Raw genomic sequence first — 144,179 nt, 5'->3', positions numbered from 1 at the left:
GAAGACTATAGGGCCAAAGGAAATATCCTCCGATAACAAAGAGAAAGAAGCTTTGTGAGAAACTTCTTTGTGTTCTGTGAAATCATCTCACAGAATTCAGCTTTCCCCTCAAGAAGCCTTTCTGTAAGACAGTTCTTTTGGAATTGGAAAAGTGATATTTGGAAGCCCATAGAGGGCTATGGTGAAAAATAAAATATCCTCAGATGAAATCTGGAAAGAAGATTTCTGAGAAACTGCTTAGTGTTCTGTTAATTCATCTCACAGAGTTACATCTGTATTTCGTCGATCTCTTTGCTAGCCTTATTTCTGGGGAATCTGAGAACAGATATTTCGGATCCCTTTGAAGACTATAGGGCCAAAGGAAATATCTTCCGATAACAATGAGAAAGAAGCTTTCTGAGAAACTTCTTTGTATTCTGTGAAATCATCTCACAGAGTTACAGCTTTCCCCTCAAGAAGCCTTTCGCTAAAACAGTTCTTGTGGAATTGGCAAATTGATATTTGGAAGCCCTTAGAGGGCTCTGGTGAAAAAGGAAATATCCTCAGATGAAATCTGGAAAGAAGCTTTCTGAGAAATTGCTCTGTGATGTGTGACTTCCACTCACAGAGTTACATCTGTATTTCGTGGATCTCTTTGCTAGCGTTATTTCTGTGGAATCTGAGAACAGATATTTCGGATCCCTTTGAAGACTATAGGGCCAAAGGAAATATCCTCCGATAACTAAGAGAAAGAAGCTTTCTGAGAAACTTCTTTGTGTTCTGTGAAATCATCTCACAGAGTTACAGCTTTCCCCTCAAGAAGCCTTTCACTAAGACAGTTCTTGTGGAATTGGCAAAGTGATATTTGGAAGCCCATAGAGGGCTCTGGTGAAAAAGGAAATATCCTCCGATGAAATCTGGAAAGAAGCTTTCTGAGAAACTGCTTAGTGTTCTGTTAATTCATCTCACAGAGTTACATCTATATTTCGTGGATCTCTTTGCTAGCCTTATTTCTGTGGAATCTGAGAACAGATATTTCGGATCCCTTTGAAGGCTATAGGGCCAAAGGAAATATCCTCCGATAACAAAGAGAAAGAAGCTTTCTGAGAAACTTCTTTGTGTTCTGTGAAATCATCTCACAGAGTTCAGCTTTCCCCTCAAGAAGCCTTTCGCTAAGACAGTTCTTTTGGAATTGGCAAAGTGATATTTGGAAGCCCATAGAGGGCTATGGTGAAAAAGGAAATATCCTCAGATGAAATCTGGAAAGAAGCTTTCTGAGAAACTGCTCTGTGATGTGTGACTTCCACTCACAGAGTTACATCTGTATTTCGTGGATCTCTTTGCTAGCCTTTTTTCTGTGGAATCTGAGAACAGATATTTCGGATCCCTTAGAAGACTATAGGGCCAAAGGAAATATCCTCCGATAACTAAGAGAAAGAAGGTTTCTAAGAAATTCTTTTTGTTCTGTGAAATCATCTCACAGAGTTACAGCTTTCCCCTCAAGAAGCCGTTCGCTAAGACAGTTCTTGTGGAATTGGCAAAGTGATATTTGGAAGCCCATAGAGGGCTATGGTGAAAAAGGAAATATCCTCAGACGAAATCTGGAAAGAAGCTTCCTGAGAAACTGCTTAGTGTTCTGTTAATTCATCTCACAGAGTTACATCTGTATTTCGTGGATGTCTTTGCTAGCCCTATTTCTGGGTAATCTGAGAACAGATATTTCGGATCCCTTTGAAGACTATAGGGACAAAGGAAATATCTTCCGATAACAAAGAGAAAGAAGCTTTCTGAGAAACTTCTTTGTATTCTGTGAAATCATCTCACAGAGTTACAGCTTTCCCCTCAAGAAGTCTTTCGCTAAAACAGTTCTTGTGGAATTGGCAAATTGATATTTGGAAGCCCATAGAGGGCTCTGATGAAAAAGGAAATATCCTCAGATGAAATCTGGAAAGAAGCTTTCTGAGAAACTGCTCTTTGATGTGTGACTTCCACTCACAGAGTTACATCTGTATTTCGTGGATCTCTTTGCTAGCGTTATTTCTGTGGTATCTGACAACAGATATTTAGGATCCCTTTGAAGACTATAGGGCCAAAGGAAATTATCCTCCCTTAACAAAGAGAAAGAAGCTTTCTGAGAAACTTCTTTGTGTTCTGTGAAATCATCTCACAGAGTTACAGCTTTCCCCTCAAGAAGCCTTTCGATAAGACAGTTCTTCTGGAATTGGCAAAGTGATATTGGAAGCCCATAGAGGGCTATGGTGAAAAAGGAAATATCCTCCGATGAAATCTGGAAAGAAGCTTTCTGAGAAACTGCTTAGTGTTCTGTTAATTCATCTCACAGAGTTACATCTATATTTCTTGGATCTCTTTGCTAGCCTTATTTCTGTGGAATCTGAGAACAGATATTTCGGATCCTTTTGAAGACTATAGGGCCAAAGGAAATATCCTCCGATAACAAAGAGAAAGAAGCTTTCTGAGAAACTTCTTTGTGTTCTGTGAAATCATCTCACAGAGTTACAGCTTTCCCCTCAAGAAGCCTTTCGCTAAGACAGTTCTTGTGGAATTGGCAAAGTGATATTTGGAAGCCCATAGAGGGCTATGGTGAAAAAGGAAATATCCTCAGATGAAATCTGGAAAGAAGCTTTCTGAGAAAGTGCTTACTGTTCTGTTACTTCATCTCACAGAGTTACATCTGTATTTCGTGGATCTCTTTGCTAGCCTTATTTCTGTGGAATCTGAGAACAGATGTTTCGGATCCCTTTGAAGACTATAGGGCCAAAGGAAATATCCTCCGATAACAAAGAGAAAGAAGCGTTCAGAGAAACTTCTTTGTGTTCTATGAAATCATCTCACAGAGTTACAGTTTTCCCCTCAAGAAGCCTTTCGCTAAGACAGTTCTTGTGGAATTGGCAAAGTGATATTTGGAAGCCCATAGAGGGCTCTGGTGAAAAAGGAAATATCCTCAGATGAAATCTGGAAAGAAGCTTTCTGAGAAACTGCTCTGTGATGTGTGTCTTCCACTCACAGAGTTACATCTGTATTTCGTGGATCTCTTTGCTAGCCTTATTTCTGTGGAATCTGAGAAGAGATATTTCGGATCCCTTTGAAGACTATAGGGCCAAAGGAAATATCCTCCGATAACTAAGAGAAAGAAGCTTTCTGAGAAACTTCTTTGTGTTCTGTGAAATCATCTCACAGAGTTACAGCTTTCCCCTCAAGAAGCCTTTCGCTAAGACAGTTCTTGAGAATTGGCAAAGTGATATTTGTAAGCCCATAGAGGGCTATGGTGAAAAAGGAAATATCCTCAGATGAAATCTGGAAAGAAGTTTCTGAGAAACTGTTCTGTGATGTGTGACTTCCATTCACAGAGTTACATCTGTATTTCGTGGATCTCTTTGCTAGCCTTATTTCTGTGGAATCTGAGAACAGATATTTCGGATCCCTTTGAAGACTGTAGGGCCAAAGGAAATATCCTCCGATAACTAAGAGAAAGAAGCTTTGTGAGAAACTTCTTTGTGTTCTGTGAAATCATATCACAGAGTTACAGCTTTCCCCTCCAGAAGCCTTTCGCTAAGACAGTTCTTGTGGAATTGGCAAAGTGATATTTGGAAGCCCATAGAGGGCTATGGTGAAAAAGGAAATATCCTCCCATGAAATCTGAAAAGAAGCTTTCTGAAAAACTGCTTAGTGTTCTGTTAATTCATCTCACAGAGTTACATCTGTATTTCGTGGATCTCTTTGTTAGTCTTATTTCTGGGGAATCTGAGAACAGATATTTCGGATCCCTTTGAAGACTATAGGGCCAAAGGAAATATCCTCCGATAACAAAGAGAAAGAAGCTTTCTGAGAAACTTCTTTGTGTTCTGTGAAATCATCTCACAGAGTTACAGCTTTCCCCTCAAGAAGCCTTTCGCTAAGACAGTTCTTGTGGAATTGGCAAAGTGATATTTGGAAGCCCATAGAGGGCTATGGTGAAAAAGGAAATATCCTCCGATGAAATCTGGAAAGAAGCTTTCTGAGAAACTGCTCTGTGATGTGTGACTTCCACTCACAGTGTTACATCTGTATTTCGTGGATCTCTTTGCTAGCCTTCTTTCTGTGGAATCTGAGAAGAGATATTTAGGATCTTTTTGAAGACTATAGGGCCAAAGGAAATATCCTCCGATAACTAAGAGAAAGAAGCTTTCTGAGAAACTTCTTTGTGTTCTGTGAAATCATCTCACAGAGTTACAGCTTTCCCTTCAAGAAGCCTTTCGCTAAGACAGTTCTTGTGGAATTGGCAAAGTGATATTTGGAAGCCCATAGAGGGCTATGGTGAAAAAGGAAATATCCTCAGATGAAATCTGGTAAGAAGCTTTCTGAGAAACTGCTTAGGGTTCTGTGAATTCATCTCACAGAGTTACATGTGTATTTCGTGGATCTCTTTGCTAGCCTTATTTCTGTGGAATCTGAGAACAGATATTTCGGATCCCTTTGAAGACTACAGGGCCAAAGGAAATATCCTCCGATAACAAAGAGAAAGAAGCTTTCTGAGAAACTTCTTTGTGTTCTGTGAAATCATCTCACAGAGTTACAGCTTTCCCCTCAAGAAGCCTTTCGCTAAGACAGTTCTTGTGGAATTGGCAAAGTGATACTTGGAAGCAGATAGAGGGGTATGGTGAAAAAGGAAATATGCTCAGATGAAATCTGGAAAGAAGCTTTCTGAGAAACTGCTTAGTGTTCTGTTAATTCAACTCACAGATGTACAACTGTATTTCGTGGATCTCTTGGCTAGCCTTATTACTGTGGAATCTGAGAACAGGTATTTCGGATCCCTTTGAAGTCTATAGGGCCAAAGGAAATATCCTCCGATAACAAAGAGAAAGAAGCTTTGTGTGGAAACTTCTTTGTGTTCTATGAAATCATCTCACAGAGTTACATCTTTCCCTTCAAGAAGCCTTTCGCTAAGACAGTTCTTGTGGAATTGGCAAAGTGATATTTGGAAGCCCATAGAGGGCTATGGTGAAAAAGGAAATATCCTCAGATGAAATCTGGAAAGAAGCTTCCTGAGAAACTGCTCTGTGATGTGTGACTTCCACTCACAGAGTTACATCTGTATTTCGTGGATCTCTTTGCTAGCCTTATTTCTGTGGAATCTGAGAACAGATATTTCTGACACTTTTAAGACTATAGGGCCAAAGGAAATATCCTCCGATAAGTAAGAGAAAGAAGCTTTCTGAGAAACTTCTTTGTGTTCTGTGAAATCATCTCACAGAGTTACAGCTTTCCCCTAAAGAAGCCTTTCGCTAAGACAGTTCTTGTGGAATTGGTAAAGTGATATTTTGAAGCCCATAGAGGGCTATGGTGAAAAAGGAAATATCCTCCGATGAAATCTGGAAAGAAGCTTTCTGAGAAACTGCTTAGTGTTCTGTTAATTCATCTCACAGAGTTACATCTATATTTCGTGGATCTCTTTGCTAGCCTTATTTCTGTGGAATCTGAGAACAGATATTTCAGATCCCTTTGAAGACTATAGGGCCAAAGGAAATATCCTCCGATAACAAAGAGAAAGAAGCCTTCTGAGAAACTTCTTTGTGTTCTGTGAAATCATTTCACAGAGTTCAGCATTCCCCTCAAGAATCCTTTCGCTAAGACAGTTCTTTTGGAAGTGGCAAAGTGATATTTGGAAGCCCATAGAGGGCTCTGGTGAAAAAGGAAATATCCTCTGATGAAATCTGGAAAGAAGCTTTCTGAGAAACGGCTCTGTGATGTGTGACTTCCACTCACAGAGTTACATCTGTATTTCGTGGATCTCTTTGCTAGCCTTATTTCTGTGGAATCTGAGAACAGATATTTCGGATCCCTTAGAAGACTATAGGGCCAAAGGAAATATCCTCCGATAACTAAGAGAAAGAAGGTTTCTAAGAAATTCTTTGTGTTCTGTGAAATCATCTCACAGAGTTACAGCTTTCCCCTCAAGAAGCCTTTCGCTAAGACAGTTCTTGTGGAATTGGCAAAGTGATATTTGGAAGCCCATGGAGGGCTATGGTGAAAAAGGAAATATCCTCAGATGAAATCTGGAAAGAAGCTTTCTGAGAAACTGCTTAGTGTTCTGTTAATTCATCTCACAGAGTTACATCTGTATTTCGTGGATCTCTTTGCTAGCCTTTTTTCTGGGGAATCTGAGAACAGATATTTCGGATCCCTTTGAAGACTATAGGAACAAAGGAAATATCTTCCGATAACAAAGACAAAGAAGCTTTCTGAGAAACTTTTTTGTATTCTGTGAAATCATCTCACAGAGTTACAGCTTTCCCCTCAAGAAGTCTTTCCCTAAAACAGTTCTTGTGGAATTGGCAAATTGATATTTGGAAGCCCATAGAAGACTCAGGTGAAAAAGGAAATATCCTCAGATGAAATCTGGAAAGAAGCTTTCTGAGAAACTGCTCTTTGATGTGTGACTTCCACTCACAGAGTTACATCTGTATTTCGTGGATCTCTTTGCTAGCGTTATTTCTGTAGTATCTGACAACAGATATTTAGGATCCCTTTGAAGACTATAGGGCCAAAGGAAATTATCCTCCCATAACAAAGAGAAAGAAGCTTTCTGAGAAACTTCTTTGTGTTCTGTGAAATCATCTCACAGAGTTCAGCTTTCCCCTCAAGAAGCCTTTCGCTAAGACAGTTCTTGTGGAATTGGCAAAGTGATATTTGGAAGCCCATAGAGGGCTATGGTGAAAAAGGAAATATCCTCCGAAGAAATCTGGAAAGAAGCGCTCTGAGAAACTGCTTAGTGTTCTGTTAATTCATCTCACATAGTTACATCTATATTTCGTGGATCTCTTTGCTAGCCTTATTTCTGTGGAATCTGAGAACAGATATTTCGGATCCTTTTGAAGACTATAGGGCCAAAGGAAATATCCTCCGATAACAAACAGAAAGAAGCTTTCTGAGAAACTTCTTTGTGTTCTGTGAAAATCAATTCACAGAGTTACAGGTTTCCCCTGAAGAAGCCTTTCGCTAAGACAGTTGTTGTGGAATTGACAAAGTGATAATTGGAAGCCAAAAAAGGGCTATGGTGAAAAAGGAAATATCCTCTGATGAAATCTGGAAAGAAGCTTTCTGAGAAACTGCTTAGTGTTCTCTTAATTCATCTCACAGTGTTACATCTGTATTTCGTGGATCACTTGGCTAGCCTTATTTCTGTGGAATATGAGAATAGATATTTCGGATCCCTTTGAAGACTATAGGGCCAAAGGAAATATCCTCCGATAACTATGAGAAAGAAGCTTTCTGAGAAACTTCTTTGTGTTCTGTGAAATCATCTCACAGAGTTACAGCTTTCCCCTCAAGAAGCCTTTCGCTAAGACAGTTCTTGTGGAATTGGCAAAGTGATATTTGGAAGCCCATAGAGGTCTATGGTGAGAAAGGAAATATCCTCCGATGAAATCTGGAAAGAAGGTTTCTGAGAAACTGCTTAGTGTTCTGTTAATTCATCTCACAGAGTCACATCTGTATTTCGTGGATCTCTTTGCTAGCCTTATTTCTGTGGAATCTGAGAACAGATATTTCGGATCCCTTTGAAGACTATAGGGCCAAAGGAAATATCCTCCGATAACAAAGAGAAAGATGCTTTCTGAGAAACTTCTTTGTGTTCTGTGAAATCATCTCACAGAGTTACAGCTTTCCCCTCAAGAAGCCTTTCGCTAAGACAGTTCTTGTGGAATTGGCAAAGTGATACTTGGAAGCAGATAGAGGGGTATGGTGAAAAAGGAAATATCCTCAGATGAAATCTGGAAAGAAGCTTTCTGAGAAACTGCTTAGTGTTCTGTTAATTCATCTCACAGAGTTACATCTGTATTTCGTGGATCTCTTTGCTAGCCTTATTTCTGGGGAATCTGAGAACAGATATTTCGGATCCCTTTGAAGACTATAGGGCCAAAGGAAATATCTTCCGATAACAAAGAGAAACAAGCTTTCTGAGAAACTTCTTTGTATTCTGTGAAATCATCTCACAGAGTTACAGCTTTCCCCTCAAGAAGCCTTTCGTTAAAACAGTTCTTGTGGAATTGGCAAATTGATATTTGGAAGCCCATAGAGGGCTCTGGTGAAAAAGGAAATATCCTCAGATGAAATCTGGAAAGAAGCTTTCTGAGAAACTGCTCTGTGATGTGTGACTTCCACTCACAGAGTTACATCTGTATTTCGTGGATCTCTTTGCTAGCCTTATTTCTGTGGAATCTGAGAACAGATATTTCGGATCCCTTAGAAGACTACAGGGCCAAAGGAAATATCCTCTGATAACTAAGAGAAAGACGCTTTCTGAGAAACTTCTTTGTGTTCTGTGAAATCATCTCACAGAGTTACAGCTTTCCCCTCAAGAAGCCTTTCGCTAAGACAGTTCTTGTGGAATTGGCAAAGTTATATTTGGAAGCCCATAGAGGGCTATGGTGAAAAAGGAAATATCCTCAGATGAAATCTGGAAAGAAGCTTTCTGAGAAACTGCTTAGTGTTCTGTTAATTCATCTCACAGAGGTACAATTGTATTTCGTTGATCTCTTGGCTAGCCTTATTACTGTGGAATCTGAGAACAGGTATTTCGGATCCCTTTGAAGACTATAGGGCCAAAGGAAATATCCTCCGATAACAAAGAGAAAGAAGCTTTGTGAGAAACTTCTTTGTGTTCTATGAAATCATCTCACAGAGTTACATCTTTCCCTTCAAGAAGACTTTCGCCTAGAGGGCTATGGTGAAAAAGGAAATATCCTCAGATGAAATCTGGAAAGAAGCTTTCTGAGAAACTGCTCTGTGATGTGTGACTTCCATTCACAGAGTTACATCTGTATTTCGTGGATCTCTTTGCTAGCCTTATTTCTGTGGAATCTGAGAACAGATATTTCGGATCCCTTAGAAGACTATAGGGCCAAAGGAAATATCCTCCGATAACTAAGAGAAAGAAGGTTTCTAAGAAATTCTTTGTGTTCTGTGAAATCGTCTCACAGAGTTACAGCTTTCCCCTCAAGAAGCCTTTCGCTAAGACAGTTCTTGTGGAATTGGAAAAGTGATATTTGGAAGCCCAAAAAGGGCTATGGTGAAAAAGGAAATATCCTCAGATGAAATCTGGAAAGAAGCTTTCTGAGAAACTGATCTGTGATGTGTGACTTCCACTCACAGTGTTACATCTGTATTTCGTGGATCTCTTTGCTAGCCTTCTTTCTGTGGAATCTGAGAAGAGATATTTAGGATCCCTTTGAAGACTATAGGGCCAAAGGAATAATCCTCCGATAACTAAGAGAAAGAAGCTTTCTGAGAAACTTCTTTGTGTTCTGTGAAATCATCTCACAGAGTTACAGCTTTCCCCTCAAGAAGCCTTTCGCTAAGACAGTTCTTGTGGAATTGGCAAAGTGATATTTGGAAGCCCATAGAGGTCTATGGTGAAAAAGGAAATATCCTCCGATGAAATCTGGAAAGAAGGTTTCTGAGAAACTGCTTAGTGTTCTGTTAATTCATCTCACAGAGTCACATCTGTATTTCGTGGATCTCTTTGCTAGCCTTATTTCTGTGGAATCTGAGAACAGATATTTCGGATCCCTTTGAAGACTATAGGGCCAAAGGAAATATCCTCCGATAACAAAGAGAAAGAAGCTTTCTGAGAAACTTCTTTGTGTTCTGTGAAATCATCTCACAGAGTTACAGCTTTCCCCTCAAGAAGCCTTTCGCTAAAACAGTTCTTGTGGAATTGGCAAAGTGATACTTGGAAGCAGATAGAGGGGTATGGTGAAAAAGGAAATATCCTCAGATGAAATCTGGAAAGAAGCTTTCTGAGAAACTGCTTAGTGTTCTGTTAATTCATCTCACAGAGTTACATCTGTATTTCTTGGATCTCTTTGCTAGCCTTATTTCTGGGGAATCTGAGAACAGATATTTCGGACCACTTTGAAGACTATAGGGCCAAAGGAAATATCTTCCGATAACAAAGAGAAACAAGCTTTCTGAGAAACTTCTTTGTATTCTGTGAAATCATCTCACAGAGTTACAGCTTTCCCCTCAAGAAGCCTTTCGCTAAAACAGTTCTTGTGGAATTGGCAAATTGATATTTGGAAGCCCATAGAGGGCTCTGGTGAAAAAGGAAATATCCTCAGATGAAATCTGGAAAGAAGCTTTCTGAGAAACTGCTCTGTGATGTGTGCCTTCCCCTCACAGAGTTACATCTGTATTTCGTGGATCTCTTTGCTAGCCTTATTTCTGTGGAATCTGAGAACAGATATTTCTGATCCCTTAGAAGACTATAGGGCCAAAGGAAATATCCTCTGATAACTAAGAGAAAGACGCTTTCTGAGAAACTTCTTTGTGTTCTGTGAAATCATCTCACAGAGTTACAGCTTTCCCCTCAAGAAGCCTTTCGCTAAGACAGTTCTTGTGGAATTGGCAAAGTTATATTTGGAAGCCCATAGAGGGCTATGGGGAAAAAGGAAATATCCTCAGATGAAATCTGGAAAGAAGCTTTCTGAGAAACTGCTTAGTGTTCTGTTAATTCATCTCACAGAGGTACAACTGTATTTCGTGGATCTCTTGGCTAGCCTTATTACTGTGGAATCTGAGAACAGGTATTTCGGATCCCTTTGAAGACTATAGGGCCAAAGGAAATATCCTCCGATAACAAAGAGAAAGAAGCTTTGTGTGGAAACTTCTTTGTGTTCTATGAAATCATCTCACAGAGTTACATCTTTCCCTTCAAGAAGCCTTTCGCTAAGACAGTTCTTGTGGAATTGGCAAAGTGATATTTGGAAGCCCATAGAGGGCTATGGTGAAAAAGGAAATATCCTCAGATGAAATCTGGAAAGAAGCTTTCTGAGAAACTGCTCTGTGATGTGTGACTTCCACTCACAGAGTTACATCTGTATTTCGTGGATCTCTTTGCTAGCCTTATTTCTGTGGAATCTGAGAACAGATATTTCGGATCCCTTTGAAGACTATAGGGCCAAAGGAAATATCCTCCGATAACTAAGAGAAAGAAGCTTTCTGAGAAACTTCTTTGTGTTCTGTGAAATCATTTCACAGAGTTACAGCTTTCCCCTCAAGAAGCCTTTCGCTAAGACAGTTCTTGTGGAATTGGCGAAGTGATATTTTGAAGCCCATAGAGGGCTAAGGTGAAAAAGGAAATATCCTCCGATGAAATCTGGAAAGAAGCTTTCTGAGAAACTGCTTCGTGTTCTGTTAATTCATCTCACAGAGTTACATCTATATTTCGTGGATCTCTTTGTTAGCTTTATTTCTGTGGAATATGAGAACAGATATTTCGGATCCCTTTGAAGACTATAGGGCCAAAGGAAATATCCTCCGATAACAAAGAGAAAGAAGCCTTCTGAGAAACTTCTTTGTGTTCTGTGAAATCATCTCACAGAGTTCAGATTTCCCCTCAAGAATCCTTTCGCTAAGACAGTTCTTTTGGAATTGGCAAAGTGATATTTGCAAGCCCATAGAGGGCTATGGTGAAAAAGGAAATATCCTCAGATGAAATCTGGAAAGAAGCTTTCTGAGAAACTGCTCTGTGATGTGTGACTTCCACTCACAGAGTTACATCTGTATTTCGTGGATCTCTTTGCTAGCCTTATTTCTGTGGAATCTGAGAACAGATATTTCGGATCCCTTAAAAGACTATAGGGCCAAAGGAAATATCCTCCGATAACTAAGAGAAAGAAGCTTTCTGAGAAACTTCTTTGTGTTCTGTGAAATCATCTCACAGAGTTACAGCTTTCCCCTCAAGAAGCCTTTCGCTAAGACAGTTCTTGTGGAATTGGCAAAGGGATATTTGGAAGCCCATAGAGGGCTATGGTGAAAAAGGAAATATCCTCCGATGAAAGCTGGAAGGAAGCTTTTTCAGAAACTGCTTAGTGTTCTGTTAATTCATCTCACAGAGTTACATCTATATTTCGTGGATGTCTTTGCTAGCCTTATTTCTGTGGAATCTGAGAACAGATATTTCGGATCCCTTTGAAGACTATAGGGCCAAAGGAAATATACTCCGATAACTAAGAGAAAGAAGCTTTCTGAGAAACTTCTTTGTGTTCTGTGAAATCATCTCACAGAGTTACAGCTTTCTCCTCAAGAAGCCTTTCGCTAAGACAGTTCTTGTGGAATTGGCAAAGTGATACTTGGAAGCCCATAGAGGGTTATGGTGAAAAAGGAAATATCCTCAGATGAAATCTGGAAAGAAGCTTTCTGAGAAACTGCTTAGTGTTCTGTTAATTCATCTCACAGAGTTACATCTGTATTTCGTGGATCTCTTTGCTAGCCTTATTTCTGGGGAATCTGAGAACAGATATTTCGGATCCCTTTGAAGACTATAGGGCCAACGGAAATATCTTCCGATAACAAAGAGAAAGAAGCTTTCTGAGAAACTTCTTTGTATTCTGTGAAATCATCTCACAGAGTTACAGCTTTCCCCTCAAGAAGCCTTTCACAAAAACAGTTCTTGTGGAATTATCACATTGATACTTGGAAGCCCATAGAGGGCTCTGGTGAAAAAGGAAATATCCTCAGATGAAATCTGGAAAGAAGCTTTCTGAGAAACTGCTCTGTGATGTGTGACTTCCACACACAGAGTTACATCTGTATTTCGTGGATCTCTTTGCTAGCCTTATTTCTGTGGAATCTGAGAACAGATATTTCGGATCCCTTTGAAGACTATAGGGCCAAAGGAAATATCCTCCTATAACTAAGAGAAAGAAGGTTTCTAAGAAATTCTTTTTGTTCTGTGAAATCATCTCACAGAGTTACAGCTTTCCCCTCAAGAAGTCTTTCCCTAAGACAGTTCTTGTGGAATTGGCAAAGTGATATTTGGAAGCCCATAGAGGGCTATGGTGAAAAAGGAAATATCCTAAGATGAAATCTGGAAAAAAGCTTTCTGAGAAACTGCTTAGTGTTCTGTTAATTCATCTCACAGAGTTACATCTGTATTTCGTGGATGTCTTTGCTAGCCTTATTTCTGGGGAATCTGAGAACAGATATTTCGGATCCCTTTGAAGACTATAGGGACAAAGGAAATATCTTCCGATAACAAAGAGAAAGAAGCTTTCTGAGAAACTTCTTTGTATTCTGTGAAATCATCTCACAGAGTTACAGCTTTCCCCTCAAGAAGTCTTTCGCTAAAACAGTTCTTGTGGAATTGGCAAATTGATATTTGGAAGCCCCTAGAGGGCTCTGGTGAAAAAGGAAATATCCTCAGATGAAATCTGGAAAGAAGCTTTCTGAGAAACTGCTCTGTGATGTGTGACTTCCACTCACAGAGTTACATCTGTATTTCGTAGATCTCTTTGCTAGCGTTATTTCTGTGGTATCTGACAACAGATATTTAGGATCCCTTTGAAGACTATAGGGCCAAAGCAAATATCCTCCGATAACAAAGAGAAAGAAGCTTTCTGAGAAACTTCTTTGTGTTCTGTGAAATCATCTTACAGAGTTACAGCTTTCCCCTCAAGAAGCCTTTCGCTAAGACAGTTCTTGTGTAATTGGCAAAGTGATATTTGGAAGCCCATAGAGGGCTATGGTGAAAAAGGAAATATCCTCCGATGAAATCTGGAAAGAATCTTTCTGAGAAACTGCTTAGTGTTCTGTTAATTCATCTCACATAGTTACATCTATATTTCGTGGATCTCTTTGCTAGCCTTATTTCTGTGGAATCTGAGAACAGATATTTCGGATCCCTTTGAAGACTCTAGGGCCAAAGGAAATATCCTCCGATAACAAAGAGAAAGAAGCTTTCTGAGAAACTTCTTTGTGTTCTGTGAAATCATCTCACAGAGTTACAGCTTTCCCCTTAAGAAGCCTTTCGCTAAGACAGTTCTTGTGGAATTGGCAAACTGATATTTGGAAGCCCATAGAGGGCTATGGTGAAAAAGGAAATATCCTCCGATGAAATCTGGAAAGAAGCTTTCTGAGAAACTGCTTAGTGTTCTGTTAATTCATCTAACAGAGTTACATCTGTATTTCGTGGATCTCTTGGCTAGCCTTTTTTCTGTGGAATCTGAGAACAGATAATTCGGATCCCTTTGAAGACTCTAGGGCCAAAGGAAATATCCTCCGATCACAAAGAGAAAGAAGCTTTCTGAGAAACTTCTTTGTGTTCTGTGAAATCATCTCACAGAGTTACAGCTTTCCACTCAAGAAGACTTTCGCTAAGACAGTTCTTGTGGAATTGGCAAAGTGATATTTGGAAGCCCATAGAGGGCTATGGTGAAAAAGGAAATATCCTCCGATGAAATCTGGAAAGAAGCTTTCTGAGAAACTGCTTAGTGTTTTTTTAATTCATTTCACAGAGTTACATCTATATTTCGTGGATCTCTTTGCTAGCCTTATTTGTGTGGAATCTGAGAACAGATATTTCGGATCCCTTAGAAGACTATAGGGCCAAAGGAAATATCCTCCGATAACTAAGAGAAAGAAGCTTTCTGAGAAACTTCTTTGTGTTCTGTGAAATCATCTAACAGAGTTACAGCTTTCCCCTCAAGACGCCTTTCGCTAAGACAGTTCTTGTGGAATTGGCAAAGTTATATTTGGAAGCCCATAGAGGGCTATGGTGAAAAAGGAAATATCTTCAGATGAAATCTGGAAAGAAGCTTTCTGAGAAACTGCTTACTGTTCTGTTACTTCATCTCACAGAGTTACATCTGTATTTCGTGGATCTCTTTGCTAGCCTTATTTCTGTGGAATCTGAGAACAGATGTTTCGGATCCCTTTGAAGACTATAGGGCCAAAGGAAATATCCTCCGATAACAAAGAGAAAGAAGCCTTCTGTGAAACTTCTTTGTGTTCTATGAAATCATCTCACCGAGTTACAGCTTTCCCCTCAAGAAGCCTTTCGCTAAGACAGTTCTTGTGAAATTGGCAAAGTGATATTTGGAAGCCCATAGAGGGCTCTGGTGAAAAAGGAAATATCCTCAGATGAAATCTGGAAAGAAGCTTTCTGAGAAACTGCTCTGTGATGTGTGACTACCACTCACAGAGTTTCATCTGTATTTCGTGGATCTCTTTGCTAGCGTTTTTTCTGTGGAATCTGAGCACAGATATTTCGGATCCCTTTGAAGACTATAGGGCCAAAGGAAATATCCTCCGATAACAAAGAGAAAGAAGCTTTCTGAGAAACCTCTTTGTGTTCTGTGAAATCATCTCACAGAGTTACAGCTTTCCCCTCAAGAAGCCTTTCGCTAAGTCAGTTCTTGTGGCATTGGCAAAGTGATATTTGGAAGCCCCTAGAGGGCTATTGTGAAAAAGGAAATATACTCCGATGAAATCTGGAAAGAAGCTTTCTGAGAAACTGCTTAGTGTTCTGTTAATTCATCTCACAGAGTTACATCTATATTTCGTGGATCTCTTTGCTAGCCTTATTTCTGTGGAATCTGAGAACAGATATTTAGGATCCCTTTGAAGACTATAGGGCCAAAGGAAATATCCTCCGATAACTAAGAGAAAGAAGCTTTCTGAGAAACTTCTTTGGGTTCTCTGAAATCATCTCACAGAGTTACAGCTTTCCCCTCAAGAAGCCTTTCGCTAAGACAGTTCTTGTGGAATTGGCAAAGTGATATTAGGAAGCCCATAGAGGGCTATGGTGAAAAAGGAAATATCCTCAGATGAAATCTGGAAAGAAGCTTTCTGAGAAACTGCTTCGTGTTCTGTTAATTCATCTCACAGAGTTACATCTGTATTTCGTGGATCTCTTGGCTAGCCTTATTTCTGTGGAATCTGAGAACAGATATTTCGGATCCCTTTGTAGACTATAGGGCCAAAGGAAATATACTCCGATAACTAAGAGAAAGAAGCTTTCTGAGAAACTTCTTTGTGTTCTGTGAAATCATCTCACAGAGTTACAGCTTTCCCCTCAAGAAGCCTTTCGCTAAGACAGTTCTTGTGGAATTGGGAAAGTGATACTTGGAAGCCCTTACAGGGCTATGGTGAAAAAGGAAATATCCTCAGATGAAATCTGGAAAGAAGTTTTCAGAGAAACTGCTCTGTGATGTGTGACTTCCACTCAAAGTGTTACATCTGTATTTCGTGGATCTCTTTGCTAGCCTTATTTCTGTGGAATCTGAGAACAGATATTTCAGATCCCTTTGAAGACTATAGGGCCAAAGGAAATATCCTCCGATAACAAAGAGAAAGAAGCTTTCTGAGAAACTTCTTTGTATTCTGTGAAATCATCTCACAGAGTTACAGCTTTCCACTCAAGAAGTCTTTCGCTAAAACAGTTCTTGTGGAATTGGCAAATTGATATTTGGAAGCCCATAGAGGGCTCTGGTGAAAAAGGAAATATCCTCAGATGAAATCTGGAAAGAAGCTTTCTGAGAAACTGCTCTTTGATGTGTGACTTCCACTCACAGAGTTACATCTGTATTTCGTGGATCTCTTTCCTAGCGTTATTTCTGTGGTATCTGACAACAGATATTTAGGATCCCTTTGAAGACTATAGGGCCAAAGGAAATATCCTCCGATAACAAAGAGAAAGAAGCTTTCTGAGAAACTTCTTTGTGTTCTGTGAAATTATCTCACAGAGTTACAGCTTTCCCCTCAAGAAGCCATTCGCTAAGACAGTTCTTGTGGAATTGGCAAAGTGATATTTGGAAGCCCATAGAGGGCTATGTTGAAAAAGGAAATATCCTCCGATGAAATCTGGAAAGAAGCTTTCTGAGAAACTGCTTAGTATTCTGTTAATTCATCTCACAGAGTTACATCTATATTTCGTGGATCTCTTTGCTAGCCTTATTTCTGTGGAATCTGAGAACAGATATTTCGGATCCCTTTGAAGACTCTAGGGCCAAAGGAAATATCCTCCGATAACAAAGAGAAAGAAGCTTTCTGAGAAACTTCTTTGTGTTCTGTGAAATCATCTCACAGAGTTACAGCTTTCCCCTCAAGAAGCCTTTCGCGTAGACAGTTCTTGTGGAATTGGCAAAGTGATATTTGGAACCCCTAGAGGGCTATGGTGAAAAAGGAAATATCCTCAGATGAAATCTGGAAAGAAGCTTTCTGAGAAACTGCTTAGTGTTCTGTTAATTCATCTCACAGAGTTACAACTGTATTTCGTGGATCTCTTGGCTAGCCTTATTTCTGTGGAATCTGAGAACAGATATTTCGGATCCCTTTGAAGACTCTAGGGCCAAAGGAAATATCCTCCGATAACAAAGAGAAAGAAGCTTTCTGAGAAACTTCTTTGTGTTCTGTGAAATCATCTCACAGAGTTACAACTTTCCACTCAAGAAGCCTTTCGCTAAGACAGTTCTTGTGGAATTGGCAAAGTGATATTTGGAAGCCGTTAGAGGGCTATGGTGAAAAAGGAAATATCCTCCGATGAAATCTGGAAAGAAGCTTTCTGAGAAACTGCTTAGTGTTCTGTTAATTCATCTCACAGAGTTACATCTATATTTCGTGGATCTCTTTGCTAGCCTTATTTCTGTGGAATCTGAGAACAGATATTTCGGATCCCTTAGAAGACTATAGGGCCATAGGAAATATCCTCCGATAACTAAGAGAAAGAAGCTTTCTGAGAAACTTCTTTGTGTTCTGTGAAATCATCTCACAGAGTTACAGCTTTCCCCTCAAGAAGCCTTTCGCTAAGACAGTTCTTGTGGAATTGGCAAAGTTATATTTGGAAGCCCATAGAGGGCTATGGTGAAAAAGGAAATATCCTCAGATGAAATCTGGAAAGAAGATTTCTGAGAAACTGCTTAGTGTTCTGTTAATTCATCTCACAGAGTTACATCTGTATTTCGTGGATCTCTTGGCTAGCCTTATTTCTGTGGATTCTGAGAACAGATATTTCGGATCCCTTTGAAGACTAGAGGGCCAAAGGAAATATCCTCCGATTACAAAGAGAAAGAAGCTTTGTGAGAAACTTCTTTGTGTTCTATGAAATCATCTCACAGAGTTGCAGCTTTCCCTTCAAGAAGCCTTTCGCTAAGACAGTTCTTGTGGAATTGGCAAAGTGATATTTGGAAGCCCATAGAGGGCTATGGTGAAAAAGGAAATATCCTCAGATGAAATCTGGAAAGAAGCTTTCTGAGAAACTGCTCTGTGATGTGTGACTTCCACTCACAGAGTTACATCTGTATTTCGTGGATCTCTTTGCTAGCCTTATTTCTGTGGAATCTGAGAACAGATATTTCGGATCCCTTAGAAGACAATAGGGCCAAAGGAAATATCCTCCGATAACTAAGAGAAAGAAGGTTTCTAAGAAATTCTTTGTGTTCTGTGAAATCATCTCACAGAGTTACAGCTTTCCCCTCAAGAAGCCTTTCCCTAAGACAGTTCTTGTGGAATTGGCAAAGTGATATTTGGAAGCCCATAGAGGGCTATGGTGAAAATGGAAATATCCTCAGATGAAATCTGGAAAGAAGCTTTCTGAGAAACTGCTTAGTGTTCTGTTAATTCATCTCACAGAGTTACATCTGTATTTTGTGGATGTCTTTGCTAGCCTTATTTCTGGGGAATCTGAGAACAGATATTTCGGATCCCTTTGAAGACTATAGGGACAAAGGAAATATCTTCCGATAACAAAGCGAAAGAAGCTTTCTGAGAAACTTCTTTGTATTCTGTGAAATCATCTCACAGAGTTACAGCTTTCCCCTCAAGAAGTCTGTCGCTAAAACAGTTCTTGAGGAATTGGCAAATTGATATTTGAAAGCCCATAGAGGGCTCTGGTGAAAAAGGAAATATCCTCAGATGAAATCTGGAAAGAAGCTTTCTGAGAAACTGCTCTTTGATGTGTGACTTCCACTCACAGAGTTACATCTGTATTTCGTGGATCTCTTTGCTAGCCTTATTTCTGTGGTATCTGACAACAGATATTTAGGATCCCTTTGAAGGCTATAGGGCCAAAGGAAATATCCTCCGATAACAAAGAGAAAGAAGCTTTCTGAGAAACTTCTTTGTGTTCTGTGAAATCATCTCACAGAGTTACAGCTTTAACCTCAAGAAGCCTTTCGCTAAGACAGTTCTTGTGGAATTGGCAAAGTGATATTTGGAAGCCCTTAGAGGGCTATGGTGAAAAAGGAAATATCCTCCGATGAAATCTGGAAAGAAGCTTTCTGAGAAACTGCTTAGTGTTCTGTTAATTCATCTCACATAGTTACATCTATATTTCGTGGATCTCTTTGCTAGCCTTATTTCTGTGGTATCTGAGAACAGATATTTCGGATCCCTTTGAAGACTATAGGGCCATAGGAAATATCCTCCGATAACAAAGAGAAAGAAGCTTTCTGAGAAACTTCTTTGTTTTCTGTGAAATCATCTCACAGAGTTACAGCTTTACCCTCAAGAAGCCTTTCGCTAAGACAGTTCTTGTGGAATTGGCAATGTGATATTTGGAAGCCCATAGAGGGCTATGGTGAAAAAGGAAATATCCTCAGATGAAATCTGGAAAGAAGCTTTCTGAGAAACTGCTTAGTGTTCTGTTAATTCATCTCACAGAGTTACATCTGTATTTCGTGGATCTCTTGGCTAGCCTTATTTCTGTGGAATCTGAGAACAGATATTTCGGATCCCTTTGAAGACTCTAGGGCCAAAGGAAATATCCTCCGATAACAAAGAGAAAGAAGCTTTCTGAGAAACTTCTTTGTGTTCTGTGAAATCATCTCACAGACTTACAGCTTTCCCCTCAAGAAGCCTTTCGCTAAGACAGTTCTTGTGGAATTGGCAAAGTGATATTTGGAAGCCCATAGAGGGCTATGGTGAAAAAACAAATATCCTCAGATGAAATCTGGAAAGAAGCTTTCTGAGAAACTGCTTACTGTTCTGTTACTTCATCTCACAGAGTTATATCTGTATTTCGTGGATCTCTTTGCCAGCCTTATTTCTGTGGAATCTGAGAACAGATGTTTCGGATCCCTTTGAAGACTATAGGGCCAAAGGAAATATCCTCCGATAACAAAGAGAAAGAAGCTTTCTGAGAAACTTCTTTGTGTTCTGTGAAATCATCTCACAGAGTTACAGCTTTCCCCTCAAGAAGCCTTTCGCTAAGACAGTTCTTGTGGAATTGGCAAAGTGATATTTTGAAGCCCATAGAGGGCTATGGTGAAAAAGGAAATATCCTCAGATGAAATCTGGAAAGAAGGTTTCTGAGAAACTGCTCTGTGATGTGTGACTTCCACTCACAGAGTTACATCTGTATTTCGTGGATCTCTTTGCTAGCCTTATTTCTGTGGAATCTGAGAACAGATATTTCGGATCCCTTTGAAGACTATAGGGCCAAAGGAAATATCCTCCGATAACAAAGAGAAAGAAGCTTTCTGAGAAACTTCTTTGTGTTCTGTGAAATCATCTCACAGAGTTACAGCTTTCCCCTCAAGAAGCCTTTCGCTAAGACAGTTCTTGTGGAATTGGCAAAGTGATACTTGGAAGCAGATAGAGGGGTATGGTGAAAAAGGAAATATCCTCAGATGAAATCTGGAAAGAAGCTTTCTGAGAAACTGCTTAGTGTTCTGTTAATTCATCTCACAGAGTTACATCTGTATTTCTTGGATCTCTTTGCTAGCCTTATTTCTGGGGAATCTGAGAACAGATATTTCGGATCCCTTTGAAGACTATAGGGCCAAAGGAAATATCTTCCGATAACAAAGAGAAACAAGCTTTCTGAGAAACTTCTTTGTATTCTGTGAAATCATCTCACAGAGTTACAGCTTTCCCCTCAAGAAGCCTTTCGCTAAAACAGTTCTTGTGGAATTGGCAAATTGATATTTGGAAGCCCATAGAGGGCTCTGGTGAAAAAGGAAATATCCTCAGATGAAATCTGGAAAGAAGCTTTCTGAGAAACTGCTCTGTGATGTGTGCCTTCCCCTCACAGAGTTACATCTGTATTTCGTGGATCTCTTTGCTAGCCTTATTTCTTGGAATCTGAGAACAGATATTTCGGATCCCTTAGAAGACTATAGGGCCAAAGGAAATATCCTCTGATAACTATTAGAAAGACGCTTTCTGAGAAACTTCTTTGTGTTCTGTGAAATCATCTCACAGAGTTACAGCTTTCCCCTCAAGAAGCCTTTCGCTAAGACAGTTCTTGTGGAATTGGCAAAGTTATATTTGGAAGCCCATAGAGGGCTATGGGGAAAAAGGAAATATCCTCAGATGAAATCTGGAAAGAAGCTTTCTGAGAAACTGCTTAGTGTTCTGTTAATTCATCTCACAGAGGTACAACTGTATTTCGTGGATCTCTTGGCTAGCCTTATTACTGTGGAATCTGAGAACAGGTATTTCGGATCCCTTTGAAGACTATAGGGCCAAAGGAAATATCCTCCGATAACAAAGAGAAAGAAGCTTTGTGTGGAAACTTCTTTGTGTTCTATGAAATCATCTCACAGAGTTACATCTTTCCCTTCAAGAAGCCTTTCGCTAAGACAGTTCTTGTGGAATTGGCAAAGTGATATTTGGAAGCCCATAGAGGGCTATGGTGAAAAAGGAAATATCCTCAGATGAAATCTGGAAAGAAGCTTTCTGAGAAACTGCTCTGTGATGTGTGACTTCCACTCACAGAGTTACATCTGTATTTCCTGGATCTCTTTGCTAGCCTTATTTCTGTGGAATCTGAGAACAGATATTTCGGATCCCTTTGAAGACTATAGGGCCAAAGGAAATATCCTCCGATAACTAAGAGAAAGAAGCTTTCTGAGAAACTTCTTTGTGTTCTGTGAAATCATCTCACAGAGTTACAGCTTTAACCTCAAGAAGCCTTTCGCTAAGACAGTTCTTGTGGAATTGGCAAAGTGATATTTGGAAGCCCTTAGAGGGCTATGGTGAAAAAGGAAATATCCTCCGATGAAATCTGGAAAGAAGCTTTCTGAGAAACTGCTTAGTGTTCTGTTAATTCATCTCACATAGTTACATCTATATTTCGTGGATCTCTTTGCTAGCCTTATTTCTGTGGTATCTGAGAACAGATATTTCGGATCCCTTTGAAGACTATAGGGCCATAGGAAATATCCTCCGATAACAAAGAGAAAGAAGCTTTCTGAGAAACTTCTTTGTTTTCTGTGAAATCATCTCACAGAGTTACAGCTTTACCCTCAAGAAGCCTTTCGCTAAGACAGTTCTTGTGGAATTGGCAATGTGATATTTGGAAGCCCATAGAGGGCTATGGTGAAAAAGGAAATATCCTCAGATGAAATCTGGAAAGAAGCTTTCTGAGAAACTGCTTAGTGTTCTGTTAATTCATCTCACAGAGTTACATCTGTATTTCGTGGATCTCTTGGCTAGCCTTATTTCTGTGGAATCTGAGAACAGATATTTCGGATCCCTTTGAAGACTCTAGGGCCAAAGGAAATATCCTCCGATAACAAAGAGAAAGAAGCTTTCTGAGAAACTTCTTTGTGTTCTGTGAAATCATCTCACAGACTTACAGCTTTCCCCTCAAGAAGCCTTTCGCTAAGACAGTTCTTGTGGAATTGGCAAAGTGATATTTGGAAGCCCATAGAGGGCTATGGTGAAAAAACAAATATCCTCAGATGAAATCTGGAAAGAAGCTTTCTGAGAAACTGCTTACTGTTCTGTTACTTCATCTCACAGAGTTATATCTGTATTTCGTGGATCTCTTTGCCAGCCTTATTTCTGTGGAATCTGAGAACAGATGTTTCGGATCCCTTTGAAGACTATAGGGCCAAAGGAAATATCCTCCGATAACAAAGAGAAAGAAGCTTTCTGAGAAACTTCTTTGTGTTCTGTGAAATCATCTCACAGAGTTACAGCTTTCCCCTCAAGAAGCCTTTCGCTAAGACAGTTCTTGTGGAATTGGCAAAGTGATATTTTGAAGCCCATAGAGGGCTATGGTGAAAAAGGAAATATCCTCAGATGAAATCTGGAAAGAAGGTTTCTGAGAAACTGCTCTGTGATGTGTGACTTCCACTCACAGAGTTACATCTGTATTTCGTGGATCTCTTTGCTAGCCTTATTTCTGTGGAATCTGAGAACAGATATTTCGGATCCCTTTGAAGACTATAGGGCCAAAGGAAATATCCTCCGATAACAAAGAGAAAGAAGCTTTCTGAGAAACTTCTTTGTGTTCTGTGAAATCATCTCACAGAGTTACAGCTTTCCCCTCAAGAAGCCTTTCGCTAAGACAGTTCTTGTGGAATTGGCAAAGTGATACTTGGAAGCAGATAGAGGGGTATGGTGAAAAAGGAAATATCCTCAGATGAAATCTGGAAAGAAGCTTTCTGAGAAACTGCTTAGTGTTCTGTTAATTCATCTCACAGAGTTACATCTGTATTTCTTGGATCTCTTTGCTAGCCTTATTTCTGGGGAATCTGAGAACAGATATTTCGGATCCCTTTGAAGACTATAGGGCCAAAGGAAATATCTTCCGATAACAAAGAGAAACAAGCTTTCTGAGAAACTTCTTTGTATTCTGTGAAATCATCTCACAGAGTTACAGCTTTCCCCTCAAGAAGCCTTTCGCTAAAACAGTTCTTGTGGAATTGGCAAATTGATATTTGGAAGCCCATAGAGGGCTCTGGTGAAAAAGGAAATATCCTCAGATGAAATCTGGAAAGAAGCTTTCTGAGAAACTGCTCTGTGATGTGTGCCTTCCCCTCACAGAGTTACATCTGTATTTCGTGGATCTCTTTGCTAGCCTTATTTCTTGGAATCTGAGAACAGATATTTCGGATCCCTTAGAAGACTATAGGGCCAAAGGAAATATCCTCTGATAACTATTAGAAAGACGCTTTCTGAGAAACTTCTTTGTGTTCTGTGAAATCATCTCACAGAGTTACAGCTTTCCCCTCAAGAAGCCTTTCGCTAAGACAGTTCTTGTGGAATTGGCAAAGTTATATTTGGAAGCCCATAGAGGGCTATGGGGAAAAAGGAAATATCCTCAGATGAAATCTGGAAAGAAGCTTTCTGAGAAACTGCTTAGTGTTCTGTTAATTCATCTCACAGAGGTACAACTGTATTTCGTGGATCTCTTGGCTAGCCTTATTACTGTGGAATCTGAGAACAGGTATTTCGGATCCCTTTGAAGACTATAGGGCCAAAGGAAATATCCTCCGATAACAAAGAGAAAGAAGCTTTGTGTGGAAACTTCTTTGTGTTCTATGAAATCATCTCACAGAGTTACATCTTTCCCTTCAAGAAGCCTTTCGCTAAGACAGTTCTTGTGGAATTGGCAAAGTGATATTTGGAAGCCCATAGAGGGCTATGGTGAAAAAGGAAATATCCTCAGATGAAATCTGGAAAGAAGCTTTCTGAGAAACTGCTCTGTGATGTGTGACTTCCACTCACAGAGTTACATCTGTATTTCGTGGATCTCTTTGCTAGCCTTATTTCTGTGGAATCTGAGAACAGATATTTCGGATCCCTTTGAAGACTATAGGGCCAAAGGAAATATCCTCCGATAACTAAGAGAAAGAAGCTTTCTGAGAAACTTCTTTGTGTTCTGTGAAATCATCTCACAGAGTTACAGCTTTCCCCTCAAGAAGCCTTTCGCTAAGACAGTTCTTGTGGAATTGGCGAAGTGATATTTTGAAGCCCATAGAAGGCTATGGTGAAAAAGGAAATATCCTCCGATGAAATCTGGAAAGAAGCTTTCTGAGAAAATGCTTCGTGTTCTGTTAATTCATCTCACAGAGTTACATCTATATTTCGTGGATCTCTTTGCTAGCCTTATTTCTGTGGAATCTGAGAACAGATATTTCGGATCCCTTTGAAGACTATAGGGCCAAAGGAAATATCCTCCGATAACAAAGAGAAAGAAGCCTACTGAGAAACTTCTTTGTGTTCTGTGAAATCATCTCACAGATTTCAGATTTCCCCTCAAGAATCCTTTCGCTAAGACAGTTCTTTTGGAATTGGCAAAGTGATATTTGCAAGCCCATAGAGGGCTATGGTGAAAAAGGAAATATCCTCAGATGAAATCTGGAAAGAAGCTTTCTGAGAAACTGCTTAGTGTTCTGTTAATTCATCTCACAGAGTTACATCTATATTTCGTGGATTTCTTTGCTAGCCTTATTTCTGTGGAATCTGAGAGCAGATATTTCGGATCCCTTTGAAGACCATAGGGCCAAAGGAAATATCCTCCGATAACAAAGAGAAAGAAGCTTTCTGAGAAACTTCTTTGTGTTCTGTGAAATCATCTCACAGAGTTACAGCTTTCCCCTCAAGAAGCCTTTCGCTAAGACAGTTCTTGTGGAATTGGCAAAGGGATATTTGGAAGCCCATAGAGGGCTATGGTGAAAAAGGAAATATCCTGCGATGAAAGCTGGAAGGAAGCTTTTTCAGAAACTGCTTAGTGTTCTGTTAATTCATCTCACAGAGTTACATCTATATTTCGTGGATGTCTTTGCTAGCCTTATTTCTGTGGAATCTGAGAACAGATATTTCGGATCCCTTTGAAGACTATAGGGCCAACGGAAATATCTTCCGATAACAAAGAGAAAGAAGCTTTCTGAGAAACTTCTTTGTATTCTGTGAAATCATCTCACAGAGTTACAGCTTTCCCCTCAAGAAGCCTTTCACAAAAACAGTTCTTGTGGAATTATCACATTGATACTTGGAAGCCCATAGAGGGCTCTGGTGAAAAAGGAAATATCCTCAGATGAAATCTGGAAAGAAGCTTTCTGAGAAACTACTCTGTGATGTGTGACTTCCACTCACAGAGTTACATCTGTATTTCGTGGATCTCTTTGCTAGCCTTATTTCTGTGGAATCTGAGAACAGATATTTAGGATCCCTCTGAAGACTATAGGGCCAAAGGAAATATCCTCCGATAACTAAGAGAACGAAGCTTTCTGAGAAACTTCTTTGTGTTCTGTGAAATCATCTCACAGAGTTACAGCTTTCCCCTCAGGTAGCCTTTCGCTAAGACAGTTCTTTTGGAGTTGGCAAAGTGATATTTGGAAGCCCATAGAGGGCTATGGTGAAAAAGGAAATATCCTCCGATGAAATCTGGAAAGAAGCTTTCTGAGAAACTGCTTAGTGTTCTGTTAATTCATCTCAAAGAGTTACATCTATTTTTCGTGGATCTCTTTGCGAGCCTTATTTCTGTGGAATCTGAGAACAGATATTTCGGATCCCTTTGAAGACTATAGGGCCAAAGGAAATATCCTCCGATAACTAAGAGAAAGAAGCTTTCTGAGAAACTTCTTTGTGTTCTTGAAATCATCTCACAGAGTTAAAGCTTTCCCCTCAAGAAGCCTTTCACTAAGACAGTTCTTGTGGAATTGGCAAAGTGATATTTGGAAGCCCATAGAGGGCTATGGTGAAAAAGGAAATATCCTAAGATGAAATCTGGAAAGAAGCTTTCTGAGAAACTGCTTAGTGTTCTGTTAATTCATGTCAAAGAGTTACATCTATTTTTCGTGGATCTCTTTGCTAGCCTTATTTCTGTGGAATCTGAGAACAGATATTTCGGATCCCTTTGAAGACTATAGGGCCAAAGGAAATATCCTCCGATAACAAAGAGAAAGAAGATTTCTGAGAAACTTCTTTGTGTTCTATGAAATCATCTCACAGAGTTCAGATTTCCCCTCAAGAAGCCTATCGCTAAGACAGTTCTTTTGGAATTGGCAAAGTGATATTTGGAAGCCCATAGAGGGCTATGGTGAAAAAGGAAATATCCTCAGATGAAATCTGGAAAGAAGCTTTCTGAGAAACTGCTCTGTGATGTGTGACTTCCACACACAGAGTTACATCTGTATTTCGTGGATCTCTTTGCTAGCCTTATTTCTGTGGAATCTGAGAACAGATATTTCGGATCCCTTTGAAGACTATAGGGCCAAAGGAAATATCCTCCGATAACTAAGAGAAAGAAAGTTTCTAAGAAATTCTTTTTGTTCTGTGAAATCATCTCACAGAGTTACAGCTTTCCCCTCAAGAAGTCTTTCCCTAAGACAGTTCTTGTGGAATTGGCAAAGTGATATTTGGAAGCCCATAGAGGGCTATGGTGAAAAAGGAAATATCCTAAGATGAAATCTGGAAATAAGCTTTCTGAGAAACTGCTTAGTGTTCTGTTAATTCATCTCACAGAGTTACATCTGTATTTCGTGGATGTCTTTGCTAGCCTTATTTCTGGGGAATCTGAGAACAGATATTTCGGATCCCTTTGAAGACTATAGGGACAAAGGAAATATCTTCCGATAACAAAGAGAAAGAAGCTTTCTGAGAAACTTCTTTGTATTCTGTGAAATCATCTCACAGAGTTACAGCTTTCCCCTCAAGAAGTCTTTCGCTAAAACAGTTCTTGTGGAATTGGCAAATTGATATTTGGAAGCCCCTAGAGGGCTCTGGTGAAAAAGGAAATATCCTCAGATGAAATCTGGAAAGAAGCTTTCTGAGAAACTGCTCTGTGATGTGTGACTTCCACTCACAGAGTTACATCTGTATTTCGTGGATCTCTTTGCTAGCGTTATTTCTGTGGTATCTGACAACAGAGATTTAGGATCCCTTTGAAGACTATAGGGCCAAAGGAAATATCCTCCGATAACAAAGAGAAAGAAGCTTTCTGAGAAACTTCTTTGTGTTCTGTGAAATCATCTTACAGAGTTACAGCTTTCCCCTCAAGAAGCCTTTCGCTAAGACAGTTCTTGTGTAATTGGCAAAGTGATATTTGGAAGCCCATAGAGGGCTATGGTGAAAAAGGAAATATCCTCCGATGAAATCTGGAAAGAATCTTTCTGAGAAACTGCTTAGTGTTCTGTTAATTCATCTCACATAGTTACATCTATATTTCGTGGATCTCTTTGCTAGCCTTATTTCTGTGGAATCTGAGAACAGATATTTCGGATCCCTTTGAAGACTCTAGGGCCAAAGGAAATATCCTCCGATAACAAAGAGAAAGAAGCTTTCTGAGAAACTTCTTTGTGTTCTGTGAAATCATCTCACAGAGTTACAGCTTTCCCCTTAAGAAGCCTTTCGCTAAGACAGTTCTTGTGGAATTGGCAAACTGATATTTGGAACCCATAGAGGGCTATGGTGAAAAAGGAAATATCCTCCGATGAAATCTGGAAAGAAGCTTTCTGAGAAACTGCTTAGTGTTTTTTTAATTCATCTCACAGAGTTACATCTATATTTCGTGGATCTCTTTGCTAGCCTTATTTGTGTGGAATCTGAGAACAGATATTTCGGATCCCTTAGAAGACTATAGGGCCAAAGGAAATATCCTCCGATAACTAAGAGAAAGAAGCTTTCTGAGAAACTTCTTTGTGTTCTGTGAAATCATCTAACAGACTTACAGCTTTCCCCTCAAGACGCCTTTCGCTAAGACAGTTCTTGTGGAATTGGCAAAGTTATATTTGGAAGCCCATAGAGGGCTATGGTGAAAAAGGAAATATCTTCAGATGAAATCTGGAAAGAAGCTTTCTGAGAAACTGCTTACTGTTCTGTTACATCATCTCACAGAGTTACATCTGTATTTCGTGGATCTCTTTGCTAGCCTTATTTCTGTGGAATCTGAGAACAGATGTTTCGGATCCCTTTGAAGACTATAGGGCCAAAGGAAATATCCTCCGATAACAAAGAGAAAGAAGCCTTCTGTGAAACTTCTTTGTGTTCTATGAAATCATCTCACCGAGTTACAGCTTTCCCCTCAAGAAGCCTTTCGCTAAGACAGTTCTTGTGAAATTGGCAAAGTGATATTTGGAAGCCCATAGAGGGCTCTGGTGAAAAAGGAAATATCCTCAGATGAAATCTGGAAAGAAGCTTTCTGAGAAACTGCTCTTTGATGTGTGACTTCCACTCACAGAGTTACATCTGTATTTCGTGGATCTCTTTGCTAGCGTTTTTTCTGTGGAATCTGAGAACAGATATTTCGGATCCCTTTGAAGACTATAGGGCCAAAGGAAATATCCTCCGATAACTAAGAGAAAGAAGCTTTCTGAGAAACTTCTTTGTGTTCTGTGAAATCATCTCACAGAGTTACAGCTTTCCCCTCAAGAAGCCTTTCGCTAAGTCAGTTCTTGTGGCATTGGCAAAGTGATATTTGGAAGCCCCTAGAGGGCTACGGTGAAAAAGGAAATATACTCCGATGAAATCTGGAAAGAAGCTTTCTGAGAAACTGCTTAGTGTTCTGTTAATTCATCTCACAGAGTTACATCTACATTTCGTGGATCTCTTTGCTAGCCTTATTTCTGTGGAATCTGAGAACAGATATTTAGGATCCCTTTGAAGACTATAGGGCCAAAGGAAATATCCTCCGATAACTAAGAGAAAGAAGCTTTCTGAGAAACTTCTTTGTGTTCTGTGAAATCATCTCACAGAGTTACAGCTTTCCCCTCAAGAAGCCTTTCGCTAAGACAGTTCTTTAGGAATTGGCAAAGTGATATTTGGAAGCCCATAGAGGGCTATGGTGAAAAAGGAAATATCCTCAGATGAAATCTGGAAAGAAGCTTTCTGAGAAACTGCTTCGTGTTCTGTTAATTCATCTCACAGAGTTACATCTGTATTTCGTGGATCTCTTCTCTAGCCTTATTTCTGTGGAATCTGAGAACAGATATTTCGGATCCCTTTGTAGACTATAGGGCCAAAGGAAATATACTCCGATAACTAAGAGAAAGAAGCTTTCTGAGAAACTTCTTTGTGTTCTGTGAAATCATCTCACAGAGTTACAGCTTTCCCCTCAAGAAGCCTTTCGCTAAGACAGTTCTTGTGGAATTGGGAAAGTGATACTTGTAAGCCCTTACAGGGCTATGGTGAAAAAGGAAATATCCTCAGATGAAATCTGGAAAGAAGTTTTCTGAGAAACTGCTCTGTGATGTGTGACTTCCACTCAAAGTGTTACATCTGTATTTCGTGGATCTCTTTGCTAGCCTTATTTCTGTGGAATCTGAGAACAGATATTTAGGATCCCTTTGAAGACTATAGGGCCAAAGGAAATATCCTCCGATAACAAAGAGAAAGAAGCTTTCTGAGAAACTTCTTTGTATTCTGTGAAATCATCTCACAGAGTTACAGCTTTCCACTCAAGAAGTCTTTCGCTAAAACAGTTCTTGTGGAATTGGCAAATTGATATTTGGAAGCCCATAGAGGGCTCTGGTGAAAAAGGAAATATCCTCAGATGAAATCTGGAAAGAAGCTTTCTGAGAAACTGCTCTTTGATGTGTGACTTCCACTCACAGAGTTACATCTGTATTTCGTGGATCTCTTTGCTAGCGTTATTTCTGTGGTATCTGACAACAGATATTTAGGATCCCTTTGAAGACTATAGGGCCAAAGGAAATATCCTCCGATAACAAAGAGAAAGAAGCTTTCTGAGAAACTTCTTTGTGTTCTGTGAAATCATCTCACAGAGTTACAGCTTTCCCCTCAAGAAGCCTTTCGCTAAGACAGTTCTTGTGGAATTGGCAAAGTGATATTTGGAAGCCCATAGAGGGCTATGTTGAAAAAGGAAATATCCTCCGATGAAATCTGGAAAGAAGCTTTCTGAGAAACTGCTTAGTGTTCTGTTAATTCATCTCACAGAGTTACATCTATATTTCGTGGATCTCTTTGCTAGCCTTATTTGTGTGGAATCTGAGAACAGATATTTCGGATCCCTTTGAAGACTCTAGGGCCAAAGGAAATATCCTCCGATAACAAAGAGAAAGAAGCTTTCTGAGAAACTTCTTTGTGTTCTGTGAAATCATCTCACAGAGTTACAGCTTTCCCCTCAAGAAGCCTTTCGCGTAGACAGTTCTTGTGGAATTGGCAAAGTGATATTTGGAACCCCTAGAGGGCTATGGTGAAAAAGGAAATATCCTCAGATGAAATCTGGAAAGAAGCTTTCTGAGAAACTGCTTAGTGTTCTGTTAATTCATCTCACAGAGTTACATCTGTATTTCGTGGATCTCTTGGCTAGCCTTATTTCTGTGGAATCTGAGAACAGATATTTCCGATCCCTTTGAAGACTATAGGGCCAAAGGAAATATCCTCCGATAACAAAGAGAAAGAAGCTTTCTGAGAAACTTCTTTGTGTTCTGTGAAATCATCACACAGAGTTACAGCTTTCCACTCAAGAAGCCTTTCGCTAAGACAGTTCTTGTGGAATTGGCAAAGGGATATTTGGAAGCCCATAGAGGGCTATGGTGAAAAAGGAAATATCCTGCGATGAAAGCTGGAAGGAAGCTTTTTCAGAAACTGCTTAGTGTTCTGTTAATTCATCTCACAGAGTTACATCTATATTTCGTGGATGTCTTTGCTAGCCTTATTTCTGTGGAATCTGAGAACAGATATTTCGGATCCCTTTGAAGACTATAGGGCCAACGGAAATATCTTCCGATAACAAAGAGAAAGAAGCTTTCTGAGAAACTTCTTTGTATTCTGTGAAATCATCTCACAGAGTTACAGCTTTCCCCTCAAGAAGCCTTTCACAAAAACAGTTCTTGTGGAATTATCACATTGATACTTGGAAGCCCATAGAGGGCTCTGGTGAAAAAGGAAATATCCTCAGATGAAATCTGGAAAGAAGCTTTCTGAGAAACTACTCTGTGATGTGTGACTTCCACTCACAGAGTTACATCTGTATTTCGTGGATCTCTTTGCTAGCCTTATTTCTGTGGAATCTGAGAACAGATATTTAGGATCCCTCTGAAGACTATAGGGCCAAAGGAAATATCCTCCGATAACTAAGAGAACGAAGCTTTCTGAGAAACTTCTTTGTGTTCTGTGAAATCATCTCACAGAGTTACAGCTTTCCCCTCAGGTAGCCTTTCGCTAAGACAGTTCTTTTGGAGTTGGCAAAGTGATATTTGGAAGCCCATAGAGGGCTATGGTGAAAAAGGAAATATCCTCAGATGAAATCTGGAAAGAAGCTTTCTGAGAAACTGCTTAGTGTTCTGTTAATTCATCTCAAAGAGTTACATCTATATTTCGTGGATCTCTTTGCGAGCCTTATTTCTGTGGAATCTGAGAACAGATATTTCGGATCCCTTTGAAGACTATAGGTCCAAAGGAAATATCCTCCGATAACTAAGAGAAAGAAGCTTTCTGAGAAACTTCTTTGTGTTCTTGAAATCATCTCACAGAGTTAAAGCTTTCCCCTCAAGAAGCCTTTCACTAAGACAGTTCTTGTGGAATTGGCAAAGTGATATTTGGAAGCCCATAGATTGCTATGGTGAAAAAGGAAATATCCTCCGTTGAAATCTGGAAAGAAGCTTTCTGAGAAACTGCTTAGTGTTCTGTTAATTCATCTCAAAGAGTTACATCTATTTTCCGTGGATCTCTTTGCTAGCCTTATTTCTGTGGAATCTGAGAACAGATATTTCGGATCCCTTTGAAGACTATAGGGCCAAAGGAAATATCCTCCGATAACAAAGAGAAAGAAGATTTCTGAGAAACTTCTTTGTGTTCTATGAAATCATCTCACAGAGTTCAGATTTCCCCTCAAGAAGCCTATCGCTAAGACAGTTCTTTTGGAATTGGCAAAGTGATATTTGGAAGCCCATAGAGGGCTATGGTGAAAAAGGAAATATCCTCAGATGAAATCTGGAAAGAAGCTTTCTGAGAAACTGCTCTGTGATGTGTGACTTCCACACACAGAGTTACATCTGTATTTCGTGGATCTCTTTGCTAGCCTTATTTCTGTGGAATCTGAGAACAGATATTTCGGATCCCTTTGAAGACTATAGGGCCAAAGGAAATATCCTCCGATAACTAAGAGAAAGAAGGTTTCTAAGAAATTCTTTTTGTTCTGTGAAATCATCTCACAGAGTTACAGCTTTCCCCTCAAGAAGTCTTTCCCTAAGACAGTTCTTGTGGAATTGGCAAAGTGATATTTGGAAGCCCATAGAGGGCTATGGTGAAAAAGGAAATATCCTAAGATGAAATCTGGAAAGAAGCTTTCTGAGAAACTGCTTAGTGTTCTGTTAATTCATCTCACAGAGTTACATCTGTATTTCGTGGATGTCTTTGCTAGCCTTATTTCTGGGGAATCTGAGAACAGATATTTCGGATCCCTTTGAAGACTATAGGGACAAAGGAAATATCTTCCGATAACAAAGAGAAAGAAGCTTTCTGAGAAACTTCTTTGTATTCTGTGAAATCATCTCACAGAGTTACAGCTTTCCCCTCAAGAAGTCTTTCGCTAAAACAGTTCTTGTGGAATTGGCAAATTGATATTTGGAAGCCCCTAGAGGGCTCTGGTGAAAAAGGAAATATCCTCAGATGAAATCTGGAAAGAAGCTTTCTGAGAAACTGCTCTGTGATGTGTGACTTCCACTCACAGAGTTACATCTGTATTTCGTGGATCTCTTTGCTAGCGTTATTTCTGTGGTATCTGACAACAGATATTTAGGATCCCTTTGAAGACTATAGGGCCAAAGGAAATATCCTCCGATAACAAAGAGAAAGAAGCTTTCTGAGAAACTTCTTTGTGTTCTGTGAAATCATCTTACAGAGTTACAGCTTTCCCCTCAAGAAGCCTTTCGCTAAGACAGTTCTTGTGTAATTGGCAAAGTGATATTTGGAAGCCCATAGAGGGCTATGGTGAAAAAGGAAATATCCTCCGATGAAATCTGGAAAGAATCTTTCTGAGAAACTGCTTAGTGTTCTGTTAATTCATCTCACATAGTTACATCTATATTTCGTGGATCTCTTTGCTAGCCTTATTTCTGTGGAATCTGAGAACAGATATTTCGGATCCCTTTGAAGACTCTAGGGCCGAAGGAAATATCCTCCGATAACAAAGAGAAAGAAGCTTTCTGAGAAACTTCTTTGTGTTCTGTGAAATCATCTCACAGAGTTACAGCTTTCCCCTTAAGAAGCCTTTCGCTAAGACAGTTCTTGTGGAATTGGCAAACTGATATTTGGAACCCATAGAGGGCTATGGTGAAAAAGGAAATATCCTCCGATGAAATCTGGAAAGAAGCTTTCTGAGAAACTGCTTAGTGTTTTTTTAATTCATCTCACAGAGTTACATCTATATTTCGTGGATCTCTTTGCTAGCCTTATTTGTGTGGAATCTGAGAACAGATATTTCGGATCCCTTAGAAGACTATAGGGCCAAAGGAAATATCCTCCGATAACTAAGAGAAAGAAGCTTTCTGAGAAACTTCTTTGTGTTCTGTGAAATCATCTAACAGACTTACAGCTTTCCCCTCAAGACGCCTTTCGCTAAGACAGTTCTTGTGGAATTGGCAAAGTTATATTTGGAAGCCCATAGAGGGCTATGGTGAAAAAGGAAATATCTTCAGATGAAATCTGGAAAGAAGCTTTCTGAGAAACTGCTTACTGTTCTGTTACTTCATCTCACAGAGTTACATCTGTATTTCGTGGATCTCTTTGCTAGCCTTATTTCTGTGGAATCTGAGAACAGATGTTTCGGATCCCTTTGAAGACTATAGGGCCAAAGGAAATATCCTCCGATAACAAAGAGAAAGAAGCCTTCTGTGAAACTTCTTTGTGTTCTATGAAATCATCTCACCGAGTTACAGCTTTCCCCTCAAGAAGCCTTTCGCTAAGACAGTTCTTGTGAAATTGGCAAAGTGATATTTGGAAGCCCATAGAGGGCTCTGGTGAAAAAGGAAATATCCTCAGATGAAATCTGGAAAGAAGCTTTCTGAGAAACTGCTCTTTGATGTGTGACTTCCACTCACAGAGTTACATCTGTATTTCGTGGATCTCTTTGCTAGCGTTTTTTCTGTGGAATCTGAGAACAGATATTTCGGATCCCTTTGAAGACTATAGGGCCAAAGGAAATATCCTCCGATAACTAAGAGAAAGAAGCTTTCTGAGAAACTTCTTTGTGTTCTGTGAAATCATCTCACAGAGTTACAGCTTTCCCCTCAAGAAGCCTTTCGCTAAGTCAGTTCTTGTGGCATTGGCAAAGTGATATTTGGAAGCCCCTAGAGGGCTATGGTGAAAAAGGAAATATCCTCAGATGAAATCTGGAAAGAAGCTTTCTGAGAAACTGCTTCGTGTTCTGTTAATTCATCTCACAGAGTTACATCTGTATTTCGTGGATCTCTTCTCTAGCCTTATTTCTGTGGAATCTGAGAACAGATATTTCGGATCCCTTTGTAGACTATAGGGCCAAAGGAAATATACTCCGATAACTAAGAGAAAGAAGCTTTCTGAGAAACTTCTTTGTGTTCTGTGAAATCATCTCACAGAGTTACAGCTTTCCCCTCAAGAAGCCTTTCGCTAAGACAGTTCTTGTGGAATTGGGAAAGTGATACTTGTAAGCCCTTACAGGGCTATGGTGAAAAAGGAAATATCCTCAGATGAAATCTGGAAAGAAGTTTTCTGAGAAACTGCTCTGTGATGTGTGACTTCCACTCAAAGTGTTACATCTGTATTTCGTGGATCTCTTTGCTAGCCTTATTTCTGTGGAATCTGAGAACAGATATTTCGGATCCCTTTGAAGACTATAGGGCCAAAGGAAATATCCTCCGATAACAAAGAGAAAGAAGCTTTCTGAGAAACTTCTTTGTATTCTGTGAAATCATCTCACAGAGTTACAGCTTTCCACTCAAGAAGTCTTTCGCTAAAACAGTTCTTGTGGAATTGGCAAATTGATATTTGGAAGCCCATAGAGGGCTCTGGTGAAAAAGGAAATATCCTCAGATGAAATCTGGAAAGAAGCTTTCTGAGAAACTGCTCTTTGATGTGTGAATTCCACTCACAGATTTACATCTGTATTTCGTGGATCTCTTTGCTAGCGTTATTTCTGTGGTATCTGACAACAGATATTTAGGATCCCTTTGAAGACTATAGGGCCAAAGGAAATATCCTCCGATAACAAAGAGAAAGAAGCTTTCTGAGAAACTTCTTTGTGTTCTGTGAAATCATCTCACAGAGTTACAGCTTTCCCCTCAAGAAGCCTTTCGCTAAGACAGTTCTTGTGGAATTGGCAAAGTGATATTTGGAAGCCCATAGAGGGCTATGATGAAAAAGGAAATATCCTCCGATGAAATCTGGAAAGAAGCTTTCTGAGAAACTGCTTAGTGTTCTTTTAATTCATCTCACAGAGTTACATCTATATTTCGTGGATCTCTTTGCTAGCCTTATTTCTGTGGAATCTGAGAACAGATATTTCGGATCCCTTTGAAGACTCTAGGGCCAAAGGAAATATCCTCCGATAACAAAGAGAAAGAAGCTTTCTGAGAAACTTCTTTGTGTTCTGTGAAATCATCTCACAGAGTTACAGCTCTCCCCTCAAGAAGCCTTTCGCGTAGACAGTTCTTGTGGAATTGGCAAACTGATATTTGGAACCCATAGAGGGCTATGGTGAAAAAGGAAATATCCTCAGATGAAATCTGGAAAGAAGCTTTCTGAGAAACTGCTTAGTGTTCTGTTAATTCATCTCACAGAGTTACATCTGTATTTCGTGGATCTCTTGGCTAGCCTTATTTCTGTGGAATCTGAGAACAGATATTTCGGATCCCTTAGAAGACAATAGGGCCAAAGGAAATATCCTCCGATAACTAAGAGAAAGAAGGTTTCTAAGAAATTCTTTGTGTTCTGTGAAATCATCTCACAGAGTTACAGCTTTCCCCTCAAGAAGCCTTTCCCTAAGACAGTTCTTGTGGAATTGGCAAAGTGATATTTGGAAGCCCATAGAGGGCTATGGTGAAAATGGAAATATCCTCAGATGAAATCTGGAAAGAAGCTTTCTGAGAAACTGCTTAGTGTTCTGTTAATTCATCTCACAGAGTTACATCTGTATTTCGTGGATGTCTTTGCTAGCCTTATTTCTGGGGAATCTGAGAACAGATATTTCGGATCCCTTTGAAGACTATAGGGACAAAGGAAATATCTTCCGATAACAAAGCGAAAGAAGCTTTCTGAGAAACTTCTTTGTATTCTGTGAAATCATCTCACAGAGTTACAGCTTTCCCCTCAAGAAGTCTTTCGCTATAACAGTTCTTGAGGAATTGGCAAATTGATATTTGAAAGCCCATAGAGGGCTCTGGTGAAAAAGGAAATATCCTCAGATGAAATCTGGAAAGAAGCTTTCTGAGAAACTGCTCTTTGATGTGTGACTTCCACTCACAGAGTTACATCTGTATTTCGTGGATCTCTTTGCTAGCCTTATTTCTGTGGTATCTGACAGCAGATATTTAGGATCCCTTTGAAGGCTATAGGGCCAAAGGAAATATCCTCCGATAACAAAGAGAAAGAAGCTTTCTGAGAAACTTCTTTGTGTTCTGTGAAATCATCTCACAGAGTTACAGCTTTAACCTCAAGAAGCCTTTCGCTAAGACAGTTCTTGTGGAGTTAGCAAAGTGATATTTGGAAGCCCTTAGAGGGCTATGGTGAAAAAGGAAATATCCTCCGATGAAATCTGGAAAGAAGCTTTCTGAGAAACTGCTTAGTGTTCTGTTAATTCATCTCACATAGTTACATCTATATTTCGTGGATCTCTTTGCTAGCCTTATTTCTGTGGTATCTGAGAACAGATATTTCGGATCCCTTTGAAGACTATAGGGCCATAGGAAATATCCTCCGATAACAAAGAGAAAGAAGCTTTCTGAGAAACTTCTTTGTTTTCTGTGAAATCATCTCACAGAGTTACAGCTTTACCCTCAAGAAGCCTTTCGCTAAGACAGTTCTTGTGGAATTGGCAAAGTGATATTTGGAAGCCCATAGAGGGCTATGGTGAAAAAACAAATATCCTCAGATGAAATCTGGAAAGAAGCTTTCTGAGAAACTGCTTACTGTTGTGTTACTTCATCTCACAGAGTTATATCTGTATTTCGTGGATCTCTTTGCCAGCCTTATTTCTGTGGAATCTGAGAACAGATGTTTCGGATCCCTTTGAAGACTATAGGGCCAAAGGAAATATCCTCCGATAACAAAGAGAAAGAAGCTTTCTGAGAAACTTCTTTGTGTTCTATGAAATCATCTCACAGAGTTACAGCTTTCCCCTCAAGAAGCCTTTCGCTAAGACAGTTCTTCTGGAATTGGCAAAGTGATATTTGGAAGCCCATAGAGGGCTCTGGTGAAAAAGGAAATATCCTCAGATGAAATCTGGAAAGAAGCTTTCTGAGAAACTGCTCTGTGATGTGTGTCTTCCACTCACAGAGTTACATCTGTATTTCGTGGATCTCTTTGCTAGCCTTATTTCTGTGGAATCTGAGAACAGATATTTCGGATCCCTTTGAAGACTATAGGGCCAAAGGAAATATCCTCCGATAACTAAGAGAAAGAAGCTTTCTGAGGAACTTCTTTGTGTTCTGTGAAATCATCTCACAGAGTTCAGCTTTCCCCTCAAGAAGCCTTTCGCTAAGACAGTTCTTTTGGAATTTGCAAATTGATATTTGGAAGCCCATAGAGGCCTATGGTGAAAAAGGAAATATCCTCAGATGAAATCTGGAAAGAAGATTTCTGAGAAACTGCTCTGTGATGTGTGACTTCCACTCACAGAGTTACATCTGTATTTCGTGGATCTCTTTGCTAGCCTTATTTCTGTGGAATCTGAGAAAAGATATTTCGGATCCCTTAGAAGACTATAGGGCCAAAGGAAATATCCTCCCATAACTAAGAGAAAGAAGGTTTCTAAGAAATTCTTTGTGTTCTGTGAAATCATCTCACAGAGTTACAGCTTTCCCCTCAAGAAGCCTTTCGCTAAGACAGTTCTTGTGGAATTGGCAAAGTGATATTTGGAAGCCCATAGAGGGCTATGGTGAAAAAGGAAATATCCTCTGATGAAATCTGGAAAGAAGCTTTCTGAGAAACTGCTTAGTGTTCTGTTAATTCATCTCACAGAGTTACATCTGTATTTCGTGGATCTCTTTGCTAGCCTTATTTCTGGGGAATCTGAGAACAGATATTTCGGATCCCTTTGAAGACTATAGGGACAAAGGAAATATCTTCCGATAACGAAGAGAAAGAAGCTTTCTGAGAAACTTCTTTGTATTCTGTGAAATCATCTCACAGAGTTACAGCTTTCCCCTCAAGAAGTCTTTCGCTACAACAGTTCTTGTGTAATTGGCAAATTGATATTTGGAAGCCCATAGAGGGCTCTGGTGAAAAAGGAAATATCCTCAGATGAAATCTGGAAAGAAGCTTTGTGAGAAACTGCTCTTTGATGTGTGACTTCCACTCACAGAGTTACATCTGTATTTCGTGGATCTCTTTGCCAGCGGTATTTCTGTGGAATCTGAGAACAGATATTTAGGATCCCTTTGAAGACTATAGGGCCAAAGGAAATATCCTCCGATAACTAAGAGAAAGAAGCTTTCTGAGAAACTTCTTTGTGTTCTGTGAAATCATCTCACCGAGTTACAGCTTTCCACTCAAGAAGCCTTTCGCTAAGACAGTTCTTGTGGAATTGGCAAAGTGATATTTGGAAGCCCGTACAGGGCTATGGTGAAAAAGGAAATATCCTCCGATGAAATCTGGAAAGAAGCTTTCTGAGAAACTGCTTAGTGTTCTGTTAATTCATCTCACAGAGTTACATCTATATTTCGTGGATCTCTTTGCTAGCCTTATTTCTGTGGAATCTGAGAACAGATATTTCGGATCCCTTTGAAGACTATAGGGACAAAGGAAATATCTTCCGATAACAAAGCGAAAGAAGCTTTCTGAGAAACTTCTTTGTATTCTGTGAAATCATCTCACAGAGTTACAGCTTTCCCCTCAAGAAGTCTTTCGCTAAAACAGTTCTTGAGGAATTGGCAAATTGATATTTGAAAGCCCATAGAGGGCTCTGGTGAAAAAGGAAATATCCTCAGATGAAATCTGGAAAGAAGCTTTCTGAGAAACTGCTCTTTGATGTGTGACTTCCACTCACAGAGTTACATCTGTATTTCGTGGATCTCTTTGCTAGCCTTATTTCTGTGGTATCTGACAGCAGATATTTAGGATCCCTTTGAAGGCTATAGGGCCAAAGGAAATATCCTCCGATAACAAAGAGAAAGAAGCTTTCTGAGAAACTTCTTTGTGTTCTGTGAAATCATCTCACAGAGTTACAGCTTTAACCTCAAGAAGCCTTTCGCTAAGACAGTTCTTGTGGAATTAGCAAAGTGATATTTGGAAGCCCTTAGAGGGCTATGGTGAAAAAGGAAATATCCTCCGATGAAATCTGGAAAGAAGCTTTCTGAGAAACTGCTTAGTGTTCTGTTAATTCATCTCACATAGTTACATCTATATTTCGTGGATCTCTTTGCTAGCCTTATTTCTGTGGTATCTGAGAACAGATATTTCGGATCCCTTTGAAGACTATAGGGCCATAGGAAATATCCTCCGATAACAAAGAGAAAGAAGCTTTCTGAGAAACTTCTTTGTTTTCTGTGAAATCATCTCACAGAGTTACAGCTTTACCCTCAAGAAGCCTTTCGCTAAGACAGTTCTTGTGGAATTGGCAAAGTGATATTTGGAAGCCCATAGAGGGCTATGGTGAAAAAGGAAATATCCTCAGATGAAATCTGGAAAGAAGCTTTCTGAGAAACTGCTTAGTGTCTGTTAATTCATCTCACAGAGTTACATCTGTATTTCGTGGATCTCTTGGCTAGCCTTATTTCTGTGGAATCTGAGAACAGATATTTCGGATCCCTTTGAAGACTCTAGGGCCAAAGGAAATATCCTCCGATAACAAAGAGAAAGAAGCTTTCTGAGAAACTTCTTTGTGTTCTGTGAAATCATCTCACAGACTTACAGCTTTCCCCTCAAGAAGCCTTTCGCTAAGACAGTTCTTGTGGAATTGGCAAAGTGATATTTGGAAGCCCATAGAGGGCTATGGTGAAAAAGGAAATATCCTCTGATGAAATCTGGAAAGAAGCTTTATGAGAAACTGCTTAGTGTTCTGTTAATTCATCTCACAGAGTTACATCTGTATTTCGTGGATCTCTTTGCTAGCCTTATTTCTGGGGAATCTGAGAACAGATATTTCGGATCCCTTTGAAGACTATAGGGACAAAGGAAATATCTTCCGATAACAAAGAGAAGGAAGCTTTCTGAGAAACTCCTTGTATTATGTGAAATCATCTCACAGAGATACAGCTTTCCCCTCAAGAAGTCTTTCGCTAAAAAAGTTCTTGTGGAATTGGCAAATTGATATTTGGAAGCCCATAGAGGGCTCTGGTGAAAAAGGAAATATCCTCAGATGAAATCTGGAAAGAAGCTTTCTGAGAAACTGCTCTTTGATGTGTGACTTCCACTCACAGAGTTACATCTGTATTTCGTGGATCTCTTTGCTAGCGTTATTTCTGTGGAATCTGAGAACAGATATTTAGGATCCCTTTGAAGACGATAGGGCCAAAGGAAATATCCTCCGATAACTAAGAGAAAGAAGCTTTCTGAGAAACTTCTTTGTGTTCTGTGAAATCATCTCACAGAGTTACAGCTTTCCCCTCAAGAAGCCTTTCGCTAAGACAGTTCTTGTGGAATTGGCAAAGTGATATTTGGAAGCCCATAGAGGGCTATGGTGAAAAAGGAAATATCCTCAGATGAAATCTGGAAAGAAGCTTTCTGAGAAAGTGCTTAGTGTTCTGTTAATTCATCTCACAGAGTTACATCTGTATTTCGTGGATCTCTTGGCTAGCCTTATTTCTGTGGAATCTGAGAACAGATATTTCAGATCCCTTTGAAGACTATAGGGCCAAAGGAAATATACTCTGATACCTAAGAGAAAGAGGCTTTCTGAGAAACTTCTTTGTGTTCTGTGAAATCATCTCACAGAGTTAAAGCTTTCCCCTCAAGAAGCCTTTCGCTAAGACAGTTATTGTGGAATTGGCAAAGTGATATTTGGAAGCCCATAGAGGGCTATGGTGTAAAAGGAAATATCCTCCGATGAAGTCTGGAAAGAAGCTTTCTGAGAAACTACTTAGTGTTCTGTTAATTCATCTCATAGAGTTACATCTATATTTCTTGGATCTCTTTGCTAGCCTTATTTCTGTGAAGTCTGAGAACAGATATTTCGGATCCCTTTGAAGACTATAGGGCCAAAGGAAATATCCTCCGATAATTAAGAGAAAGAAGCTTTCTGAGAAACTTCTTTGTGTTCTGTGAAATCATCTCACAGAGTTACAGCTTTCCCCTCAAGAAGCCTTTCGCTAAGACAGTTCTTGTGGAATTGGCAAAGTGATATTTGGAAGCCCATAGAGGGCTATGGTGAAATAGGAAATATCCTCCGATGAAATCTGGAAAGAAGCTTTCTGAGAAACTGCTTAGTGTTCTGTTAATTCATCTCACAGAGTTACATCTGTATTTCATAGATCTCTTTGCGAGCCTTATTTTGTGGAATCTGAGAACAGATATTTCGGATCCCTTTGAAGACTATAGGGACAAAGGAAATATCCTCCGATAACAAAGAGAAAGAAGCTTTCTGAGAAACTCCTTGTATTATGTGAAATCATCTCACAGAGATACAGCTTTCCCCTCAAGAAGTCTTTCGCTAAAAAAGTTCTTGTGGAATTGGCAAATTGATATTTGGAAGCCCATAGAGGGCTCTGGTGAAAAAGGAAATATCCTCAGATGAAATCTGGAAAGAAGCTTTCTGAGAAACTGCTCTTTGATGTGTGACTTCCACTCACAGAGTTACATCTGTATTTCGTGGATCTCTTTGCTAGCGTTATTTCTGTGGAATCTGAGAACAGATATTTAGGATCCCTTTGAAGACGATAGGGCCAAAGGAAATATCCTCCGATAACTAAGAGAAAGAAGCTTTCTGAGAAACTTCTTTGTGTTCTGTGAAATCATCTCACAGAGTTACAGCTTTCCCCTCAAGAAGCCTTTCGCTAAGACAGTTCTTGTGGAATTGGCAAAGTGATATTTGGAAGCCCATAGAGGGCTATGATGAAAAAGGAAATATCCTCAGATGAAATCTGGAAAGAAGCTTTCTGAGAAACTGCTTAGTGTTCTGTTAATTCATCTCACAGAGTTACATCTGTATTTCGTGGATCTCTTGGCTAGCCTTATTTCTGTGGAATCTGAGAACAGATATTTCGGATCCCTTTGAAGACTATAGGGCCAAAGGAAATATACTCCGATACCTAAGAGAAAGAAGCTTTCTGAGAAACTTCTTTGTGTTCTGTGAAATCATCTCACAGAATTAAAGCTTTCCCCTCAAGAAGCCTTTCGCTAAGACAGTTCTTGTGGAATTGGCAAAGTGATACTTGGAAGCCCTTAGAGGGCTATGGTGAAAAAGGAAATATCCTCAGATGAAATCTGGAAAGAAGTTTTCTGAGAAACTGCTCTGTGATGTGTGACTTCCACTCAAAGAGTTACATCTGTATTTCGTGGATCTCTTTGCTAGCCTTATTTCTGTGGAATCTGAGAACAGATATTTCGGATCCCTTTGAAGACTATAGGGCCAAAGGAAATATCCTCCGATAACTAAGAGAAAGAAGCTTTCTGAGAAACTTCTTTGTGTTCTTTGAAATCATCTCACAGAGTTACAGCTTTTCCCTCAAGAAGCCTTTCGCTAAGACAGTTCTTGTGGAATTGGCAAAGAGATATTTGGAAGCCCATAGAGGGCTATGGTGAAAAAGGAAATATCCTCCGATGTAATTTTGAGAGAAGCTTTCTGAGAAACTACTTAGTGTTCTGTTAATTCATCTCACAGAGTTATATCTATATTTCGTGGATCTTTTTGCTAGCCTTAATTCTGTGGAATCTGAGAAGTGATATTTCGGATCCCTTTGAAGACTATAGGGCCAAAGGAAATATCCTCCGATAATAAAGAGAAAGAAGCTTTCTGAGAAACTTCTTTGTGTTCTGTGAAATCATCTCACAGAGTTACAGCTTTCTCCTCAAGGAGCCTTTCGCTTAGACAGATCTTGTGGAATTGACAAAGTGATATTTGGAAGCCCGTAAAGGGCTATGGTGAAAAAGGAAATATCCTCCGATGAAATCTGGAAAGAAGCTTTCTGAGAAACTGCTTACTCTTCTGTTAATTCTTCTCATAGAGTTACATCTATATTTCTTGGATCTCTTTGCTAGCCTTATTTCTGTGGAATCTGAGAACAGATATTTCGGATCCCTTTGAAGACTATAGGGCCAAAGGAAATATCCTCCGATAACAAAGAGAAAGAAGCTGTCTGAGAAACTTCTTTGTGTTCTGTGAAATCATCTCACAGAGTTACAGCTTTCCCCTCAAGAAGCCTTTCGCTAAGACAGTTCTTGTGGAATTGGCAAAGTGATATTTGGAAGCCCATAGAGGGCTATGGTGAAAAAGGAAATATCCTCAGATGAAATCTGGAAAGAAGCTTTCTGAGAAACTGCTCTGTGATGTGTGACTTCCACTCACAGAGTTACATCTGTATTTCGTGGATCTCTTTGCTAGCCTTATTTCTGTGGAATCTGAGAACAGATATTTCGGATCCCTTTGAAGACTATAGGGACAAAGGAAATATCCTCCGATAACTAAGAGAAAGAAGGTTTCTAAGAAATTCTTTGTGTTCTGTGAAATCATCTCACAGAGTTACAGCTTTCCCCTCAAGAAGCCTTTCCCTAAGACAGTTCTTGTGGAATTGGCAAAGTGATATTTGGAAGCCCTTAGAGGGCTATGGTGAAAAAGGAAATATCCTCAGATGAAATCTGGAAAGAAGCTTTCTGAGAAACTGCTTAGTGTTCTGTTAATTCATCTCACAGAGTTACATCTGTATTTCGTGGATCTCTTTGCTAGCCTTATTTCTGGGGAATCTGAGAACAGATATTTCGGATCCCTTTGAAGACTATAGGGACAAAGGAAATATCTTCCGATAACAAAGCGAAAGAAGCTTTCTGAGAAACTTCTTTGTATTCTGTGAAATCATCTCACAGAGTTACAGCTTTCCCCTCAAGAAGTCTTTCGCTAAAACAGTTCTTGTGGAATTGGCAAATTGATATTGGGAAGCCCATAGAGGGCTCTGGTGAAAAAGGAAATAACCTCAGATGAAATCTGGAAAGAAGCTTTCTGAGAAACTGGTCTTTGATGTGTGACTTCAACTCACAGAGTTACATCTGTATTTCGTGGATCTCTTTGCTAGCGTTATTTCTGCGGTATCTGACAACAGATATTTAGGATCCCTTTGAAGACTATAGGGCCAAAAGAAATATCCTCCGATAACAAAGAGAAAGAAGCTTTCTGAGAAACTTCTTTGTGTTCTGTGAAATCATCTCACAGAGTTACAGCTTTCCCCTCAAGAAGCCTTTGGCTAAGACAGTTCTTGTGGAATTGGCAAAGTGATATTTGGAAGCCCATAGAGGGCTATGGTGAAAAAGGAAATATCCTCAGATGAAATCTGGAAAGAAGCTTTCTGAGAAACTGCTTAGTGTTCTGTTAATTCATCTCACAGAGTTACATCTGTATTTCGTGGATCTCTTTGCTAGCCTTATTTCTGTGGAATCTGAGAAAAGATATTTCGGATCCCTTAGAAGACTATAGGGCCAAAGGAAATATCCTCCCATAACTAAGAGAAAGAAGGTTTCTAAGAAATTCTTTGTGTTCTGTGAAATCATCTCACAGAGTTACAGCTTTCCCCTCAAGAAGCCTTTCGCTAAGACAGTTCTTGTGGAATTGGCAAAGTGATATTTGGAAGCCCATAGAGGGCTATGGTGAAAAAGGAAATATCCTCTGATGAAATCTGGAAAGAAGCTTTCTGAGAAACTGCTTAGTGTTCTGTTAATTCATCTCACAGAGTTACATCTGTATTTCGTGGATCTCTTTGCTAGCCTTATTTCTGGGGAATCTGAGAACAGATATTTCGGATCCCTTTGAAGACTATAGGGACAAAGGAAATATCTTCCGATAACGAAGAGAAAGAAGCTTTCTGAGAAACTTCTTTGTATTCTGTGAAATCATCTCACAGAGTTACAGCTTTCCCCTCAAGAAGTCTTTCGCTACAACAGTTCTTGTGTAATTGGCAAATTGATATTTGGAAGCCCATAGAGGGCTCTGGTGAAAAAGGAAATATCCTCAGATGAAATCTGGAAAGAAGCTTTGTGAGAAACTGCTCTTTGATGTGTGACTTCCACTCACAGAGTTACATCTGTATTTCGTGGATCTCTTTGCCAGCGGTATTTCTGTGGAATCTGAGAACAGATATTTAGGATCCCTTTGAAGACTATAGGGCCAAAGGAAATATCCTCCGATAACTAAGAGAAAGAAGCTTTCTGAGAAACTTCTTTGTGTTCTGTGAAATCATCTCACCGAGTTACAGCTTTCCACTCAAGAAGCCTTTCGCTAAGACAGTTCTTGTGGAATTGGCAAAGTGATATTTGGAAGCCCGTACAGGGCTATGGTGAAAAAGGAAATATCCTCCGATGAAATCTGGAAAGAAGCTTTCTGAGAAACTGCTTAGTGTTCTGTTAATTCATCTCACAGAGTTACATCTATATTTCGTGGATCTCTTTGCTAGCCTTATTTCTGTGGAATCTGAGAACAGATATTTCGGATCCCTTTGAAGACTATAGGGACAAAGGAAATATCTTCCGATAACAAAGCGAAAGAAGCTTTCTGAGAAACTTCTTTGTATTCTGTGAAATCATCTCACAGAGTTACAGCTTTCCCCTCAAGAAGTCTTTCGCTAAAACAGTTCTTGAGGAATTGGCAAATTGATATTTGAAAGCCCATAGAGGGCTCTGGTGAAAAAGGAAATATCCTCAGATGAAATCTGGAAAGAAGCTTTCTGAGAAACTGCTCTTTGATGTGTGACTTCCACTCACAGAGTTACATCTGTATTTCGTGGATCTCTTTGCTAGCCTTATTTCTGTGGTATCTGACAGCAGATATTTAGGATCCCTTTGAAGGCTATAGGGCCAAAGGAAATATCCTCCGATAACAAAGAGAAAGAAGCTTTCTGAGAAACTTCTTTGTGTTCTGTGAAATCATCTCACAGAGTTACAGCTTTAACCTCAAGAAGCCTTTCGCTAAGACAGTTCTTGTGGAATTAGCAAAGTGATATTTGGAAGCCCTTAGAGGGCTATGGTGAAAAAGGAAATATCCTCCGATGAAATCTGGAAAGAAGCTTTCTGAGAAACTGCTTAGTGTTCTGTTAATTCATCTCACATAGTTACATCTATATTTCGTGGATCTCTTTGCTAGCCTTATTTCTGTGGTATCTGAGAACAGATATTTCGGATCCCTTTGAAGACTATAGGGCCAAAGGAAATATCCTCCGATAACAAAGAGAAAGAAGCTTTCTGAGAAACTTCTTTGTTTTCTGTGAAATCATCTCACAGAGTTACAGCTTTACCCTCAAGAAGCCTTTCGCTAAGACAGTTCTTGTGGAATTGGCAAAGTGATATTTGGAAGCCCATAGAGGGCTATGGTGAAAAAGGAAATATCCTCAGATGAAATCTGGAAAGAAGCTTTCTGAGAAACTGCTTAGTGTCTGTTAATTCATCTCACAGAGTTACATCTGTATTTCGTGGATCTCTTGGCTAGCCTTATTTCTGTGGAATCTGAGAACAGATATTTCGGATCCCTTTGAAGACTCTAGGGCCAAAGGAAATATCCTCCGATAACAAAGAGAAAGAAGCTTTCTGAGAAACTTCTTTGTGTTCTGTGAAATCATCTCACAGACTTACAGCTTTCCCCTCAAGAAGCCTTTCGCTAAGACAGTTCTTGTGGAATTGGCAAAGTGATATTTGGAAGCCCATAGAGGGCTATGGTGAAAAAGGAAATATCCTCTGATGAAATCTGGAAAGAAGCTTTATGAGAAACTGCTTAGTGTTCTGTTAATTCATCTCACAGAGTTACATCTGTATTTCGTGGATCTCTTTGCTAGCCTTATTTCTGGGGAATCTGAGAACAGATATTTCGGATCCCTTTGAAGACTATAGGGACAAAGGAAATATCTTCCGATAACAAAGAGAAGGAAGCTTTCTGAGAAACTCCTTGTATTATGTGAAATCATCTCACAGAGATACAGCTTTCCCCTCAAGAAGTCTTTCGCTAAAAAAGTTCTTGTGGAATTGGCAAATTGATATTTGGAAGCCCATAGAGGGCTCTGGTGAAAAAGGAAATATCCTCAGATGAAATCTGGAAAGAAGCTTTCTGAGAAACTGCTCTTTGATGTGTGACTTCCACTCACAGAGTTACATCTGTATTTCGTGGATCTCTTTGCTAGCGTTATTTCTGTGGAATCTGAGAACAGATATTTAGGATCCCTTTGAAGACGATAGGGCCAAAGGAAATATCCTCCGATAACTAAGAGAAAGAAGCTTTCTGAGAAACTTCTTTGTGTTCTGTGAAATCATCTCACAGAGTTACAGCTTTCCCCTCAAGAAGCCTTTCGCTAAGACAGTTCTTGTGGAATTGGCAAAGTGATATTTGGAAGCCCATAGAGGGCTATGGTGAAAAAGGAAATATCCTCAGATGAAATCTGGAAAGAAGCTTTCTGAGAAAGTGCTTAGTGTTCTGTTAATTCATCTCACAGAGTTACATCTGTATTTCGTGGATCTCTTGGCTAGCCTTATTTCTGTGGAATCTGAGAACAGATATTTCAGATCCCTTTGAAGACTATAGGGCCAAAGGAAATATACTCTGATACCTAAGAGAAAGAGGCTTTCTGAGAAACTTCTTTGTGTTCTGTGAAATCATCTCACAGAGTTAAAGCTTTCCCCTCAAGAAGCCTTTCGCTAAGACAGTTATTGTGGAATTGGCAAAGTGATATTTGGAAGCCCATAGAGGGCTATGGTGTAAAAGGAAATATCCTCCGATGAAGTCTGGAAAGAAGCTTTCTGAGAAACTACTTAGTGTTCTGTTAATTCATCTCATAGAGTTACATCTATATTTCTTGGATCTCTTTGCTAGCCTTATTTCTGTGAAGTCTGAGAACAGATATTTCGGATCCCTTTGAAGACTATAGGGCCAAAGGAAATATCCTCCGATAATTAAGAGAAAGAAGCTTTCTGAGAAACTTCTTTGTGTTCTGTGAAATCATCTCACAGAGTTACAGCTTTCCCCTCAAGAAGCCTTTCGCTAAGACAGTTCTTGTGGAATTGGCAAAGTGATATTTGGAAGCCCATAGAGGGCTATGGTGAAATAGGAAATATCCTCCGATGAAATCTGGAAAGAAGCTTTCTGAGAAACTGCTTAGTGTTCTGTTAATTCATCTCACAGAGTTACATCTGTATTTCATAGATCTCTTTGCGAGCCTTATTTTGTGGAATCTGAGAACAGATATTTCGGATCCCTTTGAAGACTATAGGGACAAAGGAAATATCCTCCGATAACAAAGAGAAAGAAGCTTTCTGAGAAACTCCTTGTATTATGTGAAATCATCTCACAGAGATACAGCTTTCCCCTCAAGAAGTCTTTCGCTAAAAAAGTTCTTGTGGAATTGGCAAATTGATATTTGGAAGCCCATAGAGGGCTCTGGTGAAAAAGGAAATATCCTCAGATGAAATCTGGAAAGAAGCTTTCTGAGAAACTGCTCTTTGATGTGTGACTTCCACTCACAGAGTTACATCTGTATTTCGTGGATCTCTTTGCTAGCGTTATTTCTGTGGAATCTGAGAACAGATATTTAGGATCCCTTTGAAGACGATAGGGCCAAAGGAAATATCCTCCGATAACTAAGAGAAAGAAGCTTTCTGAGAAACTTCTTTGTGTTCTGTGAAATCATCTCACAGAGTTACAGCTTTCCCCTCAAGAAGCCTTTCGCTAAGACAGTTCTTGTGGAATTGGCAAAGTGATATTTGGAAGCCCATAGAGGGCTATGATGAAAAAGGAAATATCCTCAGATGAAATCTGGAAAGAAGCTTTCTGAGAAACTGCTTAGTGTTCTGTTAATTCATCTCACAGAGTTACATCTGTATTTCGTGGATCTCTTGGCTAGCCTTATTTCTGTGGAATCTGAGAACAGATATTTCGGATCCCTTTGAAGACTATAGGGCCAAAGGAAATATACTCCGATACCTAAGAGAAAGAAGCTTTCTGAGAAACTTCTTTGTGTTCTGTGAAATCATCTCACAGAATTAAAGCTTTCCCCTCAAGAAGCCTTTCGCTAAGACAGTTCTTGTGGAATTGGCAAAGTGATACTTGGAAGCCCTTAGAGGGCTATGGTGAAAAAGGAAATATCCTCAGATGAAATCTGGAAAGAAGTTTTCTGAGAAACTGCTCTGTGATGTGTGACTTCCACTCAAAGAGTTACATCTGTATTTCGTGGATCTCTTTGCTAGCCTTATTTCTGTGGAATCTGAGAACAGATATTTCGGATCCCTTTGAAGACTATAGGGCCAAAGGAAATATCCTCCGATAACTAAGAGAAAGAAGCTTTCTGAGAAACTTCTTTGTGTTCTTTGAAATCATCTCACAGAGTTACAGCTTTTCCCTCAAGAAGCCTTTCGCTAAGACAGTTCTTGTGGAATTGGCAAAGAGATATTTGGAAGCCCATAGAGGGCTATGGTGAAAAAGGAAATATCCTCCGATGTAATTTTGAGAGAAGCTTTCTGAGAAACTACTTAGTGTTCTGTTAATTCATCTCACAGAGTTATATCTATATTTCGTGGATCTTTTTGCTAGCCTTAATTCTGTGGAATCTGAGAAGTGATATTTCGGATCCCTTTGAAGACTATAGGGCCAAAGGAAATATCCTCCGATAATAAAGAGAAAGAAGCTTTCTGAGAAACTTCTTTGTGTTCTGTGAAATCATCTCACAGAGTTACAGCTTTCTCCTCAAGGAGCCTTTCGCTTAGACAGATCTTGTGGAATTGACAAAGTGATATTTGGAAGCCCGTAAAGGGCTATGGTGAAAAAGGAAATATCCTCCGATGAAATCTGGAAAGAAGCTTTCTGAGAAACTGCTTACTCTTCTGTTAATTCTTCTCATAGAGTTACATCTATATTTCTTGGATCTCTTTGCTAGCCTTATTTCTGTGGAATCTGAGAACAGATATTTCGGATCCCTTTGAAGACTATAGGGCCAAAGGAAATATCCTCCGATAACAAAGAGAAAGAAGCTGTCTGAGAAACTTCTTTGTGTTCTGTGAAATCATCTCACAGAGTTACAGCTTTCCCCTCAAGAAGCCTTTCGCTAAGACAGTTCTTGTGGAATTGGCAAAGTGATATTTGGAAGCCCATAGAGGGCTATGGTGAAAAAGGAAATATCCTCAGATGAAATCTGGAAAGAAGCTTTCTGAGAAACTGCTCTGTGATGTGTGACTTCCACTCACAGAGTTACATCTGTATTTCGTGGATCTCTTTGCTAGCCTTATTTCTGTGGAATCTGAGAACAGATATTTCGGATCCCTTTGAAGACTATAGGGACAAAGGAAATATCCTCCGATAACTAAGAGAAAGAAGGTTTCTAAGAAATTCTTTGTGTTCTGTGAAATCATCTCACAGAGTTACAGCTTTCCCCTCAAGAAGCCTTTCCCTAAGACAGTTCTTGTGGAATTGGCAAAGTGATATTTGGAAGCCCTTAGAGGGCTATGGTGAAAAAGGAAATATCCTCAGATGAAATCTGGAAAGAAGCTTTCTGAGAAACTGCTTAGTGTTCTGTTAATTCATCTCACAGAGTTACATCTGTATTTCGTGGATCTCTTTGCTAGCCTTATTTCTGGGGAATCTGAGAACAGATATTTCGGATCCCTTTGAAGACTATAGGGACAAAGGAAATATCTTCCGATAACAAAGCGAAAGAAGCTTTCTGAGAAACTTCTTTGTATTCTGTGAAATCATCTCACAGAGTTACAGCTTTCCCCTCAAGAAGTCTTTCGCTAAAACAGTTCTTGTGGAATTGGCAAATTGATATTGGGAAGCCCATAGAGGGCTCTGGTGAAAAAGGAAATAACCTCAGATGAAATCTGGAAAGAAGCTTTCTGAGAAACTGGTCTTTGATGTGTGACTTCAACTCACAGAGTTACATCTGTATTTCGTGGATCTCTTTGCTAGCGTTATTTCTGCGGTATCTGACAACAGATATTTAGGATCCCTTTGAAGACTATAGGGCCAAAAGAAATATCCTCCGATAACAAAGAGAAAGAAGCTTTCTGAGAAACTTCTTTGTGTTCTGTGAAATCATCTCACAGAGTTACAGCTTTACCCTCAAGAAGCCTTTCGCTAAGACAGTTCTTGTGGAATTGGCAAAGTGATATTTGGAAGCCCATAGAGGGCTATGGTGAAAAAGGAAATATCCTCAGATGAAATCTGGAAAGAAGCTTTCTGAGAAACTGCTTAGTGTTCTGTTAATTCATCTCACAGAGTTACATCTGTATTTCGTGGATCTCTTTGCTAGCCTTATTTCTGTGGAATCTGAGAAAAGATATTTCGGATCCCTTAGAAGACTATAGGGCCAAAGGAAATATCCTCCCATAACTAAGAGAAAGAAGGTTTCTAAGAAATTCTTTGTGTTCTGTGAAATCATCTCACAGAGTTACAGCTTTCCCCTCAAGAAGCCTTTCGCTAAGACAGTTCTTGTGGAATTGGCAAAGTGATATTTGGAAGCCCATAGAGGGCTATGGTGAAAAAGGAAATATCCTCTGATGAAATCTGGAAAGAAGCTTTCTGAGAAACTGCTTAGTGTTCTGTTAATTCATCTCACAGAGTTACATCTGTATTTCGTGGATCTCTTTGCTAGCCTTATTTCTGGGGAATCTGAGAACAGATATTTCGGATCCCTTTGAAGACTATAGGGACAAAGGAAATATCTTCCGATAACGAAGAGAAAGAAGCTTTCTGAGAAACTTCTTTGTATTCTGTGAAATCATCTCACAGAGTTACAGCTTTCCCCTCAAGAAGTCTTTCGCTACAACAGTTCTTGTGTAATTGGCAAATTGATATTTGGAAGCCCATAGAGGGCTCTGGTGAAAAAGGAAATATCCTCAGATGAAATCTGGAAAGAAGCTTTGTGAGAAACTGCTCTTTGATGTGTGACTTCCACTCACAGAGTTACATCTGTATTTCGTGGATCTCTTTGCCAGCGGTATTTCTGTGGAATCTGAGAACAGATATTTAGGATCCCTTTGAAGACTATAGGGCCAAAGGAAATATCCTCCGATAACTAAGAGAAAGAAGCTTTCTGAGAAACTTCTTTGTGTTCTGTGAAATCATCTCACCGAGTTACAGCTTTCCACTCAAGAAGCCTTTCGCTAAGACAGTTCTTGTGGAATTGGCAAAGTGATATTTGGAAGCCCGTACAGGGCTATGGTGAAAAAGGAAATATCCTCCGATGAAATCTGGAAAGAAGCTTTCTGAGAAACTGCTTAGTGTTCTGTTAATTCATCTCACAGAGTTACATCTATATTTCGTGGATCTCTTTGCTAGCCTTATTTCTGTGGAATCTGAGAACAGATATTTCGGATCCCTTTGAAGACTATAGGGACAAAGGAAATATCTTCCGATAACAAAGCGAAAGAAGCTTTCTGAGAAACTTCTTTGTATTCTGTGAAATCATCTCACAGAGTTACAGCTTTCCCCTCAAGAAGTCTTTCGCTAAAACAGTTCTTGAGGAATTGGCAAATTGATATTTGAAAGCCCATAGAGGGCTCTGGTGAAAAAGGAAATATCCTCAGATGAAATCTGGAAAGAAGCTTTCTGAGAAACTGCTCTTTGATGTGTGACTTCCACTCACAGAGTTACATCTGTATTTCGTGGATCTCTTTGCTAGCCTTATTTCTGTGGTATCTGACAGCAGATATTTAGGATCCCTTTGAAGGCTATAGGGCCAAAGGAAATATCCTCCGATAACAAAGAGAAAGAAGCTTTCTGAGAAACTTCTTTGTGTTCTGTGAAATCATCTCACAGAGTTACAGCTTTAACCTCAAGAAGCCTTTCGCTAAGACAGTTCTTGTGGAATTAGCAAAGTGATATTTGGAAGCCCTTAGAGGGCTATGGTGAAAAAGGAAATATCCTCCGATGAAATCTGGAAAGAAGCTTTCTGAGAAACTGCTTAGTGTTCTGTTAATTCATCTCACATAGTTACATCTATATTTCGTGGATCTCTTTGCTAGCCTTATTTCTGTGGAATCTGAGAACAGATATTTCGGATCCCTTTGAAGACTATAGGGCCATAGGAAATATCCTCCGATAACAAAGAGAAAGAAGCTTTCTGAGAAACTTCTTTGTTTTCTGTGAAATCATCTCACAGAGTTACAGCTTTACCCTCAAGAAGCCTTTCGCTAAGACAGTTCTTGTGGAATTGGCAAAGTGATATTTGGAAGCCCATAGAGGGCTATGGTGAAAAAGGAAATATCCTCAGATGAAATCTGGAAAGAAGCTTTCTGAGAAACTGCTTAGTGTCTGTTAATTCATCTCACAGAGTTACATCTGTATTTCGTGGATCTCTTGGCTAGCCTTATTTCTGTGGAATCTGAGAACAGATATTTCGGATCCCTTTGAAGACTCTAGGGCCAAAGGAAATATCCTCCGATAACAAAGAGAAAGAAGCTTTCTGAGAAACTTCTTTGTGTTCTGTGAAATCATCTCACAGACTTACAGCTTTCCCCTCAAGAAGCCTTTCGCTAAGACAGTTCTTGTGGAATTGGCAAAGTGATATTTGGAAGCCCATAGAGGGCTATGGTGAAAAAGGAAATATCCTCTGATGAAATCTGGAAAGAAGCTTTATGAGAAACTGCTTAGTGTTCTGTTAATTCATCTCACAGAGTTACATCTGTATTTCGTGGATCTCTTTGCTAGCCTTATTTCTGGGGAATCTGAGAACAGATATTTCGGATCCCTTTGAAGACTATAGGGACAAAGGAAATATCTTCCGATAACAAAGAGAAGGAAGCTTTCTGAGAAACTCCTTGTATTATGTGAAATCATCTCACAGAGATACAGCTTTCCCCTCAAGAAGTCTTTCGCTAAAAAAGTTCTTGTGGAATTGGCAAATTGATATTTGGAAGCCCATAGAGGGCTCTGGTGAAAAAGGAAATATCCTCAGATGAAATCTGGAAAGAAGCTTTCTGAGAAACTGCTCTTTGATGTGTGACTTCCACTCACAGAGTTACATCTGTATTTCGTGGATCTCTTTGCTAGCGTTATTTCTGTGGAATCTGAGAACAGATATTTAGGATCCCTTTGAAGACGATAGGGCCAAAGGAAATATCCTCCGATAACTAAGAGAAAGAAGCTTTCTGAGAAACTTCTTTGTGTTCTGTGAAATCATCTCACAGAGTTACAGCTTTCCCCTCAAGAAGCCTTTCGCAAAGACAGTTCTTGTGGAATTGGCAAAGTGATATTTGGAAGCCCATAGAGGGCTATGGTGAAAAAGGAAATATCCTCAGATGAAATCTGGAAAGAAGTTTTCTGAGAAACTGCTCTGTGATGTGTGACTTCCACTCAAAGAGTTACATCTGTATTTCGTGGATCTCTTTGCTAGCCTTATTTCTGTGGAATCTGAGAACAGATATTTCGGATCCCTTTGAAGACTATAGGGCCAAAGGAAATATCCTCCGATAACTAAGAGAAAGAAGCTTTCTGAGAAACTTCTTTGTGTTCTTTGAAATCATCTCACAGAGTTACAGCTTTTCCCTCAAGAAGCCTTTCGCTAAGACAGTTCTTGTGGAATTGGCAAAGAGATATTTGGAAGCCCATAGAGGGCTATGGTGAAAAAGGAAATATCCTCCGATGTAATTTTGAGAGAAGCTTTCTGAGAAACTACTTAGTGTTCTGTTAATTCATCTCACAGAGTTATATGTATATTTCGTGGATCTTTTTGCTAGCCTTAATTCTGTGGAATCTGAGAAGTGATATTTCGGATCCCTTTGAAGACTATAGGGCCAAAGGAAATATCCTCCGATAATAAAGAGAAAGAAGCTTTCTGAGAAACTTCTTTGTGTTCTGTGAAATCATCTCACAGAGTTACAGCTTTCTCCTCAAGGAGCCTTTCGCTTAGACAGATCTTGTGGAATTGACAAAGTGATATTTGGAAGCCCGTAAAGGGCTATGGTGAAAAAGGAAATATCCTCCGATGAAATCTGGAAAGAAGCTTTCTGAGAAACTGCTTACTCTTCTGTTAATTCTTCTCATAGAGTTACATCTATATTTCTTGGATCTCTTTGCTAGCCTTATTTCTGTGGAATCTGAGAACAGATATTTCGGATCCCTTTGAGGACTATAGGGCCAAAGGAAATATCCTCCGATAACAAAGAGAAAGAAGCTGTCTGAGAAACTTCTTTGTGTTCTGTGAAATCATCTCACAGAGTTACAGCTTTCCCCTCAAGAAGCCTTTCGCTAAGACAGTTCTTGTGGAATTGGCAAAGTGATATTTGGAAGCCCATAGAGGGCTATGGTGAAAAAGGAAATATCCTCAGATGAAATCTGGAAAGAAGCTTTCTGAGAAACTGCTCTGTGATGTGTGACTTCCACTCACAGAGTTACATCTGTATTTCGTGGATCTCTTTGCTAGCCTTATTTCTGTGGAATCTGAGAACAGATATTTCGGATCCCTTTGAAGACTATAGGGACAAAGGAAATATCCTCCGATAACTAAGAGAAAGATGGTTTCTAAGAAATTCTTTGTGTTCTGTGAAATCATCTCACAGAGTTACAGCTTTCCCCTCAAGAAGCCTTTCCTTAAGACAGTTCTTGTGGAATTGGCAAAGTGATATTTGGAAGCCCTTAGAGGGCTATGGTGAAAAAGGAAATATCCTCAGATGAAATCTGGAAAGAAGCTTTCTGAGAAACTGCTTAGTGTTCTGTTAATTCATCTCACAGAGTTACATCTGTATTTCGTGGATCTCTTTGCTAGCCTTATTTCTGGGGAATCTGAGAACAGATATTTCGGATCCCTTTGAAGACTATAGGGACAAAGGAAATATCTTCCGATAACAAAGCGAAAGAAGCTTTCTGAGAAACTTCTTTGTATTCTGTGAAATCATCTCACAGAGTTACAGCTTTCCCCTCAAGAAGTCTTTCGCTAAAACAGTTCTTGTGGAATTGGCAAATTGATATTGGGAAGCCCATAGAGGGCTCTGGTGAAAAAGGAAATAACCTCAGATGAAATCTGGAAAGAAGCTTTCTGAGAAACTGGTCTTTGATGTGTGACTTCAACTCACAGAGTTACATCTGTATTTCGAGGATCTCTTTGCTAGCGTTATTTCTGCGGTATCTGACAACAGATATTTAGGATCCCTTTGAAGACTATAGGGCCAAAAAAATATCCTCGGATAACAAAGAGAAAGAAGCTTTCTGAGAAACTTCTTTGTGTTCTGTGAAATCATCTCACAGAGTTACAGCTTTACCCTCAAGAAGCCTTTCGCTAAGACAGTTCTTGTGGAATTGGCAAAGTGATATTTGGAAGCCCATAGAGGGCTATGGTGAAAAAGGAAATATCCTCAGATGAAATCTGGAAAGAAGCTTTCTGAGAAACTGCTTAGTGTTCTGTTAATTCATCTCACAGAGTTACATCTGTATTTCGTGGATCTCTTGGCTAGCCTTATTTCTGTGGAATCTGAGAACAGATATTTCGGATCCCTTTGAAGACTATAGGGCCAAAGGAAATATACTCCGATACCTAAGAGAAAGAAGCTTTCTGAGAAACTTCTTTGTGTTCTGTGAAATCATCTCACAGAGTTACAACTTTCCCCTCAAGAAGCCGTTCGCTAAGACAGTTCTTGTGGAATTGGCAAAGTGATATTTGGAAGCCCATAGTGGGCTATGGTGAAAAAGGAAATATCCTCCGATGAAATCTGGAAAGAAGCTTTCTGAGAAACTGCTTAGTGTTCTGTTAATTCATCTCACAGAGTTACATCTATATTTCGTGGAAGTCTTTGCTAGCCTTATTTCTGTGGAATCTGAGAACAGATATTTCGGATCCCTTTGAAGACTATAGGGCCAAAGGAAATATCCTCCGATAAGAAAGAGAAAGAAGCTTTCTGAGAAACTTCTTTGTGTTCTGTGAAATCATCTCCCAGAGTTACAGCTTTCCCCTCAAGAAGCCTTTCGCTAAGACAGTTCTTGTGGAATTAGCAAAGTGATATTTGGAAGCCCATAGAAGGCTATGGTGAAAAAGGAAATATCCTCCTATGAAATATGGAAAGAAGCTTTCTGAGAAACTGCTTAGTGTTCTGTTAATTCATCTCACAGAGTTACATCTATATTTCGTGGATCTCTTTGCTAGCCTTATTTCTGTGGAACCTGAGAACAGATATTTCGGATCCCTTTAAAGACTATAGGCCAAAGGAAATATCCTCCGATAACAAAGAGAAAGAAGCTTTCTGAGAAACTTCTTTGTGTTCTGTGAAATCATCTCACAGAGTTCAGCTTTCCCCTCAAGAAGCCTTTCGCTAAGACAGTTCTTGTGGAATTGGCAAAGTGATATTTGGAAGCCCATAGAGGGCTATGGTGAAAAAGGAAATATCCTCCCATGAAATCTGGAAAGAACTTTCTGAGAAACTGCTCTGTGATGTGTGACTACCACTCAGAGAGTTACATCTGTATTTCGTGGATCTCTTGGCTAGCCTTATTTCTGTGGAATCTGAGAACAGATATTTCGGATCCCTTTGAAGACTATAGGGCCAAAGGAAATATCCTCCGATTAAAGAGAAAGAAGCTTTGTGAGAAACTTCTTTGTGTTCTATGAAATCATCTCACAGAGTTACAGCTTTCCCTTCAAGAAGCCTTTCGCTAAGACAGTTCTTGTGCAATTGGCAAAGTGATATTTGGAAGCCCATAGAGGGCTATGGTGAAAAAGGAAATATCCTCAGATGAAATCTGGAAAGAAGCTTTCTGAGAAACTGCTTAGTGTTCTGTTAATTCATCTCACAGAGTTACATCTGTATTTCGTGGATCTCTTGGCTAGCCTTATTTCTGTGGAATCTGAGAACAGATATTTCGGATCCCTTTGAAGACTCTAGGGACAAAGGAAATATCCTCCGATAACAAAGAGAAAGAAGCTTTCTGAGAAACTACTTTGTGTTCTGTGAAATCATCTCACAGAGTTACAGCTTTCCCCTCAAGAAGCCTTTCGCTAAGACAGTTCTTGTGGAAATGGCCAAGTGATATTTGGAAGCCCATAGAGGGCTATGGTGAAAAAGGAAATATCCTCAGATGAAATCTGGAAAGAAGCTTTGTGAGAAACTGCTTACTGTTCTGTTACTTCATCTCACAGAGTTACATGTGTATTTCGTGGATCTCTTTGCTAGCCTTATTTCTGTGGGATCTGAGAACAGATGTTTCGGATCCCTTTGAAGACTATAGGGCCAAAGGAAATATCCTCCGATAACAAAGAGAAAGAAGCTTTCTGAGAAACTTCTTTGTGTTCTGTGAAATCATCTCACAGAGTTACAGCTTTCCCCTCAAGAAGCCTTTCGCTAAGACAGTTCTTGTGGAATTGGCAAAGTGATATTTGGAAGCCCATAGAGGGCTATGGTGAAAAAGGAAATATCCTCAGATGAAATCTGGAAAGAAGCTTTCTGAGAAACTGCTCTTTGATGTGTGACTTCCACTCACAGAGTTACATCTGTATTTCGTGGATCTCTTTGCTAGCGTTATTTCTGTGGAATCGGAGAACAGATATTTAGGATCCCTTTGAAGACTATAGGGCCAAAGGAAATATCCTCCGATAACTAAGAGAAAGAAGCTTTCTGAGAAACTTCTTTGTGTTCTGTGAAATCATCTCACAGAGTTACAGCTTTCCCCTCAAGAAGCCTTTCGCTAAGACAGTTCTTGTGGAATTGGCAAAGTGATATTTGGAAGCCCATAGAGGGCTATGGTGAAAAAGGAAATATCCTCAGATGAAATCTGGAAAGAAGCTTTCTGAGAAAGTGCTTAGTGTTCTGTTAATTCATCTCACAGAGTTACATCTGTATTTCATGGATCTCTTGGCTAGCCTTATTTCTGTGGAATCTGAGAACAGATATTTCGGATCCCTTTGAAGACTCTAGGGCCAAAGGAAATATCCTCCGATAACAAAGAGAAAGAAGCTTTCTGAGAAACTTCTTTGTGTTCTGTGAAATCATCTCACAGAGTTACAGCTTTCCCCTCAAGAAGCCTTTCGCTAAGACAGTTCTTGTGGAATTGGCAAAGTGATATTTGGAAGCCCATAGAGGGCTATGGTGAAAAAGGAAATATCCTCAGATGAAATCTGGAAAGAAGCTTTCTGAGAAACTGCTTCCTGTTCTGTTACTTCATCTCACAGAGTTACATCTGTATTTCGTGGATCTCTTTGCTAGCCTTATTTCTGTGGAATCTGAGAACAGATGTTTCGGATCCCTTTGAAGACTATAGGGCCAAAGGAAATATCCTCCGATAACAAAGAGAAAGAAGCTTTCTGAGAAACTTCTTTGTGTTCTGTGAAATCATCTCACAGAGTTACAGCTTTCCCCTCAAGAAGCCTTTCACTAAGACAGTTCTTGTGGAATTGGCAAAGTGATATTTGGAAGCCCATAGAGGGCTATGGTGAAAAAGGAAATATCCTCAGATGAAATCTGGAAAGAAGCTTTCTGAGAAACTGCTCTTTGATGTGTGACTTCCACTCACAGAGTTACATCTGTATTTCGTGGATCTCCTTGCTAGCGTTATTTCTGTGGAATCTGAGAACAGATAGTTAGGATCCCTTTGAAGACTATAGGGCCAAAGGAAATATCCTCCGATAACTAAGAGAAAGAAGATTTCTGAGAAACTTCTTTGTGTTCTGTGAAATCATCTCACAGAGTTACAGCTTTCCCCTCAAGAAGCCTTTCGCTAAGACAGTTCTTGTGGAATTGGCAAAGTGATATTTGGAAGCCCATAGAGGGCTATGGTGAAAAAGGAAATATCCTCCGATGAAATATGGAAAGAAGCTTTCTGAGAAACTGCTTAGTGTTCTGTTAATTCATCTCACATAGTTACATCTATATTTCGTGGATCTCTTTGCTAGCCTTATTTCTGTGGAATCTGAGAACAGATATTTCGGATCCCGTTGAAGACTATAGGGCCAAAGGAAATATCCTCCGATAACAAAGAGAAAGAAGCTTTCTGAGAAACTTCTTTGTGTTCTGTGAAATCATCTCCCAGAGTTACAGCTTTCCCCTCAAGAAGCCTTTCGCTAAGACAGTTCTTGTGGAATTGGCAAAGTGATATTTGGAAGCCCATAGAGGTCTATGGTGAAAAAGGAAATATCCTCAGATGAAATCTGGAAAGAAGCTTTCTGAGAAACTGCTTAGTGTTCTGTTAATTCATCTCACAGAGTTACATCTGTATTTCGTGGATCTCTTTGCTAGCCTTATTTCTGGGGAATCTGAGAACAGATATTTCGGATCCCTTTGAAGACTATAGGGCCAAAGGAAATATCTTCCGATAACAAAGAGAAAGAAGCTTTTTGAGAAACTGCTTTGTGTACTGTGAAATCATCTCACAGAGTTACAGCTTTCCCCTCAAGAAGCCGTTCGCTAAGACAGTTCTTGTGGAATTGGCAAAGTGATATTTGGAAGCCCATAGAGGGCTATGGTGAAAAAGGAAATATCCTCCGATGAAATCTGGAAAGAAGATTTCTGAGAAACTGCTTAGTGTTCTGTTAATTCATCTCACATAGTTACATCTATATTTCGTGGATCTCTTTGCTAGCCTTATTTCTGTGGAATCTGAGAACAGATATTTCGGATCCCTTTGAAGACTATAGGGCCAAAGGAAATATCCTCCGATAACAAAGAGAAAGAAGCTTTCTGAGAAACTTCTTTGTGTTCTGTAAAATCATCTCACAGAGTTACAGCTTTCCCCTCAAGAAGCCTTTCGCTTAGACAGTACTTGTGGAATTGGCAAAGTGATATTTGGAAGCCCATAGAGGGCTATGGTGAAAAAGGAAATATCCTCAGATGAAATCTGGAAAGAAGCTTTCTGAGAAACTGCTTACTGTTCTGTTAATTCATCTCACAGAGTTACATCTGTATTTCGTGGATCTCTTTGCTAGCCTTAGTTCTGTGGAATCTGAGAACAGATGTTTCTGATCCCTTTGAAGACTATAGGGCCAAAGGAAATATCCTCCGATAACAAAGAGAAAGAAGCTTTCTGAGAAACTTCTTTGTGTTCTGTGAAATCATCTCACAGAGTTACAGCTTTCCCCTCAAGAAGCCTTTCGCTAAGACAGTTCTTGTGGAATTGGCAAAGTGATATTTGGAAGCCCATAGAGGGCTATGGTGAAAAAGGAAATATCCTCAGATGAAATCTGGAAAGAAGCTTTCTGAGAAACTGCTTACTGTTCTGTTACTTCATCTCACAGAGTTACATCTGTATTTCGTGGATCTCTTTGCTAGCCTTATTTCTGTGGAATCTGAGCACAGAAGTTTCGGATCCCTTTGAAGACTATAGGGCCAAAGGAAATATCCTCCGATAACAAAGAGAAAGAAGCATTCTGAGAAACTTCTTTGTGTTCTGTGAAATCATCTCACAGAGTTACAGCTTTCCCCTCAAGAAGGCTTTCACTAAGACAGTTCTTGTGGAATTGGCAAAGTGATATTTGGAAGCCCATAGAGGGCTATGGTGAAAAAGGAAATATCCTCAGATGAAATCTGGAAAGAAGCTTTCTGAGAAACTGCTCTTTGATGTGTGACTTCCACTCACAGAGTTACATCTGTATTTCGTGGATCTTTTTGCTAGCCTTAATTCTGTGGAATCTGAGAAGAGATATTTAGGATCCCTTTGAAGACTATAGGGCCAAAGGAAATATCCTCCGATAATAAAGAGAAAGAAGCTTTCTGAGAAACTTCTTTGTGTTCTGTGAAATCATCTCACAGAGTTACAGCTTTCTCCTCAAGGAGCCTTTCGCTTAGACAGATCTTGTGGAATTGACAAAGTGATATTTGGAAGCTCGTAGAGGGCTATGGTGAAAAAGGAAATATCCTCCGATGAAATCTGGAAAGAAGCTTTCTGAGAAACTGCTTACTGTTCTGTTAATTCATCTCATAGAGTTACATCTATATTTCTTGGATCTCATTGCTAGCCTTATTTCTGTGGAATCTGAGAACAGATATTTCGGATCCCTTTGAAGACAATAGGGCCAAAGGAAATATCCTCCGATAACAAAGAGAAAGAAGCTTTCTGAGAAACTTCTTTGTGTTCTGTGAAATCATCTCACAGAGTTACAGCTTTCCCCTCAAGAAGCCTTTCGCTAAGACAGTTCTTGTGGAATTGGAAAAGTGGTATTTTGAAGCCCATAGAGGGCTATGGTGATAAAGGAAATATCCTCCGATGAAATCTGGAAAGAAGCTTTCTGAGAAACTGCTTAGTGTTCTGTTAATTCATCTCACAGAGTTACATCTATATTTCGTGGATCTCTTTGCTAGCCTTATTTCTGTGGAATCTGAGAACAGATATTTCGGATCCCTTTGAAGACTATAGGGCCAAAGGAAATATCCTCCGATAAGAAAGAGAAAGAAGCTTTCTGAGAAACTTCTTTGTGTTCTGTGAAATCATCTCCCAGAGTTACAGCTTTCCCCTCAAGAAGCCTTTCGCTAAGACAGTTCTTGTGGAATTGGCAATGTGATATTTGGAAGCCCATAGAGGGCTATGGTGAAAAAGGAAATAGCCTCTGACGAAATCTGGAAAGAAGCTTTCTGAGAAACTGCTTAGTGTTCTGTTAATTCATCTTCCAGAGTTACATCTATATTTCGTGCATCTCTTTGCTAGCCTTCTTTCTGTGGAATCTGAGAACAGATATTTCGGATCCCTTTGAAAACTATAGGCCCAAAGGAAATATCCTCCGATAACTAAGAGAAAGAAGCTTTCTGGGAAACTTCTTTGTGTTCTGTGAAATCATCTCACAGAGTTACAGCTTTCCCCTCAAGAAGCCTTTCGTTAAGACAGTTCTTGTGGAATTGGCAAAGTGATATTTGGAAGCCCATAGAGGGCTATGGTGAAAAAGGAAATATCCTCAGATGAAATCTGGAAAGAAGCTTTCTGAGAAACTGTTCTGTGATGTGTGACTTCCACTCACAGAGTTACACCTGTATTTCGTGGATCTCTTTGCTAGCCTTATTTCTGTGGAATTTGAGAACAGATATTTAGGATCCCTTTGAAGACTATAGGGCCAAAGGAAATATCCTCCGATAACTAAGAGAAAGAAGCTTTCTGAGAAACTTCTTTGTGTTCCGTGAAATCATCTCACAGAGTTACAGCTCTCCCCTCAAGAAGCCTTTCTCTAAGACAGTTCTTGTGGAATTGGCAAAGTGATATTTGGAAGCCCATAGAGGGCTATGGTGAAAAAGGAAATATCCTGCGATGAAATCTGGAAAGAAGCTTTCTGAGAAACTGCTCTGTGATGTGTGACTTCCACTCACAGAGTTACATCTGTATTTCGTGGATCTCTTGGCTAGCCTTATTTCTGTGGAATCTGAGAACAGATATTTCGTATCCCTTTGAAGACTATAGGGCCAAAGGAAATATCCTCCGATTACAAAGAGAAAGAAGCTTTGTGAGAAACTTCTTTGTGTTCTATGAAATCATCTCACAGAGTTACAGCTTTCCCCTCAAGAAGCCTTTCGCTAAGACAGTTCTTGTGGAATTGGCAAAGTGATTTTTGGAAGCCCATAGAGGGCTATGGTGAAAAAGAAAATATCATCAGATGAAATCTGGAAAGAAGCTTTCTGAGAAACTGCTCTTTGATGTGTGACTTCCACTCACAGAGTTACATCTGTATTTCGTGGATCTCTTTGCTAGCCTTATTTCTGGGGAATCTGAGAACAGATATTTCGGATCCCTTTGAAGACTATAGGGCCAAAGGAAATATCTTCCGATAAGAAAGAGAAAGAAGCTTTTTGAGAAACTGCTTTGTGTACTGTGAAATCATCTCACAGAGTTACAGCTTTCCCCACAAGAAGCCGTTCGCTAAGACAGTTCTTGTGGAATTGGCAAAGTGATATTTGGAAGCCCTTAGAGGGCTATGGTGAAAAAGGAAATATCCTCCGATGAAATCTGGAAAGAAGCTTTCTGAGAAACTGCTTAGTGTTCTGTTAATTCATCTCACATAGTTACATCTATATTTCGTGGATCTCTTTGCTAGCCTTATTTCTGTGGAATCTGAGAACAGATATTTCGGATCCCTTTGAAGACTATAGGGCCAAAGGAAATATCCTCCGATAACAAAGAGAAAGAAGCTTTCTGAGAAACTTCTTTGTGTTCTGTAAAATCATCTCCCAGAGTTACAGCTTTCCCCTCAAGAAGCCTTTCGCTAAGACAGTTCTTGTGGAATTGGCAAAGTGATATTAGGAAGCCCATAGAGGGCTATGGTGAAAAAGGAAATATCCTCAGATGAAATCTGGAAAGAAGCTTTCTGAGAAACTGCTTAGTGTTCTGTTAATTCATCTCACAGAGTTACATCTGTATTTCGGGGATCTCTTGGCTAGCCTTATTTCTGTGGTATCTGAGAACAGATATTTCGGATCCCTTTGAAGACTCTAGGGCCAAAGGAAATATCCTCCGATAAAAAAGAGAAAGAAGCTTTCTGAGAAACTTCTTTGTATTCTGTGAAATCATCTCACAGAGTTACAGCTTTCCCCTCAAGAAGCCTTTCGCTTAGACAGTACTTGTGGAATTGGCAAAGTGATATTTGGAAGCCCATAGAGGGCTATGGTGAAAAAGGAAATATCCTCAGATGAAATCTGGAAAGAAGCTTTCTGAGAAACTGCTTACTGTTCTGTTAATTCATCTCACAGAGTTACATCTGTATTTCGTGGATCTCTTTGCTAGCCTTAGTTCTGTGGAATCTGAGAACAGATGTTTCGGATCCCTTTGAAGACTATAGGGCCAAAGGAAATATCCTCCGATAACAAAGAGAAAGAAGCTTTCTGAGAAACTTCTTTGTGTTCTGTGAAATCATCTCACAGAGTTACAGCTTTCCCCTCAAGAAGCCTTTCGCTAAGACAGTTCTTGTGGAATTGGCAAAGTGATATTTGGAAGCCCATAGAGGGCTATGGTGAAAAAGGAAATATCCTCAGATGAAATCTGGAAAGAAGCTTTCTGAGAAACTGCTTACTGTTCTGTTACTTCATCTCACAGAGTTACATCTGTATTTCGTGGATCTCTTTGCTAGCCTTATTTCTGTGGAATCTGAGCACAGATGTTTCGGATCCCTTTGAAGACTACAGGGCCAAAGGAAATATCCTCCGATAACAAAGAGAAAGAAGCATTCTGAGAAACTTCTTTGTGTTCTGTGAAATCATCTCACAGAGTTACAGCTTTCCCCTCAAGAAGCCTTTCACTAAGACACTTCTTGTGGAATTGGCAAAGTGATATTTGGAAGCCCATAGAGGGCTATGGTGAAAAAGGAAATATCCTCAGATGAAATCTGGAAAGAAGCTTTCTGAGAAACTGCTCTTTGATGTGTGACTTCCACTCACAGAGTTACATCTGTATTTCGTGGATCTTTTTGCTAGCCTTAATTCTGTGGAATCTGAGAAGAGATATTTTGGATCCCTTTGCAGTCTATAGGGCCAAAGGAAATATCCTCCGATAATAAAGAGAAAGAAGCTTTCTGAGAAACTTCTTTGTGTTCTGTGAAATCATCTCACAGAGTTACAGCTTTCTCCTCAAGGAGCCTTTCGCTAGACAGATCTTGTGGAATTGACAAAGTGATATTTGGAAGCCCGTAGAGGGCTATGGTGAAAAAGGAAATATCCTCCGATGAAATCTGGAAAGAAGCTTTCTGAGAAACTGCTTACTGTTCTGTTAATTCATCTCACAGAGTTACATCTGTATTTCGTGCATCTCTTTGCTAGCCTTCTTTCTGTGGAATCTGAGAACAGATATTTCGGATCCCTTTGAAGACTATAGGCCCAAAGGAAATATCCTCCGATAACTAAGAGAAAGAAGCTTTCTGGGAAACTTCTTTGTGTTCTGTGAAATCATCTCACAGAGTTACAGCTTTCCCCTCAAGAAGCCTTTCGCTAAGACAGTTCTTGTGGAATTGGCAAAGTGATATTTGGAAGCCCATAGAGGGCTATGGTGAAAAAGGAAATATCCTCAGATGAAATCTGGAAAGAAGCTTTCTGAGAAACTGTTCTGTGATGTGTGACTTCCACTCACAGAGTTACACCTGTATTTCGTGGATCTCTTTGCTAGCCTTATTTCTGTGGAATCTGAGAACAGATATTTAGGATCCCTTTGAAGACTATAGGGCCAAAGGAAATATCCTCCGATAACTAAGAGAAAGAAGCTTTCTGAGAAACTTCTTTGTGTTCTGTGAAATCATCTCACAGAGTTACAGCTTTCCCCCCAAGAAGCCTTTCTCTAAGACAGTTCTTGTGGAACTGGACAAGTGATATTTGGAAGCCCATAGAGGGCTATGGTGAAAAAGGAAATATCCTCCGATGAAATCTGGAAAGAAGCTTTCTGAGAAACTGCTCTGTGATGTGTGACTTCCACTCACAGAGTTACATCTGTATTTCGTGGATCTCTTGGCTAGCCTTATTTCTGTGGAATCTGAGAACAGATATTTCGTATCCCTTTGAAGACTATAGGGCCAAAGGAAATATCCTCCGATAACAAAGAGAAAGAAGCTTTCTGAGAAACTTCTTTGTGTTCTGTGAAATCATCTCACAGAGTTACAGCTTTCCCCTCAAGAAGCCTTTCACTAAGACAGTTCTTGTGGAATTGGCAAAGTGATATTTGGAAGCCCATAGAGGGCTATGGTGAAAAAGGAAATATCCTCAGATGAAATCTGGAAAGAAGCTTTCTGAGAAACTGCTCTTTGATGTGTGACTTCCACTCACAGAGTTACATCTGTATTTCGTGGATCTCCTTGCTAGCGTTATTTCTGTGGAATCTGAGAACAGATAGTTAGGATCCCTTTGAAGACTATAGGGCCAAAGGAAATATCCTCCGATAACTAAGAGAAAGAAGATTTCTGAGAAACTTCTTTGTGTTCTGTGAAATCATCTCACAGAGTTACAGCTTTCCCCTCAAGAAGCCTTTCGCTAAGACAGTTCTTGTGGAATTGGCAAAGTGATATTTGGAAGCCCATAGAGGGCTATGGTGAAAAAGGAAATATCCTCCGATGAAATATGGAAAGAAGCTTTCTGAGAAACTGCTTAGTGTTCTGTTAATTCATCTCACATAGTTACATCTATATTTCGTGGATCTCTTTGCTAGCCTTATTTCTGTGGAATCTGAGAACAGATATTTCGGATCCCGTTGAAGACTATAGGGCCAAAGGAAATATCCTCCGATAACAAAGAGAAAGAAGCTTTCTGAGAAACTTCTTTGTGTTCTGTGAAATCATCTCCCAGAGTTACAGCTTTCCCCTCAAGAAGCCTTTCGCTAAGACAGTTCTTGTGGAATTGGCAAAGTGATATTTGGAAGCCCATAGAGGTCTATGGTGAAAAAGGAAATATCCTCAGATGAAATCTGGAAAGAAGCTTTCTGAGAAACTGCTTAGTGTTCTGTTAATTCATCTCACAGAGTTACATCTGTATTTCGTGGATCTCTTTGCTAGCCTTATTTCTGGGGAATCTGAGAACAGATATTTCGGATCCCTTTGAAGACTATAGGGCCAAAGGAAATATCTTCCGATAACAAAGAGAAAGAAGCTTTTTGAGAAACTGCTTTGTGTACTGTGAAATCATCTCACAGAGTTACAGCTTTCCCCTCAAGAAGCCGTTCGCTAAGACAGTTCTTGTGGAATTGGCAAAGTGATATTTGGAAGCCCATAGAGGGCTATGGTGAAAAAGGAAATATCCTCCGATGAAATCTGGAAAGAAGATTTCTGAGAAACTGCTTAGTGTTCTGTTAATTCATCTCACATAGTTACATCTATATTTCGTGGATCTCTTTGCTAGCCTTATTTCTGTGGAATCTGAGAACAGATATTTCGGATCCCTTTGAAGACTATAGGGCCAAAGGAAATATCCTCCGATAACAAAGAGAAAGAAGCTTTCTGAGAAACTTCTTTGTGTTCTGTAAAATCATCTCACAGAGTTACAGCTTTCCCCTCAAGAAGCCTTTCGCTTAGACAGTACTTGTGGAATTGGCAAAGTGATATTTGGAAGCCCATAGAGGGCTATGGTGAAAAAGGAAATATCCTCAGATGAAATCTGGAAAGAAGCTTTCTGAGAAACTGCTTACTGTTCTGTTAATTCATCTCACAGAGTTACATCTGTATTTCGTGGATCTCTTTGCTAGCCTTAGTTCTGTGGAATCTGAGAACAGATGTTTCTGATCCCTTTGAAGACTATAGGGCCAAAGGAAATATCCTCCGATAACAAAGAGAAAGAAGCTTTCTGAGAAACTTCTTTGTGTTCTGTGAAATCATCTCACAGAGTTACAGCTTTCCCCTCAAGAAGCCTTTCGCTAAGACAGTTCTTGTGGAATTGGCAAAGTGATATTTGGAAGCCCATAGAGGGCTATGGTGAAAAAGGAAATATCCTCAGATGAAATCTGGAAAGAAGCTTTCTGAGAAACTGCTTACTGTTCTGTTACTTCATCTCACAGAGTTACATCTGTATTTCGTGGATCTCTTTGCTAGCCTTATTTCTGTGGAATCTGAGCACAGAAGTTTCGGATCCCTTTGAAGACTATAGGGCCAAAGGAAATATCCTCCGATAACAAAGAGAAAGAAGCATTCTGAGAAACTTCTTTGTGTTCTGTGAAATCATCTCACAGAGTTACAGCTTTCCCCTCAAGAAGGCTTTCACTAAGACAGTTCTTGTGGAATTGGCAAAGTGATATTTGGAAGCCCATAGAGGGCTATGGTGAAAAAGGAAATATCCTCAGATGAAATCTGGAAAGAAGCTTTCTGAGAAACTGCTCTTTGATGTGTGACTTCCACTCACAGAGTTACATCTGTATTTCGTGGATCTTTTTGCTAGCCTTAATTCTGTGGAATCTGAGAAGAGATATTTAGGATCCCTTTGAAGACTATAGGGCCAAAGGAAATATCCTCCGATAATAAAGAGAAAGAAGCTTTCTGAGAAACTTCTTTGTGTTCTGTGAAATCATCTCACAGAGTTACAGCTTTCTCCTCAAGGAGCCTTTCGCTTAGACAGATCTTGTGGAATTGACAAAGTGATATTTGGAAGCTCGTAGAGGGCTATGGTGAAAAAGGAAATATCCTCCGATGAAATCTGGAAAGAAGCTTTCTGAGAAACTGCTTACTGTTCTGTTAATTCATCTCATAGAGTTACATCTATATTTCTTGGATCTCATTGCTAGCCTTATTTCTGTGGAATCTGAGAACAGATATTTCGGATCCCTTTGAAGACAATAGGGCCAAAGGAAATATCCTCCGATAACAAAGAGAAAGAAGCTTTCTGAGAAACTTCTTTGTGTTCTGTGAAATCATCTCACAGAGTTACAGCTTTCCCCTCAAGAAGCCTTTCGCTAAGACAGTTCTTGTGGAATTGGAAAAGTGGTATTTTGAAGCCCATAGAGGGCTATGGTGATAAAGGAAATATCCTCCGATGAAATCTGGAAAGAAGCTTTCTGAGAAACTGCTTAGTGTTCTGTTAATTCATCTCACAGAGTTACATCTATATTTCGTGGATCTCTTTGCTAGCCTTATTTCTGTGGAATCTGAGAACAGATATTTCGGATCCCTTTGAAGACTATAGGGCCAAAGGAAATATCCTCCGATAAGAAAGAGAAAGAAGCTTTCTGAGAAACTTCTTTGTGTTCTGTGAAATCATCTCCCAGAGTTACAGCTTTCCCCTCAAGAAGCCTTTCGCTAAGACAGTTCTTGTGGAATTGGCAATGTGATATTTGGAAGCCCATAGAGGGCTATGGTGAAAAAGGAAATAGCCTCTGACGAAATCTGGAAAGAAGCTTTCTGAGAAACTGCTTAGTGTTCTGTTAATTCATCTTCCAGAGTTACATCTATATTTCGTGCATCTCTTTGCTAGCCTTCTTTCTGTGGAATCTGAGAACAGATATTTCGGATCCCTTTGAAAACTATAGGCCCAAAGGAAATATCCTCCGATAACTAAGAGAAAGAAGCTTTCTGGGAAACTTCTTTGTGTTCTGTGAAATCATCTCACAGAGTTACAGCTTTCCCCTCAAGAAGCCTTTCGTTAAGACAGTTCTTGTGGAATTGGCAAAGTGATATTTGGAAGCCCATAGAGGGCTATGGTGAAAAAGGAAATATCCTCAGATGAAATCTGGAAAGAAGCTTTCTGAGAAACTGTTCTGTGATGTGTGACTTCCACTCACAGAGTTACACCTGTATTTCGTGGATCTCTTTGCTAGCCTTATTTCTGTGGAATTTGAGAACAGATATTTAGGATCCCTTTGAAGACTATAGGGCCAAAGGAAATATCCTCCGATAACTAAGAGAAAGAAGCTTTCTGAGAAACTTCTTTGTGTTCCGTGAAATCATCTCACAGAGTTACAGCTCTCCCCTCAAGAAGCCTTTCTCTAAGACAGTTCTTGTGGAATTGGCAAAGTGATATTTGGAAGCCCATAGAGGGCTATGGTGAAAAAGGAAATATCCTGCGATGAAATCTGGAAAGAAGCTTTCTGAGAAACTGCTCTGTGATGTGTGACTTCCACTCACAGAGTTACATCTGTATTTCGTGGATCTCTTGGCTAGCCTTATTTCTGTGGAATCTGAGAACAGATATTTCGTATCCCTTTGAAGACTATAGGGCCAAAGGAAATATCCTCCGATTACAAAGAGAAAGAAGCTTTGTGAGAAACTTCTTTGTGTTCTATGAAATCATCTCACAGAGTTACAGCTTTCCCCTCAAGAAGCCTTTCGCTAAGACAGTTCTTGTGGAATTGGCAAAGTGATTTTTGGAAGCCCATAGAGGGCTATGGTGAAAAAGAAAATATCATCAGATGAAATCTGGAAAGAAGCTTTCTGAGAAACTGCTCTTTGATGTGTGACTTCCACTCACAGAGTTACATCTGTATTTCGTGGATCTCTTTGCTAGCCTTATTTCTGGGGAATCTGAGAACAGATATTTCGGATCCCTTTGAAGACTATAGGGCCAAAGGAAATATCTTCCGATAAGAAAGAGAAAGAAGCTTTTTGAGAAACTGCTTTGTGTACTGTGAAATCATCTCACAGAGTTACAGCTTTCCCCACAAGAAGCCGTTCGCTAAGACAGTTCTTGTGGAATTGGCAAAGTGATATTTGGAAGCCCTTAGAGGGCTATGGTGAAAAAGGAAATATCCTCCGATGAAATCTGGAAAGAAGCTTTCTGAGAAACTGCTTAGTGTTCTGTTAATTCATCTCACATAGTTACATCTATATTTCGTGGATCTCTTTGCTAGCCTTATTTCTGTGGAATCTGAGAACAGATATTTCGGATCCCTTTGAAGACTATAGGGCCAAAGGAAATATCCTCCGATAACAAAGAGAAAGAAGCTTTCTGAGAAACTTCTTTGTGTTCTGTAAAATCATCTCCCAGAGTTACAGCTTTCCCCTCAAGAAGCCTTTCGCTAAGACAGTTCTTGTGGAATTGGCAAAGTGATATTAGGAAGCCCATAGAGGGCTATGGTGAAAAAGGAAATATCCTCAGATGAAATCTGGAAAGAAGCTTTCTGAGAAACTGCTTAGTGTTCTGTTAATTCATCTCACAGAGTTACATCTGTATTTCGGGGATCTCTTGGCTAGCCTTATTTCTGTGGTATCTGAGAACAGATATTTCGGATCCCTTTGAAGACTCTAGGGCCAAAGGAAATATCCTCCGATAAAAAAGAGAAAGAAGCTTTCTGAGAAACTTCTTTGTATTCTGTGAAATCATCTCACAGAGTTACAGCTTTCCCCTCAAGAAGCCTTTCGCTTAGACAGTACTTGTGGAATTGGCAAAGTGATATTTGGAAGCCCATAGAGGGCTATGGTGAAAAAGGAAATATCCTCAGATGAAATCTGGAAAGAAGCTTTCTGAGAAACTGCTTACTGTTCTGTTAATTCATCTCACAGAGTTACATCTGTATTTCGTGGATCTCTTTGCTAGCCTTAGTTCTGTGGAATCTGAGAACAGATGTTTCGGATCCCTTTGAAGACTATAGGGCCAAAGGAAATATCCTCCGATAACAAAGAGAAAGAAGCTTTCTGAGAAACTTCTTTGTGTTCTGTGAAATCATCTCACAGAGTTACAGCTTTCCCCTCAAGAAGCCTTTCGCTAAGACAGTTCTTGTGGAATTGGCAAAGTGATATTTGGAAGCCCATAGAGGGCTATGGTGAAAAAGGAAATATCCTCAGATGAAATCTGGAAAGAAGCTTTCTGAGAAACTGCTTACTGTTCTGTTACTTCATCTCACAGAGTTACATCTGTATTTCGTGGATCTCTTTGCTAGCCTTATTTCTGTGGAATCTGAGCACAGATGTTTCGGATCCCTTTGAAGACTACAGGGCCAAAGGAAATATCCTCCGATAACAAAGAGAAAGAAGCATTCTGAGAAACTTCTTTGTGTTCTGTGAAATCATCTCACAGAGTTACAGCTTTCCCCTCAAGAAGCCTTTCACTAAGACACTTCTTGTGGAATTGGCAAAGTGATATTTGGAAGCCCATAGAGGGCTATGGTGAAAAAGGAAATATCCTCAGATGAAATCTGGAAAGAAGCTTTCTGAGAAACTGCTCTTTGATGTGTGACTTCCACTCACAGAGTTACATCTGTATTTCGTGGATCTTTTTGCTAGCCTTAATTCTGTGGAATCTGAGAAGAGATATTTTGGATCCCTTTGCAGTCTATAGGGCCAAAGGAAATATCCTCCGATAATAAAGAGAAAGAAGCTTTCTGAGAAACTTCTTTGTGTTCTGTGAAATCATCTCACAGAGTTACAGCTTTCTCCTCAAGGAGCCTTTCGCTAGACAGATCTTGTGGAATTGACAAAGTGATATTTGGAAGCCCGTAGAGGGCTATGGTGAAAAAGGAAATATCCTCCGATGAAATCTGGAAAGAAGCTTTCTGAGAAACTGCTTACTGTTCTGTTAATTCATCTCACAGAGTTACATCTGTATTTCGTGCATCTCTTTGCTAGCCTTCTTTCTGTGGAATCTGAGAACAGATATTTCGGATCCCTTTGAAGACTATAGGCCCAAAGGAAATATCCTCCGATAACTAAGAGAAAGAAGCTTTCTGGGAAACTTCTTTGTGTTCTGTGAAATCATCTCACAGAGTTACAGCTTTCCCCTCAAGAAGCCTTTCGCTAAGACAGTTCTTGTGGAATTGGCAAAGTGATATTTGGAAGCCCATAGAGGGCTATGGTGAAAAAGGAAATATCCTCAGATGAAATCTGGAAAGAAGCTTTCTGAGAAACTGTTCTGTGATGTGTGACTTCCACTCACAGAGTTACACCTGTATTTCGTGGATCTCTTTGCTAGCCTTATTTCTGTGGAATCTGAGAACAGATATTTAGGATCCCTTTGAAGACTATAGGGCCAAAGGAAATATCCTCCGATAACTAAGAGAAAGAAGCTTTCTGAGAAACTTCTTTGTGTTCTGTGAAATCATCTCACAGAGTTACAGCTTTCCCCCCAAGAAGCCTTTCTCTAAGACAGTTCTTGTGGAACTGGACAAGTGATATTTGGAAGCCCATAGAGGGCTATGGTGAAAAAGGAAATATCCTCCGATGAAATCTGGAAAGAAGCTTTCTGAGAAACTGCTCTGTGATGTGTGACTTCCACTCACAGAGTTACATCTGTATTTCGTGGATCTCTTGGCTAGCCTTATTTCTGTGGAATCTGAGAACAGATATTTCGTATCCCTTTGAAGACTATAGGGCCAAAGGAAATATCCTCCGATTACAAAGAGAAAGAAGCTTTGTGAGAAACTTCTTTGTGTTCTATGAAATCATCTCACAGAGTTACAGCTTTCCCTTCAAGAAGCCTTTCGCTAAGACAGTTCTTGTGGAATTGGCAAAGTGATTTTTGGAAGCCCATAGAGGGTTATGGTGAAAAAGAAAATATCATCAGATGAAATCTGGAAAGAAGCTTTCTGAGAAACTGCTCTTTGATGTGTGACTTCCACTCACAGAGTTACATCTGTATTTCGTGGATCTCTTTGCTAGCCTTATTTCTGTGGAATCTGAGAACAGATATTTCGGATCCCTTTGAAGACTATAGGGCCAAAGGAAATATCCTCCGATAACTAAGAGAAAGAAGCTTTCTGAGAAACTTCTTTGTGTTCTGTGAAATCATCTCACAGAGTTACAGCTTTCCCCTCAAGAAGCCTTTCACTAAGACAGTTCTTGCGGAATTGGCAAAGTGATATTTGGAAGCCCATAGACGGCTATGGTGAAAAAGGAAATATCCTCCGTTGAAATCTGGAAAGAAGCTTTCTGAGAAACTGCTTAGTGTTCTGTTAATTCATCTCACAGAGTTACATCTATATTTCGTGGATCTCTTTGCTAGCCTTATTTCTGTGGAATCTGAGAACAGATATTTCGGATCCCTTTGAAGACTAGAGGGCCAAAGGAAATATCCTCCGATAACAAAGAGAAAGAAGGTTTCTGAGAAACTACTTTGTGTTCTGTGAAATCATCTCACAGAGTTCAGCTTTCCCCTCAAGAAGCCTATCACTAAGACAGTTCTTTTGGAATTGGCAAAGTGATATTTGGAAGCCCATAGAGGGCTATGGTGAAAAAGGAAATATCCTCAGATGAAAGCAGGAAAGAAGCTTTCTGAGAAACTGCTTAGTGTTCTGTTAATTCATCTCACAGAGTTACATCTATATTTCGTGGATGTCTTTGCTAGCCTTATTTCTGTGGAATCTGAGAATAGATATTTCGGATCCCTTTGAAGACTCTAGGGCCAAAGGAAATATCCTCCGATAACAAAGAGAAAGAAGCTTTCTGAGAAACTTCTTTGTGTTCTGTGAAATCATCTCACAGAGTTACAGCTTTCCCCTAAAGAAGCCTTTCGCTAAGACAGTTCTTGTGGAATTGGCAAAGTGATATTTGGAAGCACTTAGAGGGCTATGGTGAAAAAGGAAATATCTTCAGATGAAATCTGGAAAGATGCTTTCTGAGAAACTGCTTAGTGCTCTGTTAATTCATCTCACATAGTTACATCTGTATTTCGTGGATCTCTTTGCTAGCCTTATTTCTGGGGAATCTGAGAACAGATATTTCGGATCCCTTTGAAGACTATAGGGCCAAAGGAAATATCTTCCGATAACAAAGAGAAAGAAGCTTTTTGAGAAACTTCTTTGTGTTCTCTGAAATCATCTCACAGAGTTACAGCTTTCCCCTCAAGAAGCCGTTCGCTAAGACAGTTCTTGTGGAATTGGCAAAGTGATATTTGGAAGCCCATAGAGGGCTATTGTGAAAAAGGAAATATCCTCAGATGAAAAATGGAAAGAAGCTTTCTGAGAAACTGTTCTGTGATGTGTGACTTCCACTCACAGAGTTACATCTGTATTTCGTGGATCTCTTTGCTAGCCTTATTTCTGTGGAATCTGAGAACAGATATTTAGGATCCCTTTGAAGACTATAGGGCCAAAGGAAATATCCTCCGATAACTAAGAGAAAGAAGCTTTCTGAGAAACTTCTTTGTGTTCCGTGAAATCATCTCACAGAGTTACAGCTTTGCCCTCAAGAAGCCTTTCGCTAAGACAGTTCCTGTGGAATTGGCAAAGTGATATTTGGAAGCCCTTAGAGGGCTATGGTGAAAAAGGAAATATCCTCCGATGAAATCTGGAAAGAAGCTTTCTGAGAAACTGCTTAGTGTTCTGTTACTTCATCTCACAGAGTTACATCTATATTTCGTGGATCTCTTTGCTAGCCTTATTTCTGTGGAATCTGAGAACAGATATTTCGGATCCCTTTAAAGACTATAGGCCAAAGGAAATATCCTCCGATAACAAAGAGAAAGAAGCTTTCTGAGAAACTTCTTTGTGTTCTGTGAAATCATCTCACAGAGTTCAGCTTTCCCCTCAAGAAGCCTTTCGCTAAGACAGTTCTTTTGGAATTGGCAAAGTGATATTTGGAAGCCCATAGAGGGCTATGGTGAAAAAGGAAATATCCTCCCATGAAATCTGGAAAGAAGCTTTATGAGAAACTGCTCTGTGATGTGTGATTACCACTCACAGAGTTACATCTGTATTTCGTGGATCTCTTGGCTAGCCTTATTTCTGTGGAATCTGAGAACAGATATTTCGGATCCCTTTGAAGACTATAGGGCCAAAGGAAATATCCTCCGATTAAAGAGAAAGAAGCTTTGTGAGAAACTTCTTTGTGTTCTATGAAATCATCTCACAGAGTTACAGCTTTCCCTTCAAGAAGCCTTTCGCAAAGACAGTTCTTGTGGAATTGGCAAAGTGATATTTGGAAGCCCTTAGAGTGCTATGGTGAAAAAGGAAATATCATCAGATGAAATCTGGAAAGAAGCCTTCTGAGAAACTGCTTAGTGTTCTGTTAATTCATCTCACAGAGTTACGTCTGTATTTTGTGGATGTCTTTGCTAGCCTTATTTCTGGGGAATCTGAGAACAGATATTTCGGATCCCTTTGAAGACTATAGGGACAAAGGAAATATCTTCCGATAACAAAGCGAAAGAAGCTTTCTGAGAAACTTCTTTGTATTCTGTGAAATCATCTCACAGAGTTACAGCTTTCCCCTCAAGAAGTCTTTCGCTAAAACAGTTCTTGTGGAATTGGCAAATTGATATTTGGAAGCCCATAGAGGGCTCTGGTGAAAAAGGAAATATCCTCAGATGAAATCTGTAAAGAAGCTTTCTGAGAAACTGCTCTTTGATGTGTGACTTCCACTCACAGAATTACATCTGTATTTCGTGGATCTCTTTGCTAGCGTTATTTCTGTGGTATCTGACAGCAGATATTTAGCATCCCTTTGAAGACTATAGGGCCAAAGGAAATATCCTCCGATAACAAAGAGAAAGAAGCTTTCTGAGAAACTTGTTTGTGTTCTGTGAAATCATCTCACAGAGTTACAGCTTTCCCCTCAAGAAGCCTTTCGCTAAGACAGTTCTTGTGGAATTGGCAAAGTGATATTTGGAAGCCCATAGAGGGCTATGGTGAAAAAGGAAATATCCTCCGATGAAATATCGAAAGAAGCTTTCTGAGAAACTGCTTAGTGTTCTGTTAATTCATCTCACATAGTTACATCTATATTTCGTGGATCTCTTTTCTAGCCTTATTTCTGTGGAATCTGAGAACAGATATTTCGGATCCCTTTGAAGACTATAGGGCCAAAGGAAATATCCTCCGATAACAAAGAGAAAGAAGCTTTCTGAGAAACTTCTTTGTGTTCTGTGAAATCATCTCACAGAGTTCCAGCTTTCCCCTCAAGAAGCCTTTCGCTAAGACAGTTCTTGTGGAATTGGCAAAGTGATATTTGGAAGCCCAAAGAGGGCTATGGTGAAAAAGGAAATATCCTCAGATGAAATCTGGAAAGAAGCTTTCTGAGAAACTGCTTAGTGTTCGGTTGATTCATCTCACAGAGTTACATCTGTATTTCGTGGATCTCTTGGCTAGCCTTATTTCTGTGGAATCTGAGAACAGATATTTCGGATCCCTTTGAAGACTCTAGGGACAAAGGAAATATCCTCCGATAACAAAGAGAAAGAAGCTTTCTGAGAAACTTCTTTGTGTTCTGTGAAATCATCTCACAGAGTTACAGCTTTCCCCTCAAGAAGCCTTTCGCTAAGACAGTTCTTGTGGAAATGGCCAAGTGATATTTGGAAGCCCATAGAGGGCTATGGTGAAAAAGGAAATATCCTCAGATGAAATCTGGAAAGAAGCTTTCTGAGAAACTGCTTACTGTTCTGTTACTTCATCTCACAGAGTTACGTCTGTATTTCGTGGATCTCTTTGCTAGCCTTATTTCTGTGGAATCTGAGAACAGATGTTTCGGATCCCTTTGAAGACTATAGGGCCAAAGGAAATATCCTCCGATAACTAAGAGAAAGAAGCTTTCTGAGAAACTTCTTTGTGTTCTGTGAAATCATCTCACAGAGTTACAGCTTTCCCCTCAAGAAGCCTTTCACTAAGACAGTTCTTGTGGAATTGGCAAAGTGATATTTGGAAGCCCATAGACGGCTATGGTGAAAAAGGAATTATCCTCCGTTGAAATCTGGAAAGAAGCTTTCTGAGAAACTGCTTAGTGTTCTGTTAATTCATCTCACAGAGTTACATCTATATTTCGTGGATCTCTTTGCTAGCCTTATTTCTGTGGAATCTGAGAACAGATATTTCGGATCCCTTTGAAGACTAGAGGGCCAAAGGAAATATCCTCCGATAACAAAGAGAAAGAAGGTTTCTGAGAAACTACTTTGTGTTCTGTGAAATCATCTCACAGAGTTCAGCTTTCCCCTCAAGAAGCCTATCACTAAGACAGTTCTTTTGGAATTGGCAAAGTGATATTTGGAAGCCCATAGAGGGCTATGGTGAAAAAGGAAATATCCTCAGATGAAAGCAGGAAAGAAGCTTTCTGAGAAACTGCTTAGTGTTCTGTTAATTCATCTCACAGAGTTACATCTATATTTCGTGGATGTCTTTGCTAGCCTTATTTCTGTGGAATCTGAGAATAGATATTTCGGATCCCTTTGAAGACTATAGGGCCAAAGGAAATATCCTCCGATAACAAAGAGAAAGAAGCTTTCTGAGAAACTTCTTTGTGTTCTGTGAAATCATCTCACAGAGTTACAGCTTTCCCCTAAAGAAGCCTTTCACTAAGACAGTTCTTGTGGAATTGGCAAAGTGATATTTGGAAGCCCTTAGAGGGCTATGGTGAAAAAGGAAATATCTTCAGATGAAATCTGGAAAGATGCTTTCTGAGAAACTGCTTAGTGCTCTGTTAATTCATCTCACATAGTTACATCTGTATTTCGTGGATCTCTTTGCTAGCCTTATTTCTGGGGAATCTGAGAACAGATATTTCGGATCCCTTTGAAGACTATAGGGCCAAAGGAAATATCTTCCGATAACAAAGAGAAAGAAGCTTTTTGAGAAACTTCTTTGTGTTCTGTGAAATCATCTCACAGAGTTACAGCTTTCCCCTCAAGAAGCCGTTCGCTAAGACAGTTCTTGTGGAATTGGCAAAGTGATATTTGGAAGCCCATAGAGGGCTATTGTGAAAAAGGAAATATCCTCAGATGAAATCTGGAAAGAAGCTTTCTGAGAAACTGTTCTGTGATGTGTGACTTCCACTCACAGAGTTACATCTGTATTTCGTGGATCTCTTTGCTAGCCTTATTTCTGTGGAATCTGAGAACAGATATTTAGGATCCCTTTGAAGACTATAGGGCCAAAGGAAATATCCTCCGATAACTAAGACAAAGAAGCTTTCTGAGAAACTTCTTTGTGTTCCGTGAAATCATCTCACAGAGTTACAGCTTTGCCCTCAAGAAGCCTTTCGCTAAGACAGTTCCTGTGGAATTGGCAAAGTGATATTTGGAAGCCCTTAGAGGGCTATGGTGAAAAAGGAAATATCCTCCGATGAAATCTGGAAAGAAGCTTTCTGAGAAACTGCTTAGTGTTCTGTTACTTCATCTCACAGAGTTACATCTATATTTCGTGGATCTCTTTGCTAGCCTTATTTCTGTGGAATCTGAGAACAGATATTTCGGATCCCTTTAAAGACTATAGGCCAAAGGAAATATCCTCCGATAACAAAGAGAAAGAAGCTTTCTGAGAAACTTCTTTGTGTTCTGTGAAATCATCTCACAGAGTTCAGCTTTCCCCTCAAGAAGCCTTTCGCTAAGACCGTTCTTTTGGAATTGGCAAAGTGATATTTGGAAGCCCATAGAGGGCTATGGTGAAAAAGGAAATATCCTCCCATGAAATCTGGAAAGAAGCTTTATGAGAAACTGCTCTGTGATGTGTGATTACCACTCACAGAGTTACATCTGTATTTCGTGGATCTCTTGGCTAGCCTTATTTCTGCGGAATCTGAGAACAGATATTTCGGATCCCTTTGAAGACTATAGGGCCAAAGGAAATATCCTCCGATTAAAGAGAAAGAAGCTTTGTGAGAAACTTCTTTGTGTTCTATGAAATCATCTCACAGAGTTACAGCTTTCCCTTCAAGAAGCCTTTCGCAAAGACAGTTCTTGTGGAATTGGCAAAGTGATATTTGGAAGCCCATAGAGTGCTATGGTGAAAAAGGAAATATCATCAGATGAAATCTGGAAAGAAGCCTTCTGAGAAACTGCTTAGTGTTCTGTTAATTCATCTCACAGAGTTACGTCTGTATTTTGTGGATGTCTTTGCTAGCCTTATTTCTGGGGAATCTGAGAACAGATATTTCGGATCCCTTTGAAGACTATAGGGACAAAGGAAATATCTTCCGATAACAAAGCGAAAGAAGCTTTCTGAGAAACTTCTTTGTATTCTGTGAAATCATCTCACAGAGTTACAGCTTTCCCCTCAAGAAGTCTTTCGCAAAAACAGTTCTTGTGGAATTGGCAAATTGATATTTGGAAGCCCATAGAGGGCTCTGGTGAAAAAGGAAATATCCTCAGATGAAATCTGTAAAGAAGCTTTCTGAGAAACTGCTCTTTGATGTGTGACTTCCACTCACAGAATTACATCTGTATTTCGTGGATCTCTTTGCTAGCGTTATTTCTGTGGTATCTGACAGCAGATATTTAGCATCCCTTTGAAGACTATAGGGCCAAAGGAAATATCCTCCGATAACAAAGAGAAAGAAGCTTTCTGAGAAACTTGTTTGTGTTCTGTGAAATCATCTCACAGAGTTACAGCTTTCCCCTCAAGAAGCCTTTCGCTAAGACAGTTCTTGTGGAATTGGCAAAGTGATATTTGGAAGCCCATAGAGGGCTATGGTGAAAAAGGAAATATCCTCCGATGAAATCTCGAAAGAAGCTTTCTGAGAAACTGCTTAGTGTTCTGTTAATTCATCTCACATAGTTACATCTATATTTCGTGGATCTCTTTTCTAGCCTTATTTCTGTGGAATCTGAGAACAGATATTTCGGATCCCTTTGAAGACTATAGGGCCAAAGGAAATATCCTCCGATAACAAAGAGAAAGAAGCTTTCTGAGAAACTTCTTTGTGTTCTGTGAAATCATCTCACAGAGTTACAGCTTTCCCCTCAAGAAGCCTTTCGCTAAGACAGTTCTTGTGGAAATGGCCAAGTGATATTTGGAAGCCCATAGAGGGCTATGGTGAAAAAGGAAATATCCTCAGATGAAATCTGGAAAGAAGCTTTCTGAGAAACTGCTTACTGTTCTGTTACTTCATCTCACAGAGTTACGTCTGTATTTCGTGGATCTCTTTGCTAGCCTTATTTCTGTGGAATCTGAGAACAGATGTTTCGGATCCCTTTGAAGACTATAGGGCCAAAGGAAATATCCTCCGATAACAAAGAGAAAGAAGCTTTCTGAGAAACTTCTTTGTGTTCTGTGAAATCATCTCACAGAGTTACAGCTTTCCCCTCAAGAAGCCTTTCGCTAAGACAGTTCTTGTGGAATTGGCAAAGTGATATTTGGAAGCCCATAGAGGGCTATGGTGAAAAAGGAAATATCCTCCGATGAAATCTGGAAAGAAGCTTTCTGAGAAACTGCTCTTTGATGTGTGACTTCCACTCACAGAGTTACATCTGTATTTCGTGGATCTCTTTGCTAGCTTTATTTCTGTGGAATCTGAGAACAGATATTTAGGATCCCTTTGAAGACTATAGGGCCAAAGGAAATATCCTCCGATAACTAAGAGAAAGAAGCTTTCTGAGAAACTTCTTTGTGTTCTGTGAAATCATCTCACAGAGTTACAGCTTTCCCCTCAAGAAGCCTTTCGCTAAGACAGTTCTTGTGGAATTGGCAAAGTGATATTTGGAAGCCCATAGAGGGCTATGCTGAAAAAGGAAATATACTCCGATGAAATCTGGAAAGAAGCTTTCTGAGAAACTGCTTAGTGTTCAGTTAATTCATCTCACAGAGTTACATCTGTATTTCGTGGATCTCTTGGCTAGCTTTTTTTCTGTGGAATCTGAGAACAGATATTTCGGATCCCTTTGAAGACTCTAGGGCCAAAGGAAATATCCTCCGATAACAAAGAGAAAGAAGCTTTCTGAGAAACTTCTTTGTGTTCTGTGAAATCATCTCCCAGAGTTACAGCTTTCCCCTCAAGAAGCCTTTCTCTAAGACAGTTCTTGTGGAATTGGCAAAGTGATATTTGGAAGCCCATAGAGGGCTATGGTGAAAAAGGAAATATCCTCAGATGAAATCTGGAAAGAAGCTTTCTGAGAAACTGCTTCCTGTTCTGTTACTTCATCTCACAGAGTTACATCTGTATTTCGTGGATCTCTTTGCTAGCCTTATTTCTGTGGAATCTGAGAACAGATGTTTCGGATCCCTTTGAAGACTATAGGGCCAAATTAAATATCCTCCGATAACAAAGAGAAAGAAGCTTTCTGAGAAACTTCTTTGTGTTCTGTGAAATCATCTCACAGAGTTACAGCTTTCCCCTCAAGAAGCCTTTCACTAAGACAGTTCTTGTGGAATTGGCAAAGTGATATTTGGAAGCCCATAGAGGGCTATGGTGAAAAAGGAAATATCCTCAGATGAAATCTGGAAAGAAGCTTTCTGAGAAACTGCTCTTTGATGTGTGACTTCCACTCACAGAGTTACATCTGTATTTCGTGGATCTCCTTGCTAGCGTTATTTCTGTGGAATCTGAGAACAGATAGTTAGGATCCGTTTGAAGAGTATAGGGCCAAAGGAAATATCCTCCAATAACAAAGAGAAAGAAGCTTTCTGAGAAACTTCTTTGTGTTCTGTGAAATCATCTCCCAGAGTTACAGCTTTCCCCTCAAGAAGCCTTTCGCTACGACAGTTCTTGTGGAATTGGCAAAGTGATATTTGGAAGCCCATAGAGGGCTATGGTGAAAAACGAAATATCCTCAGATGAAATCTGGAAAGAAGCTTTCTGAGAAACTGCTTCCTGTTCTGTTACTTCATCTCACAGAGTTACATCTGTATTTCGTGGATCTCTTTGCTAGCCTTATTTCTGTGGAATCTGAGAACAGATGTTTCGGATCCCTTTGAAGACTATAGGGCCAAAGGAAATATCCTCCGATAACAAAGAGAAAGAAGCTTTCTGAGAAACTTCTTTGTGTTCTGTGAAATCATCTCACAGAGTTACAGCTTTCCCCTCAAGAAGCCTTTCACTAAGACAGTTCTTGTGGAATTGGCAAAGTGATATTTGGAAGCCCATAGAGGGCTATGGTGAAAAAGGAAATATCCTCAGATGAAATCTGGAAAGAAGCTTTCTGAGAAACTGCTCTTTGATGTGTGACTTCCACTCACAGAGTTACATCTGTATTTCGTGGATCTTTTTGCTAGCCTTAATTCTATGGAATCTGAGAAGAGATATTTAGGATGCCTTTGAAGACTATAGGGCCAAAGGAAATATCCTCCGATAATAAAGAGAAAGAAGCTTTCTGAGAAACTTCTTTGTGTTCTGTGAAATCATCTCCCAGAGTTACAGCTTTCCCCTCAAGAAGCCTTTCGCTAAGACAGTTCTTGTGGAATTAGCAAAGTGATATTTGGAAGCCCAGAGAGGGCTATGGTGAAAAAGGAAATATCCTCAGATGAAAGCTGGAAAGAAGCTTTCTGAGAAACTGCTTAGTGATCTGTTAATTCATCTCACAGAGTTACATCTATATTTCGTGGATCTCTTTGCTAGCCTTATTTCTGTGGAATCTGAGAATAGATATTTCGGATCCCTTTGAAGACTACAGGGCCAAAGGAAATATCCTCTGATAACAAAGAGAAAGAAGCTTTCTGAGAAACTTCTTTGTGTTCTGTGAAATCATCTCCCAGAGTTACAGCTTTCCCCTCAAGAAGCCTTTCGCTAAGACAGTTCTCGTGGAATTGGCAAAGTGATATTTGGAAGGCTATAGAGGGCTTTGGTGAAAAAGGAAATATCTTCAGATGAAATCTGGAATGATGCTTTCTGAGAAACTGCTTAGTGCTCTGTTAATTCATCTCACAGAGTTACATCTGTATTCGTGGATCTCTTTGCTAGCCTTATTTCTGGGGAATCTGAGAACAGATATTTCGGATCCCTTTGAAGACTATAGGGCCAAAGGAAATATCTTCCGATAACAAAGAGAAAGAAGCTTTCTGAGAAACTTCTTTGTGTTCTGTGAAATCATCTCCCAGAGTTACAGCTTTCCCCTCAAGAAGCCTTTCGCTAAGACAGTTCTTGTGGAATTGGCAAAGTGATATTTGGAAGCCCATAGAGGGCTATGGTGAAAAAGGAAATATCCTCAGATGAAATCTGGAAAGAAGCTTTCTGAGAAACTGCTCTGTGATGTGTGACTTCCACTCACAGAGTTACATCTGTATTTCGTGGATCTCTTTGCTAGCCTTATTTCTGTGGAATCTGAGAACAGATATTTCGGATCCCTTTGAAGACTATAGGGCCAAAGGAAATATCCTCCGATTACAAAGAGAAAGAAGGTTTGTGAGAAACTTCTTTGTGTTCTATGAAATCATCTCACAGAGTTACAGCTTTCCCTTCAAGAAGCCTTTCGCTAAGACAGTTCTTGTGGAATTGGCAAAGTGATATTTGGAAGCCCATAGAGGGCTATGGTGAAAAAGGAAATATCCTCAGATGAAATCTGGAAAGAAGCTTTCTGAGAAACTGCTCTTTGATGTGTGACTTCCACTCACAGAATTACATCTGTATTTCGTGGATATCTTTGCTAGCCTTATTTCTGTGGAATCTGAGAACAGATATTTCGGATCCCTTTGAAGACTATAGGGCCAAAGGAAATATCCTCCGATAACTAAGAGAAAGAATCTTTCTGAGAAACTTCTTGGTGATCTGTGAAATCATCTCACAGACGTACAGCTTTCCCCTCAAGAAGCCTTTCACTAAGACAGTTCTTGTGGAATTGGCAAAGTGATATTTGGAAGCCCATAGACGGCTATGGTGAAAAAGGAAATATCCTCCGTTGAAATCTGGAAAGAAGCTTTCTGAGAAACTGCTTAGGGTTCTGTTAATTCATCTCACAGAGTTACATCTATATTTCGTGGATCTCTTTGCTAGCCTTATTTCTGTGGAATCTGAGAACAGATATTACGGATCCCTTTGAAGACTAGAGGGCCAAAGGAAATATCCTCCGATAACAAAGAGAAAGAAGGTTTCTGAGAAACTACTTTGTGTTCTGTGAAATCATCTCACAGAGTTCAGCTTTCCCCTCAAGAAGCCTATCACTAAGACAGTTCTTTTGGAACTGGCAAAGTGATATTTGGAAGCCCATAGAGGGCTATGGTGAAAAAGGAAATATCCTCAGATGAAATCTGGAAAGAAGCTTTCTGAGAAACTGCTCTGTGATGTGTGACTTCCACTCACAGAGTTACATCTGTATTTCGTGGATCTCTTTGCTAGCCTTATTTCTGTGGAATCTGAGAACAGATATTTCGGATCCCTTAGAAGACTATAGGGCCAAAGGAAATATCCTCCGATAACTAAGAGAAAGAAGCTTTCTGAGAAACTTCTTTGTGTTCTGTGAAATCATCTCACAGAGTTACAGCTTTCCCCTCAAGAAGCCTTTCGCTAAGACAGTTCTTGTGGAATTGGCAAAGTGATATTTGGAAGCCCATAGAGGGCTATGCTGAAAAAGGAAATATACTCCGATGAAATCTGGAAAGAAGCTTTCTGAGAAACTGCTTAGTGTTCAGTTAATTCATCTCACAGAGTTACATCTGTATTTCGTGGATCTCTTGGCTAGCTTTTTTTCTGTGGAATCTGAGAACAGATATTTCGGATCCCTTTGAAGACTCTAGGGCCAAAGGAAATATCCTCCGATAACAAAGAGAAAGAAGCTTTCTGAGAAACTTCTTTGTGTTCTGTGAAATCATCTCCCAGAGTTACAGCTTTCCCCTCAAGAAGCCTTTCTCTAAGACAGTTCTTGTGGAATTGGCAAAGTGATATTTGGAAGCCCATAGAGGGCTATGGTGAAAAAGGAAATATCCTCAGATGAAATCTGGAAAGAAGCTTTCTGAGAAACTGCTTCCTGTTCTGTTACTTCATCTCACAGAGTTACATCTGTATTTCGTGGATCTCTTTGCTAGCCTTATTTCTGTGGAATCTGAGAACAGATGTTTCGGATCCCTTTGAAGACTATAGGGCCAAATTAAATATCCTCCGATAACAAAGAGAAAGAAGCTTTCTGAGAAACTTCTTTGTGTTCTGTGAAATCATCTCACAGAGTTACAGCTTTCCCCTCAAGAAGCCTTTCACTAAGACAGTTCTTGTGGAATTGGCAAAGTGATATTTGGAAGCCCATAGAGGGCTATGGTGAAAAAGGAAATATCCTCAGATGAAATCTGGAAAGAAGCTTTCTGAGAAACTGCTCTTTGATGTGTGACTTCCACTCACAGAGTTACATCTGTATTTCGTGGATCTCCTTGCTAGCGTTATTTCTGTGGAATCTGAGAACAGATAGTTAGGATCCGTTTGAAGAGTATAGGGCCAAAGGAAATATCCTCCAATAACAAAGAGAAAGAAGCTTTCTGAGAAACTTCTTTGTGTTCTGTGAAATCATCTCCCAGAGTTACAGCTTTCCCCTCAAGAAGCCTTTCGCTAAGACAGTTCTTGTGGAATTGGCAAAGTGATATTTGGAAGCCCATAGAGGGCTATGGTGAAAAACGAAATATCCTCAGATGAAATCTGGAAAGAAGCTTTCTGAGAAACTGCTTCCTGTTCTGTTACTTCATCTCACAGAGTTACATCTGTATTTCGTGGATCTCTTTGCTAGCCTTATTTCTGTGGAATCTGAGAACAGATGTTTCGGATCCCTTTGAAGACTATAGGGCCAAAGGAAATATCCTCCGATAACAAAGAGAAAGAAGCTTTCTGAGAAACTTCTTTGTGTTCTGTGAAATCATCTCACAGAGTTACAGCTTTCCCCTCAAGAAGCCTTTCACTAAGACAGTTCTTGTGGAATTGGCAAAGTGATATTTGGAAGCCCATAGAGGGCTATGGTGAAAAAGGAAATATCCTCAGATGAAATCTGGAAAGAAGCTTTCTGAGAAACTGCTCTTTGATGTGTGACTTCCACTCACAGAGTTACATCTGTATTTCGTGGATCTTTTTGCTAGCCTTAATTCTATGGAATCTGAGAAGAGATATTTAGGATGCCTTTGAAGACTATAGGGCCAAAGGAAATATCCTCCGATAATAAAGAGAAAGAAGCTTTCTGAGAAACTTCTTTGTGTTCTGTGAAATCATCTCCCAGAGTTACAGCTTTCCCCTCAAGAAGCCTTTCGCTAAGACAGTTCTTGTGGAATTAGCAAAGTGATATTTGGAAGCCCAGAGAGGGCTATGGTGAAAAAGGAAATATCCTCAGATGAAAGCTGGAAAGAAGCTTTCTGAGAAACTGCTTAGTGATCTGTTAATTCATCTCACAGAGTTACATCTATATTTCGTGGATCTCTTTGCTAGCCTTATTTCTGTGGAATCTGAGAATAGATATTTCGGATCCCTTTGAAGACTACAGGGCCAAAGGAAATATCCTCTGATAACAAAGAGAAAGAAGCTTTCTGAGAAACTTCTTTGTGTTCTGTGAAATCATCTCCCAGAGTTACAGCTTTCCCCTCAAGAAGCCTTTCGCTAAGACAGTTCTCGTGGAATTGGCAAAGTGATATTTGGAAGGCTATAGAGGGCTTTGGTGAAAAAGGAAATATCTTCAGATGAAATCTGGAATGATGCTTTCTGAGAAACTGCTTAGTGCTCTGTTAATTCATCTCACAGAGTTACATCTGTATTCGTGGATCTCTTTGCTAGCCTTATTTCTGGGGAATCTGAGAACAGATATTTCGGATCCCTTTGAAGACTATAGGGCCAAAGGAAATATCTTCCGATAACAAAGAGAAAGAAGCTTTCTGAGAAACTTCTTTGTGTTCTGTGAAATCATCTCCCAGAGTTACAGCTTTCCCCTCAAGAAGCCTTTCGCTAAGACAGTTCTTGTGGAATTGGCAAAGTGATATTTGGAAGCCCATAGAGGGCTATGGTGAAAAAGGAAATATCCTCAGATGAAATCTGGAGAGAAGCTTTCTGAGAAACTGCTCTGTGATGTGTGACTTCCACTCACAGAGTTACATCTGTATTTCGTGGATCTCTTTGCTAGCCTTATTTCTGTGGAATCTGAGAACAGATATTTCGGATCCCTTTGAAGACTATAGGGCCAAAGGAAATATCCTCCGATTACAAAGAGAAAGAAGGTTTGTGAGAAACTTCTTTGTGTTCTATGAAATCATCTCACAGAGTTACAGCTTTCCCTTCAAGAAGCCTTTCGCTAAGACAGTTCTTGTGGAATTGGCAAAGTGATATTTGGAAGCCCATAGAGGGCTATGGTGAAAAAGGAAATATCCTCAGATGAAATCTGGAAAGAAGCTTTCTGAGAAACTGCTCTTTGATGTGTGACTTCCACTCACAGAATTACATCTGTATTTCGTGGATATCTTTGCTAGCCTTATTTCTGTGGAATCTGAGAACAGATATTTCGGATCCCTTTGAAGACTATAGGGCCAAAGGAAATATCCTCCGATAACTAAGAGAAAGAATCTTTCTGAGAAACTTCTTGGTGATCTGTGAAATCATCTCACAGACGTACAGCTTTCCCCTCAAGAAGCCTTTCACTAAGACAGTTCTTGTGGAATTGGCAAAGTGATATTTGGAAGCCCATAGACGGCTATGGTGAAAAAGGAAATATCCTCCGTTGAAATCTGGAAAGAAGCTTTCTGAGAAACTGCTTAGGGTTCTGTTAATTCATCTCACAGAGTTACATCTATATTTCGTGGATCTCTTTGCTAGCCTTATTTCTGTGGAATCTGAGAACAGATATTACGGATCCCTTTGAAGACTAGAGGGCCAAAGGAAATATCCTCCGATAACAAAGAGAAAGAAGGTTTCTGAGAAACTACTTTGTGTTCTGTGAAATCATCTCACAGAGTTCAGCTTTCCCCTCAAGAAGCCTATCACTAAGACAGTTCTTTTGGAACTGGCAAAGTGATATTTGGAAGCCCATAGAGGGCTATGGTGAAAAAGGAAATATCCTCAGATGAAATCTGGAAAGAAGCTTTCTGAGAAACTGCTCTGTGATGTGTGACTTCCACTCACAGAGTTACATCTGTATTTCGTGGATCTCTTTGCTAGCCTTATTTCTGTGGAATCTGAGAACAGATATTTCGGATCCCTTAGAAGACTATAGGGCCAAAGGAAATATCCTCCGATAACTAAGAGAAAGAAGGTTTCTAAGAAATTCTTTGTGTTCTGTGAAATCATCTCACAGAGTTACAGCTTTCCCCTCAAGAAGCCTTTCGCTAAGACAGTTCTTGTGGAATTGGCAAAGTGATATTTGGAAGCCCTTAGAGGGCTATGGTGAAAAAGGAAATATCCTCAGATGAAATCTGGAAAGAAGCTGTCTGAGAAACTGCTTAGTGTTCTGTTAATTCATCTCACAGAGTTACATCTGTATTTTGTGGATGTCTTTGCTAGCCTTATTTCTGGGGAATCTGAGAACAGATATTTCGGATCCCTTTGAAGACTATAGGGACAAAGAAATATCTTCCGATAACAAAGCGAAAGAAGCTTTGTGAGAAACTTCTTTGTGTTCTGTGAAATCATCTCCCAGAGTTACAGCTTTCCCCTCAAGAAGCCTTTCGCTAAGACAGTTCTTGTGGAATTGGCAAAGTGATATTTGGAAGCCCATAGAGGGCTATGGTGAAAAAGGAAATATCCTCAGATGAAATCTGGAAAGAAGCTTTCTGAGAAACTGCTTAGTGTTCTGTTAATTCATCTCACAGAGTTACATCTGTATTTCGTGGATCTCTTGGCTAGCCTTATTTCTGTGGAATCTGAGAACAGATATTTTGGATCCCTTTGAAGACTCTAGGGCCAAAGGAAATATCCTCCGATAACAAAGAGAAAGAAGCTTTCTGAGAAACTTCTTTGTGTTCTGTGAAATCATCTCCCAGAGTTATAGCTTTCCCCTCAAGAAACCTTTCGCTAAGAGAGTTCTTGTGTAATTGGCAAAGTGATATTTGGAAGCCCATAGAGGGCTATGGTGAAAAAGGAAATATCATCAGATTAAATCTGGAAAGAAGCTTTCTGAGAAACTGCTCTTTGATGTGTGACTTCCACTCACAGAATTACATCTGTATTTCGTGGATCTCTTTGCTAGCCTTATTTCTGTGGAATCTGAGAACTGATATTTCGGATCCCTTTGAAGACTATAGGGCCAAAGGAAATATCCTCCGATAACTAAGAGAAAGAATCTTTCTGAGAAACTTCTTTGTGTTCTGTGAAATCATCTCACAGAGTTACAGCTTTCCCCTCAAGAAGCCTTTCTCTAAGACAGTTTTTGTGGAATTGGCAAAGTGATATTTGGAAGCCCATAGACGGCTATGGTGAAAAAGGAAATATCCTCCGTTGAAATCTGGAAAGAAGCTTTCTGAGAAACTGCTTAGTGTTCTTTTAATTCATCTTACAGAGTTACATCTATATTTCGTGGATCTCTTTGCTAGCCTTATTTCTGTGGAATCTGAGAACAGATATTACGGATCCCTTTGAAGACTAGAGGGCCAAAGGAAATATCCTCCGATAACAAAGAGAAAGAAGGTTTCTGAGAAACTACTTTGTGTTCTGTGAAATCATCTCACAGAGTTCAGCTTTCCCCTCAAGAAGCCTATCACTAAGACAGTTCTTTTGGAACTGGCAAAGTGATATTTGGAAGCCCATAGAGGGCTATGGTGAAAAAGGAAATATCCTCAGATGAAATCTGGAAAGAAGCTTTCTGAGAAACTGCTCTGTGATGTGTGACTTCCACTCACAGAGTTACATCTGTATTTCGTGGATCTCTTTGCTAGCCTTATTTCTGTGGAATCTGAGAACAGATATTTCGGATCCCTTAGAAGACTATAGAGCCAAAGGAAATATCCTCCGATAACTAAGAGAAAGAAGGTTTCTAAGAAATTCTTTGTGTTCTGTGAAATCATCTCACAGAGTTACAGCTTTCCCCTCAAGAAGCCTTTCCCTAAGACAGTTCTTGTGGAATTGGCAAAGTGATATTTGGAAGCCCTTAGAGGGCTATGGTGAAAAAGGAAATACCCTCAGATGAAATCTGGAAAGAAGCTTTCTGAGAAACTGCTTAGTGTTCTGTTAATTCATCTCACAGAGTTACATCTGTATTTTGTGGATGTCTTTGCTAGCCTTATTTCTGGGGAATCTGAGAACAGATATTTCGGATCCCTTTGAAGACTATAGGGACAAAGGAAATATCTTCCGATAACAAAGCGAAAGAAGCTTTCTGAGAAACTTCTTTGTATTCTGTGAAATCATCTCACAGAGTTACAGCTTTCCCCTCAAGAAGTCTTTCGCTAAAACAGTTCTTGTGGAATTGGCAAATTGATATTTGGAAGCCCATAGAGGGCTCTGGAGAAAAAGGAAATATCCTGAGATGAAATCTGGAAAGAAGCTTTCTGAGAAACTGCTCTTTGATGTGTGATTTCCACTCACAGAGTTACATCTTTATTTCGTGGATCTCTTTGCTAGCGTTATTTCTGTGGTATCTGACAACAGATATTTAGGATCCCTTTGAAGACTAGAGGGCCAAAGGAAATATCCTCCGATAACAAAGAGAAAGAAGCTTTCTGAGAAACTTGTTTGTGTTCTGTGAAATCATCTCACAGAGTTACAGCTTTCCCCTCAAGAAGCCTTTCGCTAAGACAGTTCTTGTGGAATTGGCAAAGTGATATTTGGAAGCCCATAGAGGGCTATGGTGAAAAAGGAAATATCCTCAGATGAAATCTGGAAAGAAGCTTTCTGAGAAACTGCTTAGTGTTCTGTTAATTCATCTCACAGAGTTACATCTGTATTTCGTGGATCTCTTTGCTAGCCTTATTTCTGTGGAATCTGAGAAGAGATATTTAGGATCCCTTTGAAGAATCTAGGGCCAAAGGAAATATCCTCCGATAACAAAGAGAAAGAAGCTTTCTGAGAAACTTCTTTGTGTTCTGTGAAATCATCTCACAGAGTTACAGCTTTCCCCTCAAGAAGCCTTTCGCTAAGACAGTTCTTGTGGAATTGGCAAAGTGATATTTGGAAGCCCATAGAGGGCTATGGTGAATAAGGAAATATCCTCCGTTGAAATCTGGAAAGAAGCTTTCTGAGAAACTGCTCTGTGATGTGTGACTTCCACTCACAGAGTTACATCTGTATTTCGTGGATCTCTTTGCTAGCCTTATTTCTGTGGAATCTGAGAACAGATATTACGGATCCCTTTGAAGACTAGAGGGCCAAAGGAAATATCCTCCGATAACAAAGAGAAAGAAGGTTTCTGAGAAACTACTTTGTGTTCTGTGAAATCATCTCACAGAGTTCAGCTTTCCCCTCAAGAAGCCTATCACTAAGACAGTTCTTTTGGAACTGGCAAAGTGATATTTGGAAGCCCATAGAGGGCTATGGTGAAAAAGGAAATATCCTCAGATGAAATCTGGAAAGAAGCTTTCTGAGAAACTGCTCTGTGATGTGTGACTTCCACTCACAGAGTTACATCTGTATTTCGTGGATCTCTTTGCTAACCTTATTTCTGTGGAATCTGAGAACAGATATTTCGGATCCCTTAGAAGACTATAGGGCCAAAGGAAATATCCTCCGATAACTAAGAGAAAGAAGGTTTCTAAGAAATTCTTTGTGTTCTGTGAAATCATCTCACAGAGTTACAGCTTTCCCCTCAAGAAGCCTTTCCCTAAGACAGTTCTTGTGGAATTGGCAAAGTGATATTTGGAAGCCCTTAGAGGGCTATGGTGAAAAAGGAAATATCCTCAGATGAAATCTGGAAAGAAGCTTTCTGAGAAACTGCTTAGTGTTCTGTTAATTCATCTCACAGAGTTACATCTGTATTTTGTGGATGTCTTTGCTAGCCTTATTTCTGGGGAATCTGAGAACAGATATTTCGGATCCCTTTGAAGACTATAGGGACAAAGGAAATATCTTCCGATAACAAAGCGAAAGAAGCTTTCTGAGAAACTTCTTTGTATTCTGTGAAATCATCTCACAGAGTTACAGCTTTCCCCTCAAGAAGTCTTTCGCTAAAACAGTTCTTGTGGAATTGGCAAATTGATATTTGGAAGCCCATAGAGGGCTCTGGAGAAAAAGGAAATATCCTGAGATGAAATCTGGAAAGAAGCTTTCTGAGAAACTGCTTACTGTTCTGTTACTTCATCTCACAGAGTTACATCTGTATTTCGTGGATCTCTTTGCTAGCCTTATTTCTGTGGAATCTGAGAACAGATGTTTCGGATCCCTTTGAAGACTAGAGGGCCAAAGGAAATATCCTCCGATAACACAGAGAAAGAAGCTTGCTGAGAAACTTCTTTCTGTTCTGTGAAACCATCTCACAGAGTTACAGCTTTCCCCTCAAGAAGCCTTTCGCTAAGACAGTTCTTGTGGAATTGGCAAAGTGATATTTGGAAGCCCATAGAGGGCTATGGTGAAAAAGGAAAAATCCTCAGATGAAATCTGGAAAGAAGATTTCTGAGAAACTGCTCTTTGATGTGTGACTTCCACTCACAGAGTTACATCTGTATTTCGTGGATCTCTTTGCTAGCGTTATTTCTGTGGAATCTGAGAACAGATATTTAGGATCCCTTTGAAGACTATAGGGCCAAAGGAAATATCCTCCGATAACTAAGAGAAAGAAGCTTTCTGAGAAACTTCTTTGTGTTCTGTGAAATCATCTCACAGAGTTACAGCTTTCCCCTCAAGAAGCATTTCGCTAAGACATTTCTTGTGGAATTGGCAAAGTGATATTTGGAAGCCCATAGAGGGCTATGGTGAAAAAGGAAATATCCTCAGATGAAATCTGGAAAGAAGCTTTCTGAGAAACTGCATACTGTTCTGTTACTTCATCTCACAGAGTTACATCTGTATTTCGTGGATCTCTTTGCTAGCCTTATTTCTGTGGAATCTGAGAACAGATGTTTCGGATCCCTTTGAAGACTATAGGGCCAAAGGAAACATCCTCCGATAACACAGAGAAAGAAGCTTGCTGAGAAACTTCTTTCTGTTCTGTGAAATCATCTCACAGAGTTACAGCTTTCCCCTCAAGAAGCCTTTCGCTAAGACAGTTCTTGTGGAATTGGCAAAGTGATATTTGGAAGCCCATAGAGGGCTATGGTGAAAAAGGAAATATCCTCAGATGAAATCTGGAAAGAAGCCTTCTGAGAAACTGCTCTGTGATGTGTGACTTCCACTCACAGAGTTACATCTGTATTTCGTGGATCTCTTTGCTAGCGTTATTTCTGTGGAATCTGAGAACAGATATTTAGGATCCCTTTGAAGACTATAGGGCCAAAGGAAATATCCTCCGATAACTAAGAGAAAGAAGCTTTCAGAGAAACTTCTTTGTGTTCTGTGAAATCATCTCACAGAGTTACAGCTTTCCCCTCAAGAAGCCTTTCGCTAAGACAGTTCTTGTGGAATTGGCAAAGTGATATTTGGAAGCCCATAGAGGGCTATGGTGAAAAAGGAAATATCCTCCGATGAAATTTGGAAAGAAGTTTTCTGAGAAACTGCTTACTGTTCTGTTAATTCATCTCATAGAGTTACATCTATATTTCTTGGATCTCTTTGCTAGCCTTATTTCTGTGGAATCTGAGAACAGATATTTCGGATCCCTTTGAAGACAATAGGGCCAAAGGAAATATCCTCCGATAACAAAGAGAAAGAAGCTTTCTGAGAAACTTCTTTGTGTTCTGTGAAATGAGCTCACAGAGTTACAGCTTTCCCCTCAAGAAGCCTTTCGCTAAGACAGTTCTTGTGGAATTGGCAAAGTGATATTTGGAAGCCCTTAGAGGGCTATGGTGAAAAAGGAAATATCCTCCGATGAAATCTGGAAAGAAGCTTTCTGAGAAACTGCTTAGTGTTCTGTTAATTCATCTCACAGAGTTACATCTATATTTCGTGGATCTCTTTGCTAGCCTTATTTCTGTGGAATCTGAGAACAGATATTTCGGATCCCTTTGAAGACTATAGGGCCAAAGGAAATATCCTCCGATAAGAAAGAGAAAGAAGCTTTCTGAGAAACTTCTTTGTGTTCTGTGAAATCAGCTCACAGAGTTACAGCTTTCCCCTCAAGAAGCCTTTCGCTAAGACAGTTCTTGTGGAATTAGCAAAGTGATATTTGGAAGCCCATAGAGGGCTATGGTGAAAAAGGAAATATCCTCTGACGAAATCTGGAAAGAAGCTTTCTGAGAAACTGCTTAGTGTTCTGTTAATTCATCTCACAGAGTTACATCTATATTTCGTGCATCTCTTTGCTAGCCTTCTTTCTGTGGAATCTGAGAACAGATATTTCGGATCCCTTTGAAGACTATAGGCCCAAAGGAAATATCCTCCGATAACTAAGAGAAAGAAGCTTTCTGGGAAACTGCTTTGTGTTCTGTGAAATCATCTCACAGAGTTACAGCTTTCCCCTCAAGAAGCCTTTCGCTAAGACAGTTCTTGTGGAATTGGCAAAGTAATATTTGGAAGCCCATAGAGGGCTATGGTGAAAAAGGAAATATCCTCCGATGAAATCTGGAAAGAAGCTTTCTGAGAAACTGCTTAGTGTTCTGTTAATTCATCTCACATAGTTACATCTATATTTCATGGATGTCTTTGCTAGCCTTATTTCTGTGGAATCTGAGAACAGATATTTCGGATCCCTTTGAAGACTATAGGGCCAAAGGAAATATCCTCCGATAACAAAGAGAAAGAAGCTTTCTGAGAAACTTCTTTGTGTTCTGTGAAATCATCTCCCAGAGTTACAGCTTTCCCCTCAAGAAGCCTTTCGCTAAGACAGTTCTTGTGGAATTGGCAAAGTGATATTTGGAAGCCCATAGAGGGCTATGGTGAAAAAGGAAATATCCTCAGCTGAAATCTGGAAAGAAGCTCTCTGAGAAACTGCTTAGTGTTCTGTTAATTCATCTCACAGAGTTACATCTGTATTTCGTGGATCTCTTGGCTAGCCTTATTTCTGTGGAATCTGAGAACAGATATTTCGGATCCCTTTGAAGACTCTAGGGACAAAGGAAATATCCTCCGATAACTAAGAGAAAGAAGCTTTCTGAGAAACTTCTTTGTGTTCTGTGAAATCATCTCACAGAGTTACAGCTTTCCCCTCAAGAAGCCTTTCGCTTAGACAGTTCTTGTGGAATTGGCAAAGTGATATTTGGAAGCCCATAGAGGGCTATGGTGAAAAAGGAAATATCCTCAGATGAAATCTGGAAAGAAGCTTTCTGAGAAACTGCTTACTGACTGTTACTTCATCTCACAGAGTTACATCTGTATTTCGTGGATCTCTTTGCTAGCCTTAGTTCTGTGGAATCTGAGAACAGATGTTCCTGATCCCTTTGAAGACTATAGGGCCAAAGGAAATATCCTCCGATAACAAAGAGAAAGAAGCTTTCTGAGAAACTTCTTTGTGTTCTGTGAAATCATCTCACAGAGTTACAGCTTTCCCCTCAAGAAGCCTTTCGCTAAGACAGTTCTTGTGGAATTGGCAAAGTGATATTTGGAAGCCCATAGAGGGCTATGGTGAAAAAGGAAATATCCTCAGATGAAATCTGGAAAGAAGCTTTCTGAGAAACTGCTCTTTGATGTGTGACTTCCACTCACAGAGTTACATCTGTATTTCGTGGATCTCTTTGCTAGCGTTATTTCTGTGGAATCTGAGAACAGATATTTAGGATCCCTTTGAAGACTATAGGGCCAAAGGAAATATCCTCCGATAACTAAGAGAAGGAAGCTTTCTGAGAAACTTCTTTGTGTTCTGTGAAATCTTCTCACAGAGTTACAGCTTTCCCCTCAAGAAGCCTTTCGCTAAGACAGTTCTTGTGGAATTGGCAAAGTGATATTTTGAAGCCCATAGAGGGCTATGGTGAAAAAGGAAATATCCACAGATGAAATCTGGAAAGAAGCTTTCTGAGAAACTGCTTAGTGTTCTGTTAATTCATCTCACAGAGTTACATCTGTATTTCGTGGATCTCTTTGCTAGCCTTATTTCTGTGGAATCTGAGAACAGATATTTCGGATCCCTTTGAAGACTCTAGGGCCAAAGGAAATATCCTCCGATAACAAAGAGAAAGAAGCTTTCTGAGAAACTTCTTTGTGTTCTGTGAAATCATCTCACAGTGTTACAGCTTTCCCCTCAAGAAGCCTTTCGCTAAGACAGTTCTTGTGGAATTGGCAAAGTGATATTTGGAAGCCCATAGAGGGCTATGGTGAAAAAGGAAATATCCTCAGATGAAATCTGGAAAGAAGCTGTCTGAGAAACTGCTTACTGTTCTGTTACTTCATCTCACAGAGTTACATCTGTATTTCGTGGATCTCTTTGCTAGCCTTATTTCTGTGGAATCTGAGAACAGATGTTTCAGATCCCTTTGAAGACTATAGGGCCAAAGGAAATATCCTCCGATAACAAAGAGAAAGAAGCTTTCTGAGAAACTTCTTTGTGTTCTGTGAAATCATCTCACGGAGTTACAGCTTTCCCCTCAAGAAGCCTTTCACTAAGACAGTTCTTGTGGAATTGGCAAAGTGATATTTGGAAGCCCATAGAGGGCTATGGTGAAAAAGGAAATATCCTCAGATGAAATCTGGAAAGAAGCTTTCTGAGAAACTGCTCTTTAATGTGTGACTTCCACTCACAGAGTTAATTCTGTATTTCGTCGATCTCTTTGCTAGCGTTATTTCTGTGGAATCTGAGAACAGATATTTAGGATCCCTTTGAAGACTATAGGGCCAAAGGAAATATCCTCCGATAACTAAGAGAAAGAAGCTTTCTGAGAAACATCTTTGTGTTCTGTGAAATCATCTCACAGAGTTACAGCTTTCCCTTCAAGAAGCCTTTCGCTAAGACAGTTCTTGTGGAATTGGCAAAGTGATATTTGGAAGCCCGTAGAGGGCTATGGTGAAAAAGGAAATATCCTCAGATGAAATCTGGAAAGAAGCTTTCTGAGAAACTGCATAGTGTTCTGTTAATTCATCTCACAGTGTTACATCTATATTTCGTGGATCTCTTTGCTAGCCTTATTTCTGTGGAATCTGAGAACAAATATTTCGGATCCCTTTGAAGACTATAGGGCCAAAGGAAATATCCTCCGATAACAAAGAGAAAGAAGCTTTCTGAGAAACTTCTTTGTGTTCTGTGAAATCATCTTACAGAGTTACAGCTTTCCCCTCAAGAAGCCTTTCGCTAAGACAGTTCTTGTGGAATTGGCAAAGTGATATTTGGAAGCCCAAAGAGGGCTATGGTGAAAAAGGAAATATCCTCAGATGAAATCTGGAAAGAAGATTTCTGAGAAACTGCTTAGTGTTCTGTTAATTCATCTCACAGAGTTACATCTGTATTTCGTGGATCTCTTGGCTAGCCTTATTTCTGTGGAATCTGAGAACAGATATTTCGGATCCCTTTGAAGACTCTAGGGCCAAAGGAAATATCCTCCGATAACAAAGAGAAAGAAGCTTTGTGAGAAACTTCTTTGTGTTCTGTGAAATCATCTCACAGAGTTACAGCTTTCCCCTCAAGAAGCCTTTCGCTAAGACAGTTCTGTGGAATTGGCAAAGTGATATTTGGAAGCCCATAGAGGGCTATGGTGAAAAAGGAAATATCCTCAGATGAAATCTGGAAAGAAGCTTTCTGAGAAACTGCTTACTGTTCTGTTACTTCATCTCACAGAGTTACATCTGTATTTCGTGGATCTCTTTGCTAGCCTTATTTCTGTGGAATCTGAGAACAGATATTTCGGATCCCTTTGAAGACTATAGGGCCAAAGGAAATATCCTCCGATAACTAAGAGAAAGAAGCTTTCTGAGAAACTTCTTTGTGTTCTGTGAAATCATCTCACAGAGTTTCAGCTTTCCCCTCAGGAAGCCTTTCTCTATGACAGTTCTTTTGGAGTTGGCAAAGTGATATTTCGAAGCCCATAGAGGGCTACGGTGAAAAAGGAAATATCCTCCGATGAAATCTGGAAAGAAGCTTTCTGAGAAACTGCTTAGTGTTCTGTTAATTCATCTCATAGAGTTACATCTATATTTCTTGGATCTCTTTGCTAGCCTTATTTCTGTGAAATCTGAGAACAGATATTTCGGACACCTTTGAAGACTATAGGGCCAAAGGAAATATCCTCAGATAACTAAGAGAAAGAAGCTTTCTCAGAAACTTCTTTGTGTTTTGTGAAATCATCTCACAGAGTTACAGCTTTCCCCTCAAGAAGCCTTTCGCTAAGACAGTTCTTGTGGAATTGGCAAAGTGATATTTTGAAGCCCATAGAGGGCTATGGTGAAAAAGGAAATATCCTCCGATAACAAAGAGAAAGAAGCTTTCTCAGAAACTTCTTTGTGTTCTGTGAAATCATCTCACAGAGTTACAGCTTTCTCCTCAAGAAGCCTTTCTCTTAGACAGTTCTTGTGGAATTGGCAAAGTGATATTTGGAAGCCCATAGAGGGCTATGGTGAAAAAGGAAATATCCTCCGATGAAATCTGGAAAGAAGCTTTCTGAGAAACTGCTCTTTGATGTGTGACTTCCACTCACAGAGTTACATCTGTATTTCGTGGATCTCTTTGCTAGCGTTATTTCTGTGGAATCTGAGAACAGATATTTAGGATCCCTTTGAAGACTATAGGGCCAAAGGAAATATCCTCCGATAACTAAGAGAAAGAAACTTTCTGAGAAACTTCTTTGTGTTCTGTGAAATCATCTCACAGAGTTACAGCTTTCCCCTCAAGAAGCCTTTCGCTAAGACAGTTCTTGTGGAATTGGCAAAGTGATATTTGGAAGCCCATAGAGGGCTATGGTGAAAAAGGAAATATCCTCAGATGAAATCTGGAAAGAAGCTTTCTGAGAAACTGCTTAGTGTTCTGTTAATTCATCTCACAGAGTTACATCTGTATTTCGTGGATCTCTTTGCTAGCCTTATTTCTGTGGAATCTGAGAACAGATATTTCGGATCCCTTTGAAGACTCTAGGGCCAAAGGAAATATCCTCCGATAACAAAGAGAAAGAAGCTTTCTGAGAAACTTCTTTGTGTTCTGTGAAATCATCTCACAGAGTTACAGCTTTCCCCTCAAGAAGCCTTTCGCTAAGACAGTTCTTGTGGAATTGGCAAAGTGATATTTGGAAGCCCATAGAGGGCTCTGGTGAAAAAGGAAATATCCTCAGATGAAATCTGGAAAGAAGCTTTCTGAGAAACTGCTTACTGTTCTGTTACTTCATCTCACAGAGTTACATCTGTATTTCGTGGATCTCTTTGCTAGCCTTATTTCTGTGGAATCTGAGAACAGATGTTTCGGATCGCTTTGAAGACTATAGGGCCAAAGGAAATATCCTCCGATAACAAAGAGAAAGAAGCTTTCTGAGAAACTTCTTTGTGTTCTGTGAAATCATCTCACAGAGTTACAGCTTTCCCCTCAAGAAGCCTTTCGCTAAGACAGTTCTTGTGGAATTGGCAAAGTGATATTTGGAAGCCCATAGAGGGCTATGGTGAAAAAGGAAATATCCTCAGATGAAATCTGGAAAGAAGCTTTCTGAGAAACTGCTCTTTGATGTGTGACTTCCACTCACAGAGTTACATCTGTATTTCGTGGATCTCTTTGCTAGCGTTATTTCTGTGGAATCTGAGAACAGATATTTAGGATCCCTTTGAAGACTATAGGGCCAAAGGAAATATCCTCCGATAACAAAGAGAACGAAGCTTTCTGAGAAACTTCTTTGTGTTCTGTGAAATCATCTCACAGAGTTACAGCTTTCCCCTCAGGAATCCTTTCGCTAAGACAGTTCTTGTGGAATTGGCAAAGTGATATTTGGAAGCCCAAAGAGGGCTATGGTGAAAAAGGAAATATCCTCAGATGAAATCTGGAAGGAAGCTTTCTGAGAAACTGCTTAGTGTTCTGTTAATTCATCTCACAGAGTTACATCTGTATTTCGTGGATCTCTTGGCTAGCCTTATTTCTGTGGAATCTGAGAACAGATATTTCGGATCCCTTTGAAGACTATAGGGCCAAAGGAAATATCCTCCGATAACAAAGAGAAAGAAGCTTTCTGAGAAACTTCTTTGTGTTCTATGAAATCATCTCACAGAGTTACAGCTTTCCCTTCAAGAAGCCTTTCGCTAAGACAGTTCTTGTGGAATTGGCAAAGTGATATTTGGAAGCCCATAGAGGGCTATTGTGAAAAAGGAAATATCCTCATATGAAATCTGGAAAGAAGCTTTCTTAGAAACTGCTTAGTGTTCTGTTAATTCATCTCACAGAGTTACATATGTATATCGTGGATCTCTTGGCTAGCCTGATTTCTGTGGAATCTGAGAACAGATATTTCGGATCCCTTTGAAGACTCTAGGGCCAAAGGAAATATCCTCCGATAACAAGGAGAAAGAAGCTTTCTGAGAAACTTCTTTGTGTTCTGTGAAATCATCTCACAGAGCTACAGCTTTCCCCTCAAGAAGCCTTTCGCTAAGACAGTTCTTGTGGAATTGGCAAAGTGATATTTGGAAGCCCATAGAGGGCTATGGTGAAAAAGGAAATATCCTCCGATGAAATCTGGAAAGAAGCTTTCTGAGAAACTGCTTAGTGTTCTGTTAATTCATCTCACAGAGTTACATCTATATTTCGTGGATGTCTTTGCTAGCCTTATTTCTGTGGAATCTGAGAACAGATATTTCGGATCCCTTTGAAGACTATAGGGCCAAAGGAAATATCCTCCGATAACAAAGAGAAAGAAGCTTTCTGAGAAACTTCTTTGTGTTCTGTGAAATCATCTCCCAGAGTTACAGCTTTCCCCTCAAGAAGCCTTTCGCTAAGACAGTTCTTGTGGAATTGGCAAAGTGATATTTGGAAGCCCATAGAGGGCTATGGTGAAAAAGGAAATATCCTCAGCTGAAATCTGGAAAGAAGCTCTCTGAGAAACTGCTTAGTGTTCTGTTAATTCATCTCACAGATTAACATCTGTATTTCGTGGATCTCTTGGCTAGCCTTATTTCTGTGGAATCTGAGAACAGATATTTCGGATCCCTTTGAAGACTCTAGGGACAAAGGAAATATCCTCCGATAACTAAGAGAAAGAAGCTTTCTGAGAAACTTCTTTGTGTTCTGTGAAATCATCTCACAGAGTTACAGCTTTCCCCTCAAGAAGCCTTTCGCTTGACAGTTCTTGTGGAATTGGCAAAGTGATATTTCGAAGCCCATAGAGGGCTATGGTGAAAAAGGAAATATCCTCAGATGAAATCTGGAAAGAAGCTTTCTGAGAAACTGCTTACTGACTGTTACTTCATCTCACAGAGTTACATCTGTATTTCGTGGATCTCTTTGCTAGCCTTAGTTCTGTGGAATCTGAGAACAGATGTTTCTGATCCCTTTGAAGACTATAGGGCCAAAGGAAATATCCTCCGATAACAAAGAGAAAGAAGCTTTCTGAGAAACTTCTTTGTGTTCTGTGAAATCATCTCACAGAGTTACAGCTTTCCCCTCAAGAAGCCTTTCGCTAAGACAGTTCTTGTGGAATTGGCAAAGTGATATTTGGAAGCCCATAGAGGGCTATGGTGAAAAAGGAAATATCCTCAGATGAAATCTGGAAAGAAGCTTTCTGAGAAACTGCTCTTTGATGTGTGACTTCCACTCACAGAGTTACATCTGTATTTCGTGGATCTCTTTGCTAGCGTTATTTCTGTGGAATCCGAGAACAGATATTTAGGATCCCTTTGAAGACTATAGGGCCAAAGGAAATATCCTCCGATAACTAAGAGAAGGAAGCTTTCTGAGAAACTTCTTTGTGTTCTGTGAAATCTTCTCACAGAGTTACAGCTTTCCCCTCAAGAAGCCTTTCGCTAAGACAGTTCTTGTGGAATTGGCAAAGTGATATTTTGAAGCCCATAGAGGGCTATGGTGAAAAAGGAAATATCCACAGATGAAATCTGGAAAGAAGCTTTCTGAGAAACTGCTTAGTGTTCTGTTAATTCATCTCACAGAGTTACATCTGTATTTCGTGGATCTCTTTGCTAGCCTTATTTCTGTGGAATCTGAGAACAGATATTTCGGATCCCTTTGAAGACTCTAGGGCCAAAGGAAATATCCTCCGATAACAAAGAGAAAGAAGCTTTCTGAGAAACTTCTTTGTGTTCTGTGAAATCATCTCACAGTGTTACAGCTTTCCCCTCAAGAAGCCTTTCGCTAAGACAGTTCTTGTGGAATTGGCAAAGTGATATTTGGAAGCCCATAGAGGGCTATGGTGAAAAAGGAAATATCCTCAGATGAAATCTGGAAAGAAGCTTTCTGAGAAACTGCTTACTGTTCTGTTACTTCATCTCACAGAGTTACATCTGTATTTCGTGGATCTCTTTGCTAGCCTTATTTCTGTGGAATCTGAGAACAGATGTTTCGGATCCCTTTGAAGACTATAGGGCCAAAGGAAATATCCTCCGATAACTAAGAGAAAGAAGCTTTCTGAGAAACTTCTTTGTGTTCTGTGAAATCATCTCACAGAGTTTCAGCTTTCCCCTCAGGAAGCCTTTCTCTATGACAGTTCTTTTGGAGTTGGCAAAGTGATATTTCGAAGCCCATAGAGGGCTACGGTGAAAAAGGAAATATCCTCCGATGAAATCTGGAAAGAAGCTTTCTGAGAAACTGCTTAGTGTTCTGTTAATTCATCTCATAGAGTTACATCTATATTTCTTGGATCTCTTTGCTAGCCTTATTTCTGTGAAATCTGAGAACAGATATTTCGGACACCTTTGAAGACTATAGGGCCAAAGGAAATATCCTCAGATAACTAAGAGAAAGAAGCTTTCTCAGAAACTTCTTTGTGTTTTGTGAAATCATCTCACAGAGTTACAGCTTTCCCCTCAAGAAGCCTTTCGCTAAGACAGTTCTTGTGGAATTGGCAAAGTGATATTTTGAAGCCCATAGAGGGCTATGGTGAAAAAGGAAATATCCTCCAATAACAAAGAGAAAGAAGCTTTCTCAGAAACTTCTTAGTGTTCTGTGAAATCATCTCACAGAGTTACAGCTTTCTCCTCAAGAAGCCTTTCTCTTAGACAGTTCTTGTGGAATTGGCAAAGTGATATTTGGAAGCCCATAGAGGGCTATGGTGAAAAAGGAAATATCCTCCGATGAAATCTGGAAAGAAGCTTTCTGAGAAACTGCTTAGTGTTCTGTTAATTCATCTCACAGAGTTACATATGTATTCCGTGGATCTCTTGGCTAGCCTGATTTCTGTGGAATCTGAGAACAGATATTTCGGATCCCTTCGAAGACTCTAGGGCCAAAGGAAATATCCTCCGATAACAAAGAGAAAGAAGCTTTCTGAGAAACTTCTTTGTGTTCTGTGAAATCGTCTCACAGAGTTACAGCTTTCCCCTCAAGAAGCCTTTCGCTAAGACAGTTCTTGTGGAATTGGCAAAGTGATATTTGGAAGCCCATAGAGGGCTATGGTGAAAAAGGAAATATCCTCAGATGAAATCTGGAAAGAAGCTTTCTGAGAAACTGCTCTTTGATGTGTGACTTCCACTCACAGAGTTACATCTGTATTTCGTGGATCTCTTTGCTAGCGTTATTTCTGTGGAATCTGAGAACAGATATTTAGGATCCCTTTGAAGACTATAGGGCCAAAGGAAATATCCTCCGATAACTAAGAGAAAGAAACTTTCTGAGAAACTTCTTTGTGTTCTGTGAAATCATCTCACAGAGTTACAGCTTTCCCCTCAAGAAGACTTTCGCTAAGACAGTTCTTGTGGAATTGGCAAAGTGATATTTGGAAGCCCATAGAGGGCTATGGTGAAAAAGGAAATATCCTCAGATGAAATCTGGAAAGAAGCTTTCTGAGAAACTGCTTAGTGTTCTGTTAATTCATCTCACAGAGTTACATCTGTATTTCGTGGATCTCTTTGCTAGCCTTATTTCTGTGGAATCTGAGAACAGATATTTCGGATCCCTTTGAAGACTCTAGGGCCAAAGGAAATATCCTCCGATAACAAAGAGAAAGAAGCTTTCTGAGAAACTTCTTTGTGTTCTGTGAAATCATCTCACAGAGTTACAGCTTTCCCCTCAAGAAGCCTTTCGCTAAGACAGTTCTTGTGGAATTGGCAAAGTGATATTTGGAAGCCCATAGAGGGCTCTGGTGAAAAAGGAAATATCCTCAGATGAAATCTGGAAAGAAGCTTTCTGAGAAACTGCTTACTGTTCTGTTACTTCATCTCACAGAGTTACATCTGTATTTCGTGGATCTCTTTGCTAGCCTTATTTCTGTGCAATCTGAGAACAGATGTTTCGGATCGCTTTGAAGACTATAGGGCCAAAGGAAATATCCTCCGATAACAAAGAGAAAGAAGCTTTCTGAGAAACTTCTTTGTGTTCTGTGAAATCATCTCACAGAGTTACAGCTTTCCCCTCAAGAAGCCTTTCACTAAGACAGTTCTTGTGGAATTGGCAAAGTGATATTTGGAAGCCCATAGACGGCTACGGTGAAAAAGGAAATATCCTCAGATGAAATCTGGAAAGAAGCTTTCTGAGAAACTGCTCTTTGATGTGTGACTTCCACTCACAGAGTTACATCTGTATTTCGTGGATCTCTTTGCTAGCGTTATTTCTGTGGAATCTGAGAACAGATATTTAGGATCCCTTTGAAGACTATAGGGCCAAAGGAAATATCCTCCGATAACAAAGAGAAAGAAGCTTTCTGAGAAACTTCTTTGTGTTCTGTGAAATCATCTCACAGAGTTACAGCTTTCCCCTCAGGAAGCCTTTCGCTAAGACAGTTCTTGTGGAATTGGCAAAGTGATATTTGGAAGCCCAAAGAGGGCTATGGTGAAAAAGGAAATATCCTCAGATGAAATCTGGAAGGAAGCTTTCTGAGAAACTGCTTAGTGTTCTGTTAATTCATCTCACAGAGTTACATCTGTATTTCGTGGATCTCTTGGCTAGCCTTATTTCTGTGGAATCTGAGAACAGATATTTCGGATCCCTTTGAAGACTATAGGGCCAAAGGAAATATCTTCCGATAACAAAGAGAAAGAAGCTTTCTGAGAAACTTCTTTGTGTTCTATGAAATCATCTCACAGAGTTACAGCTTTCCCTTCAAGAAGCCTTTCGCTAAGACAGTTCTTGTGGAATTGGCAAAGTGATATTTGGAAGCCCATAGAGGGCTATTGTGAAAAAGGAAATATCCTCATATGAAATCTGGAAAGAAGCTTTCTTAGAAACTGCTTAGTGTTCTGTTAATTCATCTCACAGAGTTACATATGTATATCGTGGATCTCTTGGCTAGCCTGATTTCTGTGGAATCTGAGAACAGATATTTCGGATCCCTTTGAAGACTCTAGGGCCAAAGGAAATATCCTCCGATAACAAAGAGAAAGAAGCTTTCTGAGAAACTTCTTTGTGTTCTGTGAAATCATCTCACAGAGCTACAGCTTTCCCCTCAAGAAGCCTTTCGCTAAGACAGTTCTTGTGGAATTGGCAAAGTGATATTTGGAAGCCCATAGAGGGCTATGGTGAAAAAGGAAATATCCTCCGTTGAAATCTGGAAAGAAGCTTTCTGAGAAACTGCTCTGTGATGTGTGACTTCCACTCACAGAGTTACATCTGTATTTCGTGGATCTCTTTGCTAGCCTTATTTCTGTGGAATCTGAGAACAGATATTACGGATCCCTTTGAAGACTAGAGGGCCAAAGGAAATATCCTCCGATAACAAAGAGAAAGAAGGTTTCTGAGAAACTACTTTGTGTTCTGTGAAATCATCTCACAGAGTTCAGCTTTCCCCTCAAGAAGCCTATCACTAAGACAGTTCTTTTGGAACTGGCAAAGTGATATTTGGAAGCCCATAGAGGGCTATGGCGAAAAAGGAAATATCCTCAGATGAAATCTGGAAAGAAGCTTTCTGAGAAACTGCTCTGTGATGTGTGACTTCCACTCACAGAGTTACATCTGTATTTCGTGGATCTCTTTGCTAGCCTTATTTCTGTGGAATCTGAGAACAGATATTTCGGATCCCTTAGAAGACTATAGGGCCAAAGGAAATATCCTCCGATAACTAAGAGAAAGAAGGTTTCTAAGAAATTCTTTGTGTTCTGTGAAATCATCTCACAGAGTTACAGCTTTCCCCTCAAGAAGCCTTTCCCTAAGACAGTTCTTGTGGAATTGGCAAAGTGATATTTGGAAGCCCTTAGAGGGCTATGGTGAAAAAGGAAATATCCTCAGATGAAATCTGGAAAGAAGCTTTCTGAGAAACTGCTTAGTGTTCTGTTAATTCATCTCACAGAGTTACATCTGTATTTTGTGGATGTCTTTGCTAGCCTTATTTCTGGGGAATCTGAGAACAGATATTTCGGATCCCTTTGAAGACTATAGGGACAAAGGAAATATCTTCCGATAACAAAGCGAAAGAAGCTTTCTGAGAAACTTCTTTGTATTCTGTGAAATCATCTCACAGAGTTACAGCTTTCCCCTCAAGAAGTCTTTCGCTAAAACAGTTCTTGTGGAATTGGCAAATTGATATTTGGAAGCCCATAGAGGGCTCTGGAGAAAAAGGAAATATCCTGAGATGAAATCTGGAAAGAAGCTTTCTGAGAAACTGCTCTTTGATGTGTGACTTCCACTCACAGAGTTACATCTGTATTTCGTGGATCTCTTTGCTAGCGTTATTTCTGTGGTATCTGACAACAGATATTTAGGATCCCTTTGAAGACTAGAGGGCCAAAGGAAATATCCTCCGATAACAAAGAGAAAGAAGCTTTCTGAGAAACTTGTTTGTGTTCTGTGAAATCATCTCACAGAGTTACAGCTTTCCCCTCAAGAAGCCTTTCGCTAAGACAGTTCTTGTGGAATTGGCAAAGTGATATTTGGAAGCCCATAGAGGGCTATGGTGAAAAAGGAAATATCCTCAGATGAAATCTGGAAAGAAGCTTTCTGAGAAACTGCTTAGTGTTCTGTTAATTCATCTCACAGAGTTACATCTGTATTTCGTGGATCTCTTTGCTAGCCTTATTTCTGTGGAATCTGAGAAGAGATATTTAGGATCCCTTTGAAGACTCTAGGGCCAAAGGAAATATCCTCCGATAACAAAGAGAAAGAAGCTTTCTGAGAAACTTCTTTGTGTTCTGTGAAATCATCTCACAGAGTTACAGCTTTCCCCTCAAGAAGCCTTTCGCTAAGACAGTTCTTGTGGAATTGGCAAAGTGATATTTGGAAGCCCATAGAGGGCTATGGTGAAAAAGGAAATATCCTCAGATGAAATCTGGAAAGAAGCTTTCTGAGAAACTGCTTACTGTTCTGTTACTTCATCTCACAGAGTTACATCTGTATTTCGTGGATCTCTTTGCTAGCCTTATTTCTGTGGAATCTGAGAACAGATGTTTCGGATCCCTTTGAAGACTATAGGGCCAAAGGAAATATCCTCCGATAACACAGAGAAAGAAGCTTGCTGAGAAACTTCTTTCTGTTCTGTGAAACCATCTCACAGACTTACAGCTTTCCCCTCAAGAAGCCTTTCGCTAAGACAGTTCTTGTGGAATTGGCAAAGTGATATTTGGAAGCCCATAGAGGGCTATGGTGAAAAAGGAAAAATCCTCAGATGAAATCTGGAAAGAAGATTTCTGAGAAACTGCTCTTTGATGTGTGACTTCCACTCACAGAGTTACATCTGTATTTCGTGGATCTCTTTGCTAGCGTTATTTCTGTGGAATCTGAGAACAGATATTTAGGATCCCTTTGAAGACTATAGGGCCAAAGGAAATATCCTCCGATAACTAAGAGAAAGAAGCTTTCTGAGAAACTTCTTTGTGTTCTGTGAAATCATCTCACAGAGTTACAGCTTTCCCCTCAAGAAGCATTTCGCTAAGACATTTCTTGTGGAATTGGCAAAGTGATATTTGGAAGCCCATAGAGGGCTATGGTGAAAAAGGAAATATCCTCAGATGAAATCTGGAAAGAAGCTTTCTGAGAAACTGCATACTGTTCTGTTACTTCATCTCACAGAGTTACATCTGTATTTCGTGGATCTCTTTGCTAGCCTTATTTCTGTGGAATCTGAGAACAGATGTTTCGGATCCCTTTGAAGACTATAGGGCCAAAGGAAATATCCTCCGATAACACAGAGAAAGAAGCTTGCTGAGAAACTTCTTTCTGTTCTGTGAAATCATCTCACAGAGTTACAGCTTTCCCCTCAAGAAGCCTTTCGCTAAGACAGTTCTTGTGGAATTGGCAAAGTGATATTTGGAAGCCCATAGAGGGCTATGGTGAAAAAGGAAATATCCTCAGATGTAATCTGGAAAGAAGCTTTCTGAGAAACTGCTCTGTGATGTGTGACTTCCACTCACAGAGTTACATCTGTATTTCGTGGATCTCTTTGCTAGCGTTATTTCTGTGGAATCTGAGAACAGATATTTAGGATCCCTTTGAAGACTATAGGGCCAAAGGAAATATCCTCCGATAACTAAGAGAAAGAAGCTTTCTGAGAAACTTCTTTGTGTTCTGTGAAATCATCTCACAGAGTTACAGCTTTCCCCTCAAGAAGCCTTTCGCTAAGACAGTTCTTGTGGAATTGGCAAAGTGATATTTGGAAGCCCATAGAGGGCTATGGTGAAAAAGGAAATATCCTCCGATGAAATTTGGAAAGAAGTTTTCTGAGAAACTGCTTACTGTTCTGTTAATTCATCTCATAGAGTTACATCTATATTTCTTGGATCTCTTTGCTAGCCTTATTTCTGGGGAATCTGAGAACAGATATTTCGGATCCCTTTGAAGACAATAGGGCCAAAGGAAATATCCTCCGATAACAAAGAGAAAGAAGCTTTCTGAGAAACTTCTTTGTGTTCTGTGAAATGAGCTCACAGAGTTACAGCTTTCCCCTCAAGAAGCCTTTCGCTAAGACAGTTCTTGTGGAATTGGCAAAGTGATATTTGGAAGCCCATAGAGGGCTATGGTGAAAAAGGAAATATCCTCCGATGAAATCTGGAAAGAAGCTTTCTGAGAAACTGCTTAGTGTTCTGTTAATTCATCTCACAGAGTTACATCTATATTTCGTGGATCTCTTTGCTAGCCTTATTTCTGTGGAATCTGAGAACAGATATTTCGGATCCCTTTGAAGACTATAGGGCCAAAGGAAATATCCTCCGATAAGAAAGAGAAAGAAGCTTTCTGAGAAACTTCTTTGTGTTCTGTGAAATCATCTCACAGAGTTACAGCTTTCCCCTCAAGAAGCCTTTCGCTAAGACAGTTCTTGTGGAATTAGCAAAGTGATATTTGGAAGCCCATAAGGGCTATGGTGAAAAAGGAAATATCCTCTGACGAAATCTGGAAAGAAGCTTTCTGAGAAACTGCTTAGTGTTCTGTTAATTCATCTCACAGAGTTACATCTATATTTCGTGCATCTCTTTGCTAGCCTTCTTTCTGTGGAATCTGAGAACAGATATTTCGGATCCCTTTGAAGACTATAGGCCCAAAGGAAATATCCTCCGATAACTAAGAGAAAGAAGCTTTCTGGGAAACTGCTTTGTGTTCTGTGAAATCATCTCACAGAGTTACAGCTTTCCCCTCAAGAAGCCTTTCGCTAAGACAGTTCTTGTGGAATTGGCAAAGTAATATTTGGAAGCATATAGAGGGCTATGGTGAAAAAGGAAATATCCTCCGATGAAATCTGGAAAGAAGCTTTCTGAGAAACTGCTTAGTGTTCTGTTAATTCATCTCACATAGTTACATCTATATTTCACGGATGTCTTTGCTAGCCTTATTTCTGTGGAATCCGAGAACAGATATTTCGGATCCCTTTGAAGACTATAGGGCCAAAGGAAATATCCTCCGATAACAAAGAGAAAGAAGCTTTCTGAGAAACTTCTTTGTGTTCTGTGAAATCATCTCCCAGAGTTACAGCTTTCCCCTCAAGAAGCCTTTCGCTAAGACAGTTCTTGTGGAATTGGCAAAGTGATATTTGGAAGCCCATAGAGGGCTATGGTGAAAAAGGAAATGTCCTCAGCTGAAATCTGGAAAGAAGCTCTCTGAGAAACTGCTTAGTGTTCTGTTAATTCATCTCACAGATTTACATCTGTATTTCGTGGATCTCTTGGCTAGCCTTATTTCTGTGGAATCTGAGAACAGATATTTCGGATCCCTTTGAAGACTCTAGGGACAAAGGAAATATCCTCCGATAACTAAGAGAAAGAAGCTTTCTGAGAAACTTCTTTGTGTTCTGTGAAATCATCTCACAGAGTTACAGCTTTCCCCTCAAGAAGCCTTTCGCTTAGACAGTTCTTGTGGAATTGGCAAAGTGATATTTGGAAGCCCATAGAGGGCTATGGTGAAAAAGGAAATATCCTCAGATGAAATCTGGAAAGAAGCTTTCTGAGAAACTGCTTACTGACTGTTACTTCATCTCACAGAGTTACATCTGTATTTCGTGGATCTCTTTGCTAGCCTTATTTCTGTGGAATCTGAGAACAGATGTTTCTGATCCCTTTGAAGACTATAGGGCCAAAGGAAATATCCTCCGATAACAAAGAGAAAGAAGCTTTCTGAGAAACTTCTTTGTGTTCTGTGAAATCATCTCACAGAGTTACAGCTTTCCCCTCAAGAAGCCTTTCGCTAAGACAGTTCTTGTGGAATTGGCAAAGTGATATTTGGAAGCCCATAGAGGGCTATGGTGAAAAAGGAAATACCCTCAGATGAAATCTGGAAAGAAGCTTTCTGAGAAACTGCTCTTTGATGTGTGACTTCCACTCACAGAGTTACATCTGTATTTCGTGGATCTCTTTGCTAGCGTTATTTCTGTGGAATCTGAGAACAGATATTTAGGATCCCTTTGAAGACTATAGGGCCAAAGGAAATATCCTCCGATAACTAAGAGAAGGAAGCTTTCTGAGAAACTTCTTTGTGTTCTGTGAAATCTTCTCACAGAGTTACAGCTTTCCCCTCAAGAAGCCTTTCGCTAAGACAGTTCTTGTGGAATTGGCAAAGTGATATTTTGAAGCCCATAGAGGGCTATGGTGAAAAAGGAAATATCCACAGATGAAATCTGGAAAGAAGCTTTCTGAGAAACTGCTTAGTGTTCTGTTAATTCATCTCACAGAGTTACATCTGTATTTCGTGGATCTCTTTGCTAGCCTTATTTCTGTGGAATCTGAGAACAGATATTTCGGATCCCTTTGAAGACTCTAGGGCCAAAGGAAATATCCTCCGATAACAAAGAGAAAGAAGCTTTCTGAGAAACTTCTTTGTGTTCTGTGAAATCATCTCACAGTGTTACAGCTTTCCCCTCAAGAAGCCTTTCGCTAAGACAGTTCTTGTGGAATTGGCAAAGTGATATTTGGAAGCCCATAGAGGGCTATGGTGAAAAAGGAAATATCCTCAGATGAAATCTGGAAAGAAGCTTTCTGAGAAACTGCTTACTGTTCTGTTACTTCATCTCACAGAGTTACATCTGTATTTCGTGGATCTCTTTGCTAGCCTTATTTCTGTGGAATCTGAGAACAGATGTTTCGGATCCCTTTGAAGACTATAGGGCCAAAGGAAATATCCTCCGATAACAAAGAGAAAGAAGCTTTCTGAGAAACTTCTTTGTGTTCTGTGAAATCATCTCACGGAGTTACAGCTTTCCCCTCAAGAAGCCTTTCACTAAGACAGTTCTTGTGGAATTGGCAAAGTGATATTTGGAAGCCCATAGAGGGCTATGGTGAAAAAGGAAATATCCTCAGATGAAATCTGGAAAGAAGCTTTCTGAGAAACTGCTCTTTAATGTGTGACTTCCACTCACAGAGTTAATTCTGTATTTCGTCGATCTCTTTGCTAGCGTTATTTCTGTGGAATCTGAGAACAGATATTTAGGATCCCTTTGAAGACTATAGGGCCAAAGGAAATATCCTCCGATAACTAAGAGAAAGAAGCTTTCTGAGAAACATCTTTGTGTTCTGTGAAATCATCTCACAGAGTTACAGCTTTCCCTTCAAGAAGCCTTTCGCTAAGACAGTTCTTGTGGAATTGGCAAAGTGATATTTGGAAGCCCATAGAGGGCTATGGTGAAAAAGGAAATATCCTCCGATAACAAAGAGAAAGAAGCTTTCTCAGAAACTTCTTTGTGTTCTGTGAAATCATCTCACAGAGTTACAGCTTTCTCCTCAAGAAGCCTTTCTCTTAGACAGTTCTTGTGGAATTGGCAAAGTGATATTTGGAAGCCCATAGAGGGCTATGGTGAAAAAGGAAATATCCTCCGATGAAATCTGGAAAGAAGCTTTCTGAGAAACTGCTCTTTGATGTGTGACTTCCACTCACAGAGTTACATCTGTATTTCGTGGATCTCTTTGCTAGCGTTATTTCTGTGGAATCTGAGAACAGATATTTAGGATCCCTTTGAAGACTATAGGGCCAAAGGAAATATCCTCCGATAACTAAGAGAAAGAAACTTTCTGAGAAACTTCTTTGTGTTCTGTGAAATCATCTCACAGAGTTACAGCTTTCCCCTCAAGAAGCCTTTCGCTAAGACAGTTCTTGTGGAATTGGCAAAGTGATATTTGGAAGCCCATAGAGGGCTATGGTGAAAAAGGAAATATCCTCAGATGAAATCTGGAAAGAAGCTTTCTGAGAAACTGCTTAGTGTTCTGTTAATTCATCTCACAGAGTTACATCTGTATTTCGTGGATCTCTTTGCTAGCCTTATTTCTGTGGAATCTGAGAACAGATATTTCGGATCCCTTTGAAGACGCTAGGGCCAAAGGAAATATCCTCCGATAACAAAGAGAAAGAAGCTTTCTGAGAAACTTCTTTGTGTTCTGTGAAATCATCTCACAGAGTTACAGCTTTCCCCTCAAGAAGCCTTTCGCAAAGACAGTTCTTGTGGAATTGGCAAAGTGATATTTGGAAGCCCATAGAGGGCTCTGGTGAAAAAGGAAATATCCTCAGATGAAATCTGGAAAGAAGCTTTCTGAGAATCTGCTTACTGTTCTGTTACTTCATCTCACAGAGTTACATCTGTATTTCGTGGATCTCTTTGCTAGCCTTATTTCTGTGGAATCTGAGAACAGATGTTTCGGATCGCTTTGAAGACTATAGGGCCAAAGGAAATATCCTCCGATAACAAAGAGAAAGCTTTCTGAGAAACTTCTTTGTGTTCTGTGAAATCATCTCACAGAGTTACAGCTTTCCCCTCAAGAAGCCTTTCGCTAAGACAGTTCTTGTGGAATTGGCAAAGTGATATTTGGAAGCCCATAGAGGGCTATGGTGAAAAAGGAAATATCCTCAGATGAAATCTGGAAAGAAGCTTTCTGAGAAACTGCTCTTTGATGTGTGACTTCCACTCACAGAGTTACATCTGTATTTCGTTAATCTCTTTGCTAGCGTTATTTCTGTGGAATCTGAGAACAGATATTTCGGATCCCTTTGAAGACTATAGGGCCAAAGGAAATATCCTCCGATAACAAAGAGAAAGAAGCTTTCTGAGAAACTTCTTTGTGTTCTGTGAAATCATCTCACAGAGTTACAGCTTTCCCCTCAGGAAGCCTTTCGCTAAGACAGTTCTTGTGGAATTGGCAAAGTGATATTTGGAAGCCCAAAGAGGGCTATGGTGAAAAAGGAAATATCCTCAGATGAAATCTGGAAGAAAGCTTTCTGAGAAACTGCTTAGTGTTCTGTTAATTCATCTCACAGAGTTACATCTGTATTTCGTGGATCTCTTGGCTAGCCTTATTTCTGTGGAATCTGAGAACAGATATTTCGGATCCCTTTGAAGACAATAGGGCCAAAGGAAATATCCTCCGATAACAAAGAGAAAGAAGCTTTCTGAGAAACTTCTTTGTGTTCTATGAAATCTTCTCACAGAGTTACAGCTTTCCCTTCAAGAAGCCTTTCGCTAAGACAGTTCTTGTGGAATTGGCAAAGTGATATTTGGAAGCCCATAGAGGGCTATTGTGAAAAAGGAAATATCCTCATATGAAATCTGGAAAGAAGCTTTCTTAGAAACTGCTTAGTGTTCTGTTAATTCATCTCACAGAGTTACATATGTATATCGTGGATCTCTTGGCTAGCCTGATTTCTGTGGAATCTGAGAACAGATATTTCGGATCCCTTTGAAGACTCTAGGGCCAAAGGAAATATCCTCCGATAACAAAGAGAAAGAAGCTTTCTGAGAAACTTCTTTGTGTTCTGTGAAATCATCTCACAGAGCTACAGCTTTCCCCTCAAGAAGCCTTTCGCTAAGACAGTTCTTGTGGAATTGGCAAAGTGATATTTGGAAGCCCATAGAGGGCTATGGTGAAAAAGGAAATATCCTCAGATGAAATCTGGAAAGAAGCTTTCTGAGAAACTGCTTAGTGTTCTGTTCATTCATCTCACAGATTTACATCTATATTTCGTGGATGTCTTTGCTAGCCTTATTTCTGTGGAATCTGAGAACAGATATTTCGGATCCCTTTGAAGACTCTAGGGACAAAGGAAATATCCTCCGATAACTAAGAGAAAGAAGCTTTCTGAGAAACTTCTTTGTGTTCTGTGAAATCATCTCACAGAGTTACAGCTTTCCCCTCAAGAAGCCTTTCGCTTAGACAGTTCTTGTGGAATTGGCAAAGTGATATTTGGAAGCCCATAGAGGGCTATGGTGAAAAAGGAAATATCCTCAGATGAAATCTGGAAAGAAGCTTTCTGAGAAACTGCTTACTGACTGTTACTTCATCTCACAGAGTTACATCTGTATTTCGTGGATCTCTTTGCTAGCCTTAGTTCTGTGGAATCTGAGAACAGATGTTTCTGATCCCTTTGAAGACTATAGGGCCAAAGGAAATATCCTCCGATAACAAAGAGAAAGAAGCTTTCTGAGAAACTTCTTTGTGTTCTGTGAAATCATCTCACAGAGTTACAGCTTTCCCCTCAAGAAGCCTTTCGCTAAGACAGTTCTTGTGGAATTGGCAAAGTGATATTTGGAAGCCCATAGAGGGCTATGGTGAAAAAGGAAATATCCTCAGATGAAATCTGGAAAGAAGCTTTCTGAGAAACTGCTCTTTGATGTGTGACTTCCACTCACAGAGTTACATCTGTATTTCGTGGCTCTCTTTGCTAGCGTTATTTCTGTGGAATCTGAGAACAGATATTTAGGATCCCTTTGAAGACTATAGGGCCAAAGGAAATATCCTCCGATAACTAAGAGAAGGAAGCTTTCTGAGAAACTTCTTTGTGTTCTGTGAAATCTTCTCACAGAGTTACAGCTTTCCCCTCAAGAAGCCTTTCGCTAAGACAGTTCTTGTGGAATTGGCAAAGTGATATTTTGAAGCCCATAGAGGGCTATGGTGAAAAAGGAAATATCCACAGATGAAATCTGGAAAGAAGCTTTCTGAGAAACTGCTTAGTGTTCTGTTAATTCATCTCACAGAGTTACATCTGTATTTCGTGGATCTCTTTGCTAGCCTTATTTCTGTGGAATCTGAGAACAGATATTTCGGATCCCTTTGAAGACTCTAGGGCCAAAGGAAATATCCTCCGATAACAAAGAGAAAGAAGCTTTCTGAGAAACTTCTTTGTGTTCTGTGAAATCATCTCACAGTGTTACAGCTTTCCCCTCAAGAAGCCTTTCGCTAAGACAGTTCTTGTGGAATTGGCAAAGTGATATTTGGAAGCCCATAGAGGGCTATGGTGAAAAAGGAAATATCCTCCGATGAAATCTGGAAAGAAGCTTTCTGAGAAACTGCTTACTGTTCTGTTACTTCATCTCACAGAGTTACATCTGTATTTCGTGGATCTCTTTGCTAGCCTTATTTCTGTGGAATCTGAGAACAGATGTTTCGGATCCCTTTGAAGACTATAGGGCCAAAGGAAATATCCTCCGATAACAAAGAGAAAGAAGCTTTCTGAGAAACTTCTTTGTGTTCTGTGAAATCATCTCACGGAGTTACAGCTTTCCCCTCAAGAAGCCTTTCACTAAGACAGTTCTTGTGGAATTGGCAAAGTGATATTTGGAAGCCCATAGAGGGCTATGGTGAAAAAGGAAATATCCTCAGATGAAATCTGGAAAGAAGCTTTCTGAGAAACTGCTCTTTAATGTGTGACTTCCACTCACAGAGTTAATTCTGTATTTCGTCGATCTCTTTGCTAGCGTTATTTCTGTGGAATCTGAGAACAGATATTTAGGATCCCTTTGAAGACTATAGGGCCAAAGGAAATATCCTCCGATAACTAAGAGAAAGAAGCTTTCTGAGAAACATCTTTGTGTTCTGTGAAATCATCTCACAGAGTTACAGCTTTCCCTTCAAGAAGCCTTTCGCTAAGACAGTTCTTGTGGAATTGGCAAAGTGATATTTGGAAGCCCGTAGAGGGCTATGGTGAAAAAGGAAATATCCTCAGATGAAATCTGGAAAGAAGCTTTCTGAGAAACTGCATAGTGTTCTGTTAATTCATCTCACAGTGTTACATCTATATTTCGTGGATCTCTTTGCTAGCCTTATTTCTGTGGAATCTGAGAACAAATATTTCGGATCCCTTTGAAGACTATAGGGCCAAAGGAAATATCCTCCGATAACAAAGAGAAAGAAGCTTTCTGAGAAACTTCTTTGTGTTCTGTGAAATCATCTCACAGAGTTACAGCTTTCCCCTCAAGAAGCCTTTCGCTAAGACAGTTCTTGTGGAATTGGCAAAGTGATATTTGGAAGCCCAAAGAGGGCTATGGTGAAAAAGGAAATATCCTCAGATGAAATCTGGAAAGAAGATTTCTGAGAAACTGCTTAGTGTTCTGTTAATTCATCTCACAGAGTTACATCTGTATTTCGTGGATCTCTTGGCTAGCCTTATTTCTGTGGAATCTGAGAACAGATATTTCGGATCCCTTTGAAGACTCTAGGGCCAAAGGAAATATCCTCCGATAACAAAGAGAAAGAAGCTTTGTGAGAAACTTCTTTGTGTTCTGTGAAATCATCTCACAGAGTTACAGCTTTCCCCTCAAGAAGCCTTTCGCTAAGACAGTTCTTGTGGAATTGGCAAAGTGATATTTGGAAGCCCATAGAGGGCTATGGTGAAAAAGGAAATATCCTCAGATGAAATCTGGAACGAAGCTTTCTGAGAAACTGCTTACTGTTCTGTTACTTCATCTCACAGAGTTACATCTGTATTTCGTGGATCTCTTTGCTAGCCTTATTTCTGTGGAATCTGAGAACAGATATTTCGGATCCCTTTGAAGACTATAGGGCCAAAGGAAATATCCTCCGATAACTAAGAGAAAGAAGGTTTCTGAGAAACTTCTTTGTGTTCTGTGAAATCATCTCACAGAGTTTCAGCTTTCCCCTCAGGAAGCCTTTCTCTATGACAGTTCTTTTGGAGTTGGCAAAGTGATATTTCGAAACCCATAGAGGGCTACGGTGAAAAAGGAAATATCCTCCGATGAAATCTGGAAAGAAGCTTTCTGAGAAACTGCTTAGTGTTCTGTTAATTCATCTCATAGAGTTACATCTATATTTCTTGGATCTCTTTGCTAGCCTTATTTCTGTGAAATCTGAGAACAGATATTTCGGACACCTTTGAAGACTATAGGGCCAAAGGAAATATCCTCAGATAACTAAGAGAAAGAAGCTTTCTCAGAAACTTCTTTGTGTTTTGTGAAATCATCTCACAGAGTTACAGCTTTCCCCTCAAGAAGCCTTTCGCTAAGACAGTTCTTGTGGAATTGGCAAAGTGATATTTTGAAGCCCATAGAGGGCTATGGTGAAAAAGGAAATATCCTCCGATAACAAAGAGAAAGAAGCTTTCTCAGAAACTTCTTTGTGTTCTGTGAAATCATCTCACAGAGTTACAGCTTTCTCCTCAAGAAGCCTTTCTCTTAGACAGTTCTTGTGGAATTGGCAAAGTGATATTTGGAAGCCCATAGAGGGCTATGGTGAAAAAGGAAATATCCTCCGATGAAATCTGGAAAGAAGCTTTCTGAGAAACTGCTTAGTGTTCTGTTAATTCATCTCACAGAGTTACATATGTATTCCGTGGATCTCTTGGCTAGCCTGATTTCTGTGGAATCTGAGAACAGATATTTCGGATCCCTTCGAAGACTCTAGGGCCAAAGGAAATATCCTCCGATAACAAAGAGAAAGAAGCTTTCTGAGAAACTTCTTTGCGTTCTGTGAAATCGTCTCACAGAGTTACAGCTTTCCCCTCAAGAAGCCTTTCGCTAAGACAGTTCTTGTGGAATTGGCAAAGTGATATTTGGAAGCCCATAGAGGGCTATGGTGAAAAAGGAAATATCCTCAGATGAAATCTGGAAAGAAGCTTTCTGAGAAACTGCTTACTGTTCTGTTACTTCATCTCACAGAGTTACATCTGTATTTCGTGGATCTCTTTGCTAGCCTTATTTCTGTGGAATCTGAGAACAGATGTTTCGGATCCCTTTGAAGACTATAGGGCCAAAGGAAATATCCTCCGATAACAAAGAGAAAGAAGCTTTCTGAGAAACTTCTTTGTGTTCTGTGAAATCATCTCACGGAGTTACAGCTTTCCCCTCAAGAAGCCTTTCACTAAGACAGTTCTTGTGGAATTGGCAAAGTGATATTTGGAAGCCCATAGAGGGCTATGGTGAAAAAGGAAATATCCTCAGATGAAATCTGGAAAGAAGCTTTCTGAGAAACTGCTCTTTAATGTGTGACTTCCACTCACAGAGTTAATTCTGTATTTCGTCGATCTCTTTGCTAGCGTTATTTCTGTGGAATCTGAGAACAGATATTTAGGATCCCTTTGAAGACTATAGGGCCAAAGGAAATATCCTCCGATAACTAAGAGAAAGAAGCTTTCTGAGAAACATCTTTGTGTTCTGTGAAATCATCTCACAGAGTTACAGCTTTCCCTTCAAGAAGCCTTTCGCTAAGACAGTTCTTGTGGAATTGGCAAAGTGATATTTGGAAGCCCATAGAGGGCTATGGTGAAAAAGGAAATATCCTCCGATAACAAAGAGAAAGAAGCTTTCTCAGAAACTTCTTTGTGTTCTGTGAAATCATCTCACAGAGTTACAGCTTTCTCCTCAAGAAGCCTTTCTCTTAGACAGTTCTTGTGGAATTGGCAAAGTGATATTTGGAAGCCCATAGAGGGCTATGGTGAAAAAGGAAATATCCTCCGATGAAATCTGGAAAGAAGCTTTCTGAGAAACTGCTCTTTGATGTGTGACTTCCACTCACAGAGTTACATCTGTATTTCGTGGATCTCTTTGCTAGCGTTATTTCTGTGGAATCTGAGAACAGATATTTAGGATCCCTTTGAAGACTATAGGGCCAAAGGAAATATCCTCCGATAACTAAGAGAAAGAAACTTTCTGAGAAACTTCTTTGTGTTCTGTGAAATCATCTCACAGAGTTACAGCTTTCCCCTCAAGAAGCCTTTCGCTAAGACAGTTCTTGTGGAATTGGCAAAGTGATATTTGGAAGCCCATAGAGGGCTATGGTGAAAAAGGAAATATCCTCAGATGAAATCTGGAAAGAAGCTTTCTGAGAAACTGCTTAGTGTTCTGTTAATTCATCTCACAGAGTTACATCTGTATTTCGTGGATCTCTTTGCTAGCCTTATTTCTGTGGAATCTGAGAACAGATATTTCGGATCCCTTTGAAGACGCTAGGGCCAAAGGAAATATCCTCCGATAACAAAGAGAAAGAAGCTTTCTGAGAAACTTCTTTGTGTTCTGTGAAATCATCTCACAGAGTTACAGCTTTCCCCTCAAGAAGCCTTTCGCAAAGACAGTTCTTGTGGAATTGGCAAAGTGATATTTGGAAGCCCATAGAGGGCTCTGGTGAAAAAGGAAATATCCTCAGATGAAATCTGGAAAGAAGCTTTCTGAGAATCTGCTTACTGTTCTGTTACTTCATCTCACAGAGTTACATCTGTATTTCGTGGATCTCTTTGCTAGCCTTATTTCTGTGGAATCTGAGAACAGATGTTTCGGATCGCTTTGAAGACTATAGGGCCAAAGGAAATATCCTCCGATAACAAAGAGAAAGCTTTCTGAGAAACTTCTTTGTGTTCTGTGAAATCATCTCACAGAGTTACAGCTTTCCCCTCAAGAAGCCTTTCGCTAAGACAGTTCTTGTGGAATTGGCAAAGTGATATTTGGAAGCCCATAGAGGGCTATGGTGAAAAAGGAAATATCCTCAGATGAAATCTGGAAAGAAGCTTTCTGAGAAACTGCTCTTTGATGTGTGACTTCCACTCACAGAGTTACATCTGTATTTCGTTAATCTCTTTGCTAGCGTTATTTCTGTGGAATCTGAGAACAGATATTTAGGATCCCTTTGAAGACTATAGGGCCAAAGGAAATATCCTCCGATAACAAAGAGAAAGAAGCTTTCTGAGAAACTTCTTTGTGTTCTGTGAAATCATCTCACAGAGTTACAGCTTTCCCCTCAGGAAGCCTTTCGCTAAGACAGTTCTTGTGGAATTGGCAAAGTGATATTTGGAAGCCCAAAGAGGGCTATGGTGAAAAAGGAAATATCCTCAGATGAAATCTGGAAGAAAGCTTTCTGAGAAACTGCTTAGTGTTCTGTTAATTCATCTCACAGAGTTACATCTGTATTTCGTGGATCTCTTGGCTAGCCTTATTTCTGTGGAATCTGAGAACAGATATTTCGGATCCCTTTGAAGACAATAGGGCCAAAGGAAATATCCTCCGATAACAAAGAGAAAGAAGCTTTCTGAGAAACTTCTTTGTGTTCTATGAAATCTTCTCACAGAGTTACAGCTTTCCCTTCAAGAAGCCTTTCGCTAAGACAGTTCTTGTGGAATTGGCAAAGTGATATTTGGAAGCCCATAGAGGGCTATTGTGAAAAAGGAAATATCCTCATATGAAATCTGGAAAGAAGCTTTCTTAGAAACTGCTTAGTGTTCTGTTAATTCATCTCACAGAGTTACATATGTATATCGTGGATCTCTTGGCTAGCCTGATTTCTGTGGAATCTGAGAACAGATATTTCGGATCCCTTTGAAGACTCTAGGGCCAAAGGAAATATCCTCCGATAACAAAGAGAAAGAAGCTTTCTGAGAAACTTCTTTGTGTTCTGTGAAATCATCTCACAGAGCTACAGCTTTCCCCTCAAGAAGCCTTTCGCTAAGACAGTTCTTGTGGAATTGGCAAAGTGATATTTGGAAGCCCATAGAGGGCTATGGTGAAAAAGGAAATATCCTCAGATGAAATCTGGAAAGAAGCTTTCTGAGAAACTGCTTAGTGTTCTGTTCATTCATCTCACAGATTTACATCTATATTTCGTGGATGTCTTTGCTAGCCTTATTTCTGTGGAATCTGAGAACAGATATTTCGGATCCCTTTGAAGACTCTAGGGACAAAGGAAATATCCTCCGATAACTAAGAGAAAGAAGCTTTCTGAGAAACTTCTTTGTGTTCTGTGAAATCATCTCACAGAGTTACAGCTTTCCCCTCAAGAAGCCTTTCGCTTAGACAGTTCTTGTGGAATTGGCAAAGTGATATTTGGAAGCCCATAGAGGGCTATGGTGAAAAAGGAAATATCCTCAGATGAAATCTGGAAAGAAGCTTTCTGAGAAACTGCTTACTGACTGTTACTTCATCTCACAGAGTTACATCTGTATTTCGTGGATCTCTTTGCTAGCCTTAGTTCTGTGGAATCTGAGAACAGATGTTTCTGATCCCTTTGAAGACTATAGGGCCAAAGGAAATATCCTCCGATAACAAAGAGAAAGAAGCTTTCTGAGAAACTTCTTTGTGTTCTGTGAAATCATCTCACAGAGTTACAGCTTTCCCCTCAAGAAGCCTTTCGCTAAGACAGTTCTTGTGGAATTGGCAAAGTGATATTTGGAAGCCCATAGAGGGCTATGGTGAAAAAGGAAATATCCTCAGATGAAATCTGGAAAGAAGCTTTCTGAGAAACTGCTCTTTGATGTGTGACTTCCACTCACAGAGTTACATCTGTATTTCGTGGCTCTCTTTGCTAGCGTTATTTCTGTGGAATCTGAGAACAGATATTTAGGATCCCTTTGAAGACTATAGGGCCAAAGGAAATATCCTCCGATAACTAAGAGAAGGAAGCTTTCTGAGAAACTTCTTTGTGTTCTGTGAAATCTTCTCACAGAGTTACAGCTTTCCCCTCAAGAAGCCTTTCGCTAAGACAGTTCTTGTGGAATTGGCAAAGTGATATTTTGAAGCCCATAGAGGGCTATGGTGAAAAAGGAAATATCCACAGATGAAATCTGGAAAGAAGCTTTCTGAGAAACTGCTTAGTGTTCTGTTAATTCATCTCACAGAGTTACATCTGTATTTCGTGGATCTCTTTGCTAGCCTTATTTCTGTGGAATCTGAGAACAGATATTTCGGATCCCTTTGAAGACTCTAGGGCCAAAGGAAATATCCTCCGATAACAAAGAGAAAGAAGCTTTCTGAGAAACTTCTTTGTGTTCTGTGAAATCATCTCACAGTGTTACAGCTTTCCCCTCAAGAAGCCTTTCGCTAAGACAGTTCTTGTGGAATTGGCAAAGTGATATTTGGAAGCCCATAGAGGGCTATGGTGAAAAAGGAAATATCCTCAGATGAAATCTGGAAAGAAGCTTTCTGAGAAACTGCTTACTGTTCTGTTACTTCATCTCACAGAGTTACATCTGTATTTCGTGGATCTCTTTGCTAGCCTTATTTCTGTGGAATCTGAGAACAGATGTTTCGGATCCCTTTGAAGACTATAGGGCCAAAGGAAATATCCTCCGATAACAAAGAGAAAGAAGCTTTCTGAGAAACTTCTTTGTGTTCTGTGAAATCATCTCACGGAGTTACAGCTTTCCCCTCAAGAAGCCTTTCACTAAGACAGTTCTTGTGGAATTGGCAAAGTGATATTTGGAAGCCCATAGAGGGCTATGGTGAAAAAGGAAATATCCTCAGATGAAATCTGGAAAGAAGCTTTCTGAGAAACTGCTCTTTAATGTGTGACTTCCACTCACAGAGTTAATTCTGTATTTCGTCGATCTCTTTGCTAGCGTTATTTCTGTGGAATCTGAGAACAGATATTTAGGATCCCTTTGAAGACTATAGGGCCAAAGGAAATATCCTCCGATAACTAAGAGAAAGAAGCTTTCTGAGAAACATCTTTGTGTTCTGTGAAATCATCTCACAGAGTTACAGCTTTCCCTTCAAGAAGCCTTTCGCTAAGACAGTTCTTGTGGAATTGGCAAAGTGATATTTGGAAGCCCGTAGAGGGCTATGGTGAAAAAGGAAATATCCTCAGATGAAATCTGGAAAGAAGCTTTCTGAGAAACTGCATAGTGTTCTGTTAATTCATCTCACAGTGTTACATCTATATTTCGTGGATCTCTTTGCTAGCCTTATTTCTGTGGAATCTGAGAACAAATATTTCGGATCCCTTTGAAGACTATAGGGCCAAAGGAAATATCCTCCGATAACAAAGAGAAAGAAGCTTTCTGAGAAACTTCTTTGTGTTCTGTGAAATCATCTCACAGAGTTACAGCTTTCCCCTCAAGAAGCCTTTCGCTAAGACAGTTCTTGTGGAATTGGCAAAGTGATATTTGGAAGCCCAAAGAGGGCTATGGTGAAAAAGGAAATATCCTCAGATGAAATCTGGAAAGAAGATTTCTGAGAAACTGCTTAGTGTTCTGTTAATTCATCTCACAGAGTTACATCTGTATTTCGTGGATCTCTTGGCTAGCCTTATTTCTGTGGAATCTGAGAACAGATATTTCGGATCCCTTTGAAGACTCTAGGGCCAAAGGAAATATCCTCCGATAACAAAGAGAAAGAAGCTTTGTGAGAAACTTCTTTGTGTTCTGTGAAATCATCTCACAGAGTTACAGCTTTCCCCTCAAGAAGCCTTTCGCTAAGACAGTTCTTGTGGAATTGGCAAAGTGATATTTGGAAGCCCATAGAGGGCTATGGTGAAAAAGGAAATATCCTCAGATGAAATCTGGAACGAAGCTTTCTGAGAAACTGCTTACTGTTCTGTTACTTCATCTCACAGAGTTACATCTGTATTTCGTGGATCTCTTTGCTAGCCTTATTTCTGTGGAATCTGAGAACAGATATTTCGGATCCCTTTGAAGACTATAGGGCCAAAGGAAATATCCTCCGATAACTAAGAGAAAGAAGGTTTCTGAGAAACTTCTTTGTGTTCTGTGAAATCATCTCACAGAGTTTCAGCTTTCCCCTCAGGAAGCCTTTCTCTATGACAGTTCTTTTGGAGTTGGCAAAGTGATATTTCGAAACCCATAGAGGGCTACGGTGAAAAAGGAAATATCCTCCGATGAAATCTGGAAAGAAGCTTTCTGAGAAACTGCTTAGTGTTCTGTTAATTCATCTCATAGAGTTACATCTATATTTCTTGGATCTCTTTGCTAGCCTTATTTCTGTGAAATCTGAGAACAGATATTTCGGACACCTTTGAAGACTATAGGGCCAAAGGAAATATCCTCAGATAACTAAGAGAAAGAAGCTTTCTCAGAAACTTCTTTGTGTTTTGTGAAATCATCTCACAGAGTTACAGCTTTCCCCTCAAGAAGCCTTTCGCTAAGACAGTTCTTGTGGAATTGGCAAAGTGATATTTTGAAGCCCATAGAGGGCTATGGTGAAAAAGGAAATATCCTCCGATAACAAAGAGAAAGAAGCTTTCTCAGAAACTTCTTTGTGTTCTGTGAAATCATCTCACAGAGTTACAGCTTTCTCCTCAAGAAGCCTTTCTCTTAGACAGTTCTTGTGGAATTGGCAAAGTGATATTTGGAAGCCCATAGAGGGCTATGGTGAAAAAGGAAATATCCTCCGATGAAATCTGGAAAGAAGCTTTCTGAGAAACTGCTTAGTGTTCTGTTAATTCATCTCACAGAGTTACATATGTATTCCGTGGATCTCTTGGCTAGCCTGATTTCTGTGGAATCTGAGAACAGATATTTCGGATCCCTTCGAAGACTCTAGGGCCAAAGGAAATATCCTCCGATAACAAAGAGAAAGAAGCTTTCTGAGAAACTTCTTTGCGTTCTGTGAAATCGTCTCACAGAGTTACAGCTTTCCCCTCAAGAAGCCTTTCGCTAAGACAGTTCTTGTGGAATTGGCAAAGTGATATTTGGAAGCCCATAGAGGGCTATGGTGAAAAAGGAAATATCCTCAGATGAAATCTGGAAAGAAGCTTTCTGAGAAACTGCTCTTTGATGTGTGACTTCCACTCACAGAGTTACATCTGTATTTCGTGGATCTCTTTGCTAGCGTTATTTCTGTGGAATCTGAGAACAGATATTTAGGATCCCTTTGAAGACTATAGGGCCAAAGGAAATATCCTCCGATAACTAAGAGAAAGAATCTTTCTGAGAAACTTCTTTGTGTTCTGTGAAATCATCTCACAGAGTTACAGCTTTCCCCTCAAGAAGCCTTTCGCTAAGACAGTTCTTGTGGAATTGGCAAAGTGATATTTGGAAGCCCATAGAGGGCTATGGTGAAAAAGGAAATATCCTCAGATGAAATCTGGAAAGAAGCTTTCTGAGAAACTGCTTAGTGTTCTGTTAATTCATCTCACAGAGTTACATCTGTATTTCGTGGATCTCTTTGCTAGCCTTATTTCTGTGGAATCTGAGAACAGATATTTCGGATCCCTTTGAAGACTCTAGGGCCAAAGGAAATATCCTCCGATAACAAAGAGAAAGAAGCTTTCTGAGAAACTTCTTTGTGTTCTGTGAAATCATCTCACAGAGTTACAGCTTTCCCCTCAAGAAGCCTTTCGCTAAGACAGTTCTTGTGGAATTGGCAAAGTGATATTTGGAAGCCCATAGAGGGCTCTGGTGAAAAAGGAAATATCCTCAGATGAAATCTGGAAAGAAGCTTTCTGAGAAACTGCTTACTGTTCTGTTACTTCATCTCACAGAGTTACATCTGTATTTCGTGGATCTCTTTGCTAGCCTTATTTCTGTGGAATCTGAGAACAGATGTTTCGGATCGCTTTGAAGACTATAGGGCCAAAGGAAATATCCTCCGATAACAAAGAGAAAGAAGCTTTCTGAGAAACTTCTTTGTGTTCTGTGAAATCATCTCACAGAGTTACAGCTTTCCCCTCAAGAAGCCGTTCACTAAGACAGTTCTTGTGGAATTGGCAAAGTGATATTTGGAAGCCCATAGACGGCTACGGTGAAAAAGAAATATCCTCAGATGAAATCTGGAAAGAAGCTTTCTGAGAAACTGCTCTTTGATGTGTGACTTCCACTCACAGAGTTACATCTGTATTTCGTGGATCTCTTTGCTAGCGTTATTTCTGTGGAATCTGAGAACAGATATTTAGGATCCCTTTGAAGACTATAGGGCCAAAGGAAATATCCTCCGATAACAAAGAGAAAGAAGCTTTCTGAGAAACTTCTTTGTGTTCTGTGAAATCATCTCACAGAGTTACAGCTTTCCCCTCAGGAAGCCTTTCGCTAAGACAGTTCTTGTGGAATTGGCAAAGTGATATTTGGAAGCCCAAAGAGGGCTATGGTGAAAAAGGAAATATCCTCAGATGAAATCTGGAAGGAAGCTTTCTGAGAAACTGCTTAGTGTTCTGTTAATTCATCTCACAGAGTTACATCTGTATTTCGTGGATCTCTTGGCTAGCCTTATTTCTGTGGAATCTGAGAACAGATATTTCGGATCCCTTTGAAGACTATAGGGCCAAAGGAAATATCCTCCGATAACAAAGAGAAAGAAGCTTTCTGAGAAACTTCTTTGTGTTCTATGAAATCATCTCACAGAGTTACAGCTTTCCCTTCAAGAAGCCTTTCGCTAAGACAGTTCTTGTGGAATTGGCAAAGTGATATTTGGAAGCCCATAGAGGGCTATTGTGAAAAAGGAAATATCCTCATATGAAATCTGGAAAGAAGCTTTCTTAGAAACTGCTTAGTGTTCTGTTAATTCATCTCACAGAGTTACATATGTATATCGTGGATCTCTTGGCTAGCCTGATTTCTGTGGAATCTGAGAACAGATATTTCGGATCCCTTTGAAGACTCTAGGGCCAAAGGAAATATCCTCCGATAACAAAGAGAAAGAAGCTTTCTGAGAAACTTCTTTGTGTTCTGTGAAATCATCTCACAGAGCTACAGCTTTCCCCTCAAGAAGCCTTTCGCTAAGACAGTTCTTGTGGAATTGGCAAAGTGATATTTGGAAGCCCATAGAGGGCTATGGTGAAAAAGGAAATATCCTCCGATGAAATCTGGAAAGAAGCTTTCTGAGAAACTGCTTAGTGTTCTGTTAATTCATCTCACAGAGTTACATCTATATTTCGTGGATCTCTTTGCTAGCCTTATTTCCGTGGAATCTGAGAACAGATATTTCGGATCCCTTTGAAGACTATAGGGCCAAAGGAAATATCCTCCGATAACAAAGAGAAAGAAGGTTTCTGAGAAACTACTTTGTGTTCTGTGAAATCATCTCACAGAGTTCAGCTTTCCCCTCAAGAAGCCTATCGCTAAGACAGTTCTTTTGGAATTGGCAAAGTGATATTTGGAAGCCCATAGAGGGCTATGGTGAAAAAGGAAATATCCTCAGATGAAATCTGGAAAGAAGCTTTCTGAGAAACTGCTCTGTGATGTGTGACTTCCACTCACAGAGTTACTTCTGTATTTCGTGGATCTCTTTGCTAGCCTTATTTCTGTGGAATCTGAGAACAGATATTTCGGATCCCTTAGAAGACTATAGGGCCAAAGGAAATATCCTCCGATACCTAAGAGAAAGAAGGTTTCTAAGAAATTCTTTGTGTTCTGTGAAATCATCTCACAGAGTTACAGCTTTCCCCTCAAGAAGCCTTTCCCTAAGACAGTTCTTGTGGAATTGGCAAAGTGATATTTGGAAGCCCATAGAGGTCTATGGTGAAAAAGGAAATATCCTCAGATGAAATCTGGAAAGAAGCTTTCTGAGAAACTCCTTAGTGTTCTGTTAATTCATCTCACAGAGTTACATCTGTATTTCGTGGATGTCTTGCTAGCCTTATTTCTGGGGAATCTGAGAACAGATATTTCGGATCCCTTTGAAGACTATAGAGCCAAAGGAAATATCCTCCGTTAACAAAGAGAAAGAAGCTTTCTGAGAAACTTCTTTGTGTTCTGTGAAATCATCTCACACAGTTACAGCTTTCCCCTCAAGAAGTCTTTCGCTAAAACAGTTCTTGTGGAATTGGCAAATTGATATTTGGAAGCCCATAGAGGGCTCTGGTGAAAAAGGAAATATCCTCAGATGAAATCTGGAAGGAAGCTTTCTGAGAAACTGCTCTTTGATGTGTGACTTCCACTCATAGAGTTACATCTGTATTTCGTGGATCTCTTTGCTAGCGTTATTTCTGTGGAATCTGAGAACAGATATTTAGGATCCCTTTGAAGACTATAGGGCCAAAGGAAATATCCTCCGATAACTAAGAGAAAGAAGCTTTCTGAGAAACTTCTTTGTGTTCTGTGAAATCATCTCACAGAGTTACAGCGTTCCCCTCAAGAGGCCTTTCGCTAAGACAGTTCTTGTGGAATTGGCAAAGTGATATTTGGAAGCCCATAGAGGGCTATGGTGAAAAAGGAAATAACCTCCGATGGAATCTGGAAAGAAGATTTCTGAGAAACTGCTTAGTGTTCTGTTAATTCATCTCACAGAGTTACATCTATATTTCGTGGATCTCTTTGCTAGCCTTATTTCTGTGGAATCTGAGAACAGATATTTCGGAACCCTTTGAAGACTATAGGGCCAAAGGAAATATCCTCCGATAACAAAGAGAAAGAAGCTTTCTGAGAAACTTCTTTGTGTTCTGTGAAATCATCTCACAGAGTTACAGCTTTCCCCTCAAGAAGCCTTTCGCTAAGACAGTTCTTGTGGAACTGGCAAAATGATATTTGGAAGCCCATAGAGGGCTATGGTGAAAAAGGAAATATCCTCAGATGAAATCTGGAAAGAAGCTTTCTGAGAAACTGCTTACTGTTCTGTTACTTCATCTCCCAGAGTTACATCTGTATTTCGTGGATCTCTTTGCTAGCCTTATTTCTGTGGCATCTGAGAACAGATATTTCGGATCCCTTTGAAGACTATAGGCCAAAGGAAATATCCTCCGATAACAAAGAGAAAGAAGCTTTCTGAGAAACTTCTTTGTGTTCTGTGAAATCATCTCACAGAGTTCAGCTTTCCCCTCAAGAAGCCTTTCGCTAAGACAGTTCTTTTGGAATTGGTAAAGTTATATTTGGAAGCCCATAGAGGGCTATGGTGAAAAAGGAAATATCCTCCCATGAAATCTGGAAAGAAGCTTTCTGAGAAACTGCTCTGTGATGTGTGACTTCCACTCACAGAGTTACATCTGTATTTCGTGGATCTCTTTGCTAGCCTTATTTCTGTGGAATCTGAGAACAGATATTTCGGATCCCTTTGAAGACTATAGGGCCAAAGGAAATATCCTCCGATTACAAAGAGAAAGAAGCTTTGTGAGAAACTTCTTTGTGTTCTATGAAATCATCTCACAGAGTTACAGCTTTCCCTTCAAGAAGCCTTGCGCTAAGACCGTTCTTGTGGAATTGGCAAAGTGATATTTGGAAGCCCATAGAGGGCTATGGTGAAAAAGGGAATATCCTCAGATGAAATCTAGAAAGAAGCTTTCTGAGAAACTGCTCTGTGATGTGTGACTTCCACTCACAGAGTTACATCTGTATATCGTGGATCTCTTTGCTAGCCTTATTTCTGTGGAATCTGAGAACAGATATTTAGGATCCCTTTGAAGACTATAGGGCCAAAGGAAATATCCTCCGATAACTAAGAGAAAGAAGCTTTCTGAGAAACTTCTTTGTGTTCTGTGAAATCATCTCACAGAGTTACAGCGTTCCCCTCAAGACGCCTTTCGCTAAGACAGTTCTTGTGGAATTGGCAAAGTGATATTTGGAAGCCCATAGAGGGCTATGGTGAAAAAGGAAATATCCTCAGATGAAATCTGGAAAGAAGATTTCTGAGAAACTGCTTAGTGTTCTGTTAATTCATCTCACAGAGTTACATCTATATTTCGTGGATCTCTTTGCTAGCCTTATTTCTGTGGAATCTGAGAACAGATATTTCGGATCCCTTTGAAGACTATAGGGCCAAAGGAAATATCCTCCGATAACAAAGAGAAAGAAGCTTTCTGAGAAACTTCTTTGTGTTCTGTGAAATCATCTCACAGAGTTACAGCTTTCCCCTCAAGAAGCCTTTCGCTAAGACAGTTCTTGTGGAACTGGCAAAGTGATATTTGGAAGCCCATAGAGGGCTATGGTGAAAAAGGAAATATCCTCAGATGAAATCTGGAAAGAAGCTTTCTGAGAAACTGCTTACTGTTCTGTTACTTCATCTCACAGGGTTACATCTGTATTTCGTGGATCTCTTCGCTAGCCTTATTTCTGTGGCATCTGAGAACAGATATTTCGGATCCCTTTGAAGACTATAGGCCAAAGGAAATATCCTCCGATAACAAAGAGAAAGAAGCTTTCTGAGAAACTTCTTTGTGTTCTGTGAAATCATCTCACAGAGTTCAGCTTTCCCCTCAAGAAGCCTTTCGCTAAGACAGTTCTTTTGGAATTGGTAAAGTTATATTTGGAAGCCCATAGAGGGCTATGGTGAAAAAGGAAATATCCTCCCATGAAATCTGGAAAGAAGCTTTCTGAGAAACTGCTCTGTGATGTGTGACTTCCACTCACAGAGTTACATCTGTATTTCGTAGATCTCTTTGATAGCCTTATTTCTGTGGAATCTGAGAACAGATATTTCGGATCCCTTTGAAGACTATAGGGCCAAAGGAAATATCCTCCGATAACAAAGAGAAAGAAGCTTTCTGAGAAACTACTTTGTGTTCTGTGAAATCATCTCACAGAGTTCAGCTTTCCCCTCAAGAAGCCTATCGCTAAGACAGTTCTTTTGGAATTGGCAAAGTGATATTTGGAAGCCGATAGAGGGCTATGGTGAAAAAGGAAATATCCTCAGATGAAATCTGGAAAGAAGCTTTCTGAGAAACTGCTCTGTGATGTGTGACTTCCACTCAAAGAGTTACATCTGTATTTCGTGGATCTCTTTGCTAGCCTTATTTCTGTGGAATCTGAGAACAGATATTTCGGATCCCTTAGAAGACTATAGGGCCAAAGGAAATATCCTCCGATAACTAAGAGAAAGAAGGTTTCTAAGAAATTCTTTGTGTTCTGTGAAATCATCTCACAGAGTTACAGCTTTCCCCTCAAGAAGCCTTTCGCTAAGACAGTTCTTGTGGAATTGGCAAAGTGATATTTGGAAGCCCATAGAGGGCTATGGTGAAAAAGGAAATATCCTCAGATGAAGTCTGGAAAGAAGCTTTCTGAGAAACTGCTTAGTGTTCTGTTAATTCATCTCACAGAGTTACATCTGTATTTCGTGGATCTCTTGGCTAGCCTTATTTCTGTGGAATCTGAGAACAGATATTTCGGATCCCTTTGAAGACTCTAGGGCCAAAGGAAATATCCTCCGATCACAAAGAGAAAGAAGCTTTCTGAGAAACTTCTTTGTGTTCTGTGAAATCATCTCACAGAGTTACAGCTTTCCCCTCAAGAAGCCTTTCGCTAAGACAGTTCTTGTGGAATTGGCAAAGTGATACTTGGAAGCCCATAGAGGGCTATGGTGAAAAAGGAAATATCCTCAGATGAAATCTGGAAAGAAGCTTTCTGAGAAACTGCTTACTGTTCTGTTACTTCATCTCACAGAGTTACATCTGTATTTCGTGGATCTCTTTGCTAGCCTTTTTTCTGTGGGATCTGAGAACAGATGTTTCGGATCCCTTTGAAGACTATAGGGCCAAAGGAAATATCCTCCGATAACAAAGAGAAAGAAGCTTTCTGAGAAACTTCTTTGTTTTCTGTGAAATCATCTCACAGAGTTACAGCTTTCCCCTCAAGAAGCCTTTGGCTAAGACAGTTCTTGTGGAATTGGCAAAGTGATATTTGGAAGCCCATAGAGGGCTATGGTGAAAAAGGAAATATCCTCAGATGAAATCAGGAAAGAAGCTTTCTGAGAAACTGCTCTTTGATGTGTGACTTCCACTCACAGAGTTACATCTGTATTTCGTGGATCTCTTCGCTAGCGTTATTTCTGTGGAATCTGAGAACAGATATTTAGGATCCCTTTGAAGACTATAGGGCCAAAGGAAATATCCTCCGATAACTAAGAGAAAGAAGCTTTCTGAGAAACTTCTTTGTGTTCTGTGAAATGAGCTCACAGAGTTACAGCTTTCCCCTCAAGAAGCCTTTCGCTAAGACAGGTCTTGTGGAATTGGCAAAGTGATATTTGGAAGCCCATAGAGGGCTATGGTGGAAAAGGAAATATCCTCAGACGAAATCTGGAAAGAAGCTTTCTGAGAAACTGCTTAGTGTTCTGTTAATTCATCTCACAGAGTTACATCTGTATTTCGTGGATCTCTTGGCTAGCCTTATTTCTGTGGAATCTGAGAACAGATATTTCGGATCCCTTTGAAGACTCTAGGGCCAAAGGAAATATCCTCCGAAAAAAATGAGAAAGAAGCTTTCTGAGAAACTTCTTTGTGTTCTGTGAAATCATCTCACAGAGTTACAGCTTTCCCCTCAAGAAGCCTTTCGCTAAGACAGTTCTTGTGGAATTGGCAAAGTGATATTTGGAAGCCCATAGAGGGCTATGGTGAAAAAGGAATTATCCTCAGATGAAATCTGGAAAGAAGCTTTCTGAGAAACTGCTTAGTGTTCTGTTACTTCATCTCACAGAGTTACATCTGTATTTCGTGGATCTCTTTGCTAGCCTTATTTCTGTGGCATCTGAGAACAGATGTTTCGGATCCCTTTGAAGACTATAGGGCCAAAGGAAATATCCTCCGATAACAAAGAGAAAGAAGGTTTCTGAGAAACTTCATTGTGTTCTGTGAAATCACCTCACAGAGTTACAGCTTTCCCCTCAAGAAGCCTTTCGCTAAGACAGTTCTTGTGGAATTGGCAAAGTGATATTTGGAAGCCCATAGAGGGCTATGGTGAAAAAGGAAATATCCTCCCATGAAATCTGGAAAGAAGCTTTCTGACAAACTGCTCTGTGATGTGTGTCTTCCACTCACAGAGTTATATCTGTATTTCGTGGAAATCTTTGCTAGCCTTATTTCTGTGGAATCTGAGAACATATATTTCGGATCCCTTTAAAGACTATAGGGCCAAAGGAAATAAACTCCGATAAAAAAGAGAAAGAAGCTTTCTGAGAAACTTCTTCGTGTTCTGTGAAATCATGTCACAGAGTTACAGCTTTCCCCTCAGGAAGCCTTTCGCTAAGACAGTTCTTTTGGAGTTGGCAAAGTGATATTTGGAAGCCCATAGAGGGCTATGGTGAAAAAGGAAATATCCTCTGATGAAATCTAGAAAGAAGCTTTCTGAGAAACTGCTTAGTGTTCTGTTAATTCACCTCACAGAGTTACATCTGTATTTCGTGGATCTCTTTGCTAGCCTTATTTCTGGGGAATCTGAGAACAGATATTTCGGATCCCTTTGAAGACTATAGGGACAAAGGAAATATCTTTCGATAACAAAGAGAAAGAAGCTTTCTGAGAAACTTCTTTGTATTCTGTGAAATCATCTCAAAGAGTTACAGCTTTCCCCTCAAGAAGTCTTTCGCTAAAACAGTTCTTGTGGAATTGGCAAATTGATATTTGGAAGCCCATAGAGGGCTCTGGTGAAAAAGGAAATATCCTCAGTTGAAATCTGGAAAGAAGCTTTCTGAGAAACTGCTCTGTGATGTGTGACTTCCACTCACAGAGTTACATCTGTATTTCGTGGATCTCTTTGCTAGCGTTATTTCTGTGGAATCTGAGAACAGATATTTAGGATCCCTTTGAAGACTATAGGGCCAAAGGAAATATCCTCCGATAACAAAGAGAAAGAAGCTTTCTGAGAAACTTCTTTGTGTTCTGTGAAATCATCTCACAGAGTTACAGCTTTCCCCTCAATAAGCCTTTCGCTAAGACAGTTCTTGTGGAATTGGCAAAGTGATATTTGGAAGCCCATAGAGGGCTATGGTGAAAAAGGAAATATCCTCAGATGAAATCTGGAAAGAAGCTTTCTGAGAAACTGCTCTGTGATGTGTGACTTCCATTCACAGAGTTACATCTGTATTTCGTGGACATCTTTGCTAGCCTTATTTCTGTGGAATCTGAGAACAGATATTTAGTGTCCCTTTGAAGATTATAGGGCCAAAGGAAATATCCTCCGATAACTAAGAGAAAGAAGCTTTCTGAGAAACTTCTCTGTGTTCTGTGAAATCATCTCACAGAGTTACAGCTTTCCCCTCAAGAAGCCTTTCGCTAAGACAGTTCTTGTGGAATTGGCAAAGTGATATTTGGAAGCCCATAGAGGTCTATGGTGAAAAAGGAAATATCCTCCGATGAAATCTGGAAAGATGCTTTCTGAGAAACTGCTTAGTGTTCTGTTAATTCATCTCACAGAGTTACATCTATATTTCGTGGATCTCTTTGCTAGCCTTATTTCTGGGGAATCTGAGAACAGATATTTCTGATCCCTTTGAAGACTATAGGGACAAAGGAAATATCTTCCGATAACAAAGAGAAAGAAACATTCTGAGAAACTTCTTTGTATTCTGTGAAATCATCTCACAGAGTTACAGCGTTCCCCTCAAGAAGTCTTTCGCTAAAACAGTTCTTGTGGAATTGGCAAATTGATATTTGGAAGCCCATAGAGGGCTCCGGTGAAAAAGGAAATATCCTCAGATGAAATCTGGAAAGAAGTTTTCTGAGAAACTGCTCTTTGATGTGTGACTTCCACTCATAGAGTTACATCTGTATTTCGTGGATCTCTTTGCTAGCGTTATTTCTGTGGAATCTGAGTACAGATATTTAGGATCCCTTTGAAGACTATAGGGCCAAAGGAAATATCCTCCGATAACTAAGAGAAAGAAGCTTTCTGAGAAACTTCTTTGTGTTCTGTGAAATCATCTCACAGAGTTACAGCTTTCCCGTAAAGAAGCCTTTCGCTAAGACAGTTCTTGTGGAATTGGCAAAGTGATATTTGGAAGCCCATAGAGGGCTATGGTGAAAAAGGAAATATCCTCCGATGAAATCTGGAAAGAAGCTTTCTGAGAAACTGCTTAGTGTTCTGTTAATTCATCTCACAGAGTTACATCTATATTTCGTGGATCTCTTTGCTAGCCTTATTTCTGTGGAATCTGAGAACAGATATTTCGGATCCCTTTGAAGACTATAGGGCCAAAGGAAATATCCTCCGATAACAAAGAGAAAGAAGCTTTGTGAGAAACTTCTTTGTGTTCTATGAAATCATCTTACAGAGTTTCAGCTTTCCCTTCAAGAAACCTTTCGCTAAGACAGTTCTTGTGGAATTGGAAAAGTGATATTTGGAAGCCCATAGAGGGCTATGGTCAAAAAGGAAATATCCTCAGATGAAATCTGGAAGAAAGCTTTCTGAGAAACTGCTCTGTGATGTGTGACTTCCACTCACAGAATTACATCTGTATTTCGTGGATCTCTTTGCTAGCCTTATTTCTGTGGAATCTGAGAACAGATATTTCGGATCCCTTAGAAGACTATAGGGCCAAAGGAAATATCCTCCGATAACTAAGAGAAAGAAGGTTTCTAAGAAATTCTTTGTGTTCTGTGAAGTCATCTCACAGAGTTACAGCTTTCCCCTCAAGAAGCCTTTCGCTAAGACAGTTCTTGTGGAATTGGAAAAGTGATATTTGGAAGCCCATAGAGGGCTATGGTGAAAAAGGAAATATCCTTTGATGAAATCTAGAAAGAAGCTTTCTGAGAAACTGCTTAGTGTTCTGTTAATTCATCTCACAGAGTTACATCTGTATTTCGTGGATCTCTTTGCTAGCCTTATTTCTGGGGAATCTGAGAACAGATATTTCTGATCCCTTTGAAGACTATAGGGACAAAGGAAATATCTTCCGATAACAAAGAGAAAGAAGCTTTCTGAGAAACTTCTTTGTATTCTGTGAAATAATCTCACAGAGTTACAGCTTTCCCCGCAAGAAGTCTTTCGCTAAAACAGTTCTTGTGGAATTGGCAAATTGATATTTGGAAGCCCATAGAGGGCTCTGGTGAAAAAGGAAATATCCTCAGTTGAAATCTGGAAAGAAGCTTTCTGAGAAACTGCTCTGTGATGTGTGACTTCCACTCACAGAGTTACATCTGTATTTCGTGGATCTCTTTGCTAGCGTTATTTCTGTGGAATCTGAGAACAGATATTTAGGATCCCTTTGAAGACTATAGGGCCAAAGGAAATATCCTCCGATAACAAAGAGAAAGAAGCTTTCTGAGAAACTTCTTTGTGTTCTGTGAAATCATCTCACAGAGTTACAGCTTTCCCCTCAAGAAGCCTTTCACTAAGACAGTTCTTGTGGAATTGGCAAAGTGATATTTGGAAGCCCATAGAGGGCTATGGTGAAAAAGGAAATATCCTCCGATGAAATCTGGAAAGAAGCTTTCTGAGAAACTGCTTAGTGTTCTGTTAATTCATCTCACAGAGTTCCATCTATATTTCGTGGATCTCTTTGCTAGCCTTATTTCTGTGGAATCTGAGAACAGATATTTAGGATCCCTTTGAAGACTATAGGGCCAAAGGAAATATCCTCCGATAACTAAGAGAAAGAAGCTTTCTGAGAAACTTCTTTGTGTTCTGTCAAATCATCTCACAGAGTTACAGCTTTCCCCTCAAGAAGCCTTTCGCTAAGACAGTTCTTGTGGAATTGGCAAAGTGATATTTGGAAGCCCATAGAGAGCTATGGTGAAAAAGGAAATATCCTCCGATGAAATCTGGAAAGAAGCTTTCTGAGAAACTGCTTAGTGTTCTGTTAATTCATCTCACAGTGTTACATCTGTATTTCGTAGATCTCTTTGCTAGCCTTATTTCTGTGGAATCTGAGAACAGATGTTTCGGATCCCTTTTTAGACTATAGGGCCAAAGGAAATATCCTCCAATAACAAAGAGAAAGAAGCTTTCTGAGAAACTTCTTTGTGTTCTGTGACATCATCTCACAGAGTTACAGCTTTCCCCTCAAGAAGCCTTTCGCTAAGACAGTTCTTGTGGAATTGGCAAAGTGATATTTGGAAGCCCATAGAGGGCTCTGGTGAAAAAGGAAATATCCTCAGATGAAATCTGGAAAGAAGCTTTCTGAGAAACTGTTCTGTGATGTGTGACTTCCACTCACAGAATTACATCCGTATTTCGTGGATCTCTTTGCTAGCCTTATTTCTGTGGAATCTGAGAACAGATATTTAGGATCCCTTTGAAGACTATAGGGCCAAAGGAAATATCCTCCGATAACTAAGAGAAAGAAGCTTTCTGAGAAATTTCTTTGTGTTCTGTGAAATCATCTCACAGAGTTACAGCTTCCCCTCAAGAAGCCTTTCGCTAAGACAGTTCTTGTGGAATTGGCAAAGTGATATTTGGAAGCCCATTGAGGGCTATGGTAAAAAAGGAAATATCCTCCGATGAAATCTGGAAAGAAGCTTTCTGAGAAACTGCTTAGTGTTCTGTTAATTCATCTCACAGAGTTACATCTATATTTCGTGGATCTCTTTGCTAGCCTTATTTCTGTTGGATCTGAGAACAGATATTTAGGATCCCTTTGAAGACTATAGGGCCAAAGGAAATATCCTCCGATAACAAAGAGAAAGAAGGTTTCTGAGAAACTTCTTTGTGTTCTGTGAAATCATCTCCAGAGTTACAGGTTTGCCCTTAAGAAGCCTTTCGCTAAGACAGTTCTTGTGGAATTTGCAAAGTGATGCTTGGAAGCCCATAGAGGGCTATGGTGAAAAAGGAAATATCCTCAGATGAAATCTGGAAAGAAGCTTTCTGAGAAACTGCTTAGTGTTCTGTTAATTCATCTCACAGAGTTATATCTGTATTTCGTGGATCTCTTGGCTAGCCTTATTTCTGTGGAATCTGAGAACAGATATTTCGGATCCCTTTGAAGACTCTAGGGCCAAAGGAAATATCCTCCGATAATAAAGAGAAAGAAGCTTTCTGAGAAACTTCTTTCTGTTCTGTGAAATCACCTCACAGAGTTACAGCTTTCCCCTCAAGAAGCCTTTCGCTAAGACAGTTCTTGTGGAATTGGCAAAGTGATATTTGGAAGCCCATAGAGGGCTGTGGTGAAAAAGGAAATATCCTCAGATGAAATCTGGAAAGAAGCTTTCTGAAAAACTGCTTAGTGTTCTGTTAATTCATCTCACAGAGTTACATCTATATTTCGTGGATCTCTTTGCTAGCCTTATTTCTGTTGGATCTGAGAACAGATATTTCGGATCCCTTTGAAGACAATAGGGCCAAAGGAAATATCCTCCGATAACAAAGAGAAAGAAGCTTTCTGAGAAACTTCTTTGTGTTCTGTGAAATCATCTCACAGAGTTACAGCTTTCCCCTCAAGAAGCCTTTCGCTAAGACAGTTCTTGTGGAATTGGCAAAATGATATTTGGAAGCCCTTAGAGGGCTATGGTGAAAAAGGAAATATCCTCAGATGAAATCTGGAAAGAAGCTTTCTGAGAAACTTCTTAGTGTTCTGTTAATTCATCTCACAGAGTTACATCTGTATTTCGTGGATCTCTTGGCTAGCCTTATTTCTGGGGAATCTGAGAACAGATATTTCGGATCCCTTTGAAGACTATAGGGCCAAAGGAAATATCCTCCGATAACAAAGAGAAAGAAGCTTTGTGAAAAACTTCTTTGTGTTCTATGAAATCATCTCACAGGGTTACAGCTTTCCCCTCAAGAAGCCTTTCGCTAAGACAGTTCTTGTGGAATTGGCAAAGTGATATTTGGAAGCCCATAGAGGGCTATGGTGAAAAAGGAAATATCCTCCGATGAAATCTGGAAAGAAGCTTTCTGAGAAACTGCTTAGTGTTCTGTTAATTCATCTCACAGAGTTACATCTGTATTTCATGGATCTCTTTGATAGCCTTATTTCTGTGGAATATGAGAACAGATATTTCGGATCCCTTTGAAGACTATAGGGCCAAAGGAAATATCCTCCGATAACAAAGAGAAAGAAGCTTTGTGAGAAACTTCTTTGTGTTCTATGAAATCATCTTACAGAGTTTCAGCTTTCCCTTCAAGAAGCCTTTCGCTAAGACAGTTCTTGTGGAATTGGAAAAGTGATATTTGGAAGCCCATAGAGGGCTATGGTGAAAAAGGAAATATCCTCAGATGAAATCTGGAAGGAAGTTTTCTGAGAAACTGCTCTGTGATGTGTGACTTCCACTCACAGAGTTACATCTGTATTTCGTGGATCTCTTTGCTAGCCTTATTTCTGTGGAATCTGAGAACAGATATTTAGGATCCCTTTGAAGACTATAGGGCCAAAGGAAATATCCTCCGATAACAAAGAGAAAGAAGCTTTCTGAGAAACTTCTTTGTGTTCTGTGAAATCATCTCACAGAGTTACAGCTTTCCCCTCAAGAAGCCTTTCGCTAAGACAGTTCTTGTGGAATTGGCAAAGTGATATTTGGAAGCCCATAGAGGGCTATGGTGAAAAAGGAAATATCCTCAGATGAAATCTGGAAAGAAGCTTTCTGAGAAACTGCTTAGTGTTCTGTTAATTCATCTCACAGAGTTACATCTGTATTTCGTAGATCTCTTGGCTAGCCTTATTTCTGTGGAATCTGAGAACAGATATTTCGGATCCCTTTGATGACTATAGGGCCAAAGGAAATATCCTCCGATAACAGAGAGAAAGAAGCTTTCTGAGAAACTTCTTTGTGTTCTGTGAAATCATCTCACAGAGTTACAGCTTTCCCCTCAAGAAGCCTTTCGCTAAGACAGTTCTTGTGGAATTGGCAAAGTGATATTTGGAAGCCCATAGAGGGCTATGGTGAAAAAGGAAATATCCTCAGATGAAAGCTGGAAAGAAGCTTTCTGAGAAACTGCTTAGTGTTCTGTTAATTCATCTCACAGAGTTACATCTGTATTTCGTGGATCTGTTTGCTAGCCTTATTTCTGGGGAATCTGAGAACAGATATTTCGGATCCCTTTGATGACTATAGGGTCAAAGGAAATATCCTCCGATAACAAAGAGAAAGAAGCTTTCTGAGAAACTTCTTTGTGTTCTGTGAAATCATCTCACAGAGTTACAGCTTTCACCTCAAGAAACCTTTCGCTAAGACAGTTCTTTTGGAATTGGCAAAGTGATATTTGGAAGCCCATAGAGGGCTCTGGTGAAAAAGGAAATATCCTCAGATGAAATCTGGAAAGAAGCTTTCTGAGAAACTGCTTAGTGTTCTGTTAATTCTTCTCACAGAGTTACATCTATATTTCGTGGATCTCTTTGCTAGCCTTATTTCTGTGGAATCTGAGAACAAATATTTCGGATCCCTTTGAAGACTATAGGGCCAAAGGAAATATCCTCTGATAACAAAGAGAAAGAAGCTTTGTGAGAAACTTCTTTGTGTTCTATGAAATCATCTCACAGAGTTACAGCTTTCCCTTCAAGAAGCCTTTCGCTAAGACAGTTCTTGTGGAATTGGCAAAGAGATATTTGGAAGCCCATAGAGGGCTATGGTGAAAAAGGAAATATCCTCAGATGAAATCTGGAAAGAAGGTTTCTGAGAAACTGCTTAGTGTTCTGTTAATTCATCTCACAGAGTTACATATGTATTTCGTGGATCTCTTGGCTAGCCTGATTTCTGTGGAATCTGAGAACAGATATTTCGGATCCCTTTGAAGACTCTAGGGCCAAAGGAAATATCTTCCGATAACAAAGAGAAAGAAGCTTTCTGAGAAACTTCTTTGTGTTCTGTGAAATCATCTCACAGAGTTACAGCATTCCCCTCCTGAATCCTTTCGCTAAGACAGTTCTTGTGGAATTGGCAAAGTGATATTTGGAAGCCCATAGAGGGCTATGGTGAAAAAGGAAATATCCTCAGATGAAATCTGGAAAGAAGCTTTCTGAGAAACTGCTTACTGTTCTGTTACTTCATCTCACAGAGTTACATCTGTATTTCGTGGATCTCTTTGCTAGCCTTATTTCTGTGGAATCTGAGAACAGATGTTTCGGATCCCTTTGAAGAATATAGGGCCTAAGGAAATATCCTCCGATAAGAAAGAGAAAGAAGCCTTCTGAGAAACTTCTTCGTGTTCTATGAAATCATCTCACAGAGTTACAGCTTTCCCCTCAAGAAGCCTTTCGCTAAGACAGTTCTTGTGGAATTGGCAAAGTGATATTTGGAAGCCCATAGAGGGCTCTGGTGAAAAAGGAAATATCCTCAGATGAAATCTGGAAAGAAGCTTTCTGAGAAACTGCTCTGTGATGTGTGACTTCCGCTCACAGAGTTACATCTGTATTTTGTGGATCTCTTTGCTGGACTTATTTCTGTGGAATCTGAGAACAGATATTTAGTGTCCCTTTGAAGACTATAGGGCCAAAGGAAATATCCTCCGATAACTAAGAGAAAGAAGCTTTCTGAGAAACTTCTTTGTATTCTGTGAAATAATCTCACAGAGTTACAGCTTTCCCCTCAAGAAGTCTTTCGCTAAAACAGTTCTTGTGGAATTGGCAAATTGATATTTGGAAGCCCATAGAGGGCTATGGTGAAAAAGGAAATATCCTCACATGAAATCTGGAAAGAAGCTTTCTGAGAAACTGCTCTTTGATGTGTGACTTCCACTCACAGAGTTACATCTGTATTTCGTGGATCTCTTTGCTAGCGTTATTTCTGTGGAATCTGAGAACAGATATTTAGAATCCCTTTGAAGACTATAGGGCCAAAGGAAATATCCTCCGATAACTAAGAGAAAGAAGCTTTCTGAGAAACTTCTTCGTGTTCTGTGAAATCATCTCCCAGAGTTACAGCTTTCCCCTCAATAAGCCTTTCGCTAAGACAGTTCTTGTGGAATTGGCAAAGTGATATTTGGAAGCCCATAGAGGGCTATGGTGAAAAAGGAAATATCCTCCGATGAAATCTGGAAAGAAGCTTTCTGAGAAACTGCTTAGTGTTCTGTTAATTCATCTCACAGAGTTACATGTATATTTCGTGGATCTCTTTGCTAGCCTTATTTCTGTGGAATCTGAGAACAGATATTTCGGATCCCTTTGAAGACTATAGGGCCAAAGGAAATATCCTCCGATAACAAAGAGAAAGAAGCTTTGTGAGAAACTTCTTTGTGTTCTATGAAATCATCTTACAGAGTTTCAGCTTTCCCTTCAAGAAGCCTTTCGCTAAGACAGTTCTTGTGGAATTGGAAAAATGATATTTGGAAGCCCATAGAGGGCTATGGTGAAAAAGGAAATATCCTCAGATGAAATCTGGAAGGAAGCTTTCTGAGAAACTGCTCTGTGATATGTGACTTCCACTCACAGAGTTACATCTGTATTTCGTGGATCTCTTTGCTAGTCTTATTTCTGTGGAATCTGAGAACAGATATTTCGGATCCCTTAGAAGACTATAGGGCCAAAGGAAATATCCTCCGATAACTAAGAGAAAGAAGGTTTCTAAGAAATTCTTTGTGTTCTGTGAAATCATCTCACAGAGTTACAGCTTTCCCCTCAAGAAGCCTTTCGCTAAGACAGTTCTTGTGGAATTGGCAAAGTGATATTTGGAAGCCCATAGAGGGCTATGGTGAAAAAGGAAATATCCTCTGATGAAATCTAGAAGGAAGCTTTCTGAGAAACTGCTTAGTGTTCTGTTAATTCA

The sequence above is a fragment of the Macaca nemestrina genome, chromosome 6 (genome assembly GCF_043159975.1).
Source record: "Macaca nemestrina isolate mMacNem1 chromosome 6, mMacNem.hap1, whole genome shotgun sequence".
Classification (NCBI taxonomy): domain Eukaryota; kingdom Metazoa; phylum Chordata; class Mammalia; order Primates; family Cercopithecidae; genus Macaca; species Macaca nemestrina.
This window is presented reverse-complemented; position numbering follows the sequence as displayed.